Genomic DNA, 118,748 nt, shown 5'->3' on the forward strand with positions numbered 1-118,748 from the left:
GTTTTTCCAAAGAATTTCTTTAGTGATTCCCTTTAACATGCTGCTGCTATCTGCCTTGAAAGCAGAGTATAGTACTTTGATTTTCACATGACTTTCTTGTGCTTTTCCTGGATTGTTTTATTATTATTTACATAAATCCATTGTTTTTTTGTGTGAGATCACGTCCATCTCAATATCAACAGCATGTAGTTCATGGTACACTGAAATCGTCTTTTTAAAGTAACTGGTCTGTAAGTTTTCGCTTCTCTTCAATTATCCAGGCAAAGAAAAAATGGCAACTAAAGAGGACACAGAGATTTGATTTGACATTTTTATTAAGAATCCAAAAATGGGCAAATCCATCCATCCATCCATCCATCCATCCATCCATCCATCCATCCATCCATCCATCCATCCATCCATCCATCCATTCATCCATCCATCCATCTTATGCAAGAATAACAAATCTGAACTGATCCAAGCATGTGTCTAGTTTCTATTGCAAATATTTTTTGTACACTTAAATTAAGACAAAAAAGACTTAAACGTAAGTTTTCTATAAAGTATGGAGATTGTTTTAAGTCAATAATTGTTGGATATAGATACAAAAAGTTGTAGTTTCACTGCCAGATTATTTCACTTAAAACAGACAACTATATCTTGTTCAGCCAGTGAAACTACTACTTTTTCCATCAATATTCAAGAATTACTGACTTAAAACAAGCTTATATATATCTTTCTGAAAACATATTTTTAAGTTATGTCTTTTTTCAAGTGTACTAAGATATTTGCACTAGAAACTAGACAAAAATTCTCTGTAAGATTTGTTATTTTTGCAGTCAGTCAGTCTGTCTATCTATCCTGTGAAAGAAGTCAGAATGAGAAGCTATGTGTTTTGAACCATGTGTGTTTTTACATAGAAGTGTCAGGTGTGCCTGTGTGTGCAGGAGCCCAAACCCTTATTGGCAGCTGTCAGTGACTGACAGCTAAAACGGAGGGCAGGGAGGACAGACAATGCAGGGTAATGAGAGATGCGGTGAACAGGCTCGGCCATGCCTCCGTTGCTGCAACTAAGGCTAAGGTGACCCGTCGGCCCCGCGCCGCAGCGCTTTGTTTACACGTCACCTGTCAGACCTGAAGAGGGGCCTGAAGTGGAGAAGAGGCACTCATTAATACCAACCGATGATTACTGTTTCCAACATGCAGCTGAGTGATAACTGGGAGGAGCCTTCGTTTGCGAAACGCACATTTGTTGGCTTCCAGCGATCATCTTTGGTTGAACTTTTTGTTTCCACATAATTTATTCAGAGGAAAGAGTGCTTTGAGGGAGAAAATGTCCTTTTTTAAATTATTTGAAACTTTGGATTTGCTAGACCGGTTCAGCATTTAACATGGTACGGCATGTCAAAGCAAGTTATTCTCATCTATTTTCTTTATTCATGTTCCAAACTGCAGCACAGCAGCTGGTGGGGGCACATCTACCTCTACCTACACAGCCAATTTTGCAGAGTTAAATCAACACTGTGTCAGGTTTTTTGGTTCTTCTCAGAATTGATATGACGCCACCTATCAATCATTTTAGTGGGTTGGTCAGCTGCAGACCAATCACCGGTCGCAATTTGTCCGGAAGTGCATGCCCCTTATCTGGAGGAACTGAACGTTGCCAGGATTTATTATTGCTAACACGCTGTAATAATGATTGCAGCATAAAGATTTTGAGGGAAATAATAGAAAATTTTGGTCCAACGCTGTCTGTGTGGAATATACAATCCCAACAAGTTTTACCAGAGCATTTAGAGGGTCGAATATAATTTATTACATTTCCAAAATCCAAATGGCGTCTGGAAAAATGTAAGACATTACATTTCTTACATTATGGCCTGCAGCCGACCTTATGTCCAGTTGAATGAAACTGTGATCAACAGCAACTACCACTTGCTCATCTGCACGAAGGTAACTGATAGTAAGCGTCCCTTTTTTGTCATAACGACACTTATTTATAGTCAAATCAAATATCAATAAGTGAAGGCAGTTATGCTTGATTTTATGCATGTGAATTCCAATGGTAGCTCTACAGCAGCATGAAAACATGTGCTGCAGTAACTGTGGTATTTACATTTAAGCACATTTTTATGCTAATATTTATTTTTAAGCATTTTTCTGAAGGCAGTAATTAATCACCCGCTTTTGCCCAAGATGTGCCCCACAGCGTTCACACTCACATCTGATGAGACTTTGTGCCCCTTATTCTTCCTCTGGCTAGGAAAAACTTGTGCTTTAGTTGATTTCTCTGTTGTTCCCCGCAAATAACATTACAAACGTGATGAACGATTCGTTGGAAGCTTTTCTTGCCCGTCATCTTTGCCTCAGTGTTGCTGATAAGGCAAAAATAGTGCAAAAAATAACACATTGAGTTCCACCAACATTGCCATTATAACACTGTTTGTAGCGTAATATGTGCATTTCCACTAATCATATAGTTCTGCAAATTGAAATTACAAAAATAAATGAATAAAAAATTATGGAAACACGCCAATTTTGATAAAATGTTGCTGCACTAGGATGAGGTGGTTTTCAGCTATATCAAAATAAATGTATTTTGCAAAACTGCAATGGAAACACTTTTTTCACGTCACAGGAGTCAAGGGATCAACAGCCGGATGGTACTACTGACAAAAACCACAACAAAGACAGCAGGAAGTAGTAGAGGGATAATCATTTGTTGTTTGTTTTCGGACAACGTGCAGCTGGTTCTACCAACGCTCTCACAGCATGACTTTTGGCAACAAACAAGCTTCTTCACATGTGATTTTAATTTCATTTTTTATTTAAAGGAAATTCTGCAATTGAGAAATTGTGTTTTTTGCAACATTAGCAGAATATAAAGAAATATTTGTGCACATTTGTAAAGGAAACACACTAATAATGCTATAGTTTGTTGTGATGTACCTCACCATCTCTCTTCTCTCACCCAACTTAATGTTGACGTTATGCAACAGCGTCAGGTTGTAAGTGTAAGTGTGTGTTGGATTGTCACTATAATTGACCGAGTGACTGGCTGGCTGTTATTTGGCAGGTTAGGACCTGCTGTGCAAATCACTCAAGGCTGCCTGATCACGCTTTGTCCTTGCCAGTGACGGCTGCATGAAGGAATGCCAGAATTCACCTCGCGGTCAGAGGAGTCGCCGCGCCTGGATTCAGGCAGGAACCGGGCCACATGGTCAACGAGGAACACCGCAGAACCGACCTTTTCCGATCTAATACTCATCAGCCATTTTTATTTATTTTCTTAATTTGCTCGCACACGTCTTGAGTTAATTTTATCATCTTCAGCAGTGGGATGTTACTGTGATGGAATCTGTCTCATTTCCTAGAGGACCACCCATGTTGGAGAAATCCACCAGGTTTTCGTCTGACCGTGAAATCCTTCGTTTGAATTCACAGCATTAGAAAAACTTCTCTGCAAGAGTTTACACAGTTTACTGAAGCTGATAACAAGTGTGATGTAGAGATGTCTTCTCCTAAAAAGAGCAAGGGTTGTTGCCTTAGAATATTCTGGAAATTTCTCACACCACAAGAAATTATCACAAAGTTTTAAGAACTGATGCCATCCAATGTCATAATTATTGCAATTTCTAGAACTGGTTCCAGGCTTTAAAATGCCAAGCCAGCTTCACTAAAGGGTGGCAGTCTGAAACTTTTCCTGTGGCTCCCCCTTCAGGACAAACCCGAGAACTTCAGCAGGCTTCAAAAATAAATTAATTTTCAGAATTGTTCAATTTGACTTGAACTCTTATTATTTTTCTCTGTCCAAGAAAATCATAAATCTTTCTCAAAAATAAATCTGGATGAGTTTATTCAGCTGTATTCCCTCAGCCTAACTACATGTGTTTTTTTCTAACCTTAGTTACGTTACACTGATCAGCAACTTCCGGGTCTAGACTGGATGCTGAAGCACGTGAAGCGGAAATTGCGCATGTACCGCATGCAAATAATGACAAATAGAAAATGCAAATGGGCCCGGCCGATGTCCCGCCCCCGAGAGCAATATACTCCACCGTGATTGGTAAGTTCGTTCAGCTCTGCACACAACACTGAAAAGTGGCAATTATATCAAACTCGCCGGCAGCACTAACATTAAACTTTCATATTAAGGTGGGGGCCACAAACTATGGTCCCGAAGGCCGCAGTTGGCCCGCGGGCTGCAAGTTTGAAACCCCTGTGCTAGATGAATGCAAAAATAACCTTATAAATTTTGAGGAAATGTGGAGCGAGAAAAATTAACAAAGTCCAAACCTTGTTAAAGAGAAAGAACAAACACAGCTTTATTTCACATCTGCGCAGATGGAGAACTCCGAAGAGATCTAACTAGACAAAGGAATCGCCTCTCTACATATACTGTATACCGTCCTTCTCCCACAGACACAGTGTCATCACCAACATTCCCAAGGAGCTAATCAGATTAATACACACAGAGAAAAATGCAACTTTCAGTTAAAAATGGGTTTCAGACAGAATATTCTGTGCCTAATAATAATCGCTGAGTCGTCGGTCTGGTCTGTCACTCCGCAAGGTATGACAACTATTTACTTATCGCCTGTTGCTAAGCTTCTGACACGCTGAGGCAAACTGTGAAGGCTAAAAAGAGAAACAATGACTCTGTAAGACTGAGTGAGACATAATAAACTAATTAAACATTGTAAGATTAATATTAAATGAACTTCTAATAAAAGTAAACACACTGTAAATAATTATTTTATTCCACAGAAAGAAGATTTGAAGCTCCTATAGCTGCAAAGGTTTGCTCAACATCATTTGAAAGAAGCTTTTTGTTTTTTGTGATTATTTTTAGTTATTTTACTTGAGTCGTAGATCAGATTTTTTTAGATGATTTTGGATTTGAAAAAATTGACATGACACCGGCTCTGCCCCCATGGGGAAGCAGGGCAAACAAACAGTGTTATAATGGTACATAGTGAAACTTAATGATAGGTTAGGGTTAGGCGTAGCAAAAACAAACAGAAGTCAATACAAAATCCTCAGTTTGCACAAAAGTACAAGGATGTTTATTTGCACATTAAATTAATATGTTTTAAATGGGGAAAAAAACAACCAGCATTGACGTGGCTTCTCATTTTAAAACGTAGAACAACCAAGCATTCAGTGAATCACATTATTATGTTACCTGTTTGTAAGGGAGAGGCTGCCGCCGCCAGTGTCAGCTTGCGATGCCGAGTGTAAGGTTTCTTCAGCAAAGAGAGGAGAAGAAGTGATCTTCACGTTTGCAGGTAAGTTTTCTACATTTAAAACAAAGTATTTAGCTTGATTTATTTTGTGTGGAAAAGTTGACATCCTCCACATGAACAGAGTTGTTTCCAACCCTTAAACAGAAATAACATGCTGATTAAAATCCCTTTAAATATACTGTCAATATGGTTTTTACATACTTGTTCATTCAAATTCAAAAATACTTAATTGATTCCAAAAGGAAATTAAATGTTTTTTGTAACTAATATTAATTCAAATTCTTCAAAGAGTTATTGTAGACAGTGATGACTTTTGGCAGGAAAGATTTCTTGTAGCAGTCTGCATTGCAGCAAATTTGAAGAAACGTCTGACTGAAGACACTCTATTTTCCCAAAGCAATCTCATGAAGAGGATAGTTTAGAGTGAAACAGATGAAGAGTGAAAAAATCGATCTGCTTCAGCTCCTTCCAGTGCTGCTATTGCCATCTGAAGAAATGGTCACAAAGTGGGCATGAGCTGGTCAAAAACAGCCAATCAGAACCAGAAGGAGGGTCAAAGTGCTGTCAATCAAGCTCCTGTACACTGCTTAGTGTATTAATGGAGGAGGAACAACTTACAGTTTCAGGAAAAACTGTTATCTGCCATGCTAACTAGCTTTAGCATTCCTGGCAGACTCTGTCTATCAGGAATAAGCCGTAGTATATACAAGAGTGTATTAGAACTAAAAAGGAGTAAATTTCCATTAAAAAGCTAAAAAAAATATTAACTTAATCTCAAAAATTTTGTAGAAAAAACTTTAACATTTCTGAGTTTCAAAAGTCTAGAACAAGTTAGAAAAACTCTGAAATTTTCAGATTAACCTAAAAAAATTCTTTAAAAAACCCCAAAAGCAACAGCAAAAAAAACCTTGACAATTTCTGGGTTTGAAATGTCTAAAACAGGGGTCACCGACCTTTTTCAGACTGGGAGCTACTTCACGGGTCCAGAGTAACACGAAGGGCTACTTATTGATACAGACATAAATGTTCTTGGCTCAGCCTTTATAACAATAATATATATACTGTATGTATATATGATTACATGCTGCCTGATCATATTAATGTTAGGGACTACTCACAGTAGTTATCAGTAATAATTTACCATGGCAGATATGGTTAATTGCTATATTGTGATCAGAAGATCTTGGTTCAGAGTTTTAAGTTTGATTCCCTTTTGGAGATTTTCTGTGTGATGATAAATTTCCCACCAGTGACTGAGAGCCTGGATTGGTGCTGCAGCTGCAGGGCTGGACGAACTGAGTACCTTGAGATTTTCCTTTGAATAAAAAAAGAATAGAATAGTTCTTGTTTTATTATCTAACCCTCTTTACTATTAACAAAATTGTGAAGAAAAAAATATATTTTGTGTCCAAAGATATTGTACACACAGCTGTGTAGAGTCTGTGGGGGTGAGGTGGGGCACAAAGCCTAAATCTGATTGGTCAGTTTGCTTTTGTTTATTTCACGGGTTGGCGTTTTTCTGTAAGCTAAACATGAATGAGTGGAGTTTGAACCTCCCGTAGTTCTAAGATCCCGCCTGAGCTTCTTACAGTGTGCGGTTCTGGCGGGTCGCCGGTTTATTTGCTTTTTTGAGGTTTCGCCAACTGAATAACTGACGGGTCACCCGCTGGCCGACACCAGCAGATGCGCTGGGGGAAACCCTGGATATATGTATAAACATCAATGACTCCTGGATTTCTGGGCTTCTCACCCTTTCTCTAAGGGAGCCCAGAGACCCTGCAGAGAAAACCCCTCCAGGATAACAAGGCAGTTCCCAGGAGGGGCACTCTCCAGTACCCCCTCCAAGGACTTAAAAAGGCTGGGTAAACAGTCAGAACCCGACCCAAACCCGTAGGTAGAGGGAGAGGCTGTCCTCTTGTTCACCCCAACGCACCAAGACGGGAGGCAACAAGTCAGCCCACTCCTGCCCAGCGCCTCTCACAAGGGGCAACTCCAGGGTGGGAAAACATCCAACCCGAAGAGTTTTTGCGGCGCTAGTGGCTCGTATTTTTCTGACAGCAGGCAGACAGGAAGGAGGGCGAGGAGAGGGGGCAAAGGTCGTCGAACCCGCGACGTCCGTTTCGAGAACTAAGGCCTCCAAACGTGGTGCGTGCTAACCCACCACAGCACGCCCCGAGTCCGACTATTTCTAGCCGGAACACATCGGCTCTTTTCGGGCTGAGCCCGGCCGGGCTCTGTGGGTTAAAGCCCGGCCACCAGGGGCTCCCCAACGTGCCCCACCCCCAGGCCTGGCTCCAGGGTGGGACCTCATGTACGGGCGAGCAGAACCACTGTTTCCAATGGTCGTTTTCATCATAAGGGATCTTTGGGCTGCACTTGGTCTGGTTCCTCACCTTGGACCTGTCTGCATTGGGTGGCCCAACCAGAGGCATGAAGCCCCGACAGCAAGACTCCTAGGATCACTGGGACACTCAAACCCCCCCACCACGATAAGGTGGCAGCCCATGGAGGGGATGTGTAAATGTGTGTGTGTGTGTGTGTGTGTGGGTGTGTGTGGGTGCGTGTGTGTGTGTGTGTGTGCGTGGGTGTGCGTGTGTGTGTGTGTGTGTGTGTGTGTGGGTGTGGGTGTGTGTGGGTGTGTGTGTGTGTGTGTGTAAATATGAAGTAACCTGTTAATTATGTAAGACAGAGAGAAAATGAGAGAGAGAGGAAGAAAGTTGTTTTTTAAGATGAGGAAACGACCTCAATGTGGTGGGAAGCAAATTCTGACCTTGGGTCCAGTTGTGAGGTGAAATGTATCTTTGTAGTTTAAAAAAAGATTTTTAGGCTCTAATAAAGTTTTTTAGGCTGTTATTTAACAGGCTGAACAGGAAATTGGGAGGAGAGAGAAGGAAATGACATGCAGCAGATTCCCCAGGACTGGGAATTAAACCCAGGTTGACAAACAAAACCTAGAAGTAACGTCCTAAACAAAACATAATTTACAGTTTTACTGTAAATCTGGTTAAAAAAATAACTGAATTATTCATTTCTTAGCCCCTTTTCCTTCTCTTTTATACAAGCAGACAGCACATAAGCTCAACAACACAAAAGCTTCATATTTATTACAAAATATTCATCTAAGAATCGATTTCTTCCTGTAGTGGAAATGATTTCTGATTAAGTTCTCTGTTTTCATACTTTCATGGATTGTTCTTCTTTTTACCTTTTCTACAGTTTTTCATGTTAAATTGCACTTTTTTGTTAAGTTTCTAATATTATCTTGAATCTGTATTTCTAAATAAAGACTAACTGAAAGATCCCACAGTAACTTTTATTTTTGATAAAACCTGTTTTTTTCTTATAACAAACAAACCAGATAAAACAAGTTTGGGCTTCTTCAGGGTCCGGAGTATTAAATTATGATTACAATTATCATCTATTACTATGTACAGATTAAACTCTAATCTTCATTTAACATCCTGGAACCTGAAGAATCCAAACCTGTTAAATCAGCTTTTTTATGTTTGGTATAAAAAGAAAAACAGGATTTATCAAAGAAAAACAGGTGAATGGACTGAACTTGTGTCGTGCCTTGCTAGTCATGTTGACCACTCAAAGCGCTTCACACTACAGTCACATTCACACCGACATGCAGGTCGGGGGGCAACTTGCCGCTAAGTGCCCCGCCCCGGGGCAGCTCAACATGTGGCTGAGGAAGCTGGAATCGAACTTACAACCTTCTGGTCACAAGACGACCACTCTACCCACTGAGCCACAGTCGCCCTAAAACAGCCACTGCATGATCCTTTTGCTAGTCTTCTTTAAAATACAGGTTTAAACAGTTTAATGAGCTACAATTCAGTGCAATTTAATATAAAAAGTGAGTAGAAAAGATAAACTAAAGGACAAACCATAAAAGCACAAATACAGTGAAAATAAACAGAAATCATTACTATTAAAAGAAGACATTTTAATTCTTAAATCAATACATTGCTATAAAAATTGAGCCCAGTGTTGTTGCGGCGCTAAAGCAGCGAAGGGAAAAGGGCTAACGTACGGCTAATTCAATTAATTTGACAAGTTTAACAATAAAGCTGCACATGTGTTTGGGGTTTCTTCAAATCTTTGGGGGCAATTTGCAGTGACCAACTGACCTGACCGACATGTTTTAGGAGATGTGGGGGGAAACCGGAGCACCCGGAGAAAACCCACGCAAACACGGGGAGAACATGCAAACTCCACACAGATGGTGTCTGTGAAGACGCAGCGCTAACCGCTGCACCACCGTGCTGCCCACGTTTTTTCCAATTGGGTTGGGAAGGGATCTATTTTCTAGTTTGTCAATGGGGGGGAAAACGTTTTAAATTTGGTCTTGACGGAGCGTGGCATGGCGCCCCGTTCACAGAGGCTACATCCTCCATGCGTTTGATTCCAGTCCTCGGTTCGTCTCCTGCACGTCTTTCTCCTTCTCTAAATATCAAAATCAAGAACTTTAGACATGATCTTGATTGTCTTTACTCGTTTGTTTCTTTTTTGGGCTTCTTACATCGCAGAAAGTTTCGTACCTTCTTCCAAAAGGAAATTTTTGATTTTTTCCTTTTACCATCTGGATCGTCCAAATCCTCCAGGATGGTTTCTCCAGCAACCTCGGTCTCTTCTGAGGATTCTGGATCAGTGGAAGAACCTGGTAAAGGTTCTCCTGCGAGTCCCTCCTCTGAAGAAACCTCTTGATTTAGGACTTTAACTTGGTTCTGTGAATCATCTTCTTCCTTCTCTTGGGAAACCGTGATGGGTTGTTGTTGGAAATCTTCTTCCTCGGCTCTGAGAGTGTCGGCCAGCAGTAGATCGTCTCTTTCTCTTTGTAAATCATTGTTGTAAATCTTCTGTTCGTATGTCTCAACCTGCTGCTGTATGTCCATAATGTCTCTTTCATATCTACATTTCAGCTCCTCGTAGAGAGTGTGAATCTGGTCCAGTTCATGCAGCATTTGCTTCTCCCTCTTTTGCCAAATTGAGATTTCTCCTGACATTTTGTGGAGGAGCTCCTCCTTCTCAGCTCTCATATTGTCCAGAAGCTTCTTGTCCTCCTCTGTTTTCTCCAGGTGAGATTTTCTCTCCTGCTCTACCTGATGCTGGTATGTCTCGATTTCTCCTGACATTTTTAGGAGGAGCTCCTCCTTCTCAGCTCTCATATTGTCTAGAAGCTTCTTGTTCTCCTCTGTTTTCTTCAGGTGAGCTTTTCTCTCCTGCTCTACCTGCTGCTGAAGTTTTTCAACTTCTTGTTTCAGCGCAGAATGTTTTCTCTCTTGGATAAGCTTTTCTTTCTTTTCTTTCTTTGAAAGAGCAGCTTCCTCCTGCTTTACCTTCTGTTCGTATATCTCAACCTGCTGCTGTATGTCCATAATGTCTCTTTCATATCTACATTTTAGCTCCTCGTAGAGAGTGTGAATCTGGTCCAGTTCATGCAGCATTTGCTTCTCCCTCTTTTGCCGAATTGAGATTTCTCCTGACATTTTTTGAAGGAGCTCCTCCTTCTCAGCTCTCATATTGTCTAGAAGCTTCTTGTCCTCCTCTGTTTTCTCCAGGTGAGCTTTTCTCTCCTGCTCTACCTGATGCTGGTATGTCTCGATTTCTCCTGACATTTTTTGGAGGAGCTCCTCCTTTTCAGCTCTCAGCTTGTTGATGAGCTGCAGATTCTCATTGTCTCTTTCTATGTTGGCATCTGTCGCATGTCTCACTTCCTCCTGATATCTATCCACATCTTGCTTCAATCCAGAAACATCCCTTTCGTATTTACAATTGAGCTCATTGTATGAACATTTGAGCTGAGTTAATTCCTCCTGCAGACGTTTCTCACTGCCTTGCAGGAATGTGATCGTTTGAGACATTTCTTGATACATTTCATCCTTTTCAGCTCTCAAGTTCTCCAACAGCCGTTGTTCCTCACTGAGCCTGGCTTCATCATACTTTTGTGTCTCGGCCTCCTGCCTCAGCAGAGCATCATCTGCTTCATACTGGGAACGCAGCTCCTCGTATGAAGTCTGGAGTTGGTTCAGTTCTTCTTGGAGGGCCAGACTTTTCTTTCTCTCAGCTTGTATTTCAGCTACAAACGCTTCCCGGCTGAGGAGGTGGGCCACCTTTAACTCCTCAAAGTCTTCTTGCAAGTTCTTCTTCTTCATGTACTTCACATCGTTGTGAACCTTAGAAGCAATGGCCGCAGCGTTAAGGACAGCTGGATCGCTGAACTTCTCTAGTCTCTCAAGTTCCCTCTTTGCCTCCTTGGCCTGGTTGATCAACGTTTCTTTGAGAGTTTTCTGCTTCTTTAACTGGAATTTCGTCTCTTCCAGCTCGGCCTCCAGGTGGGCCAGTTTCTGGTTGTCTTCAACCCTCCCGGCTCTCTCCATTTCCAGGGCGTAGCTGAGTTCTTGGATTTCCCCGTGAAAGATTCTCGGGTGTGCAGGAGGGAACCTGCCTTGGGGGTTTTGCTGGCCTCCCCTTCTCGCGTGGGGTCCCATCGTTCCACTGCGGTATCTCGGCGTATAATGAGACATTTTCTCCTAAATACAATCACTAAAGTTGTCGATCGGTAAACTACCTTAAAGAGCTTTGCGCACGTCTGAACTGGTCAGTGATATTGCAAGCAATGAAAAATATGCAGAATTGTGTTGCATACAATTCTGCAGTTGATGACATCACAGACTGCACCGCCAGTGACATCACAGAGTCTTCCTTTGCTGGTGGTGTGACATCATTCCACCACCAAATATCTCACTCTTTATTCTTGTTTACATTCAAAATAGTCCATGATTCACTCGTTTTTATCCCAAATATCAGGGCATCAAACTCATTTCCATTTTGGGCCAAAATTTGAATGTTCATACAGGGCCTGTTGCACCAGATCGTACTGATAAAAACCAATTCAGTTGTTAAAATATCAATATATAGGTGTTTCAGCATTCAATAATTCTTAAAATAACATCATATTGAACATCTTTTCACACTAATCAGTCCGTCCAGGATTGTTTTTGTGGTTTTCTGCAATCATCACAGATTTTGTGGTGCTAATTTAGAAATATTTGTAAGGAACTTTTACGATATTTGAGCTAATATATGATGTTAAATGTTTTCTTTTATTAATCACTCTATCAGTCATGCACTATAACTTGACATCAAGCAAGGCTGAGACAGAGGTCACCAAATGTTTTTGGCCAATTTTGAGAAAAAGTTTTGATAAACTCAGAAAAAATGTGGGGATCTGTTGATTTTTGTGGTTATTTATTTATAACAACATGAAAAAGTAAAAGATAAAAATTGATTATCAAATTGACTATTGATTTCTAAATCTTGTTGAAAGTTGGGTCGGATTGATTAAGCCTTGTTTTTATTATCAGGCTTAAGACTCAAAAATTGTAAATGAGCGATAGTTGTACTAGTATTGTTGTCATGTTTATTGTTGTCATAGCAACTGCCTACCAAGATGGCTGCCAGTTAAACTAAAGAAAGTTGTAATCTATATTTTCAGTTTGTTTTCATTAGCTTTTTAAAGGCACAATGTCGTTCTTATTATAAATAGTTTTTTTCCATTAATTTCCGTTTGCAATTATATCAGCGGAAATGTTTCAGTGTTTATTTTGTTTCAGTGTTCATTTTGTTTCAGTGTTTATTTTGTTTCAGTGTTTATTTTGTTTCAGTGTTTGTTGTTTTGTTATTTTGCTAACAGCAGACGATGCTAGCCCATATGTGAATGTAGCATTACATTATGTATTGTAGCTGCAGACAGAACAGCTTGTGTACATCAATCGGACCAGAGACCGCTCCAAAAGCAGGAAGTGAACTACAGTGCAAGGCATTCTGGGTAAATACAATCAAAACAAATGTGCTAGCCTAGCGCTAGCAGGAAAAATGGCTTATAGCTTTGAGCAAAAGAAAAAGAAAATCTACAACCGCTAAAATCTGAGGCCTCCATTTTGTTTACATTTAGTGAAGAAAGGAAGTTGTGCTCAGTTTCTTCTTAAAAGTTTTTTGTGTCGTTCCCCTCAGTAGTTCTTGATGCAGCGCCCCCACAGGCGAGGAGAGGAACAGGTTTTCCAAACCACTAAACAAAAATATTATCCTGAAAAATGGCCATCATGCTGAAATTCAAGTGGCTAATTGAAAATTGTGCATTGATGATTCATGAAAATGTGTATTGATGATTTCGATGATGACAAAATGTAATATTTGTTTCTGTTTTCTCAATTGGTGACTATATGTTGTTTTTAGGACTTAATTTTTTATTTTCAATTCAATTCAAATGTAAAGATTTGAATTGAATTGTACATTAATTGTACAATTTAATTATACATTAAACATATTTTTTGTTTTTATTATTTAAAGCCCTTTAATCTGCCATTTTGTTGCTGAAATGTGCAATACAAATAAACTTGATTGACTGATAGAATATTGAAGAGGAGCCTTAATATTGCATATATACATGCAAATAGGAATAAAACTGTATTCAATAAGCACATTTCTATGTTTACATCCAAATTTTAAAGATGTTTACAGTGATATGCTGCAGTATATGCACTGGAAAATGGTCAAGTATTTAAAAATAATCTCTCATATGCCAAACAGTCACTCCATGTGACATTTTTGATGTTTGGATCAAAATTTAAGGTCAAAATCAAGATAAATCTTTGGTATTATTGTTCTATTTATTGCCACATTAATATACTTTCCTATAAAATATTATTATTTTAAAAGTATTTGACACTGGGACAGTCAGGACTCTGTTATTTGTCGTCCTGCCACATAAAGAATCGTTTCGTTTTGTTCGCCCTCCCCCGTCTCGCTTTCTCTCAGCCGTATGTGTGGTAGGTCAACTTCCTGTCTTTGTAATTAGAACCAAATTAGGTTAAACTGCACTTCTTCCCTCGCCATCATGTTTTTGTATCAAAAGATGTTAAGAACATAAACTGTAAAGTTTTTGACTTTTGAAACTCTGAAACTTTTTCTAGAAAATTTCTGAGATTAAATGTCAAAATATATATATTTTTTTTTTTGTAGCAGAATTGCACTGTTTTCCTATCTACAATGCCGCTGTACACATCAGACATACACATAAAAAGAGTAGATCTCGCATTGGCTGTTGAGCCCCATGAAATACGGCCGCCATTTTGGAGCGTCAAGTTCATACTTGTGAATTTATCAGTCATTATTAGTTCACACCTTCGCGCACACAGGATCACAATGTCAGTCATAATGTTTCATAAGTCTGTTTGTTCTTCCTTAGTAAGATCCCCAGAGTGAGCTGCAGTTATCTTATTCTTGAATCTCTGGTGAATTTCTTCAGATCCGGAAGTGGTTTGACGTCATCCGGTGGTCAAATATGGCTGGATCTGGCATCGCTATCAGGCTGCATGAGTTCAGAGAGTCTCAGGACTCCAAAGAACTCGACTGGACCGCAATTTTACCTAAAAGGTTAGTGGAGACTAAGAAACTGATGGGACTGTCTATGAAGTTATTACGGTAATACGAGCAGACAGTGATTTGCGAAGGCAGATTTGCTTCTAAAGCTATTTTGAGCAAACAGCTCATATGTTTGTAAGCTACGGCCAGAGAAAATGGCTCAAGTAACAAATAGATGGTGCGTGAAAAGAAAAAGTAAAAAAAAGCTCTGCTAATATTTTTTCCCCTAATAAAATGAATTATTTAAATTTAAATGTATTTTTGTATACACAATAAATACCTTATATTTGTGGAAACAGTCCAATTGAGAGACACTTTGAGTCCTCAAAGTTACCTCCTTGGTATTTATTTACAGCGCGATTTACATTAAGGACAATATAACTGAGCTTAAAGTTTAGTTTTTATTTCAGGTGTGTATTATTAATAATAGACATATAATTAAAAATTTTGTAATAAGTTTCTGAATGTTATTTTTCATCATCGTGACCATATTTCAAGTCCAGCTTATTACCGTAAAATCACAACCGGATGTTATTCACGCACTCAGCACTAGATGGCGGCAAAGCGCCTTCTGCCTGGCAGTTCCACATGATTTTAACACAAGTCTAAAAGCGGACGGTCACATCTGTTTTCAGTCGTTCCAATAAATTATGCTTTATATTGCTGTTATTGTAGAATTTACAAAGAAATTTTATATATTTTATCATCACAATGACCAGTTTAATTAGTAGTTTGATTCATGAGGAATGGCACAAAAGTTTTACTGTAAATGTAATTTTCCTTTATTTTCAAAAAATAAAAATGCTTTCTACATCTGTTTAAAATAGAAAGTAGACAGATAACCTCTACAGAAATGTAGCCTGATAAGCATTACTTTAGTAAAATATATAAAATTTTGATGCATTTAAATACATTAAGTCAGACATTTAACATACTTAAATCATGTTTGAGGAGAGGTGGGTTTTATTGCCTTTTTGGAGTAACTAATCTATTTTAACAATGCACACAAGAACTTCATTTATAGGGTTATATATTACTAGTTACAGTATGAAAACATTTCCACTAGGTTTGCAGACAATAAAATTTTCAAATTTGCTGGAATCAATTTTAATATGCAGGTATCATCACACAACTTCAGTCCAACATTTTCTTAGAAATAAAAAATCTTGAATATCAGAACATGCATTATTTCATTTGTCTGGCAGGGGAAATAATGCAGCAATAACTCTTTGTTTTTCATTCTGGAGTTTTTATCTTTTTGACATGTCACAAAACTGAGAGACCAAGTATTTTTAAAACTACTCTATAATTAGAGTAATGCTGTTGAATTCGGTATGATATAAAACACTGAAAATGTGTTTTAAATATTTCAGCGAGAACAAAAAACATGAAAAGTAATGTTTCTATGGCTGCAGCTCTTAAATAATTCCACATCAGACATCTTATATGCACTCCAGATTTCTGCAGGAAATTATTAAAAACCTTCAACCTTCAAATAGCCATAAGATTAGAACAATTAGAACAAGCGCGCTTGAGTCTTTTTTATCTCTTATTCGAATAGGTATAAGTGTTAAATATAAGCAAATATTAAACGCTATGATGTTTACAGCTTTAGTTAATATGCAACATAATTAGATGAGCAAATAATGTTGCCTGTGTGTTGCAACATAATTTATCACAGGTGGTTTTAGTTTTCAAAACAAATCTAAATCCATTAGATTTGTTTTCAAAATCTGTTTTCAAAATTAAAATAAAATAAGTTGTTATTTTAACTTGATATTGTGAGTAAAATAATAGAGAAATGTGGCTCTTTAACCAGGTGAGGACAGTTTTTTTTTCTTGAATATTGTGAAATAATTAAGTTAAACTCACAATTCAAGATTAATAAACTTAAAAAACAATGTTTGGACCACTTGTCTCTTGATAAATTAACTTTATGAACTAGTTAAAACAATTTTATTGTTGACTTGAATTGCATTTTAAAGGCAGCAGGTGGACCTTTGTTTCCAAGTTAAACTACTTTCAAGTGTTTTACAGTGCACTGGTGCTAGCTGGCCATTAATCCTGATCACGATACCTGGAATGGGAAGATTTATTTTTAATTACCTTTAGGCTCAGACTTTTAAATATTTAGCCAGCCAAGATCCAGACACTTCTGCAATGAAGGAAACCTGCCAAACAGAAGTTCTCTATTTGACCACAGAGGGGCGCTCTGCTGCTGCTGGGAAGTCTAACATCCTGAGGAAAGAGCCCCTATCCCTCCCTCTGTTCCTCCCCCACCTGTGTGGAGGTGTGCCAGGTGTATAAAGGAGTCTTTCTCCTGGTGCAAACAGACTCCAACAGATCCACACACTGAGATCTTTGTCACAAACTGTCGGATTTCCTCAGGAAGATGGAGACGCCTCTCGCACTCTGCATCGTTCTCATGTTTGTCTCAGGTAATTAAAACAAACTTAGCTTCACATCTTCATGGACTTACATATTAAAGCTTGTATGACTTGAGCTTAAATGAAAAATTGATGTGTAAAAAGTTTTCTGGGTTCTGACTCCAGAGGTAAAGAGATGCATTTACAGGCTGGAAAAAGAAAAACCCAACATTTTTTGGGAAACGTTTCAAACCATCAGTTTGTTCTTTTTCTGGTAACATTTACCAGAACCTGATGGATGTTACCTGATTAATTGTTGTAGTTAATCATTTTCATTAAACTAAATCAGCTCATCTAAACCTGCACCTTTTATTTTATTTACTTCTCTGCAAATTTCTTCAAAATGTTGTGAAAAAAAATATTCAGTTCTACTCGTAAAAGTATAAAAGAACTTCCTGTTTTAGTTTCTGTTGCTTCTGTTCTTCAGGTTTGGCAGAAAAGGTAAAAATAAAACCTCTAAAGAATACTTTAGAAGAGCTTTATTTAATATTTAAGGAAAAAAATAATATAAATATGTAAGTTAGTGGGCGACTGTGGCTCTTTGGTAGAGTAGTCGTCTTGCGATTGGAAGGTTGTAGGTTCGATTCCAGCTTCCTCCTGCCACATGTCGATGTGCCTCTGGGCAAGGCACTTAGCCCCAAATTGCCTACCGATCTGCGTATCGGTGTATAAATGTGTGTTTGTGAGTGCGACTGGGTGAATGTGACTCTAGTGTAAAGCGCTTTGAGGGGTCAAAATGACTGGAAAAGCGCTTTATAAGTTCAGTCCATTTAAGTTATTGGAATATTCAACAATAAAATCCATTGTTTTCAAATAGTGCAGTCCTAATTTGGACATAAGGAAAACCAGATTTGCAGCCTCTCAGTGTGAATAACAAAATGAACCATAGATCCTGCTAATACTAAAACACACATACCTCTGTTACCACACTGTGACACAAAAACATTTGGGTCAGGACATAAGAGCTTTGTCCTTTTATAACCTGTTCATGTTTTGTTTATACAGATCTTTTTACAAACTGGTTCAACAATGCCGGCTAATTTTTGAAAAGATTCTGGAACAGAACGCTTTTCCGAGCTTTCTCCACTTTACAAAAAGCTCTGATCTCTGATTTTCTAAAGTTATCATTGAAGACCACAAACTGAAGCCATAAAAGATGTTATTGCATTATCTTTACTGGGGAAAAATATTAAGCTTTATTAGGTTTTTGTCCTTTTGAAAAATGCAAGATGGAAAAAAGTCCAGAAAATATATATTTTTTAAACTAATTTTTATTTTTTCCCTACTTATCCAGACCAGGAAAAAAATAATGTAGCATTATTACTCTGTTTCAGGTTCATGCTATTCTGATTTAAAGACACAACAGGTCTCGTTTATTTTTGCCTGCTTTACTTCTGTGTATTTTTTATTTAGTGTCGGTCACCAGAAGCCAGAACACTACAACGCCTGTGACGATTACAACCAGCAATAGCTCAATATCTCCCCAAACCACCAACTCCACATCTCGTCCGAGTGTCACCAGTAGCACCACAGCAGTTACTACTGGATCCTCCAACATAACGACTGTGAAAAACAGCAACGCAACAACGATCAACACCACTTCCCCAAGTAGCAACAGTTCTACAGTTTCTCCAAGCATCACACCAGGACCAGATAGAAACAACGGGACGCAGAACACCAGCACCAACACCAACTCACCACTGGTCACAAACCAGACTACAACCGTCCCAGCAAACACAACGGCAAGCATGAATGAAACTGTTACCTTGAATCCAAACTCAACAAGTGCTCCAAACCTGACCGCAACTCCCAACACAAGCCAAACATCTGAGAATGTGGCGGCCACCCCAAATGTGAACTCAACTGACAGTCCAAAGACAAACTCAGCTACGACCCAGAACTCCAACCTCACCTCAAACCCAACAACGAGCTCTAGAACCAGCTCTAGTCCGGCTGCGACCAGTGGAGGGGTTCCTGGATGGGGTATTGCTCTGTTGGTTCTGGCTGCTCTGATTCTGCTGCTGCTCCTCCTGCTGCTGATTGCGCTGGTGAGTACAGTTTAGATCTTTAACCTCATTTCTTTTGATGCAGAGCAGGAAAAGCTGCCGATTAAAATCACAGCAGCAGCACACTGTAAAATGGTGTTGTAAAAAGTTAAACACAAAATTAAGTATTTCAACGAGTTACCATAGCAGAGTACTTTTTGCAGTGCATTCATACCAGTCCTGTTTACTCTGCTTTAGTCAAACTCTAATTCATTTGTCTAGAAAGTCCAGTTCATTTGGGGAGGTGTGAATGCGCAATCCAACTCTGATGTGGACCAAAAAAGTGAACTCTGGTCCACTTTAAAGTCCAAGTCTCGGTTGGTTGATGTGAATGCCAAATGGATCGGAGAACATTCCAAAAACAGGAAGTGGACTATAGCGCAGTGTACTCTGAGTAAATACAACCAAAACAAAAGCCCAAGTTTGGTGCTGGCAGGAGAAATGGCTTGTGGTCTTTTACCGAATCTTACACTAGTCCATTTTTGTTCACATTTTGTGAAGAAGGAAGTTTGCACTCAGGCTCTTATTCTAATGTTTTCTTGTTTTCTTCAGTGGTTCTTGGTGCAGCGCCACCACAGGTGAGGGAAAGAACAGTTTTTCCACAGTGCAGTATAAAAACGAACAGCATGATACAACTTTTATCCCCAGTTGAACAGAGTCTTCTAGAATATAAGACCCACCAAACCTGTTCACCTCCTGCCCTGTAGGGGCGCTGCACCAAGAACCATTAAAGAAATCAACAAGCAACATTAGAAGACAAGCCAATTGCCTATATAATATTTATAAATGTGATACTTATTGCGTGACTGACTTTATGAAATCAGGGTGACTGACATCAGTGCAGACACGCTGCACAATAAAATATGAACCTGTGTTTGTCTGACCTTCAACCTTATGAATGGATTGTGTGTACACTAGGTGTGTACATGTGGAGAAGGTGTGTGTGCCAATTTGTCACATGGAGATGTGTAATTATTAGAATGGTGAGGTGAAGTAAGATAATTTCATTTATAGCAACCATTTTCAGCAACAAGGCCGTTCAAAGAGCTTGACATGAATTAGAAAGAAATACAAACAAAACAACGAAAATAAAAGAAAGATAAAAAGATAAAGGTAACAACAACAAAAGGACAGAAGTGCTACACAATTTAAACTAATAGGAGTTTCTCTAGATTTAAAGTTTGTACGCGATTGGTAATAAGAATAATTACTTATTACCAATAAGTACTCCACAAATTATAAACTTCTTCTAAAGGTTTCTCTGGATCTTAAGTTTGTTCTGGATTATTAAGTATAAAACTAGATGTTGGTTCCAGTTGTTCTGGGCTTCTAAGCAGATAGTATTTTCTTAGTTTCTTCTATATTTATAAAGTATAAAGCTAAATGTTGGTTCTCGAGGAGAAGGCTAGAAACCTCACAGTACATAATACCCAAGAAAATCAAGAGGCAGCACCGCCAGCAAAAAACACTTTTCTCAAAACAACTTAGAAAATATAGAAATCAAAATGTTATAAGTGGAAAACTCTGCCAATGGAACTGGTACTTTTTATCAAAATTCAAGAAATGCAGACTTAAACCAAGCTGCTATGTCTTGCTGAAAAGTTACTTGTATGTTAGTTTTGTCTTATCTCAAGTGTATTAAGGTATTTGCACTAGAAGCTAGATAAACATTCATGGTAAGATTTTGTTTGTGTACACACAGAGGACAGTCAGCAGGGAAGCAGCAGTTTTCCAGGCCAAAAAGGCGTTGGAAGGTTTTTTATTTAGGAAGTTCATTTTAGCAGTAAATGTGACTTGGGCAGTTATTGCATGCAGGTATTGTAATAAATGCACTTTGAAAAAGGTGTTAATGTGTGCAAAGGAAGTGTTTGATGTAATTAAAGTTTTATCTAGACTTTTAAACTCTCTTCCCCAAACCCTTTCATGCATAGTGGTCACTACAGTGGACAGCTATCTAAAAGCCATTTTCTTGTGCTTCCTGTGGATTTTTATGTTATAAATGCACACAGACCACTGAAGTGGACACTAATGCATCATAAAATATACCATCAACTACTGGCCAACAGCTGCAAATGCAAGAAATTATTTTTGTTAAATACAATATGGCCGACAGACAAAAAAGCATAAGAACCGACCCGGTCCCTCCTTCTACTGTAGACGACTCTTGCAAGTAAAAAAAATATTGTGACATCAGATAACCCCTAAGGAACAATACTACTGATGTATTTTTCAAATAACAACTTTGTATTTGGACAAAATTACAATTGATCACATAAAAAAAAACAAAAAAAAAACTTATTTTTACAAAAAAATTTCCTACCTTTTTTTATGCCTTAAGAAAAAAAAATGTTTAAATGGAAAAAAAAAATCTGACACAAAGGATCATAATTCATGCATGAAAGAGTCTCCACCCTGTTCTGAGTTACTTTACAATCAGAGTAAAACCATCAAAGGTCACGGTTTGGCTACACCCTCAAACGCTGCATTCTGTTCAATTTCTTTGATCCTTCCATTGATGTCTTCTCTGTAAATGTGTTTATTGTGTTTGCAGCTGGTGTGGTTCTGCTGCTCGAGGCGCAGAAGCAGCTTCAGTCCCTACTCAAACCTGATCGAAACAAACAGCATCCCGATGTACACCACCCACAGCCGCTTCTATGCAACCAACGGCAGAGATCACGTGAGTGAAACATTCGCCATCGCTACTGATCCGGTGTGCTGCTTAAGAGTTCTTAAGATGAACTTTTGATTCATTAAGTAACTGAGCTTTGGTGACCAACTATGCTTCCTTGAACAGGTTAGGGTAGATCTATGGGCTATATATAACATGTCAACTACATGTTTTTGCAAAAATAATTATTAGATAATGAGATTTTAGTCTGCTCAGTTCTGCCTATAATGAGCTGTTTCAGGGTCTCTTGTCACTTTAAATCCAAACTAGCTGCTGCTGGCCATCCCTCCAACTCAGCATTTACACTTGCACATGAAAATGGCTGCAAACAGAAGGGCAAATACACAAACGTACAGTTTTGAAAAGCAGAAGTTGATCCTCCTGCACTATCAGCAAGAATACATGAAGTAGTTCCTGCATGATAAGTTAACAACAAAACATTTGTCTTTTCCAGCAGCCATTGTACAGAACACACAGCCGTAAAACCAAGTGACCAAATGTGCCGGTGCTCAGCTTGGGTTGCTAGGTAACGGGCTGGGAATAGCTGGGGTTGCTAGGTAACGATACAGTGCCTGTTGAATGTTACTTAACAATTGGGAGGTTTTATGAAATGTATAATTTCCCAGACACCAAAAACCATTAACTTATTGTCAAAAAAACATTAGGAGGGTTTTTTATAAGCAGCTGAGACCCAAATAGAAGTATAAAAACATACAACATGTGAATTTTTCATAAAAGGTCTCCTTTAAGGCAGGAAAAAACTCCTAAACTCAAGGAACAAAACTGTGATGTATCATCACATGAAATGGTTTCAATGGATTCAACCTCCAGGATAGTCTAAGCAAATGAAGCCATCTGCCACATTTTCTAGATTTGCACAAATACTAAACATATTTATTCCTCAGAGAGAAATTACTTTAATTCTAAGGAAACATTGAATTTATTTGAGAAAAAAAATCTCAATTGTAAATCTAAGTGAACAGGAACAGGAGATTTAAGACGGACTTAGAATATCTCAAGCCTCCTGAGGACAGTGTGTTGAGTCTGGGTGTGTCAGAGGACAAAGTCAGTTTGAAAGTTATTAATATGCATTTTTATGAGTCAAAGTTTAACAAGGGATTGCACAGGGACACCTGAAGCACTTAACTGTGATGAATGCTCCTGAGACAAAAAAAGAACAAATAAAAGCTGTCAGGGTGTGTGTTGACTTTTAGCCACACACTCCGAACATCCTGTGTAAATCTTCCCGGAGTTTTGTAATCTACTGTAAATGATTTCATTATATTTCCACCTGAAAATTAACATATTTTAGAAAGTCTGCACTGCATAAACGCTAAATCTTACCAAGTATTTTTGGTTTAGTTTCTAGTTCAAATATCTTTGTACACTTGAAATAAGACAAAACTAACTTATAACTCTTCACAAGATTTATCAGCTTTCACTAAAAACATGGGAAAATATCTTGTTGTAAGAGAAATAATCTGCTAGTGTAACTAGTTCTTTTTCAGCAATATTAAGATAGTAGTTATTTAAAACAAGCTTATATATCTTGCTGAGAAGTTACTTGTAAGTTAGTTTTCTCTTATTTCATGTGTAATAAGATATTTTCACTAGAAACTAAACAAAAAATACTTGGTAAGATTTAATGTTTTTGCAGTGTGATACTTTGAGTTAAATTAAGTTTGATGACTTAAGTGGAAATGTATGTCCACATGGAGTTAAAATCAAACATTTAAAAAGCTGATTAAGCTAATCACATTATTGATTATTGATCTGTTTCAGGAAGACGTGACGAAGCCCGTGAACCAGCAGTCTGGGTCGCACACCATCACCCAGTGACGACCATCAGCAAGACAATCAGCAGAGAGGAATCACCAGATTACAACTGTTTTACAGTTTTATTATTATAATTAGCATTATCTCAAGTCTGTATCATATTTTAAGTCCCACTGACTTTATTTATTGTCTACAAAGAACTTTAAGAGTTTGTTGAAAAGCTATAATACTGATTCTATCAGCTTTTTTATTTGAAAAGTTGATATTTCAATTTATATATCTTGTAATTTATATGTTTTTCCATCTATATCCTCTTGTGTGTCCCAGACCTGGATTTGAACCTGACTATATGGCAACTCTGCTGCCAACTGTGCATCCCATTAATATATCACAAGTATAAAAATGCTAATCATATGTTATAATCATAGTATTTTAGAATAAATGTAATTAATAAATATAATGAATGATACATGAGAAGCTATAGCTGCAGCTGTAAAACATGTGAAGGTGGTTTAACTTGAAAATGAAAGTCCACCTGCTGCCTTGAAAATGCAGTTTAAGTCGACAAGAAAATTGTTTTGGTTTCAACTCAGAAGTTAAAGTTCATGAAATTGATTTAACAACAAAAGACAAGTTGTCTAAACATTGTTTTTTAAGTTCATTAATCTTGAATTGTGAGTTTTAACTAAAAGCTGAAATTTAAACCAAATAATTTTTCACAATATTCAAGAAAAAAAACTGTCCTCACCTGGTTAAAGAGCCACATTTCTCTATTATTTTACTCACAATATCAAGTTAAGATAACAACTTATTTTACTTTAGAATAATTTAAATTCTTGTTTCAAATTGCATGAACAAAATTTCTGATCTGATAATGAATTTTATAAAACATCTCAATGAATCCAGCTCAAAACATTTAGTGTGAACAGGACATTATCCTCAACCATTCAAAAAATTACAGTTTTTATCTGTTAAATCACTTTGAGATCTCTTTGACTCTGTGGTTCACCAAAAAAATTAAACATTTCTGAATATTTTAGTTTTATTTTGTTCTGTGACCCCATGAAAAAACACACCCTGGAACATTTAGTCTACAACGGCCACTGGATGTTTCTTGTGTTTCGTCTGGTCCTAAAACCCTGCAGGCCAGCTTTTGTCAGCAGCAGAGGCGTGGCCGTGTACGGCAGAAAATAAACATTGTTCATAATAGATATTATCTGAGTTATTATCCTTTATCTTCTGTTCAATCTCATGTAGATGCAAGAAGCAGCGATACTGGTTAGCGGCAACATTGACACAAGCAATCCCGCTTTGTCTACTCCAAATGGTTTTTGTTTGGATTATTTTTTTCTTTACGTAGCTATCACCATGACAATCCTAAAAAAGATTATTAGAAATAACTCCATGAAGAATTATTAGAAATTTAAAACTATAGTTCAAGGCAGATGAATGATTAACTTTTTAGATCAAAATGACTGAGGAATCTTAACCATATTGAACACAATTATGATTCATGTTTTATATCCACAAACTTAGAAACAACTTTCTAGATTAATCACTTCTCTTTCTGCTGCTTTATCAATAAGTTGATAGATTCTGTCATGCACATTAAATAATTCTGCACTTTTATGTAAATTTAAAAAAAATAAAAAACCATTAAAATATCTTACAAATAATTTCTAAGTGTTTGTAAATCTTCAAAAAATAAGTAAATACTTATTATTTTTATTATTGTTGTTGTTTGGCAATTTAAAACAAATATTTTTGCCATTCAAGTGTTTTAATTGGATCGGTAACAATGGTTATGTATCTTCTATTAGTTTGCTCTGGAGAATCCAACATCTTCTGCCAAAATCTGTTGAAACTGAAGAATCAGAAAAATAAAATAAACAAACAAAAATAAAAAATCGGACTTGCACAACAAAAGAAAAGAAAACAACACTGGAAAACAAAAAAAAAAACTCTCCATGAGAAGATTAAATCACACTGGAAACGACTAAGTTTCCTGTGTCTTCATAAATGTCCCACAAATAAGGAGATTTTGCTTTAAAATGCCAAATAATCAGGAGAGCAGCAAAGACAGAGCTCAGACGTTCGCCAGTTTTGTTGTTTTGTCTGGTTCTGTTCTGGACCCTTTAAAGATGATGATGCGAGCAAGGATTGTTCATAAAATTCAGAAAATTACACACAACCCTGATTATCATCTTCATAAAACTGTGTCTGACAGAATCTCTTCAGTCAGAGGCTTCTCAAGACTCACTGTAACACTGACTGCTACAGGAAATCATTCCCGCTAACACAGCCAGCAGCATGTAGAACAAATATCTGAGGAAATATTTTTAATTTCCCCTGAAATTACTGATGTATTTTTTTAATTAATTGAGTAAAATTATTGTTGTGTCTGTTTTGTGTTGAGATTTAGTCTTTTTAAATGTACCTGCAGGTTTTGGTTACTATAAAAAGATGTTTCAGAAAAAATGTTACTTTCTTCACATCAAATGGAATTTTTGGAAAAGGATTTCATATTTAAATGCAAAAAGTATTATTTAATTTGGCTTTTTTTTTAATAACCAACCTGGCCTCATGTCAGCTTATGCTCATTTTACCCCACCTGATCTTCTGCTGCCCCTGTCATTAATATTTCTGTCTTATTCAGGGCATCAGGGTTTAATTTGGCACCAGCTGCTGTGTCCCAGTTTGCTCTTTATCGTGTAGCTGCAGGAAAATTCCACGTGAAAATGGATCCTCATTGTTCACAGACTGATGCCTGTCTTCCAGCCAAAAGTCCAGGTTTATTCTTATCCAGGGCAGAGGGTCTCACAAAGGCAGAACGAGAAAACAAAGGTACGTAGTGAGGCGTGGCAGCAGAGCAATGTGTGGCCTGAACTATGTTTTACTGCAGAATGATTAAGCAGATATCAACGTAAAGGACTGGGCCAGGCGGTGAAATGTTTACCGTCGTGATTTGTCAGTTGACGACAAACTGACTCTTGGGTTTTTATTTGGTTTCTATTTATTCATTGTGGAAATGTGACTAGATGTTAGACCATGATTGAGTCATTGTTTCCTTTTGATTTCCATAAGTGGAGATCCTGGTTTCTAACTCACAACGCTGCTATCCACTGCGTCACTGACTGGATAATCACAGATAAAAATGTTGTTAAAAATTTTTTATTAAAATTGTTTTTGTTGATTCTGGTGAATAGCTTAATCACATTAGATAAATCGATACATGGATTTTAGGTTTGGAAACAATCAATTAGATGAAGTTTATGAAGTTCTGGTTGGATTTTCTTACCTTCCATAAGGGGGCGCTGCAATTTCAGATTTTTTTTTTTTGTCCTGTTATGTACACTGTAAAACATTTGAAGTTGGTTTAACTTGAAAATGAAAGTCCACCTGCTGCCTTGAAAACGCAATGTAAGTCGACAAGAAAATTGTTTTGGTTTTAACTCAGAAATTAAAGTTCATGAAGTTGATTTAACAACAAGAGACAAGTTGTCAAAACATTGTTTTTTAAAATTTTATTCATCTTGAATTGTGAGTTTTAACTAAATGCTGCAGTTTAAACCAAATAATTATTTCACAATATGCAAGAAAAAAACTGCCCTCTCCTGGTTAAAGAGCCACATTTCTCTTTTATTTTACTCATGTTATCAAGTTTTAAAAAAACTACTTATTGAGCTTTTAACCATTTTTTTCTGCAGTTTGCTACCAGTACAGACTCAAAATTAATAACCTCTCATGTGGCAACTTCAGTCACAGTTTTAGTAATCAAACATTTTAAAACAGATAGCAGTCATTGATAGACATTAAAATAAATATAAATGACAGAGGTACAGATATCCTACGTATATCTGATAACATCCACATGTTAATAGATATACAAGAGAATGTTGTTTAAAATTTTACTCCAGAATATCTTATTTAAGACGTAGGGTTTTGCCAAGGTTGGACCTACATACATGTATATATATGTATATACATACATTTCATCATAATTCTTACAAGTTCAGGCTACAAACAGAGCTCATTTTTGGATGATGTTGTTGGGTAAATTGTATTTTTAGTAATTATCAAATATTCGTTGTTTTATGTAGTCTTGTAGTTATATTTAGATATTGTTTGCTTATATGCTTTTACTCTTTATTCTTAGTATAAGTAATGTTTCTGTGTGTTAAATAACTTTGATTCTATCCTGAGACTTCCCTGGGAAATAGAGGTGACAGCTACCCTCGGCAGCTGTTGTCCTGCAGGACTTCCTACAAGACGGAGGTGTTAATTGCTCCCAGCAGAGTTTTGCATGCCTGACAATAAACTCTGCTCTGTGCTTCTTTGTGATACAAAGCCGTTGCTTTGAAGCTATGCAACGTGTCTGGAGAAAGAAAGATTTAGAGTATAGATAACATGTGTCTAGATTAGTGAATGTTATTTAGCGCTGCAACCATGTTTTGACTCCACCCTTTTAGAGTTGCAGCGCCCCGTGTGGCAGGGTTTCCTAAAGATCAATAAAAGAGAGGAACAGACAGATGTGTGGCAGAGCAGGTCGAAGATTTGTAACTGTGAACACATCTCTGTCTGCTCTCCTCGCGAGTATAACAGAATCTAACTCTCTTGTCTTTCCTGTATTTGTTTAAATTGTCTCTAATAGGTATTTAGACCTGACATTATTTGGTCCTTCGCAGCCGGATGCCAATATACCGGAAGGATTCCAGCGGGCATGGTGGACCCCAGTAAAGACCGTGCGCACGGCAAGTTTCCTAGTGGAAGCTTATCAGAACCTGTTAAAGGGCTGGCGCTCTGCCTGCCTGCTGGGATCTTACGGTTGACGGCTCTGAGGGGAAGACAGGAGAGGGTGAGTAGATTCTTGTTTAAATGTGTGGCGAATGACTGAGGGTCATTGCGCGAATAAGAAAACCCTGTCAATTCTAGACTCTAACAGGTAAAAATAAAACATAATATCCGTGAAGGGCGTCCGAAGCCCTTGGCCAAAAGTTCGTGGAAAAACAACAGGCGCACGGAGCCTAGTATAAACCTGCAGTAAAATTTAATAAAATTGTAATTGGAACGGATGGCGGAGTCCGGCGGAGCAGGCGCTTAAGTTCCGCAACAAACGTATGATTGTGAGTGTGATTGGAGATTTAAATACCATTTGGTGTTTTATCTCATATAAAAACAGTAGGGTTGTAACCAGCAAACCTGTCTTGGATGCAGAGGTAAGAACCCCCCACTCGAAAGAGTTGAAGCGGGGGTTACCACTACAGGTATTTTTAATTGCTGGCCTGCTGAAAAGATCTCCAGTTTATAGGATTCCCTATGAGTCGGACAAACTGGGCTAAATTGTATAAATAAATAAAAAAAATGGGCAAAGTATAAGCAAGAATAAGCCAACACACAGTTTGAAATCAAATGACTGGAAATATGTTGAAAATCAGGATCCGCATAAAATAAAATATTTAGATAAATGGTTAACAAACTACAACTTTGACGGCCGTCTAAATTCACAGAAACTAACAGTATTGCAGGATAACATAAAATAAAAACAAAGTCAAACCCACAGAAATCAAAGAATTTGATGTTTTATAGAAGGGAGGATGATGAGACAAGTTTCAGAAGTGTGAAAAGGCAGGCAGACGAGCAGGGAGCAGCAGGAGGGGGAGGGGACGTAGCTGAAGTTACCAAATACCAAAATAACAAAACAGAAGGTGAGAAACAAATAATACAAAATGCAAAACTATACCCCGACTTGCCCTCACCCCCACAATATGAAAAAGGTAGTGAGGGATCTATTACTAGATCACAAAAAGCAAACTTTAAGTGGTCTAAGAACTGGGGAGAAATTTTGGTGCAGGGAGCTGTAGCTCCCACTGGGCTTTTTCTCCCTCCCCCATGTTGCCCTTCAGAAGAGGCAAATAGTCAGCCACACACACACTGATCTTTATCCTATGATACAAGTAGCAAATCCTACTGTAAGGGACGATGGAGCAGCGCCCACGATTCTGGTATATAGAACGTGGACCCTGGAGGATATAAAAAAGGCGCTTTTGGAGACAGCTGATGTTTAAAAGCAAAAACAGGACAGTTGTCTGCATTTTTATTATTGAGCATTCCCTTTTCTAGTGAAGGCGTTTCTCTTGATTCCGATATTGTTATAGTTAGTACATTTTCAAATACATTCCATATACTAGATTAGTACTTGGAGCTTTGGTAATATACTTTAATCTAACACACTATTGCTATTAATATTAACAAAGTATATCGGAAATTAAATCTAAGTGTTTCCAAGATTCCTAAGTTTGTGAACAACTCCAGATGCAACTCTACGCTCCTGGGAAACCCCCGACCTCTGACCTGTGAGCCGGGGAAGATATTCTTTATGGCCTCCTAATTTAAAGCCTTTCAGGAGCATGTTTGTTTTATGGCAGCTTTAAGTTACAGCCTTGCCAGGCTCTGAAGTCCTACCTTGCATCAGCTTGTCCAGATAGGAAACCATCAAAAATAGCCATATTTCCTTAACAATACCCAAAACAGAGTTTAGACCAAAAGTTAAGCATTATCCTTTAAAAACAGATGCACAGGAGGGAGCCAAGTCTTGTTATATGTAGATGATGTTTTATTAGCATCTCCAAACATGAAAATCTGTAAACAAGACACTTTAGCGCTTCTAAAACATTTAGCTGAGGAAGGTCATAAGGTCAATAAGAATAAACTCCAACTGTGTAAAGAACGAGTAAAATATTTGGGTCATAATTTAAGTGCAGGAGGGCGGACCATAATGGAGGATAGAAAAATAACGATTCTCCAGGCACCAAAAATAACAGAAAAAAAAAAAAAAAAAAATAGATGATGTCTTTTCTGGGGTTAACTAACTATTGTCGAAACTGGGTGCCTAACTATGCAGAAATTGTGGCCCCTTTAAGCAAATTAATGTATGAAAAAGATCTGAAAATGTCTTCCTCTTTGGAATGGACAGAGGCAGCAGAGACAGCACTAAGTGAAATAAAGCAGGCCCTAGTGTCAAGTGCTGCGCTCGCCTTACCAGACTATAAAAAAAACATTTTTTCCAGATGGTGGATTGCAAAGGTCAGTATATGACCTCGGTGCTAGTTCAGCAACATGGTGATAAAATGAGACCAATAGCATATTTTTCTTCCAAACTTGATAGTGTGGCGTGTACCCAGCCTCCCTGTGTGAGAGCAGTGATTGCTGCTTCAATGGCAGTAGAAGTTAGTGCTCCTATTGTACTGTTTCATCCATTAACATTAAAAGTACCACATGCAGTTTCAGCACTATTATTACAAACAAATATGACTTTCTTATCGCCTGCGAGGCATCTCTCCTGTATGAGTACATTATTATCACAACCTCATCTAACTATTGAAAGATGCACGATTTTAAGATCCTGCAACTTTGTTACCTCTTCCAGATGATGGTACAAAGCATGATTGTCAGGAAATGGCAGAACAAAATGCAAAGAGTAGAAATGATTTAAAAGATCTACCATTAGATCACGGTGAAATACTTTTTGTTGATGGTTCCTCAAAGAAAAATGTACAAGGGGAAACTCAAACCGGTTATACAGTAGTGACTAAAAAAAAAAAAAAAAAAAAAATAGTGTTAAAAGCTGAAAAACTTCCCTCACACTACTCGGCTCAGGCTGCAGCATTGATAGCGCTAACCACCGCTTGTAAACTAATGAAAGATAAAGCAGTGACGATTACACCGATAGTCAATATGCGTTTGCAACAGTACACACGTTTGCACAGTACTGGCAAAATAGGGGTATGATAACTTCTACAGGAAAACCAGTAACTCGTGCAGACCTATTAAAATATTCTATTTATGGATTTATTTCTTTTTTAAGAAACTTTTAATGCATTACAAAAGGTCATTTCATTTCAAAAAATGCCTACAGAAAGAAGAGAGGGCTGCAAATGAAATAAGGAAATAAAGTTAATAAATAAATAGAAACAGGCTCTAACTGTAAGAGGCATTGCTCCGATAACAACAAACTGTAGTATGCAACCGATTCTAGATAGTTTCAAAATCAGTCTTTTTAAACTGATCAAAACTTTAGGATAGATAAAATATTATTAAATCTACAGGAATTATGGATGAAGAAGACAGAATAAAATAGAAGTAACTCACTTGTTGACTAGAAATTGATTGAATATAGAAAAAGTTTGCTACACTGTACAAATTTGTTGTTGAAGGATAATATTAAGTTAGAAATAACTTATGGGTTAATCAAAGTGGATCTGGTGGAACTTTTGTAGAGAATAATGTAGATCAGGAGACTTGCAGCCCCCCCCTTGTAGCAGCTCCGCAGGGGGGCCACAGAGTTGGGCTGTAACTGCTACCCCACTAGATTCAACTAATTAACATGTGAAGCTATTAGCATACCACTATTTTTAAGCGCGAAGCAACCCCCACTTGTAGTAACTCAGCAAGACAGAACGGGAAGGTGTGATGTAAATCACTTTCGCTCCCAACATCTTAAAGTACCTCCTGACAAAATATCAGTAGAGGAACAACAAAAGGTTTTTAAGTTCAAATTTTAAAACTAGAAGAAACTAAAACATATCTGATGATTCGAGTGCCAAAAGCCTAATAAAGAATTAGGAGTTCCTCTTGAGATCCTTATCGGCTCTCTTTCCTGCCATAAAGTCGGCCCCTCCGAGAAGTGGGGGAGGGATTTTATGGTGGGATTATAGATTTGCTTTGTGATCTTTTTATTTTTGAATTTGTTTTCGTTGGTCTGACTTTTTGGTTGGCTATTTGTTTGTGCACTCATTTAGTTAACTGTAAGTGTCCGTTCTTTATATTTGTTAAATATAACAAATTAATTTCTTTCTTTTGAGTTACCAGTTTCCTCTGGACCTGTTGCTCATCATACAGATGAGCTCCAGCTGATTGGTGTCCATATATGGGTGTCAAACTTCCTTAGCGGGCCATTCCATTTGTTCACCCAGGGAGGGGAAATTTGGTTTTTATTTTAATTTCTTTCATTTGTAGATTTAGTGATATTTTGACCAGTATTTTTTAGGTTTTTGGGTGTTAATTACCCCTATTATGTGTTAATGGTCTGATCAGCCACTATTTAAGTTCCCCTCATGTCTTGTTTGTTAAGTCAGTTTGTGCTTGAGTTTGTTCTGCTACCGACTGAATTGTACTTTGTTATGTTGATTTTAGTTTGGGCCCAATTTATCATTTTTGGATTTTCTTTGTAGACTATAGTTTTTGAATTTTCTTCAACGTCTCTCTGGCTAGTTAATGCGAAACCTTCACAGAGTCTAAATTGGTACACACGCCTTGTCAAACACTAGTGAAAATTTTTGAGGAGTTTGTACAATAAATTATCTGACAATCATAAGAGTTAAATGAGATAAGGAGTTTTAAAACTGTAACATGAAGTGTTTTGGGAAAATAGTAATCTTGAAGATTTAAAGCATGCTAAAATAAATTGTTTTGTTTGTTTTGACGAGTTTCACCTTTTGGGAAAAAGGCAGCATTGAATTTGGTGGAATTTCTCAGGGAACATCATAAACCTGTTTTATCAACATCGTTATTTACAAGTCGTAGAAATGTGATGCATTAGCAGATGATGCATCAACAGGGGGGAGAATATTGTTATAGGTTTATCTTTTATATTACTTAAATAAAATTTTTTTTATTTTTGAAGAACATGTTTGATCTGTGTTACACATAAAAAAGTGAAAGGAAAGATATGGTCGGGTGAAAGATGTTTCTTTTGAATGGTTTTGAGTCGTTCTCCATTAAAAGATGTTCTGACAAGGGGGCTAAAATATTTTGTAACCAATAGATAACAAATTTATAGCAATTACTGAAGCATATTTTGATAAATTAACTTAGGAAAACAATTATAGAAATTAAAAATATTATTGTGTTAGCCATTTTCAGAGCATTAATTTAATGGAGCAAAAATGTTTAAAGAAATGTTTTGAAGAATCTGTTATTGATTAAAGTTATCACTAATCAGTAAAAGTACTCAGGTGGGATTATAATAATTTTTCTAAACTTGATTTTTGTTTTGATTTACATCCATTTAAAACGATTTTGAATAAAACTTTAAATTCGACGACAAGTAAAAGCCTAGGTAAAATTGGTATATTTTGAAAATGTCTGGATTCGTTTCATTATAATTTCTCCAAGTCTAACTTTTTGAATTTTGTTTAAGGAAAACATGTTGAATGTTTTAGACAAATAACCAGTAAGATCCAGTTTGTACTATAAAAGTAATTTAAACTGGACTGTCTAATTCACTTTGATATTCATTGTTTTGATGATAAATGTAAACTGTACAACTGCAACAAATTTTAAGCTTTTGTTTATTGTTTTGTTTTGTTTGTTTAGTTTTATTTTATAAGATTGATTTAAGAGAAAGATCTGCATATGTTTAACATTTTGGCAAAACATTACTTTGGAAACATGTCTTTTGAAGCTGGTGGTAACAGGGTTTTGTGCATTAGTTTTCTCTGTTATTGCCTGTATATGTCTGTCCTACATTTGCTGAAGATCTAATACTTTCTTTGTCTAGTGTTTTGTTACAGAAGAGGCAACACTTACAGAAACGTGAAGTGACATGGAAAATACAGATACTGATCCAACATACATCGATGCCATCGGAGTCCCTCGTGGAGTGCCTGATGAATATAAATTAGTTGATCAGGTTGGTTTTGAATCTACAATTTGTTGGTGGTGCACGATTGACAAAAACGTAGACAGAATAAATTGCATCCATTACAATGTACAAAAGACTGGGCAACTGGACACAGGCTGGGTTCGAGGCAATCCATGAACAGCTGGCTGCTACTTCACTGATGGCTTTTCAGAACTACATAGCTTTTGACATGCTGCTGGCTGAGAAAGGAGGGGTGTGCATGATTTTTGGAGAAAAATGTTGCACATTTTTACCAAACAATACAGCAGCTGATGGAAGCTTAACGAAGGCCATTATAGGGCTACGCACCCTTAATGGCAAACTGTAGGAACACTCTGGAGTGGATACTTCCATGTGGGATGCATGGATGGATGCCTTTGGGAAGTATTAGAAACCTTGTGTCCTCTGTCTTAGTAACAATTGCAGTATTTGCTGCAATTTTGACTTTGTGTGGATGTTGTTTTGTTCCGTGCCTGCGTTCTTTGTTTAACCGTCTCATTACCACAGCGATTTCACCCATGGAGGACCAGATGGCACAGATGTATCCTTTATTAGAGAAAAAAATCTGATGATGACTCTTCTGACAGGTATCCAGATCCTGGTTTTTGGACTGGGTGTGATCCCTGAGAGTGAACATGTTTGCTTTTCAAAACATGATCTCCCAGCTGAAAATCATTTGAAGTGACTGTTTTTGAAGGGATATGAGAAGTGTACCAAATATCTGATAAATAGGGGGGAAATGTTGGGTAAATTGTATTTTTAGTAATTATCAAATATTCGTTGTTTTATGTAGTCTTGTAGTTATATTTAGATATTGTTTGCTTATATGCTTTTACTCTTTATTCTTAGTATAAGTAATGTTTCTGTGTGTTAAATAACTTTGATTCTATCCTGAGACTTCCCTGGGAAATAGAGGTGACAGCTACCCTCGGCAGCTGTTGTCCTGCAGGACTTCCTACAAGACGGAGGTGTTAATTGCTCCCAGCAGAGTTTTGCATGCCTGACAATAAACTCTGCTCTGTGCTTCTTTGTGATACAAAGCCGTTGCTTTGAAGCTATGCAACGTGTCTGGAGAAAGAAAGATTTAGAGTATAGATAACATGTGTCTAGATTAGTGAATGTTATTTAGCGCTGCAACCATGTTTTGACTCCACCCTTTTAGAGTTGCAGCGCCCCGTGTGGCAGGGTTTCCTAAAGATCAATAAAAGAGAGGAACAGACAGATGTGTGGCAGAGCAGGTCGAAGATTTGTAACTGTGAACACATCTCTGTCTGCTCTCCTCGCGAGTATAACAGAATCTAACTCTCTTGTCTTTCCTGTATTTGTTTAAATTGTCTCTAATAGGTATTTAGACCTGACAGATGTTCATAAAAGAAAATTCTCAAAATGTTGAGATTTCAATATTTTTAATTTAACTCTCTTATTTTTTTTTGCATTTGACCACATCAAATAAAAATTTCTCCACATTTCTTCAACAACTTTAATGCGAACTTGCTTTTTTACTATTTATGCTTAATTCTTCTAAATCCAGAAAGCATTTCTACTTCACCTCAGTTTATAAGTTCTCACATTGTTTAGCATGTGCAGACCATTTTCATATAAGTCAGTTCTCATGACAAAGTGGTCAGTATGACGAGAAAAGTGCTTAATATATTCAGTATATTTACCTTTTAGTGTGACAATCGTACAGAAACAGGAGTAACACAAAGATTAATAATACAAGCAATCAAAACTTACCTGGAATGAATATCAGAAATACCAACAGAATATTTTTGTCCTGAAGTGCCATCGTTCACTGAGTTATTCTGGCAGAGAGGAGGAAGAGTTACTGAAGATACTGGGGGGTTTAAACTCCTGGTTGGGGAGTTAAACTTCCTGTTTCTGTGAGCTCCTGTTTGGTCCTTTTTTTCTTTTTTTTTTTAGGTATTTCAGGTTTGGCATGTTGTTTTCTATTTGTTAAAAAAACAAAAGAAAGAGATGTTACAAGCTGGGCTTTTGTGCAAAAGTATAATCGTATCTTTTCTTTTAACTTCCTGTCTGTTGCACCAGAGACCTTGTTGACTATGTTGATGAGGAAGTCAAGCTGCAGTTTCACCAACTGTGGTTTTGGTTTTACAAGATAAATACAGACCCACACAATCAATTAGAATATTACCAAAAGCCCACTTATTACTGGAACTTTATCTCTAAGTTATATTATATTATATAGACTAATTACACATAGCTAGATGTTAAAAAGCCTTTATTTTGTTAATTATAAAGATTTTCCTTTTACAAATGAAAACATGACATTTAAAATCAGAATATTGCACCATTAAAAATATATTTAATACATAAATGTGGGTTTATTTAATACTTGCTTAAAGGTTATCTTTCAAAAAAGGCCTCATTTGAATGCAAATTTTAATGTATTGAATATGGCTGTAAATTCCTGAATCACATGGAAAATATTTTAAAAGCCCATTTATGTTTTTATGTTTAGTGTTTTTTAAAGATGGGAGAGTGGGCGACTTTTTTGGAAAATGCTTATCTATTTGTCTCCTCAAAAGCCTCACAGGCAGAAGATGTACTGACAGCGTTGATGTCATCGTCCACTAACTGGAAGAAGCATGTTCCTGTTTTCACCTTATTCCCAAACAACATTTTTCCAATTCGGTTTGGCCAGTTATTGGCTTTTACTGGAAGAATAATGGAAAAAAAAGGAGTTTGAAAATCGAGCTTTGGTTAGATAAACTGATCATTTAGCTTGGTCCTGCCCGAGATACAGTTGCCCCAACCTGGTCTTCCCATGCAGAACTTCCTGTGCAGGCCCCTGGGTACTGATCCTTCTTTTCTTTTCTCTTGCTGCTGTTCATCAATGAGCTAATTCTGCAGTAGCCTGCTGGCCTTACGTAACGCTATAATATACATTTTGGGTTGCAGCAGCCTTCATATCCTCTTTCCCCTGCATTGACGTCACTGACTCCCACACACACCTCCTTCATACACCAGTTTTACTGTACAGCCATTAACACTTTTTATTTACACCTGTGCCACGCATGAAACACTCCATAGCGTCCTGGTCAGAGGCTATTTGCGGACTCAAAATCTTATTAAGCGACTAGACTGGGCTCGGCGCTTTGGGTTTGCGTATTTGTGGGCTGCAGGAAGGGTTGGGCGGAGGTGTGAGCTGGAGCCGCTCGTAAGACAAGCAAGAAGGCGTGAAAGTCGGACTGCAGCGCGGTTAAGGACGCCTCGGAGGTATCCTGTCCTCTTTACTCTGCCATCTTTCTGTTGGGTCAAGCCGCCATTTTTTTTCCCCTTCAGAGGACGGCTGTTATCGTTTGAAGGCAACAAAACACGGCGGGACCATGCTGACGCTGCTGACGTCCATGTATCTGGTGGTGCGGGCTGTTTCCCAGCAGGTGAGCTAAAAGCAGCACAGCTGCCTAGAAAGACCGGGGGGCGGAGTTGACTTTGAACGCACCACGGCAGAGGAATTCATACGTAAAACCGTTTCTGTCTCAAATGTGTCTTTGTTTTCCCCCTTTTCTTTTGCTACATTGGTAAATATAGGAGTGCAGCAGAGAGCCCTATATTTTGTTAGGTAGGCCTTTAAAATGAACGTATTAAAAAAGTCTCTGTAGACATACTAACACGTTTGTGGGAATTCTCTCTGATTTATTCAATAATACAAGTCAAAGTCTGCGGTTTTGATAAAGTATTTACTCCAGTAGATCAGAGAATGTATATCAAACAACTTCCGCTTACTGGTTTCAGAATAAAAGTCTGCAAACAAAGCTAACTTAATTAGCCATGAAGTGCAAATTTTTCTGTAAAATGTAGTAACAATAATTGTAATTATTGGTATGTATTTATTGTTTAAAATTACGCATTCAGAGATATAGTTTCATTAAAACTTTTAAGGACACATGAATGTATGTCAAACCTAATCTTTATTCAACTGAAAACATGAGCTACACAATTTTATAAAGTCATGCAATGGAGATATTGTTAAAATTGACAATAAGACTTGTTGAGTCCACTTTTTTTCCCCTCGTGCTATTTTGCAGCCAAAAGCATCTGGGCACAGTCATTTTTTATATCAAGTGACAGTGAGATTACTTAGAACAGGCTGAATGTGTAAATTAATAACACTTGATATTATGACTGTATGTAAATATTAACCATTAACACTTTATTTGCTGTGTATTATGCAGGCAGCTTGAGTGAAAACATTTGAATTTAGGTAAATAATTCTTTAATTGATGTAAGGTTTAAACTAAACACCTCATTGTTTATTTAGTTTTGTTTTTATTTGCTAATAAATGTTAATAATAAAAGAAAATTGACTTGAGTGACCCCACTAGAACAATTAACTTCAGCAGGAGCGGATCTAATTTTACTTTGAAAGTTACATTTTCAGACTTCCGGTTGTGTTCTCTGTGTTTGCCGGTGCTTTGCAGCAGCTGAACAAACTGCAGCTTATCAGCACCACGGTCAGTTCCTCACACTGCTGAGCTGCTGCAGCTCTGAGCAGCTTGATAAAAACAGAACTTGAAAATCCAACATGGCTGCTGTGCCCTTGACCTGCTTATACCCGGGCATCAGTTTACCTGGAAACACCACCTGATTCCCTGTCTGATCTCTCCTGCACAGTGCCTCACGGCCCTGATCCTGCATGTTGTTTAGACGTTCGCCAGCCTCAGCACACCTGATTTTAAAGAATGAGTTACCTCAGCAGCTTGTCGTCAGGTTTTCCTGTTAGTTGGTCATTGATTTAAATCTTGCAGCCTGCTGTACTCTAAGAATCAACAGCATTTATCAGCCACATTTATCACTCTCTCTGTTGTTTTTCATGCAACGTGTCTGGTTTCAGATGAGGTTTTTGCACAGTAGTGAATAAATACAAGAACTGAAAACTTGTAACCTCTTTGAACTTGAACCTTGTATTAAAAAATGCTCACTAGAGCATTTATTTAAGAGTTTCAAATTACAAAGTCTAAAAAGCATATTTCTGATTTTAACATCTACAAAATAACTTTAAGACAATAATAAAAGCAGAGTTGTCCTATTCTCTGGAAGGTCAGACGGGATTCATTACAAGGATTTACCTCCTGCCAAGCTACACATAACAGGTTGACAACTTGACAAGTTTACAGTTAACCCAAGAGACTTCCTGCAGTAGAGGGAGAGACTTTTACTTTGAAATTAAAGTAATCATCTAATTCAACCCAGTGAATTCACCTGGGATGAATCAGTTACTTTTATTTATTTTTAGCACAAATTAGCACTTATTTTGTTATACAAAATTAGTACTTAGATCAGGATTTATCAGAAAATAACAAGAATGGAAAATTAGTGCCTTATCTTTGAAAATGTTTTTTTTTTTTAACCCTCCTTGGGTCTTTTTTAAGTCTTAGTTTTATGTATCTTTGGCTTGGCTTACACAAATTACTTATTTTCTTCTTCAAGTCTTTTATAAACATTTTAAACTAAATAGAGTAAATTATTGAAATCCTTTCAAAACTTTGTTCCATTGTCATCCACTAGGTGAAGATATTTTATTATGTGCTGTAAATTTCCCAAGGTGGATAAACACAACACAATCATTGAAGTAGTAATTTAAAGCATCACTAATTTAGGATGTTAAATTATTTTATTTGCTACATGTTGTGAGGACTGAAATTAAAGGTATTTCTGAAAACAATTTAGAAAAACATCTGATGACACTTAATAATATCATAAAAATGATTAAAAGTGCATTTTTGTGTGTGACAGAGAGAGCACAAAATAAACTGAAAAACCTTAGAGTTTGAATTGACCTGTATACTATATAAAATACTATATAGTATTTTACTATAATTTTGTAAAATGTTGGTGCATAACACCGGCGCTGGCTTTGCTTCACATGCTCACAGCCTAATGCAGGATTGATTTCAAGATCTTCTTATTATGTTTATATAATAACATATCCACATCCCATCAAGAAACCTGAGGTCAAACTACCAAATGCTCCTTATCCTTTCTAAATCCAAAGTAAAAAAGCAATAATGATGATCATGTGTTTACACTAGCTTATCATATTCTCTGGAATAATCTACCTTTCCACATTATATCTGTTCAGAAAGTTGATCATTTAAAGACATTTTTAAAGATCCACTTTGACTCAGGCCTTTGACTCTTCTTCACTGAGTGTTTTTGAGCTGTTCTTATGCTTTTATAGTTTTTACATGTGTTTCTGTTTAAATCTTGAGTGCTTTCTGTAAACACATTGGTGTTTTGCTTAATAGATTTTTCAAAAAGTCCCCTCAAGAATATGCATCGAATACAATAAATTAAGGTTTGTGAAGTAATTTTTTAGAAAAGGAAAGAGTTTAATACTTTTGCAGTTAACCCTTACTGAACCTTATTCAGTGGCTTTGCAGATAATTTTTTTAAAGGTTAGGTGATTCCTCAAATGTACATATTTAGTGTAATTTTTGTTGGTCTTTTTTGTCTCAAAGGTTCAAAATCTTACAGGTTCTTAAATGTCAATGGGATCTAATGGGCTTGTATCTTGAAAATTTGTTTAAAAATGAAATATTAATGGTAGGGAAACAGACTTATCTATTTTTCTTATTTTGTTCGTAAATACTTGGAATCTTGTAGCGCTAAAGGCTGATGTCTTAAAGAAAATCATGTAATTTCTCAGTTGGCCACAAGATGTCACTGCTGTGCGGCTTAAAGAATCTCCTCTCTAAAAAAGGAGTCTTTTCAGAAAATCGTTCACTGTTGAATGTGGCACGAGTGGGCGCGGTTTGATCAGAGCAATGCATTCTGGGGCGTTGCGTTCTTTTTGAGGTAGTTGCAGTCAGAAAGAGTGAAAAAGCATCGTAAAAAAGACTACAAGTCCCGTACTTACGTAGGAAGTGTCGGATAGAGGTGACCCCTCCGTCTACCAGTCCGACTCTGAGCAGGGAGAGCAGCAGCTGAGCCAACGCAACTTCATCCTTTAGCAGAAATGGTAAGAGGAGCAAATTAATGATTAGGAATATCACTTTATGATATTATAAAGACTTTGCCAACGTACGTCTTTCGAAATAATCCAAATGTAGTTTTGTGGTCGGTGAAAACATCGTACCTTATTGTTCACGTTATGCTAAAATGCTAATATTATTACTGTGTTTGGTGGGCTGCTTTAGCCGGGATGTTGCGCAGTTAGCATCTCGGTAATGAGGGCCAGCGGTTGAATGTAAACGCACAAAGTTAGCACCAAGACACAGCGGTGCTTGTTAGTTCAACACTGAGAGGAGCTGCTGCTGCTGCTCGGCGGCGCTTTCATGCGTTTTCATCCGCTTTGACACGGAAAGGGCGGGTGGCGTGGCGCAAGCGTCACGATGACGTCACAGAGACTTGATTTTTATTTTGCCCGATTAACCAATCAGGGCGATCTTCATCAGGGTGAATCTTAACAAATCGTAACGGTTGAAAAACGGTTACGTGTTGGCCGTTTAGTATTTTGAAGCAGAATGTGAAGATAAATCTTACATGCCAACAAACAAATCAAATTAGAAACAAAGTTGAATGACTTAAGATTCAACTTAAGGTTTATGCAAAGTAATTCTGTTGTTTTCAGTGATCTTAATGGAGTTTGTTGACGAGTCTCCTTCATGTGAAGGACAGAGCTTTGCTGCAGGGCTAGTTGCTGTTAATGACCTTGTGAACAAACTGTCTCACAGCAGAGTTTAACCGGTTACCCTCCTTTCATAAAACAATGTACACACACAACGAGTGATCTAACTCACACAACAGAAACGCAGGCTGGTGCCATAACATGTCTCTTAAGTAACTAGGTTGGTTACTCAAACGAGCCACTCTTGTTTTTTTCTCCTCCAGGCTGAACCAATTCGTGTTGTGGTGACTGGTGCCGCAGGCCAGATTGCCTACTCCCTGCTGTACAGCATCGCAAAGGGAGATGTGTTTGGCAAGGATCAGGTAAGATTCATTCAGGTTTTATTATATAACCTTCAGCAGCAGCAGAAGGCCCCCTTTTGCCATGAACCCGATCACTGCACAGCTGGGACAAAGTGCTTTACTGTTATGTAATGGAATTACAATGAATAATGCATGTTCACTGAAAGAATACCCTCGATTTACTTGCAGCATGACTTGATGTAGAGGAGGAAAATAAAAATAAGACTTTAAGAAACAATCCCAAGAATTATAAGGATAAGCTGGAGATCCAGAGTTTACTGATCCTACTCAGGACCCAGTGAAAATGTCTAACATGTATCAGCTTCAGGATTTGAATTCAACCTTGGAAAATTGTCTCAGAATGTATTTGATGCACCATTTGTTCAAAATGTAATCATGTTGGTAACCTTGCAGCTGAGCAAAAACAAAAACCTAATTTTTTTTTTTACAAGTTTCTGAGATACAGCCATGCACAAAAACATGTTTACAGTGACTTGCAAAAGCACATCTTGAGCTTTTTAATAGAACTGTAGATGATAAACTAACATAGAAATGTGCACAGTTGTGAAGTAGAAAGAAAATGGGTTTTCAAATTTTTACCAAAACTGAAAGGCGTAGCAAGCTTTTCTTTTTCCATCAATTTTTTTTGGGGCACCTCCTTTACCCTGATAGTGATAAATAAAACCCAGTGCAACCTATTCCCTTCAAAAATCAGCTAATTGGTAAGAATTGTCAGTCATGCATTTAACAAATATAGTCCTGTTTGCAGTTTGCAACAATAGGTAAAGGACAGGGTACACAGGAAGTACATGCTTTGGTCAGCTGAGACTAAAAATGAACTTGGTCTATATTTAAAATCCTATGTGTGACCATCTATAAACTTTAATTATTGGCTGCGCTAAATATCCTGCAACATCTTGAGTTTAACCTGAAAGAACAATTCATAGCTGCAAAAATATTTAGAAAACTTGTGCAATTTAAAGTATTAGTTGTTTTTTTTATTTAAGAGGAAAAAAGTTTCAGTGTTTAAAGTCAAATTTTGACTTTAAATACGGAAAGGAGTCTAGCAAGATGGAGAATATTGTAAGAATGTCTTTCAGGAAACATTGAGAAATATGAAGGACATTTGGTGGTGTAAATTTTAGGAAAGGTTTTCATTTTCCTGAACCAGATGGAATGTCATAGCATGCATACTTAAACCAACATTAAGATCACCCTTTTCACCCCCGGACTGTTAGTTCTTGACTTTGTTGTCTGAAAAATCCCCTTAAAATCAGTTTTCCGTCCTGTCATCAGCCAATCATCCTGATCCTGCTGGACATCCCCCCTATGCTGCCTGTGCTGGACGGAGTCGTCATGGAGCTGCAGGACTGCGCCCTCCCGCTGCTGATGGGTGAGTTTTTTCCTGTTTCTAATCAAAAGAAACAGGAACATTAAATTCTTATTTAATGAAGGTTTTTAAACCTGTTCTTGAGTTTTACACTAAAACGCTTCATCACAAACGATGCATATAATCCCTTTGGTTTCAGGATGTTTTCCCAAAGAAAAGCAGACAACAAAACACCCACTTTCAAGTGGGTTATAATGAGTCTCTGTGGTGTCCTTGAAGACCGTTTCTCCTACACACAGGAGGAAGGAGTGTCAAAAACAAGGCTTCTGATTGGATGCTGGTTCAGCCACCACAGCAGCCAATCAGAGCTGTGGTGGTACAACAATGAACAGAGCAGCAGTGAGCACAGATTGAAGTTCAGTCTGATAGCAGATGGATTTGACCCAGCAAACGGCAAACCAATGTTATCATTAGAATCAGTTGAAGCAGCAGGAATTTATCTCAAAGACCTACTGATGTTTCTCGGAAGTCTTCAGATCATTTAGCTTTGAGACTGAAGGAAAAAGTAGCATAGTATGCATAGGAAGGCATCAGAATATTAAGAAGAATGCATTCAGGTCTTTACTTTTCTATCAAAATGTTCAGGCAACTTAACATGTCCCACATTTTCTTTTTTTCTTCATTTGAATATGGACAAGTGTAAAGTAAAAACAAATACTGAACACTGTGACATTTATAGCCTTACGTAGATTGCAGTGCACTTCCCCAGATGGGCCTTTAATAACATAAAACAATTTAAAAACATTAAAACAACATGGCAAGATAAAATGTCCTACATAACATACATCCTAAAGTTAACTTTTGTCTCTGCTGTCTACAGAGGTCATCCCCACTGACAAGGTGGAGGTGGGCTTCAAGGACATCGATGCCGCCATCTTGGTGGGCTCCATGCCCAGGAAGGAGGGAATGGAGAGAAAGGACCTCCTGAAAGCAAACGTGGCAATCTTTAAGACTCAGGGATCCGCTTTGGACAAGTATGCCAAGAAGAGCGTAAAGGTGATGCCTTCGGCTTCCTAACTGATTAGGTGTTATTGAGCTACATAATGGTGTCTAACCTCAGTGTGCTGCACTCCAAATTTGAGGGTATAATTTCCCAGAAAAGTTTTTTTTTTTTCTTTTCTATTTTTATGCTTATACTGCTACCAACAATACACAGGACATGAAAGTGCTGAAGTGAGCTCTTTTCACCAGGAAAAACTGCTGTCTTTTTTCACAAAGCCAGCAGTTTTTTCTGCTGTCCTTTAAATCTGTGTACAACCACATCTTCATGTTGCTACAAAATCACAGTTTACTATGATCTGTAAGTCTGCAACAAATAAATCAGCACCTTGTGTCATAAAACCTCTTGAGTGACATCAGACAGGTTAAATATCTCCAGAAATCAAGGTGTGATTAATGGCAAATCTGTGCAGAAAGGAAAACATTTTATTATTTACACTCTCACCCACAGACAGGTTGATTTTAATAATTTAGTATATGAATATTGCTCTATATACTTACTCTAGTTATCTGTCGGATATTGGTTAAAACATTTAAAAGACAAAAACATAAGGAATTTGTAAGGGTGCAAATGCTTTTTACAGCCCTTTATCTATAAAAATTTACAAGTTTTAACAGTTTGTTCTAACTTTCTAACTTTTATTGATGAAAAGGTTCAAGTTCCACTAGCAGATTATTTCAATAAAACATGGGAAAATGTCTTGTTATAAGTTAAATAAACTGCCAATGTAACAAGTACACGTTATTACTGCTCATATTTCTTGCTGAAAAGTTATTTGTAAGTTCCCTTGTATTATTTCAAGTGTAATATGACATTTGCACTAAAAACTAAACCAAAAATACTTAATAAGATTTTGTTTTTAAAGTATGACTATCTGGTGATTTTGACAGAAACTTGATCCTCCTCTGTTTCTGAGCTGTGTGTAACAAGTGTTGCCCGACTCACAGAGAGATTCTTGATTCTTCCCATCAGGTTTTGGTGGTTGGAAACCCGGCAAACACAAACTGTCTGATTGCCTCCAAGTCTGCTCCGTCTATCCCAAAAGAGAACTTCTCCTGCCTGACCCGACTGGACCACAACAGAGCGTGCTCCCAGGTACGTCCAGGTCTTTATGAAGATGACCCTCAGTTATGAGCACGCTGGAAAAAACAAGGACAAAATGACTTCCTTTATTTCTGTAGGAACAGCTTTTTGAATATACAGTTGAAACCAAAAGTAGAAGCTTCTTAAAGAAACAGAGATCCAATTTGCAAAATCAAATTTCTTTAGAAACAATCAATTCAGAAACGTTGTGTGTCAAATAAGAGATAAGATGAGTGTTGATTCTAATTTGAAAGAAGATTTGGAAAGGTATGATTGCATGATAAATTAAAACAAGCTCAGTAATTTCCATTTGCATGATTTATTGTTTTTTCTCTCTTTTTCTGGATGACAAAAGTCTTCAGTCTAGTACTTTGGTCTCAACTAACTCTTTTATTTGAAGGACAATTTTGTTTACAGAGACTTCATAATTAATTTTATTTGTTGTTTTATCTATTTTGGACATTTTAAATGTCTTCCAGTTCCAGTATTGAATGTTCATTAGAATTTAAAGTTTCTTTATCTCTGAGAATGTGTTCTACAACAATATTATCGTTTATCGTAAGAACTTCTAGGACAAATTATAGTCCGGAAAAATTTAAGATCATCCTTCTAGTTACAGTTCATCACTCTGACCTGCAGGTGGCGATGCGTTGTGGTGTGTCCTCCGGCCATGTCAAGAACGTCATCATCTGGGGGAACCACTCCTCCACTCAGTACCCTGACGTCCACCATGCCAAGGTGAACGTCGCTGGCGGTGAGAAGGCTGCATACGAAGCTGTGAAGAACGATGCCTGGCTCAGAGGAGACTTCATCTCTGTGAGTACTCAGCCTCCTGTCAAAGACGGGTGTATAAAAATGTAAAATTATTTAAAAGTACCTTTGTTTTTGAAATATTTTCCTTCTGCAGACGGTACAGCAGAGAGGTGCAGCCGTCATCAAGGCGAGGAAACTGTCCAGCGCCATGTCGGCGGCCAAGGCCATCTGTGACCACATGAGGGATATCTGGTTTGGCACCAAGGAGGTCAGTGTGAGCAGAAAGGACAGGAAGTGGTCACTTTGACAAAAATCATTACTTCCAGAAGACAAAAAAAAGAGATACAATTGAAAATTAACCTACGTAAAGATTTAATAACGAGGGTTCATCTGAAAACATGGTAAGAGTTTATGGGGTTGGACTTCATATGTTTTTTTTACTCCCACTCCTTTTTGAACATGTTAAGATTATTGTGGTACAAAAATATGTCTTTTCATTCCTTGTTCATGTCTGTTTTTATACTATTAACATGTTTGAAGTAAATACATTTTTTTTTAAAATGCTGGTTTCTCAGCAGCAGGAACTCTTAGGATAACACAACTTTTTTTGTTTTAATTTTTTCAAAATAAAAATCAGAACCTTTGATTTATTTTTCTTTCTTATACTAGCAGGTATTAACAAGTATGTCAGTTAGACATTTTTGTCTGATCTTTGCTAATTATTTAAAGCTCAATCAGTTTCCCTGAACATTAGTTTTGAAGTCTTCACACGGATTGTCAATTGCATTTAGGTCTGGACTTCGACTAGGCCATTCTAGCAATTTCATATATTTGATTTAAACCACCTTAGCTGGTTTAAGGAGGCAGTATGATGTAAAATCGATTTTCTTTAGTTTTACATCATGTTACAATGTTATTCTCTAATCAAAAACACACTAAGTTTGTTGCTTTGATTCTTTCATGCATGTTTGAGGGATCCGTGAATCTTCCTTAGCTTGCTAATAGCAATTAGCAAACACTTGGTGGAACTGCAAATCTGCTGAGCTTATACAAACTACTTCTCATTATGCTAGAAAAGGCACAATGAATAGCGTTGTGAATCTGAAATGCTGACAGGGGAGTTTTGTAGAGTAGGAGCTTCTTAAAGAGACAGGGTTCAATTTCAAGATGTCAAATTTGACTGTGAAAAGAAGCCAAACTTGTTTTAAGTTGTTTTTGACACAGCATAGTCAGTATCACTCTCTGTTGTTTAAACTACTATAAATAGTTTCTCTGTTTGGTTTCCTGCAGGGTGAGTTCATCTCCATGGGTGTGTATGCTTCTGGAAACTCCTACGGCATCCCGGAGGACCTCATTTACTCCTTCCCCGTCCAGATCAAGGTGAGCTGGATCTTAAAACCATTTCAGTATGAGAACGATTGGTGGAATCAGGCTGTTCTGTTCAAAAGGGTTCACTCAATTTTATTTCTCTTCCTGTTGATTTTTAAACACATTCAGTTTTTTTCTGACACTTTGAATGAGAGATGTTTCTTTTTTGTCAAACTGAGGCTTTTAAGTGAAAAGAAAACCACTTGTTTCAAAACTTTTAAGTATCAAAGTAAAGGGTTTGTGAAATCCTTGAAAATGTTTGAATTTTGTAATAAATTGCAATCTAATATTTCTTTAAAGTCCAAATTTGAAAGGCATTATGTACAATTGAAACCAGATATGTAAAGATAATAAAACATATTTTTTTTCTCACTGTCTGAAGTTACATCAGGCCACATTTCTCTTGTTTTAGGTCAGTTGGAATTACCAAAAATATCTTTATTTACTAATTGCCTGAAAACTTGGCAAGAACATTTTTAAGAGATTTTTATACTTAGAGAGAGCCATCTTTTTCTGTTTTTGTTTTATTTTTTAGTTTTATTAGACCAGTCAGGTCTATATGGTTTATGTGTAAGAGACGCATTTTATTCAAAACATAAGTTTGTTGTTTTAGTTTACCTTGTCCCCTCTGTAGAATGTACTATACTATCACAAGATGTTATTAACGGTAATAAACAATATTATAAAATGGTAAATTGAAGCTGTTCTCTTTAGTTCGTTTGTATTTTTATCCCCAAGGGCTGGTGCTGGAAAAGTTTGGAAACTTGCCTTGTAAATACTTGTACTTTACTGTCGGATAAGTGCACAAACCCTTAAAGTGTTTTCTCTGTTATAATTCCCAGAACAAGTCCTGGAAAATAGTGGATGGTCTCGAAATCAATGACTTCTCTAGAGCCAAGATGGACGCCACAGCAGCTGAGCTGGTGGAGGAGCGAGACACGGCCCTGGACTTCCTGTCCAAGTGACTCTCCCCTCCTGCTGACCAGCAGCAGCTCTTACATCCTGGCTGTTCTCGCCTCTGAAGATGTCCTCCACTGCTAAACCATCTGAGCTGGAGTCTGTGTGTCACCTCTGAGAGTATGTGTGGAGGTGTGCGTGTGTGTGTGTGTGTGTGTGTGTGTAACTTGGCCCCTTCTTCAGGTTTCCAGAAAACCTGTTATAACCTCCACAACCTGGCCTGACCTGTGTCTGTGCAAGACACCAAGACGTCTCTGTTAGTAGATAAAAACACACACATTAGCTGTGCAGAAACTGTAACGAACCATCTTCTCTTCAATAAAAATAAGAAATCTGACCAACCTTCTCCAGCCTCATCGATTCTCATCACTCACTACTACACACCTCAGCCCGCTCCTAAACTTCTCTGCTTGTTTTAAACTGAGCTGAAACAAGAGCTCAACAGTTTAGTATTCGATGTAAAACGAATAATATACTTTGTATACATTTTACACACTCAGTTTTACATACATGTAACATCCTTTTGTCCATCGGTTGCTTACAGTAGATGACAGCAACCACATGGGGGCGGCATAATTTCAAATTCAATTATGTGTTGGTGTATGTGTACGCAGTAAAAAATCTATTAAATTAATTTTTCAATATAAAACTAATAGGCAGTACATATAGGCGCATAGATAGATGGATATAATATTGTTTACCTTGATTACTAAAAACCAACAGCATTTGTGTACAAACATGAGGTACTGTGTTTGTTTTTGGTTAAAACCTGTTTAGTGGGTGGAGTATCTAGAAACTTTACTCAAGTAAAGGTGGTGACACTGAATAATAATATTACTCAAGTAAAAGTAAAAAGTACACCAAATAACATTTTTATTTCTAAATGCAGAGTTGAGTAGTAACTAGTTACATTTACGCAATTACATTTACTTGAGTAAATTGGGGGGGGGGAAAGTATTTTTTACCACAATGCAACTTTTTACTTTTCATTGAGCAATTTTATTATGAAGTATTGTTAGTCTTACTTGAAGAACAAACATGTTTTAAGCCAGAATTCACCAGACACTGACACATACCTGCAGTTTTTGTTAAAGTTTATTAAAAGAAACTGATTTTGAAAAAGAAAAAAATCTTTCCTGATTTTACTTTTTGTTGCTTATATGATTTTCTTCCTTAAAATACCAAAAATTCAATTTTGATCCATCTGTTAAAGTTATTTTTAATTATTAAATGATCGATAATTTGATCAGTTACTTAGTACTTGAATAGACTTTTTACCAAATACTCTTTTACTCTTACTTGAGTAATTCTTGGATGGCTACTCTTTACCTCTACTGTAGTAAAATATGATGACGTAGTGCTACTCTTACCTGAGTACTATTTTTGGGTATTCTACGCACCTCTGAGTAAATGTAAGTTACTAACATATACTGTACTAATTTTATAGTAACATCAAGTTACCTGTCAATATCGATCAGGAAAATAATGAAATCAAATAATAATATATATAACTATATAACTTAAATATATTTTGATTTTATTAGCTGTTGACCGGACGAAAACATAAAAGCAAAAGAAACTTGTTTTGACTTGACAGGTGATCGAGTTCCTCAGTGGGCGGGGCAAACATTGACGAACGCCTTCCACCAATAGCGGCCGTGATTTCCAGCTCCTCCCATTACGTCACTTCCGTTAGCGGGAGGAATGGGCTCGCGCTGCAGAAGCAACAGGCTAAGCTTCTCGGGCGGCGTGATGACGCTGCTGCCAGTTTCCACCTTGTTACTCGCCTTTTTCCTGTCCCAGCTCTAAGTCCCCGGGTGGTCCATGGTACCCAGTGTGAAACTGTGTGTCCGAACCGCTGAGGGTTTCTGTTTTTTAGGCTTTGACTTTTTGAGCAGGTGGGTAAGAGCTTCGTTAGAGAGAAATGCAGCTCTTAGTGCAAGTTTGGTGTCCTTTTTCACGGCTGTGGGCTGACATACATGTTTGATTTAAATGCACTGAGTCGTGTGCTTCTGCCCTGAACCTGTGTCAAACCAATGTGCGTTTGTGTTTGTGGTTTTATGTGTCACAGAACTTGGACACACACATTATTAAAGTTTGAAACATCACTAGGGCCATTTTAAGACCAGATAGGTGTATTTTCTAGCAAATCAACCTATTTAATTATGTTTTATATGATGTTTAAATGCCCAACTGAAGCTATAGAAATGTTAAAAACACATAATGTGATGAATCTGAGAATTTCAAGCAGGCTTTACCCAAGTAGTTGCTTTATTTTGAAGTTATAGTAGCTTGACCTTTTGACCTCGTAAACAAGGTCGCTGTTTAAACCTCTCTGACCTACTTGTTTTTGATGCCAAAATGCTGAATATTACATTGCACCTGTTCAAGGTCTACCTTAGTGAAAGCCTCTGTCAGTGACTTAAACATAAATTTTTACTCCTTTAATGGAAAATAGATGTTTTTTTTTGTTTAAAAAACCTGAATGGGGTTGCAAACATTAAAAGAACTTAAAAAAATTATGTTTGGCTGCTGGGAGTATTTTATTTAACTCTCTAAAACCTGCTTTTCTTTATAGCTTAAAACCTAAAAATTTTCAAAACAGAACCTTTACTCAAAAAGATGCAGACTAATCCACTTTGAATTCTTGCTCATTTATTAAAGTGGAAGCCTGTTTATTTCTGATACTTATTTTTGTTTTTAATTTGCCCAAATGTTTGAGTGTATATGAGATTACCACAGGGCATGCTAATCAAAGAAGAAAAAAACCCAAGATAATAATAATAATAATAATAATAATAATATAATAACAATGTTTACAGTGTAATGCTGCTTAAATTTTATCCAGATGATTTAGTTGCAAATGTAACATCAGCTGTAAGCGGCAGAAGTTTCAGCCCAAAACTTTAAAGTGTTCTGGATTTGGAGTGCGGTCTGGAGGGTGTCTGACAGAGACACTCCCACCCCAACACACACTTTGACTCTCTCTCTGGTTGTGTGTGATTGGTGTGTGTGTCTGTGGGCTGGCCCTGCGTTCAGATTAGAATCACAGTCCAGAATGTGTGAGCTTCCTCTGAGCTGAGGATGAGGAGGCTGTGTATTGTTGTGGGACAGAGACTGGCGCTGCGGTTTTAACTAGGGACCATTTTTGACTTTTTAATGCATGCAAGGACTCTTAGAGAGCTGCTTGACCTGCCTGGAAAACCTGCGAGCTGCTGACAGTCTCCACAGCTTGTTACCGTAATCTTTGTTCTTTAAACAGACTCTGGTAAAAATGTCGCTTACGGTAGACGGTAAGTTTACTGCCTGGTAGACAAGTCATCAGGACCTTTCAGAAAGTTTTTCTTACCAGACGTGTAAAAAAAAAGTTTGATAATGACTATTTTTTTTACAATATTGTTTTTAATTAGAATAAATAACAATAGCAAAACATGAGTAGCTCATTTGTTTCCAAGGGAGTAAAAAGGAAGATCTTTGTGTGTGTTTCCAGCTCTCATCAGAGGACCGATGACGGAGTTTGAGGAGAAGCTCCGTCAGCAGCATGAAGCCTCCATGCATCAGGAGCTGGAGGTGCTGCTGGCCACGGCCAACAAAGCTGAAGCTGAGGTGGGTAGACCTCTGCAGAAACGTCCTTAAAACTCTGATTGCAGGTGAATCCATGCAGAAATATCAAGCTCTTGTTGTTTGTTTGCAGGTTTATGCACTTTAATCATGTTTATTCTGTGCACTCTTGTCTTTTATTGTTACATGTTTCAAAAATGACTAATTTTTCATAGTCCGTGACTCTTGTTCCACTGCGTGGGCCACAGAGTGGAACAAGAGTCACGGACTGGTTTATCTGTATTTACATGTATTGAGCAACTGTTTGCAGAACAAATGTTCCAGCAAACCGAAAGTCCATCAGAGCTTCTGTCTGAAAACACGACTCTGCAGGAATCGAGACAGACAACCTTTAAATTCTGACCCAAACACACATGATGTTGAAATGGCCTGTTTAAGAAAAACAAAACAGTGCAGTGGCATCTTCTGCCTGTTTTAAAGACAAGTTTTTCACAGATTACAAATATTTTTTTTATATTTCTGAAATGTTCTAACACATTAGTTGTGTCTTAGCTGTTTTCCAGGCCAGCCTCATCACTGGTACACTGAATATGGGTCAGTTCTTTGGTAAAAAAAGAAACAAAAAGGTGTTCTTTTTTAATTGTGTTCTCTATGTTAATAGTTATATCTTTAAAGGAAACCGTAGACAACACAAAGGGATACCAGTATTGTTTTTAAATCTTGAGGATGGAAGAGGCAACAGTCCTTTTAATGCAAATATTTGAACACTGTCTATGACAAATTATCAACTCGAAGCTATTTTTATGTCACTTAAATATTTATTATTGACTTTTTTAACAAACAAGTTAAACAAATAAACTAAACAATGGAAATCTTAATATTCTGACAATTTAGCAGATTAGTATGTTCATCAATTATTATTCTAGTTCTCATTTTTCATTTAAAGTCTTATAAAAAGGTCAGTTTTTTCAATTTTTTGCACAGTTGTGCTTCTTGTAGCCTTACCATCTTTGTCAATTTTTCCATCAAAATATTTCTTCCACAATTTTTATGTATTAAGTTTTTGTTCTGTTAAGTTCTTGGAAATGGAGTAATGTTTTTTTTAAAAGTGGTTCTCAGACTTTTTATAGCATCTCCTGCCTCATTAATTGCTAAAATTAGAAATATGACGGACATTTTACAAGAGGACTTGAACTTTAAGCTCCCTTTTTACCCAGAAAGATCAAATCCAAATCTAAATCTGTAAAAAATTACAGAAAGCTCTGCTGAAGTCAGAATGTCCGACATTTTCTAAAAGCCCACACAGGTCAAGATCCAATAAAGATCTGCCATCCATCTAGAAGTTATTGATAGATAACTATAAACACTTTAATCAACATTTTGCACTAATTGTCTGAACAGTCCACTTTTGTCACTTCTGATATCGATACAGATGTGAGTTTTGGTATCAGCCAATACCGATACAGAAAGATGGTGCTGAATTGATTTAAAACGTTTTTTTTCCTTTTTTTTTAACACAGACAAATTTATTTTATAACTGCACCGTTATAGCAGGTAAATACACCAATCACTCGACACATTTTACATGGTCCAACATGTAAAACTACAACTTTAGTTTGTTCAGTCAGTGCAATTTGGAAAATAACAGCCAATTAAAATAAATTAAAGAAACTAAAACTGATAAAAAATAATAGATTGACTACCAAATAAACTGCAACAAATTTTTCAAGTGGTTCAGAAAATGCAATTAGGAATTCTAAATACAATGTAAAATAACAAATAAAACATAAAGTTGCCCTTAACAATCTAGCACGTTGTCACCGATACCCGATCTAGATTTTCTTTCAATTTCAGTACCGATACAGATATTAATATTGTATCGGTGCATCTCTAGTTTGAACATTATCACATCTTTCACAAATTGCAGTACTGTGCAGCTTTGTTTGGTTACCATGTTGCTACAGTGTTTAAAAATGCAGAGAAAGATTTTATTGGCTTGTGTCAATAATGGCCGTTAGATTGAGAAACGAACAAATCAATCAGCAATTCTCACCGGCTATCCAAAATGTAGCTAGTACATGGTTATTTTTAATTTAATTCCCACATTCAGGCTCCAAACTTCTCATTTGAGAAGTTTTTCTTTGCAACAAAGATAATTTATTACTTTAATTTAAACACCAAATACCACAAAAAGCAGCTCATCTTCCAGTGTTGGTATTTTAACCGTTCACTCAGGTTAAACAAAATATGAGGAAAAACCTGTTTTCCATCAGACACAACTAATCTTTGGTTGGTTTTCTTTCAGGTCTCCAGAAAAGACTTCAATGGCTTCAAGAACCTCTTCCACAGATTCCTGCAGGTCAAAGGTCCCTCAGTGGACTGGGCCAAAATCAAGCGGCCGCCAGAGGAATCGGTAAGACCCCTGACACCTGAAGTCACGCTGTTTATTCGGCTCCATGTTGCAATCCCTCTGGTTCTGCAGTCCAGCTCTGGTGCTCACAACAAACCTCGACTCAGACGTCAGGCTGCAGGATTGCACAGTGTCTTTTTTTTATAACACATTCTCACACAGCATATCTAAACTAAATGTAACATAAATTTAATTTAAAAGTCTCACTTTAGCATTTGAATCCAAATAATGGTTCCCATAATTTTCAAGTAACTTTATTTAATTTACAAAATAATTTCCAACAGAAATTTGACTGCAGCATAGATAATGAATTTTATTTGTAATGGCACAACTCAAACATAAATCTGATGTGATTAACCAGATTAAAGCAAAAGCTAATTCCGATCTGCGGCCCTTTGACAAGTCACAAAAATGAAGGTACAATAAAATAAGATAAAAAATCTAAAACTATCAGTAGTTTTCCAATCACAGTACACACACACACACACACAGTCGTACAGATATCAGCATCAGCAGCTTTCTACTCTTTGAAAGCTTTTGCTAAATGTTATTTTTAAATAAATCCCTTCAATTAAATCTCAGTTTAACTGCATATTTGCATCTTGAAATGTCCACCTATTACCCATAAAACCAGGTTTTCTGCAGACCGATTGAGCCTAATGAAAGCTTGTTTTTGAGCTATAATCTGGTCCGTCTGCATCATCCCATTTGGGAAGAAAAAGTAAACGTTGCCTATGTTGCAGAATAAATGAATACGTTAGCTGTATTTAGCTGCTTTTAATAGTAACTGATATTTCTGGGTTCTTAAATGTGGCTCCTAGTGAATTTGCAGTCGCCTTATTTGATGTCTGTGTTGACAGTGAAAGTCATTCAGAGTCTGGTTCTCGCTCAAGGACACGTTCACATGTAGAGCGTAGCCCTGAGCAGCAGTCACATGATTAGTCACCACTTGGTTTACTTCCTGAAACTCAGACTCCCTCGGGACTCACTGACCCCACAGGGTTGGTCTGCATGCGGCTACATTCCTGGCTAGCTTAAGAAAACTCTAGTGTAACTTTAACTTTTATTTTGTAATCATTCAATAAATGGAGATATCTGAACATTAAGAGTTTAACTTTACAGAATCTTCCAAATGTCTTCCAGATTTTTTACAACTTGTCTTTTTACTTACTTCGATGAATTTTGTTTGAATTTTATGTGGCAGTTAGTGGTTCACTGATAAATCGACACCAATTTTCTTATTTTTGAAAGATCATCAATTGGCTGATACTTAAATTAAAAAAAACAATTTTTTCCATCAATCTTGTCTGCCTCTGCAAAGTTCTGAAAATCAGCCACATACGTGGTTGGCAGTAGTCACCCCGCTAATGCCAACTTATTTACTTTGTCGCAATTAAATTTAGCAACTTTTGAGACAAAAATAAAAACATCAGTATCGGACAATATCGGAATCAGCAGATCAGGCTATTTAAAAATTTGTGATCGGCCAGAAAATTGGAGTTCGTGTATTTGTGGTGACAATTAAACACAAGTTCTGAAGCGGATGAAAAGTAATAGATTTTATTCTAAATTACTTGCAAACAAAAATCTACAAATCTTAAAAGGGGTTGAATACAAATGTGATCTTATATCTTGCTAAAAAGTTATTTGTAAGTTAGTTTTGTCTTAGTTCCAGTGTACTAAGATATTTCCACCAGAAACTAAACAAATACTTAGTAGGATTTTGTGGTTTTGGAGTGTAGATTGATCTGAATTAATCTGCTGGTTTGACTCCAGTTCACTGACTAAAACGTGGAACTGTTCCTTTAAATGATTTATTGGCAGTAGAATGGGAATACGCGTCATCCCCCTGAAACAAGCAAGTGTAACCAGACCTAGACGTTGAGAACATCCAGGCTCTGACCAGTTATTAATCAGCATGGTGACTTTTCACACACACACACTCCCAGAATACCCAGGACAGCGAAGGTTACGGCTAAGATTAGACTGACCGCCACAGCATTCACAAAGTTCGCTTTGGAAGACATTAGACCCCCAAGACATTCACCCTCCCGACTCCTTACTACTGCTGATGATCACCGGGTCACACGAGAAAATGAGTTTAATTGATATGAAACTATATTTTGGTATGCAGCTGTTGCTGGTTTGGTGCAACACTGACATTAATCACTGACCTGTTGCACAGCATTCATTTGGACATGAAATAGAAATCAAAAATAGGGCCAACACACAGCCTGGTTTCTTCTTCTGCACCTGCAGAAAGTTATTTTTTAATAGGTCAGTGTGTTTGTCATGTTTCATCAACATGTCTGCTGTAATGGAGGAAGGTGTTTAAGAGCTTTTCTCTAGCTTTAAAGCTGCCCCCAATAACTTCACCAGGACACGAGGTCTTCAGATTACAGACAGCTGGTCGAACACAGAGGGATAGCAGTCTATAGCAACAGCTAGCAAAGCTGAGATCCAACTAAGGTTCTGAACATGCAAGTCTGGGTCCTTGAAGTCCTCTTTTTCTGTGGCTATTGACAGAGAAAAACAAAAACTGCATCCATCACATCATCAGTCTTCACATCAAAATTACCGAAGGCCCCCTGAACAACGTCTCCACTCTCTGCAAAGTCGATTTCAGCTGAACGCAACCATCCCCTGTTCACTTTTTATGTCTTTTCATAAGTTGAAGTTTCTTGGTGTCCGGAAAATGAGCCATTTCAAAAACCTTCCGATTGTTAAGTGACAATTAATGGGCCTTAACGGTTTCCTAGCTGTATACACTGTACAATGGCTGCTGGAAAAGACAAGTGTTTTGTTGTTGACTTACCATCCAGAAACCACTTGCTATGTCCTTGTTGATTGTGCAGGAGGCTCCACTTACGCTTTTTAAAGATATATGGTTGTATCATTGCGCATCTGTTTGCAGCCATTTTCACATGTGAGTGTAAACGTTGAGTTAGGGGGCGTGGCCAGCAGCAGCTTATTTGGATTTAAAGCGACAAGACGCCCTGAAAAAATTCAGAACTGACCAGACAATTATCTAAGAATGGTTTTGAGCAAAAAAAATTTAATGAACATGTTTTGTATAGCCTACAAACCAGTGGCGGCGCCAGGGGGGCATTAGGAGGTGCTATAGCTCCCCCTGAAAAAGTCATAGCACCCTCATATTAGGAAAAATATTAGATTTTTTTTCATCTGATTTAACATTACTTATATGTAGTTGTTGCTGCATTTTCATCAAAAGACACAAAATAAAAATAAATTACTATACACTGAGTTTAAAAAAAAAAAAAAAAACCATCCCACAAGAGGATTTGAACTTTGTCTGTGCGTATTATGGCTTCCAGGAAACATTTGACATGATGTCCTCCTCCAATCACTCCGAGATATTTGTCAGCAACTGACCAATCAGCGGTCGCAATTTGTCCGGGGTGCTCAATACGTCGATCGCTATCGACCGGTCGATCGCGGGAAGGCTTTGAGTCGATCTCGGCAGTAGGTGACAAACTGAACGCCGCCAGGACGATGAGAACAGAACTTCCTCTTCCGACAGGTTTATCAAAAATATTCACTACGATCCTAAACGTTTATAGCTTCATTAAAGAATAATAATTTTTAAAAAATAAACAAAACGTGTAGCTTCTCATATTGAGGTCAAAGTTCAGATCTACCATAACTGACTGACACCTGCTGGCCTCAGGTTTGCAACCAGCTTGTGACTGAGAAACCAGTAACCTCCTCCCAGATGATGACATGAACTTGTTAGTTCCTCTGTCCATTTAGTAGCTGATATATTGTGAAAATCCGGTAGAAATGATGCACTAATCGAGTCATGTTTACATAGAAACAACTGAGGCTTTGCTTGTGAGACTTGCGGTCACGTGGGTCGGTTGTGGGCGGAGCTTGGTAAGGTCCATGGAAGAAAGTCCGGACAGGCATGACCAGGCTGAGAAACATGTAAAAGATGAAAATAAATCAATCAATCAATAAAAGCAACAAGTTGACCAATATTTTGGCCGGTGAAACTGAGTGTCATCACACCACTTTTTAAACTGAGTTTGTAAAAATGCCTCCATGCTCAACGAAGAGTCGGGGTCGTGACCCGCTTACATTTCTATCTTGTTGCTCAGAAGCTGGAAAGTTTGGGAAACAAAGGTCTATAGGATTGGTTGCGTTTCTCAGTCAGTTGCTAAACCTGCAGATCAGTTTAAGATTGGCACTGACTTGTGTGATTCCTCTACATAAACTGTCTGCATGTCAAATGAAGGCCTCTCTGCTGCTGCCTGATTAAGTTACAGCTGGTACTGAGACTGCGGTGTGTTCAAAGTGAAACCGTAAGCCTCTGCTCAGTAACGACTGTCAGGAGCCAATAGAAAGCAAACCTTTAGATGTTTATTTTAAGGGCTGATTTTTAAATAATCGGCCATGACCGCAGAAAATAAAAGCATCTGGCTCAACCTGTTACGCTATTTAGGGATCTCCGACCCTGAGATGGCGTGTTTGGGAAGGTGAATACTACTTTGATTGATCACGACGACTCATAAAAGTGTAAAAAGTTCTATTTAGGTACAGACATTTTTTGGTTTAAAAAAAGTGCAGCATCTTCATATAGATACAGTGAGCTCCAGTAATAATCCCATTTTTCACTTTATGAAAATGTTGAAATAAAAAGCGTTTCAAACATAGTTCATTTTAAAGTATCGCTACAATAAGTTCAGTACTTATTGTATGAACATTTCCAACAAGATTGTTATTTACAGGGTACAAATAAATGATAAACATACAGAGAGGAAGTCGCTAGAATCTCTTGAAAAAGATCTGTCCTTACTGCACTGTTTGACTTAAGGTTATACACAGTAGTACGTCTGATAATCTAACATTAAAAATGCGTAATAAAGTCAACAGTTGTGAAAAGCAATAAAAATTTCATTTTGTCAAGTGCCATTGTTAAAATTATCGAAACACATTGAATATATTGATCAATGTTCCATTGATTATGTTTCAAAAGCAACTCCAAACAGGAGGGTTTTTAGTCTAGATTTAAAAGAACTCAGTGTTTCAGCTGTTTTTCAGTTTTCTGGACGTTTGTTCCAGATTTGTGGTGCATAGAAGATGAATGCTGCTTCTTCATGTTTGGTCCTGATTCTGGGGATGCAGAGCGGAACCAGAAGACCTGAGAGGTCTGGAAGGTTGCTATGACAACAGCAGATCTTTAATGTGTTGTGGTGTCAAGTTGATCAGTGATTCATAAACTAACAGCAGAATTTTAAAGTTTATTCTCTGAGCTACAGCGAGCCAGTGTAAGGATTTTAGAACTGGATGACATGCGCTAACTTCCTGGTTTTAGTCAGAGCTCCAGCAGCAGCGTTCTGATCAGCCACAGCTGGAGGATTTGGGGTTTTTTTAGGCTGACCTGAGAAAACACTGTTGCAGTAATCAATGCAACTATAAAATCATGGATGAGTTTCTCTAGATCTCACTGAGACATTAGTCCTCTGATCCTGGAAATGTTCATCAGGTGATAGAAGGCCGACTTTGTAACTGTCTTTATGTGACTCTGAAGGTTCAGGTTTGAGTCCATCACTACTCCCAGGTTTCTAGCTGTAATAACTGAAGCTGTCTGTGTGTAAATGTTATCCTCTCTCTTCTGTTTGCTCAGGTCCAGCCCTACGACAGGATCAAAGCAAAGGGACTCCCTGAAAGCATCACTTCCTGCCTCAACAAGCTGGTCGTGGTCAAACTGAACGGAGGCCTGGGAACCAGCATGGGCTGCAAGGGCCCCAAAAGTCTGATCAGCGTCCGCAACGAGAACACCTTCCTGGACCTGACTGTGCAGCAGATCGAGGTGCAGCAGCAGCTCTGCAGTGGGAAGAAGCATTTTAGATCAGCTGCTCATGTTTCCAAATCTCTTTTTGTTTGTTTGTTTGCAGCATCTTAACAAAACCTTTAATGCCGACGTGCCGCTGGTTCTCATGAACTCTTTCAACACTGATGAGGACACCAAGAAGATCCTGCAGAAATACACACACCACCGGGTCAAAATCCACACATTCAACCAGAGCAGGTGCACAGCGCACTGACATCCATTTGGTGTCCCGTAACTAGTTGCTTAAGACGCTAAATGAGACATCAGGAAAGTTTTTAAACAAATCCCGTCCATGCAGTGTATCAAGGAAAGCATATGCACATTTTATTTTATGGCTTATTCCAAATTGTTTTCGTAAAGATGGTGGCATTGTATTCAAAAAGATTTGAGGCTTCAAAAGCTGCCAAATGTGGATCAGCAAACTATTGAGCAAAGGCTGCGATTTCTCGGATTGCTTGGTTTTTTACTGTAAATGTCAGTCTTGGAGTAAATTAATTCCTAAAATTTTATCAAGTAATGTTTATTATTTCAGCTCCAGGTTCCTCAAGATGATCTCCAATGTGGATGGTACAAGTTGTAGGCTTTTAGCGGGAAATGTCTTATCCCTTACACTGCAAAAACACAAATCTTACCAAGTACTTCTAGTCCAAATATCTACACTTGAAATAAGGCGAAACCAACTTAAAAGTAACTTTTCAGCAAGATATAGGAGCTTGTTTTACGTAAATAATTCTTAATATTGATGAAAATGTACTACTGTATTTCCACTGGCAGATTATTTCACTTATAGGAGAAATATCTTGTAAGTTAAATGATCTTCCAGTGGAACTAGTACTTTTTTAAGTTAGTATTGGAGAATTACTTACCTACCTGCATCTTACAAAAAAAGTTACCTTCAAGTTAGTTTTGTTTTATTTTAAGTGTACTAAGATATTTGGACTAGAAACTAGACCAAGATTTTGTTTTTTGCAGTGCAGGATGTTGGCACTCAGAAAGATTTGCTACATTTCAAACTTACCGAATCAAAAAACTGTTAAGTGTTAAAATTGCTGCTCAAACAGATTTTTTTTTCATTCTTGTATCACATAACGGACAGAATATTTCAGTTGTGTGAAAAATTAACTGTAAAAAAGTCTCAATAAGCTACTTTTCATTCAATCAGGTATCCAAGAATCAACAAGGAGTCTCTGCTGCCGATCGCTAAGAGCATGGGCATGAACGGAGAGAACACAGAGGCCTGGTACCCGCCGGGACACGGAGACATCTACGCTAGCTTCTGCAACTCCGGACTGCTGGACAAACTCCTGGCTGAGGGAAGGGAGTACATCTTTGTGTCCAACATCGACAACCTGGGAGCCACTGTGGATCTCTTCATCCTCCACCACCTGATGAGCCAGCCGGCCGACAAACGCTGCGAGTTTGTCATGGAGGTCACGGACAAAACCAGAGCTGACGTCAAGGTGAACGCGGTTTATCCTGCTTTCCGGTTTCTGTGCCGATCTGAGGAATCTGCTCAGTCCCACCTTCGTCTGTGTCTCTGCAGGGTGGAACTCTGATCCAGTATGAGGATCATCTGAGGCTGCTGGAAATCGCTCAAGTCCCAAAAGCCCACGTGGACGAGTTCAAGTCCGTCACCAAGTTCAAAATCTTCAACACCAACAACCTGTGGATCTCCCTGCCGGCCATCAAGAGGCTGCAGGAGAAAAACAGCATGGACCTGGAGATCATCGTAAACCCAAAGGTAAGTCGTGAGGGCCTCTGATGAACAGAAAATCTCAGTTTTAGGGTAGACTCAGTTTGATTAAGACCAAAATTGCAACATTTTAAAAATGTTGCTGGTGCAGTTCGCTTTCACACTGTGTCATACAAACCAAACCCTTTGAAAACCTGTTCATCTCCTCACCTTTGGCTGTGCTGCCCCAAGAACAGAAGAAAACGACACAAAAACCTCTGAAGACACCGAGTGCAACTTTCTCCTTCGCTAGATGTAAACAAAAATGGAGTGACATCAGATTGTAACAGTTGTAGGATTTCTCTTTTGTCTTTGGTAATAGACCACAAACAATTTCTCCCTCTACAGCACAGGTGTCAAACTCCAGTCCTCGAGGGCCGCTGTCCTACAGCTTTTAGATGTGCCACAGGTACAAAACACTGGAGTGAAATGGCTTAATGACCTCCTCCTTGTGTAGATAAGTTCTCCAGAGCCTTGCTAATGACCTAATTATTGTATTCAGGTGTGGTGCAGCAGAGGCACATCTAAAAGTTGGAGGACACCGGCCCTTGAGGACTGGAGTTTGACACCCCTGCTCTACAGCTAGATTTGCACATTTGTTTTCTTTATATTTACCCAGAATGCCCTGCACTATAATCCGTTTCCTGCTTTTGGAGCAGTCTCGAGTCCACTTGGACTATTTACGCATTCGAACTGAGACCGAGGTTTTTAGGCGGACCAGACTTCTCTTGTTTGAATGCACTGTAACTTTCTAAGGGTGCATTCATACCAGCCCTGTTCAGTCCTCACACTGCAGTTTGTTTGCCTAGATCAGGGGTGTCAAACTCCAGTCCTCGAGGGCCGCTGTCCTGCAACTTTTAGATGTGCCTCTGCTGCACCACAGCTGAACAGAATAATTAGGTCATTAAGGCTCTGGAGAACTGATCTACACAAGGAGGAGGTAATTAAGCCATTTCATTCCAGTGTTTTGTACTTGTGGCGCATCTAAAAACTGTAGGTCAGCGGCCCTTGAGGACTGGAGTCTGACACCTGTGGCCTAGATAGTCCGGTTCATTTGGGAGGTTCATTTGAACTCTGGTTTTGGTTTCGGTTTGGTTGAAGTGAACTCTTGTGCAGTATGAATCCACATGTAAACGCCAAGTGGACTGGAGACCGCTTCAAAAACAGGAAGCGGGCTATAGCATAGAGCATTCCGGGTAAATACAACCAAAACAAAAGCATGACTCTAAACGCTACCTGGAGAAATTAACTTTTATCTTGTCTGCAGACATTAGACGGTGGTCTGAATGTCATCCAGCTGGAGACAGCAGTGGGCGCCGCCATTAAGAGCTTTAAGAACGCCATGGGAGTGAACGTCCCCCGTAGCCGCTTCCTGCCGGTGAAGACCTCGTCCGACCTCCTGCTGGTGATGTCCAACCTGTACAGCCTGGACGCCGGCTCGCTCACCATGAGCAAGAAGAGGGAGTTTCCCACAACGCCGCATGTTAAACTGGGCAGCTCCTTCACCAAGGTCTGCAACCATCACAACCTGTTTCTACCATTTCACCTGTAAACAAATATCAAACAGAAACCAGACTGATGATGGGCGAAACATGCTTCGAGTTTCTGCAGCTGGATGCTGTTTGTTTGTTTGTTTCTGCAGGTTCAGGACTTTCTGACCAGGTTTGAAAATATCCCAGATATGTTGGAGTTGGATCACCTCACTGTGTCCGGAGACGTGACCTTCGGAAAGAACGTCTCTCTGAAGGTAAAACTAAAATATGCCCGGTTTTTCACAACTCAGAAGAATTAATGTTTTCATTTCTACTTACAAGGTGTTGATTTTAATTAATTAATTACGTAGAAATTAATGCAATTAATCACTTTTTTGTAATAAAGTTCTAAGTGGAACCTGTGTATCGGCTTGTTTAATTAAAAGAAACACATGCAGTTTACATTAACTTTTTTCTGGATATCTGTCTACCATTAAAATAAAAATAGGAAAATTTCATTAAGTAATTGCTGTAATGTCAATTTCTCCTGATTTGATTTCTGTCGGTGCTGTACAACGTTTGTCCTGCTGTTGTTGTCATTTTTCCCTTTTTCTGTATAAATAATCAAAATATCTAATAAATATAGAAGAAAAAACTGTAAAATGATTATTAAAGTATAAGTACTGAATATTGTTACTCATTTTCAGTAAAAAGCTGGATAAGTGCCCAACTTAAATTCTATCTGGGGGCCACAAATGGCCCTCGGGCCACACTTTGGACACCCCTGGTGTAAATAAATAACTTTTGATTTAATTGTCCAATCAACAATAAATTTTATTTCACTTTAAAGCTTCATGTTTAAAGTGAAATCATGAAATGTGTTATTCTCACCAGGGAACCGTCATCATCATCGCCAACCACGGCGACAGGATCGACATTCCGGCTGGAGCGATGCTGGAGAACAAGATCGTCTCAGGAAACCTGAGGATCCTCGATCACTGAGGCCTTCTGGGAGGAAAAGGAGCCCACACAACACCATGTGCACTTTGGAGAGATTTCTGCTGTTTCCCAGACAGGAAATGTGAATGTTTAGGTCAGATTTGTTCTCCTGATGTTCTCTGAAGACACTGGATCATCAGGGAACTTGCTGTTTCTGCAAGTTCTGCTGCAAGACGTGCAACATTTCTCCTTAATAAAACTGTACGATGATTGGAGTCTTCAGTTGTCAAACAAACTGAAGTGAGCTTTATCTTTTATTAAATTTGGTTGATTTAATGAAAGTAGGACAGTGTTGTTTTAAAAATTATGTTTATTCTAAATAATTGTGGTAGAAAAATGTGTGCTCTGATTAAATCAACTTCTGTTTTATATTAGGAACTATGGCCAATTTGAACTGAACGGTTTGAGTTCACTTCCACCGTTGCTAAAACCACAAGCAGACTGCAAATCTAAAACAGTGCAGAAAATCAACGTCATCGTTAACGTTTGCTTGCTGATTGGCCAGGTTGAAATTATACCAGAGAAATCCAGGTCAATGGGAGAAATATGGAGCTAAATTGGGGCCATAAAGTGTGTTAAGTCTGAAACTGAGAAAAAAATAAATAAATAAACCTTTAATCTGAAAAGTACACATTTTTTCCTGTGTCAAAATAAACTGTCACCAATTTACCCCAGATTGAGCTGTGAACTGAGATTGAATAAAGTGGGACAGCATAGGAAGGCAACGGCCAGGCTAATGAAGTGTTGAATAAACTCCCTATTTGAAACAAAATCTGACTGACGGCAGAAAACAGAACACAATGCAGTCCACCATCCCATTTTATTCACAGCAGGACTGAAGAAATCAACATCTTTTGGACTCTCATACATGCTTCCAGACTCTCTTTCTCTTTCCTTTGCACAGACACAGTGGTATGGTAGGCACACAGTATCGAAGAGCTCAGATGTGTCGTCTTACAGCAGATCAAAAGGAGGCACTTCTGATGCAAACAGTGATGAGCGTTCATGCTTTGAGTGTCGTACAGGAGACAGATGTGCTCGAGAAGTTTCCAGTTCACCGACTTCAAACTATCACTGATTCACATCTGATGTTAATTAGGATTTTATCGGTTTTCCTTCGTAGGAGAACGTAGCACCCCGATTTCCCCCTAAATTATGATTGAACAGAGGCAGCTGAAGTGGGGAAACGCTCCTGAACAGAACTAAACGCACTGAACCGTAACCTGTAGGGATTTTAACTCAATCCAGCCGTTTCATAATCTGCCAGTGAAAAGCTACAAGCTGGTCTCTGCTCTCCTCTTCATCATCATCATCATCATGCTCTGATAATTACAAAACAGCGAGTGTGTATGGGATTCTCTGATGATCGACAGTGGGTAAGAAAAAGAAGAAGAAAAGCCTGAGTAGCAACCAGCTAAAGAAGATGTGATGCATGATTGGTTAAACAGCAGAATCCCCACGTTAGTAACAATTTGACTTTGGTAACGACAGGATGAAGCTGAGGTTTGAGATGCCTTCACAGTCGGGATGCTTTAGATTCTTCAGGATCACGATTTCCCCACAACAAGTCCCAAAAAGCTGTTTTGTTAATAGTATAAAAGTAAGAAAAACCCTTTAAACATTGCAGCCAGCTGAAGGAAAAAAAGTTTGTCCCAGTTACGAATGTTTGCAAGAAGTCAGAAAAATAAATTACCCCACCATTTGTTTTCCTTCTTCCCACTAAGCAACTCCAATAATTTACTAGCGTTTGTGTTGAATTGCACACAGTGGGATGAGGTGGCAATAGCTTAAAGGAGACTGTGTGCGTTTTCTTTAGTCTCTGTAGCAGTCAACGTTCCAGCTCGCTGCCGCTGCTCCTCTTCTCCTATATTAGTGTTTTTTGGTCCCTGCGGGGCCTCCTCCACCCCTCGTCTCAGATGGCCACTTTTGGCCAGGATCACCCGTCGTTTCTGGGCGTTAGGGTATCGTCTGATCTGGACGTCCAGACTCCATCACCTCTTCTGCTCCCAGATCTCGGCCATGTTCAGGTCGAGTCGCTCCAGGCTCTTCAGAGCCAGGATGTTCTCCGTGTAGAAGGCCACATCCACCACCACCAGCCTGCAGACACAGTTTATACTAAATAACTCATATCAGGAAACTTATTGCAAGTGTTTCATTATTTTAATAATTACAAATGACAGAAAATATTTTAAAAAAGTAGCTTTTATTATCCTGTGACTTGTACGATGGCGTATACAGGATCATCATTTTTGTTTAATTGTGAGAATAAAGTGATATAAGCAGAATAAATATGCAGCTCTGCTAGAAAAAACATCTTGAAATTACAGACAAAAAGTTGATTTAATGTGAAAAAAAACTTTGATAAAGTCATCAGGATCTGATGCAAGCAGATCAGTTTCTGTTGTTTCTTCTCCAAAATAGACTCTGTTGTTTACACAATTGTTTGAAAATCCTGCTACTGATAATTTAATTCTGATGTGTTTAAAAATTAAGTATTCAATTAAGTATTACCTGTAAAACTTAAGCCAAAGTACAACCATTTTTTTAAGTTGGAATTTTTATGAAACTACCACTTTATCCTTATAACATGATGACTTTATTCTCCTAATTAAAAAAAAACTAACAAAAAACAAGCTTATTCAAGCAGGAGTTTGCTTACTTAAAAACATTTCTGCTGGTATTTGGCCAGTTTTACTCATTTTAAATAACATTTTTCTCCAGCATCTAAATGTCCCTGTTCGCATAGTTTCATTTTTCACATATTGTAAACAGTCTGATGTCTTCCAATGCAGAAACACACAAGCACATTTTTGTACATTTTATAAAAATATTTCTACTCAGTTCAACGTACGTTGGACTGAAATGTGCCATTTTTGATTACAGAACAGTATTTTATGTTGCAATTTTGTCCTTATGGTGCAGCAGTGTTAGGCAAAGTAAATATGGCTCTAAATATCCGGCATCTTTTTACCAAAAAAACCCCAAAACAAACAAACAAGAAAACTAGAGCACATTAATTCGATTAAATGTGTTAATGGAAGGTTTTTTGAAGAAAGTTCTCATTTTTGTTGCTGGGAATCAACTCAAAGATTTTGTAGAACGAAATCAAATAAACTAAAAAAAAAGTTACAGGAAAAGTTAAGAAATTGCCTTTTATCAAGACGAAAAAGTGCCTCTCTGTTTCATTAAAATATTCTATGTTTAATTTATCGTTGTGCAGATTAAAACAAAAAATGATTTTGTATTTTAAGTTGGAAAAACTATTTGGCCCAACAGAGTACTTTCAACTTTGGGATTCTGGTTTTTGTTGCAAAAAGTTTTATTCTATTAACATTGACGTAAATCTCTGAAGACGACGTTGTTGAGCAATACGAACTGTTCAATGCTGCTTATGTTTCAAATTTGAGTTTAAAAGAAAAAGAATTTAAAAGAGTTTAAAAGAATTTTGGTAATTTAAAGATCAAAATGAAAATTCATATAAAAAGAAAAACAATTCAGGACGAAACCATTTTCCAATCACTTTTTCAAAATAAAACCTATGGAACTAACAAAAACTGCAGGTGTGTGTTAGTGTCTGGTGAATTTTTGATTAAAACAAATTTATTCTTTATTCAGTGAAGATACTCAGTATGCAGGAGTTTTACTCAAGTAAATAAATGGTAAGTGGCCTGTGCTTGTTGCCAAACTTACTTAAGTAAATGCAACTACTTAACTACCCAACTAAAAAAAAGCCAGCTAGCTAGCAATGATGGATTAGCAGCTAGTTAGCGGTAGCCGCAGCCACCTTCAGTCAGAACGCAGTGAAGATGTCTGCATACCACTGACTGAAAACTAAATATGCTCACCTTCCTAAAATAATGCCCCAAGTCGTTGTGCAGATTAAAACAAAAAATGATTTTGTATTTTAAGTTGGAAAAACTATTTGGCCCAACAGAGTACTTTCAACTTTGGGATTCTGGTTTTTGTTGCAGAAAGTTTTATTCTATTAACATTGACGTAAATCTCTGAAGACGACGTTGTTGAGCAATACGAACTGTTCAATGCTGCTTATGTTTCAAATTTGAGTTTAAAAGAATGTATGAAATCACAACTAAGACTAAGATTATTATTAGTAAGAGGTAGTAAGTGACTTGTGTGGGTGTGTAGGCGTGTGTGTGTAGGGGTGTGTGTGTGTGTGTTACCCATGCTGCGGTCCTCCATCATTACTGACCCCGAGTCGAGCCAACTGCCTCTTAAGGTGCATTTTAAAGCAAGCATTGATCCTTAGAAACAGCATCTGTGCAGAAAAACACGTTTCCATTCCAGCTCAACTTTTCTTTTTTTTTTTTTAAATAAAACTTTTTAGATTACTGGAAGGTGACCTTTAACCCAGAACCTCACCTGAGTCTGTTCTTCAGGCAGCAGATCAAAGATGGCTTCATGCATCTTGGCCATCTGTTTACAGATGTTTCTGAAGCAGGCCGACGGCATCGGGGCTTTCACTTCATACTGAGGGAAAAACAACATCAGAGCACGTAACTCACTCAGCTGCTGCAGATCAATCTGGACTTCACACCCAGCAGAACCAGCAACAAGGCCACATACTATATCTGATAAAATCCTCCACATATGATCTCGATTGATTTGGGATTTTGTTTTAAGGTGCTGCAGTGCAAATGTCGCTAAGGAGGTAACAAAAACAAAACACTACTACTTATAATCATTTAATTTTGACAGTTTCCAGATTTAAAAAAACAACATAACTTTATGGACAAAATGTTTCCAACAGAAGAAAAGGGGAACTCAGAGAACCTTTACTAATACATTCAGTTTCCTGTACATCCCCCCTTAGGTGCCTGGAGGAACAGCCGACATCTCTGTGTAAAAAAAATAAAGTTTCCTTTCTAGAACGTTCCTACCCCACACACCACAGAGTCTGCTTCAGTTCAGCACCGAGGAGTGTTGTCTCCCCTCTGGCATGGCAGCATTTGAGCATGGTGCATTTACTGAGCAGGAAACATGGGATTTTTAGAATAACGCCGTCTGAATCACCAAGGCAGAGCTCACAGCAGGTCTTGATGCTCAATTCAGATTCTTTTTTTTATTACAGAAATTGGATTTTCTTTTTCTACAGTCATTCCAACTACTGAATGACGCAATCAGACTTCTGTGTAAATGGTTTGCAACTCCAAAGCAACTCATATGTGCAAACGAGGAATGCTGACGCCACACAACAGCGGACCGTTTACAGAAGTAATAATGAACGGAGACATTTCTGGATCGAATTCAAAGTTTATTCAGCAATGGGAACCGACACTATCATCAAACAATCATACCAAGACGAAGGAAGCTAATAAAAAGAAAGCACAGAAGTCTGTTTGGATGTTTAGTTGGAGCTAACAATGGTGTGATTGTGATGTGATGCGCTTCAGCGACTCAAACTAATAAATTTCATTCATTATTTACACACTTTTCAAGAATGACGTAAAAGTTGGATGACATTTGGAATCATCGTTGAGACTGCAGACACTTTGAAAACAATCAGATTCGTATCTGATTTAGTACTACATATGGAAGAGGCAAAAATCTGATTTTTGGGGGGTGAAAAGTTCAGAATTGGGTTGTTCAGACTGCGGTGAAAAAGTCACATTTGCCTGCTGCGTGAACTTAACCTAAATGATTTTTTCCAATATATCTCAACTTGAACTAATCAGTCAGCAAAACTGGAGCAAAATGTTCCCAAGGCTGGTACAAACCAACGTGATTGGTATAAAAGTACCACTGGTAGCCTGGTCGCTTTCAGAACCAGAGAAAAAACCAAGATGGCCGAAGGATGAAACAGCGAAGGAGTGAGATGACCAGCTAATCATTTGGTCATGTGAGAGTTATACAGAAAGAGTTTCTGATGTTACCTTTGATAAAAACTTCTCAAACAGACTGTCCATGATGGCCACCAGCTTAGCAGAGATTTCTGCGATGTGATCGTTGTAGTCCTGCGAAACAAAAAACAACCTCCAGAGATCATACCAGGTATCTGGATATAAATTCAAAATGATTTTTTTAGTTACCTTCATGATGTGGTCAAAGTGTCTGAGAACACTAAACTGTTTAGGCTGTAGCTTGGTCTCAAAATGTGCTCTGATGATGGGAATGTAGTAAACCACCAGCTGCAAGCAGCGGGATGCTAATGCTACACACACACACACACACACACACAGCAATGCCATTCAGAATCAAACAAAACCAAGTAAAAATGACGGGTTCAGTGTTGGTGCATACCCAGGTTTTTTGTAGTGATGGTCTTGAGGCCGACGACCTGCAGCGCTCCTGCTCCTAGAACCAGCTGGCAGCTGCGGGAGTTAAAGTGCTGCAACAGGAAGAAAACAGGAAGTAAACCTCAAGATTTTTGATTAATCTTGACTTTCAAAGTGTCAATTTCACAAAAACAGAAGCTAAAAAACATATTCCACACATTTGCATCTACAGTCCTGATACTTCTTTGTTTTTGAGACATCTCTGACATTATCCGTTAGCTTCCCACTGAACAGTCGTCATGGCGACTCTGTTCTGATGAACTGGGTTGGGACGTCCCTGCTCACCTTGAACAGGTCTGACAGACGCGTCAGCATGTCTGTGGTGATGGATGGGATGTCATTCACACACTGACAGTATTCCAGAAAGATCCGGATCAGCAGCAAAACGGTTCTGAACAAACAGGAAGGAGATTTTCAAAACAAACCTGCTCTGGTTGCTGCATTCAGTTCATGTGTTACGGCTGTCGATGGATAAAAAAGTGTAATCAGATTAATCCCACTATAGCCACTACGTCATTAAGCAAACTTCAAAAAATATTCAAGAAAATATTTTAATGTCTCAAACCAAAGATTTCAGTTTTCTAGGTTTTCATTTTCATTAAAAGATGTAATTTTATTTCAAACGTATTTTGAAATGTTTACTATGAACTGGTTGTGTTTCAGTGGAAGGAGAAAGCGATTAATTTCGTTATATAACACTAACGCGTTAAACTTTTTAGACTGTGTGTTAACGTTGATAGCCCTAGATTAAATTCATTTATACAAAAGAATTGAGTTCAAGTTGGTCTCCAACATTGCTAAACCACATTAAAGGTTTCCATTGTGAGGAAACTTACCCGACAACAGCGTATTTCTGGCCGTCAACGAGCAGAAAGTCTGCAGGTTTTCTGTCCTCTGCGCCTGTTGGATAAATCGTTTTTAACATTTCTATACTATTAGTGTCTCACTGAACGGGGAATATTACAGAAAGCATGTCATTATGACTGATGAATGCAACAACTGTGACAAGACGGTAAAGAATAAACTGGTGTTTGGGCCGACCTGACACTTTGCGCTCCGGTAGAGATATTTTGCCGTCAGCGATGGAGTTGACCAGATCCTGAAACTCTGCTGGAACGTCTGCTTGCTTCCAGCGCTCGTTATCCAGGAGGAGGCTGCGCAGAAACAATAAAAACAAACCTTCAGAAAACCTGCCTAGTGCTGGAAGCATTCAGTCAAATTCAACACTGTGAAAGAACAGCGTTACATGTAAAATACTTCTACAGTTCTTAGTCCTTTTTTCAAATTCAAAACATTTTATTGGTCACAAAGGGGAATTAAATGTAACTCGCTTAATTAAAGAGTATTGTGGACGGTTATGGCTGTGAGCAAGAAAGATCTCCTGTAGCAGTCTGCAATACAATGAATTTGAAGAAGCCTCTGACTGAAGACGCTTTTTTTTTTGCCAATTTTTTAAAATAGCCCAACTTTAATATGAATATGTGTCAGGTGTTTCTAATTTGTTAGATATTAAAAAGGAAAGAATAAAACTAAAAATGGTTGGATATATTGGATAAATGGATGGAAAAGCAGATAAATTGACAAATGGATTGAACTTTTAGATAAATATGAGAAAATTAATAAATACAAACACACGTATTTTTCACACTTTTCCCTTTTTTCATATTTGTCCAAACTTGGAAAGTAGTGTTTTGGACAGTAACAGTGAGGAAAAACTGGATTTGTTTTTATTATTATTCATGCAGCACACAAAGTAAAGATAACAACCAGTGCTGTCAATAAAAACAAACTGATCAGACTGGTTAAACCAAAGAAAATATTTCCTTTGGATAAACTCACTTGAAAAATTTTACATCTTAAAAATACCATATTAAAAAAAAGTGAAGCTGAAAGGGGGAACAAAAAGGTAAAAACAGATTTTTTCACTGATTTAGTAATGGATTTGTTGATTTTAGAATTACACATTTTGTAATTATAGGTACCTTTCTTGACATTTAAGGGCGCCACACAAAGTGCATAAAATCAATTAAAAGATGCAGCAGTAAAATAATAAAATCTATTTAATAAAGCAGAAGGGGGAAAAAGCAGATTTACCTGAGTTTTGTCTTCCGTTCTTCGTGGAATCGGTTGACAAAGCGGTTGGCCTGGCTCTGCAGCGCCCCCCTCAGGGAGACGCTGCGCCTGCCGCACAGATCCTCCGTATCCCTGACGAAGGTCTCCACCGCCTGAGACAGCGACACGAACTCCGCCGAGCTCAGCCGCTCCAGGGACCCGTCCTGTCGGGAGGAACGTTTCATGAAACCGAACAGAAACCCTAAAGCCCGGATCTTTTTCCTCTGAAAACACCGATCTCACGCTACCTTGGCTCTGGCCGTCAGGACTTTGACGCAGCGGTCGTGGCTAACGTCAGAAGCTACGTACAGCAGCTCCTGCAGGTTGTTGATGACGCGGTTCAGCTCCATGTCACTGGGCATCGGGTTCTCACCGGAGCTGAACACAAGCAGATTCACAGTTTATAGCTTTCCTGAGGAGCCTTATGCGGCCATTTCCACCTGAACTTATAACGAATTTCAACCATAAGGGGCGGTTGGGAGATTCTGGTGTATTACAATCAAGTACAGCAGATATTGTGAATTTTCTGGGGTCTGTTTGTAGCTTTGTGCTTCTCTCACTCCATGATGACGTTCTACACTCAAACCCTGTAGCACCAAGGTTAAAAGTTTCTCTTTTTTTTAACAAAATGCAAGTAGCTTCATAAAGTTTGGCAACAGAAGTGAGAAAGTGTCAAAAATGAATATTGTCTAGCCAACTGGTAATAAATTTGCGTGGTCATAAGTGGGCAAAGCAGCAAAAAAAAAAAAAAACATAATCAAGTAAGTAGAACAACTTCAACATATTTTTACTCAAAAAGTAGCCGTCCAAGAAATTACTCAATAGTAAAAACGTATTTCTACTTATACCAGAGTAACTAATGATCAAAACAAATGATGGACCAAAATATAAAAGCAAGTGAAAATTTTGGTAATTTAAAGACCAAGATGAAAATTCATATAAAAAGAAAAACAATTCAGGATGAAACCATTTTCCAATCAGTTTTTCAAAATAAAACCTATGAAACTAACAAAAACTGCAGGTGTGTGTTAGTGTCTGGTGAATTTTTGATTAAAACAAGTTTATTCTTTATTCAGTGAAGATACTCACAGTATGCAGGAGTTTTACTCAAGTAAATAAATGGTAAGTGCCCTGTGCTTGTTGCCAAACTTACTTAAGTAAATGCAACTACTTACTACAAAACTCAAAAAAAGCCAGCTAGCTAGCAATGATGGATTAGCAGCTAGTTAGCGGTAGCCGCAGTGAAGATGTCTGCATACCACTGACTGAAAACTAAATATGCTCACCTTCCTAAAATAATGCCCCAAGTCATTTTAGGAAAAAAACAAATGTCCAAAAATACAAATAATAATAATAATTAAAGCTGCAAGCAGCCTCGGGCGGCCCTCGCAGCAAGCGCCGCTCCGGCCTATTGGCCACCGCGGGGGTTCCGGCCACCGCAGAAGCTCTTGCGCGGTTTCCAGAGCCGCAGCCCGGTCCCCGCCGCGGAAGCTCCGCCGCAGTTTCCAGCACAGCCGCCCGCCAGCCGCCGCAGAAGCTGTCGCGCATTTTCCCCGCCCGTCCGCCTGGCGACACGCGTGAATGCGTTCGGCGGCGCTCCCCGACGACTGTCGATAAATCTGGTGCAGATCGGTTGATGGGTCGAGGAGACACGGCCCATGTATTAACTTAGGGGGCTCAGTGGAGTCAAACTACATTTCAACCTCGTCGGGCTCTTTAGAGGTGAACAAAGGTCATACATATCCAGTTTGGCGCCAATCGGATGATCCATGTGTGATTTAGAGCCAAACGTATGCATATGGCGAGGGACTGATGTTCGCCATTTGGCCACGCCCACACGGTTCAGCCAGCAGCGAGCATTGACAGAGCTTATCATCCGAATCATCTTGATTAGGTCAAGAGAGCCATAAACAGAGCTTTCCAAGGAAAAAAATGGCACTTCCGGTTCCGAGGGGGCGGGGCTTAGATGACGTCATAATGTGATGACGTAGGATTGACGGGCAAGCCTCCAGGATCACTCAGGCCAAGTTTGATGCAGCTCGGTCAAAATATGTGGAATGTAGAGGCAAACGTATACGAACGGCGTTGCCGCCATTGAAAACTCTTGGCACTTTAAAGCAAGCGAGACCAACTTCCTATCTGTCATCCAACACAGAATCACCTTGATTAGGTCAAGAGAGCCATAGATGAAAGTTTCCAAGGAAAAAAATAGCACTTCCTGTTCTGAGGGGGCGGGGCTTAGATGACGTCATAATCTGATGACATAGAATTTTCAGGCATCACACCAGCACCACTCAAGCCAAGTTTGGTGCAGCTCGGTCGAAACTTGTGGAATCTAGAAGCAAACGTATGGCATCGGCGTTACAGGTCACTTCGCCACGCCGCCACACCCAGCTGCTTCATCGCAGCTGGTCAGGGCTTGGATCCACAACACACCAACATGTCTTCTGTCTCTGGACACAGTTTCATGTTGATTAGGTCAAAGGGCTAAGATAGCGACCGTTCACAGTAAAACATGACACTTCCTGTTCTCAGGGGGCGTGGCCTACGAAAAAAAAAAATGTCACCACAGGGTATTGTAGGACACCCGATGACGATCAATAACTGAACGTTTGGTCCCTCTATGTGTTTTTGTATAGGAAATATAAGAGTTTCGTGTTTCATGGCGAGTAGGTGAACTTTGACCCCTGGTAACCCCCCTTCAGCAAGCTCATACAGTCACCAATTTGATAACTTTAAATCAGACATGCCTTATGATCAGACTGACCGAGTTTGAAGCCGATCAATCGAAATCCCTAGGAGGAGTTCGATCAAATGCAAAGGCTGTAAACGTCAAAATCGAGGTCCACAAGGGACCTTCAATACAAAATGGCCGACTTCCTGTTGGGTTTCGACCATGGCTCTAATAGACTTTTTTGTACGTCCTGACAAGATACACATATGTACCAAGTTTCATAATTCTAGGATAAAGCATGGCCTGGGGCTGTTCATTTAAAATACTCTAGGGGTCGCTATAGAAAAATTAGGCCACGCCCACCAAATATCGCTATGGATTCCTGTTCGGGGATGGATAAGGATCCATCCTAGTGAGTTTGGAGCAGCTCACCCCGAAACTGTGGAATTCAGAGCCAAACGAAATTCGATGGCGTTCGCAACGCCGCCACGCCCACCTGCTTCATCGCAGCCGGTCGGGGTTGGAATCCACAACACACCAACATGTCTTCTGTCTCTGGACACAGTTTCATGTTGATTAGGTCAAAGGGCTAAGATAGCGACCGTTCACAGTAAAACATGACACTTCCTGTTCTCAGGGGGCGTGGCCTAAGTGATATCATCATTTCACCACAGGGTATTTTAGGACACCCGATGACGATCAATCACTGAAAGTTTGATACCTCTATGTGTTTTTGTATAGGAAATATAAGAGTTTCGTGTTTCATGGCGAGTAGGTGAACTTTGACCCCTGCTAACCCCCCTTCAACATGCTCCAAAACTCACCAATTTGATAACTTTAAATCAAACATGCCTTATGATCAGACTGACCGAGTTTGAAGCCGATCAATCGAAATCCCTAGGAGGAGTTCGATCAAATACGAAGGCTGTAAACGTCAAAATCGAGGTAAAAAATGGACGTTCAATACAAAATGGCCGACTTTCTGTGATAGTTGGCTTATAACATTAAATGTAAGTTCTGAGTCTTTTGGTGAGCTCTACAAGTGTACCAAATTTCATGTCTCTACGATGAAGTACGTTCATACCATTGTGTCAACAGAAAATTGCTAGTTGCCGCCGTTGAGCAATTTTTTTTGCGATTTTTGCGACAACCTTAAAATTCAAAATTTTTAAATTTTCTAGTTGCGACCGCCAAGTTTGGTGAGTTTTTGAATATGATAAAGCCCCCAAAAAGGCTCCTCTTTAGGGGGGCAGAATCGTAATAATAAGAAACAGTACAGATACAATAGGCCTTCGCAGCGCTTTGCTGCTCGGGCCTAATAAATCACCCCCTTTATATTGGGAAAAAATAAATAAAATTAAAGCTGCAAGCAGCCTCGGGCGGCCCTCGCAGCAAGCGCCGCTCCGGCCTATTGGCCACCGCGGGGGTTCCAGCCACCGCAGAAGCTCTCGCACGATTTCCAGAGCCGCAGCCAACTCCCCACCGCAGAAGCTCTGCCGCAGTTTCCAGCACCGCCGCCCGCCAGCCGCCGCAGAAGCTGTCGCGCATTTTCCACGCCCCTCCACCGGGCGACACGCGTGAATGCGTTCGGCGGTGCTCCCCGACGACTGTCAAAAAATCTGGTGCAGATCGGTCGATGCGTCGAGGAGATACAGCCGATGTATTAACTTAGGGGGCGCAGTGGAGCCAAATTACATCTCAATCCCGTTGGGCTCTTTAGAGGTGAACAAAGGTCATACATATCCAGTTTGGAGCCAATCGGATGATCCATGCTTGAATTAGAGCCAAACGTATGAATATGGCGAGGGACTGATATTCGCCATTTGGCCACGCCCACACGGTTCAGCCAGCAGCGAGCAATGACAGAGCTCATCATCCGAATCATCTTGATTAGGTCAAGAGAGCCATAAACGGAGCTTTCCAAGGAAAAAAACGGCACTTCCGGTTCCGAGGGGGCGGGGCTTAGATGACGTCATAATGTGATGACGTAGGATCGACGGGCAAGCCTCCAGGATCACTCAGGCCAAGTTTGATGCAGCTCGGTCAAAATATGTGGAATGTAGAAGCAAACGTATACGAACGGCGTTGCCGCCATTGAAAACTCTTGGCACTTTAAAGCAAGCGAGACCAACTTCCTATCTGTCATCCAACACAGAATCACCTTGATTAGTTCAAGAGAGCCATAAACAGAGCTTTCCAAGGAAAAAAACGGCACTTCCGGTTCCGAGGGGGCGGGGCTTAGATGACGTCATAATGTGATGATGTAGGATTGACGGGCAAGCCTCCAGGATCACTCAGGCCAAGTTTGATGCAGCTCGGTCAAAATATGTGGAATGTAGAGGCAAACGTATACGAACGGCGTTGCCGCCATTGAAAACTCTTGGCACTTTAAAGCAAGCGAGACCAACTTCCTATCTGTCATCCAACACAGAATCACCTTGATTAGGTCAAGAGAGCCATAGATGAAAGTTTCCAAGGAAAAAAATAGCACTTCCTGTTCTGAGGGGGCGGGGCTTAGATGACGTCATAATCTGATGACATAGAATTTTCAGGTATCACACCAGCATCACTCAAGCCAAGTTTGGTGCAGCTCGGTCGAAACATGTGGAATCTAGAAGCAAACGTATGGCATCGGCGTTACAGGTCACTTCGCCATGCCGCCGCACCCAGCTGCTTCATCGCAGCCGGTCAGGGCTTGAATCCACAACACACCAACATGTCTTCTGTCTCTGGACACAGTTTCATGTTGATGAGGTCAAAGGGCTAAGATAGCGACCGTTCACAGTAAAACATGACATTTCCTGTTCTCAGGGGGCGTGGCCTAAGTGATGTCATCATTTCACCACAGGGTATTTTAGGACACCTATTGATGATCAATAACTGAAAGTTTGGTGTCTCTGTGAGTTTCTGTGCAGGATATATAAGAGTTTCGTGTTTCATGGTGAGTAGGTGAACTTTGACCCCTGGTAACCCCCCTTCAGCAATCTCAGACAGTCACCAATTTGATAACTTTAAATCAAACATGCCTTATGATCAGACTGACCGAGTTTGAAGCCGATCAATCGAAATCCCTAGGAGGAGTTCGATCAAATGCAAAGGCTGTAAACATCAAAGTCGAGGTCCAAAATGGACCTTCAATACAAAATGGCCGACTTCCTGTTGGGTTTCGACCATGGCTCTAAGAGACTTTTTTGTACGTCCTGACAAGATACACATGTGTACCAAGTTTCGTAATTCTAGGTTAAAGCATGGCTTAGGGCTGTTCATTTAAAATACTCTAGGGGTCGCTATAGAGAAATTAGGCCACGCCCACCAAATTTTGTTATGAATTCCTGTCGGTGGGTGGATAAGGATCCATCCTAGTGAGTTTGGAGCAGCTGGGCCCGAAATTGTGGAATTCAGAGCCAAACGTATGGCAACGGCGTTACAGGTCACTTCGCCACGCCGCCACGCCCACCTGCTATGTCAAAGCCGGTCGGGGTTGGAATCCACAACACACCAACATGTCTTCTGTCTCTGGACACAGTTTCATGTTGATTAGGTCAAAGGGCTAAGATAGCGACCGTTCACAGTAAAACATGACACTTCCTGTTCTCAGGGGGCGTGGCCTACTTAAAAAAATAATTTCACCACAGGGTATTTTAGGACACCCGATGACGATCAATCAATGAAAGTTTGGTCCCTCTATGTGTTTTTATATAGGAAATATAAGAGTTTCGTGTTTCATGGCGAGTAGGTGAACTTTGACCCCTGCTAACCCCCCTTCAACATACTCCAAAACTCACCAATTTGATAACTTTAAATCAAACATGCCTTATGATCAGACTGACCAAGTTTGAAGTCGATCAATCGAAATCCCTAGGAGGAGTTCGATCAAATACGAAGGCTGTAAACGTCAAAATCGAGGTAAAAAATGGACGTTCAAGACAAAATGGCCGACTTCCTGTGATAGTTGGCTAATAACATTAAATGTAAGTTCTGAGTCTTTTGGGGAGCTCTACAAGCGTACCAAATTTCATGTCTCTACGATGAAATACGTTCATACCATTGTGTCAACAGAAAATTGCTAGTTGCCGCCGTTCAGCAATTTTTTTTGCGATTTTTGCGACAACCTTAAAATTCAAAATTTTTAAATTTTCTAGTTGCGACCGCCAAGTTTGGTGAGTTTTTGAATATGATAAAGCCCCCAAAAAGGCACACGAAGAGGTGGGAAGAATCGTAATAATAATTAAAGCTGCAAGCAGCCTCGGGCGGCCCTCGCAGCAAGCGCCGCTCCGGCCTATTGGCCACCGCGGGGGTTCCGGCCACCGCAGAAGCTCTCGCGCGTTTTCCAGAGCCGCAGCCCGCTCCCCACCGCAGAAGCTCTGCCGCAGTTTCCAGCACTGCCGCCCGCTAGCCGCTGCAGAAGCTGTCGCGCATTTTCCCCAAATTACATCTCAAACCCGTTGGGCTCTTTAGAGCAGAACAAAGGTCATACATATCCAGTTTGGCGCCAATCGGATGATCTATGCGTGAATAAGAGCCAAACGTATGCATATGGCGAGGGACTGATGTTCGCCGTTTGGCCACGCCCACACGGTTCAGCCAGAAGCGAGCATTGACAGAGCTCATCATCCGAATTACCTTGATTAGGTCAAAAGAGCCATAAACAGAGCTTTCCAAGGAAAAAAATAGCACTTCCGGTTCCGAGGGGGCGGGGCTTAGATGACGTCACAATGTGATGACGTAGGATCGACGGGCAAGCCTCCAGGATCACCCAGGCCAAGTTTGATGCAGCTCGGTCAAAATATGTGGAATGTAGAGGCAAACGTATACGAACGGCGTTGCCGCCATTGAAAACTCTTGGCACTTTAAAGCAAGCGAGACCAACTTCCTATCTGTCATCCAACACAGAATCACCTTGATTAGGTCAAGAGAGCCATAAACAGAGCTTTCCAAGGAAAAAAACGGCACTTCCGGTTCCGAGGGGGCGGGGCTTAGATGACGTCATATTGTGATGACGTAGGATTGACGGGCAAGCCTCCAGGATCACTCAGGCCAAGTTTGATGCAGCTCGGTCAAAATATGTGGAATGTAGAGGCAAACGTATACGAACGGCGTTGCCGCCATTGAAAACTCTTGGCACTTTAAAGCAAGCGAGACCAACTTCCTATCTGTCATCCAACACAGAATCACCTTGATTAGGTCAAGAGAGCCATAGATGAAAGTTTCCAAGGAAAAAAATAGCACTTCCTGTTCTGAGGGGGCGGGGCTTTGATGACGTCATAATCTGATGACATAGAATTTTCAGGTATCACACCAGCATCACTCAAGCCAAGTTTGGTGCAGCTCGGTCGAAACATGTGGAATCTAGAAGCAAACGTATGGCATCGGCGTTACAGGTCACTTCGCCACGCCGCCGCGCCCAGCTGCTATCTCAAAGCCGGTCAGGGTTGGAATCCTCAACACACCAACATGTCTTCTGTGTCTGGACACAGTTTCATGTTGATTAGGTCAAAGGGCTAAGAGAGCGACCGCTCACAGTAAAACATGACACTTCCTGTTCTCAGGGGGCGTGGCTTAAGTGATGTCATCATTTCACCACAGGGTATTTTAGGACATCCGATGCCGATCAATCACTGAAAGTTTGGTCCCTCTATGTGTTTTTTTATAGGAAATATAAGAGTTTCGTGTTTCATGGCGAGTAGGTGAACTTTGACCCCTGCTAACCCCCCTTCAACATACTCCAAAACTCACCAATTTGATAACTTTAAATCAAACATGCCTTATGATCAGACTGACCGAGTTTGAAGTCGATCAATCGAAATCCCTAGGAGGAGTTCGATCAAATACGAAGGCTGTAAACGTCAAAATCGAGGAAAAAAATGGACGTTCAATACAAAATGGCCGACTTCCTGTGATAGTTGGCTTATAACATTAAATGTAAGTTCTGAGTCTTTTGGTGAGCTCTACAAGTGTACCAAATTTCATGTCTCTACGATGAAGTACGTTCATACCATTGTGTCAACAGAAAATTGCTAGTTGCCGCCGTTCAGCAATTTTTGTTGCGATTTTTGCGACAACCTTAAAATTCAAAATTTTTAAATTTTCTAGTCGCCACCGCCAAGTTTGGTGAGTTTTTGAATATGATAAAGCCCCCAAAAAGGCGCCTCTTTGGGGGGGCAGAATCGTAATAATAATAATAAGAAACAGTACAGAAACAATAGGCCTTCGCAGCGCTTTGCTGCTCGGGCCTAATAAACAGTACAGATACAATAGGCCTTCGCAGCGCTTTGCTGCTCGGGCCTAATTAAAGCTGCAAGCAGCCTCGGGCGGCCCTCGCAGCAAGCGCCGCTCCGGCCTATTGGCCACCGCGGGGGTTCCGGCCACCGCAGAAGCTCTCACGCGTTTTCCGGAGCCGCGGCCCGCTCCCCACCGCGGAAGCTCCGCCGCAGTTTCCAGCACCGCCGCCCGCCAGCCGCCGCAGAAGCTGTCGCGCATTTTCCCCGCCCGTCCACCGGGCGACACGCGTGAATGCGTTCGGCGGCGCTGCCCGACGACTGTCGAAAAATCTGGCGCAGATCGGTCGATGCGTCGAGGAGACACGGCCGATGTATTAACTTAGGGGGCGCAGTGGAGTCAAATTACATTTCAACCTTGTTGGGCTCTTTAGAGGTGAACAAAGGTCATACATATCCAGTTTGGAGCCAATCGGATGATCCATGCTTGAATTAGAGCCAAACGTATGAATATGGCGAGGGACTGATATTCGCCATTTGGCCATGCCCACGCGGTTCAGCCAGCAGCGAGCAATGACAGAGCTCATCATCCGAATCATCTTGATTAGGTCAAGAGAGCCATAAACGGAGCTTTCCAAGGAAAAAAACGGCACTTCCGGTTCCGAGGGGGCGGGGCATAGATGACGTCACAATGTGATGACGTAGGATCGACGGGCAAGCCTCCAGGATCACTCAGGCCAAGTTTGATGCAGCTCGGTCAAAATATGTGGAATGTAGAGGCAAACGTATACGAACGGCGTTGCCGCCATTGAAAACTCTTGGCACTTTAAAGCAAGCGAGACCAACTTCCTATCTGTCATCCAACACAGAATCACCTTGATTAGGTCAAGAGAGCCATAGATGAAAGTTTCCAAGGAAAAAAATAGCACTTCCTGTTCTGAGGGGGCGGGGCTTAGATGACGTCATAATCTGATGACGTAGGATCGACGGGCAAGCCTCCAGGATCACTCAGGCCAAGTTTGATGCAGCTCGGTCAAAATATGTGGAATGTAGAGGCAAACGTATACGAACGGCGTTGCCGCCGTTGAAAACTCTTGGCACTTTAAAGCAAGCGAGACCAACTTCCTATCTGTCATCCAACACAGAATCACCTTGATTAGGTCAAGAGAGCCATAGATGAAAGTTTCCAAGGAAAAAAATAGCACTTCCTGTTCTGAGGGGGCGGGGCTTAGATGACGTCATAATCTGATGACATAGAATTTTCAGGTATCACACCAGCAGCACTCAAGCCAAGTTTGGTGCAGCTCGATCGAAACATGTGGAATCTAGAAGCAAACGTATGGCATCGGCGTTACAGGTCACTTCGCCACGCCGCCGCACCCAGCTGCTTCATCGCAGCCGGTCAGGGCTTGAATCCACAACACACCAACATGTCTTCTGTCTCTGGACACAGTTTCATGTTGATGAGGTCAAAGGGCTAAGATAGCGACCGTTCACAGTAAAACATGACATTTCCTGTTCTCAGGGGGCGTGGCCTAAGTGATGTCATCATTTCACCACAGGGTATTTTAGGACACCTATTGATGATCAATAACTGAAAGTTTGGTGTCTCTGTGAGTTTCTGTGCAGGATATATAAGAGTTTCGTGTTTCATGGCGAGTAGGTGAACTTTGACCCCTGGTAACCCCCCTTCAGCAATCTCAGACAGTCACCAATTTGATAACTTTAAATCAGACATGCCTTATGATCAGACTGACCGAGTTTGAAGCCGATCAATCGAAATCCCTAGGAGGAGTTCGATCAAATGCAAAGGCTGTAAACGTCAAAGTCGAGGTCCAAAATGGACCTTCAATACAAAATGGCCGACTTCCTGTTGGGTTTCGACCATGGCTCTAAGAGACTTTTTTGTACGTCCTGACAAGATACACATGTGTACCAAGTTTCGTAATTCTAGGTTAAAGCATGGCTTGGGGCTGTTCATTTAAAATACTCTAGGGGTCGCTATAGAGAAATTAGGCCACGCCCACCAAATTTTGTTATGAATTCCTGTCGGTGGGTGGATAAGGATCCATCCTAGTGAGTTTGGAGCAGCTGGGCCCGAAATTGTGGAATTCAGAGCCAAACGTATGGCAACGGCGTTACAGGTCACTTCGCCACGCCGCCACGCCCACCTGCTATGTCAAAGCCGGTCAGGGTTGGAATGCTCAACACACCAACATGTCTTCTGTCTCTGGACACAGTTTCATGTTGATTAGGTCAAAGGGCTAAGATAGCGACCGTTCACAGTAAAACATGACACTTCCTGTTCTCAGGGGGCGTGGCCTAAGTGATGTCATCATTTCACCATAGGGTATTGTAGGGCACCCGATGCCGATCAATCAATGAAAGTTTGGTCCCTCTATGTGTTTTTATATAGGAAATATAAGAGTTTCGTGTTTCATGGCGAGTAGGTGAACTTTGACCCCTGCTAACCCCCCTTCAACATGCTCCAAAACTCACCAATTTGATAACTTTAAATCAAACATGCCTTATGATCAGACTGACCGAGTTTGAAGTCGATCAATCGAAATCCCTAGGAGGAGTTCGATCAAATACGAAGGCTGTAAACGTCAAAATCGAGGTAAAAAATGGACGTTCAAGACAAAATGGCCGACTTCCTGTGATAGTTGGCTAATAACATTAAATGTAAGTTCTGAGTCTTTTGGGGAGCTCTACAAGCGTACCAAATTTCATGTCTCTACGATGAAATACGTTCATACCATTGTGTCAACAGAAAATTGCTAGTTGCTGCCGTTCAGCAATTTTTTTTGCGATTTTTGCGACAACCTTAAAATTCAAAATTTTTAAATTTTCTAGTTGCGACCGCCAAGTTTGGTGAGTTTTTGAATATGATAAAGCCCCCAAAAAGGCACACGAAGAGGTGGGAAGAATCGTAATAATAATTAAAGCTGCAAGCAGCCTCGGGCGGCCCTCGCAGCAAGCGCCGCTCCGGCCTATTGGCCACCGCGGGGGTTCCAGCCACCGCAGAAGCTCTCGCACGATTTCCAGAGCCGCAGCCCGCTCCCCACCGCAGAAGCTCTGCCGCAGTTTCCAGCACCGCCGCCCGCTAGCCGCCGCAGAAGCTGTCGCGCATTTTCCACGCCCGTCCACCGGGCGACACGCGTGAATGCGTTCGGCGGCGCTCCCCGACGACTGTCAAAAAATCTGGTGCAGATCGGTCGATGCGTCGAGGAGATACAGCCGATGTATTAACTTAGGGGGCGCAGTGGAGCCAAATTACATCTCAATCCCGTTGGGCTCTTTAGAGGTGAACAAAGGTCATACATATCCAGTTTGGAGCCAATCGGATGATCCATGCTTGAATTAGAGCCAAACGTATGAATATGGCGAGGGACTGATATTCGCCATTTGGCCACGCCCACACGGTTCAGCCCGCAGCGAGCAATGACAGAGCTCATCATCCGAATCATCTTGATTAGGTCAAGAGAGCCATAAACGGAGCTTTCCAAGGAAAAAAACGGCACTTCCGGTTCCGAGGGGGCGGGGCTTAGATGACGTCATAATGTGATGACGTAGGATCGACGGGCAAGCCTCCAGGATCACTCAGGCCAAGTTTGATGCAGCTCGGTCAAAATATGTGGAATGTAGAGGCAAACGTATACGAACGGCGTTGCCGCCATTGAAAACTCTTGGCACTTTAAAGCAAGCGAGACCAACTTCCTATCTGTCATCCAACACAGAATCACCTTGATTAGGTCAAGAGAGCCATAAACAGAGCTTTCCAAGGAAAAAAACGGCACTTCCGGTTCCGAGGGGGCGGGGCTTAGATGACGTCATAATCTGATGACATAGAATTTTCAGACATCACACCAGCATCACTCAAGCCAAGTTTGGTGCAGCTCGGTCGAAACATGTGGAATCTAGAAGCAAACGTATGGCATCGGCGTTACAGGTCACTTCGCCACGCCGCCACACCCAGCTGCTTCATCGCAGCCGGTCAGGGCTTGGATCCACAACACACCAACATGTCTTCGGTCTCTGGACACAGTTTCATGTTGATTAGGTCAAAGGGCTAAGATAGCGACCGTTCACAGTAAAACATGACACTTCCTGTTCTCAGGGGGCGTGGCCTAAGTGATGTCATCATTTGACCATTGGATATTATTGGACACTCGATTATGATCAATCACTGAACGTTTGGTGTCTCTGTGAGTTTTTGTGTTAGAATTACAAATTATTTAATTTTTTCCTCCATTACAACATTGAACTGTCATTCCGTAGGGCAATGCTGCCCTCTGGTGTCGAATTACTGAAATAATGAAACTATTTCAGTGGGCAGCAGAGGGCAGCATTGCCCTACAAACAACGAACATGGACTGTTTATTATGTAATTACACAGAAGATCTCTCTAATTCATTCTGAGGGGGCGGGGCTTAGATGACGTCATAATATGATGACATAGCATTGTCAGGCATGACACCAGGATGAGTCAGGCCAAGTTTGGTGCAGCTCGGTCGAAACATGTGGAATCTAGAAGCAAACGTATGGCATCGGCGTTACAGGTCACTTCGCCACGCCGCCACACCCAGCTGCTTCATCGCAGCTGGTCAGGGCTTGGATCCACAACACACCAACATATCTTCTGTCTCTGGACACAGTTTCATGTTGATTAGGTCAAAGGGCTAAGATAGCGACCGTTCACAGTAAAACATGACACTTCCTGTTCTCAGGGGGCGTGGCCTAAGTGATGTCATCATTTCACCACAGGGTATTTTAGGACACCCGATGACGACCAATCACTGAAAGTTTGGTGTCTCTGTGAGTTTCTGTGCAGGATATATAAGAGTTTGGTGTTTCATGGCGAGTAGGTGAACTTTGACCCCTGGTAACCCCCCTTCAGCAAGCTCATACAGTCACCAATTTGATAACTTTAAATCAAACATGCCTTATGATCAGACTGACCGAGTTTGAAGCCGATCAATCGAAATCCCTAGGAGGAGTTCGATCAAATACGAAGGCTGTAAACGTCAAACTCGAGGTCCAAAATGGACCTTCAACACAAAATGGCCGACTTCCTGTTGGGTTTCGACCATGGCTCTAAGAGACTTTTTTGTACGTCCTGACAAGATACACATATGTACCAAGTTTCGTAATTCTAGGTTAAAGCATGGCTTGGGGCTGTTCATTTAAAATACTCTAGGGGGCGCAATAGATAAATTAGGCCACGCCCACCAAATTTTGTTATGAATTCCTGTCGGTGGGTGGATAAGGATCCATCCTAGTGAGTTTGGAGCAGCTGGGCCCGAAATTGTGGAATTCAGAGCCAAACGAAATTCGACGGCGTTCGCAACGCCGCCACGCCCACCTGCTTCATCGCAGCCGGTCGGGGTTGGAATCCACAACACACCAACATGTCTTCTGTCTCTGGACACAGTTTCATGTTGATTAGGTCAAAGGGCTAAGATAGCGACCGTTCACAGTAAAACATGACACTTCCTGTTCTCAGGGGGCGTGGCCTAAGTGATGTCATCATTTGACCATAGGGTATTGTAGGGCACCCGATGACGATCAATCACTGAAAGTTTGGTCCCTCTATGTGTTTTTATATAGGAAATATAAGAGTTTCGTGTTTCATGGCGAGTAGGTGAACTTTGACCCCTGCTAACCCCCCTTCAACATGCTCCAAAACTCACCAATTTGATAACTTTAAATCAAACATGCCTTATGATCAGACTGACCGAGTTTGAAGTCGATCAATCGAAATCCCTAGGAGGAGTTCGATCAAATACGAAGGCTGTAAACGTCAAAATCGAGGAAAAAAATGGACGTTCAAGACAAAATGGCTGACTTCCTGTGATAGTTGGCTAATAACATTAAATGTAAGTTCTGAGTCTTTTGGTGAGCTCTACAAGTGTGCCAAATTTCATGTCTCTACGATGAAGTACGTTCATACCATTGTGTTAACAGAAAATTGCTAGTTGCCGCCGTTGAGCAATTTTTTTTGCGATTTTTGCAACAACCTTAAAATTCAAAATTTTTAATTTTTCTAGTTGCGACCGCCAAGTTTGGTGAGTTTTTGAATATGATAAAGCCCCCAAAAAGGCACACGAAGAGGTGGGAAGAATAATAATAATAAACAGTACAGATACAATAGGCCTTCGCAGCGCTTTGCTGCTCGGGCCTAATAAACAGTACAGATACAATAGGCCTTCGCAGCGCTTTGCTGCTCGGGCCTAATTAGGGAAAAAATAAGTTAAGAAAAAACATTTCTGGTTCTGCCACAGCAAAATTTGAGAACTGTAATTAAATTTAGGGCTAACTTAAATTTTTTAGGAATTTAAAATGTTAAGACTTTTTGTAAGAAACTTAATTACAAAAAATAAAATGCTGACACTGGGAAACTTACATGAAGCTGTGTTCTCTGCCTGCAGAAATCTCAGAGATCCCAGAGGAAGAGTCGCCTTCTGCAGCAGTTTCAGTCCGGTTCTGCTGGAACCTTGAGCCCGCTGCGGAGTGCTGATCCTGACCCGTTGCCCCCGACTCCTGCTGCCGCTGCTGCTGGGCTTCATTCAACGCATCACTGATGAACAGACCCTCATGGGTGAGATAAGCCAGCTCAGCTTCCCCCTGCAGGGCCAGTTTCTCCTGGGAGATATCCTGCCCCACCGGCGCTGAACTGGTTTCTGCCAGGAGTCGATTCTTATGGTTTGAAGACAGAACCTGAAGAACTACATTCCTGATCACATTTAAGGTATCCTAGGAAAGAGGAAGAAAATAAGACTTTGCATGTCAGTGTATTGACCCAAACATCTCGTTAATTATCTGAGACGGGTAATAAACCTCACCTTGATTCTCTGCAGGAAGAGAAGGAAAGTCTCAAAGATGTTTTCCAGAAGCTCAAACCACTGAGGGAATGTCATCAGACGCATCTGGTCAGCTAGCCTTAAACAAACAGGAAGTTTGGAAATTCTTACAATATTCATGTGATCCTTTTCATATTTCATCATTAAATTCACAAACAATTGTTTTTTTATGCCACAGAAAAACAAAAAGTAGCTCAATTTGGAAGTGGAAAGGATAAATACATTTTGTTGTACATTTGGAGTCTATTACTGCAGAAAATTTGAAGTTAGTCTCTCTTGATGCAGCATTGATATCTATTATTTTTGGCGCCTGTGGCTACAAAAACGACGAATCCAGACAAAGTGTTACAGTCCCACTTTACAAAACCACAACTGAAGGATCCAAATGTGAAAAGAAAGGGTTTAAAAGTATGATATGTTAACTTTAAATTTGTGAATCTTTATTCTGACCAGCTTCACTGCCAAAGTGCTATACAGTGTCAGTTTTCTGCCACTCAAAGCATTTTGCATGCAGGTCAAAGACAGAGTTGTTATTTTTTTTAATCTGTAACCTAGGAGTTTTACTGGTTATTATGTTACTCTCTAGCTGTAGTTATTTTTAAAAACATCCACCAATAGCTTAGACAGCAGCTCTATAAAAGTCAATCTTCATTGTTCAAATGTCATTTACAGGAGTGGGAATTTATGTAATTTATCATGATAAATTTCTTAAGAATTTTGATTTATAACTGTTATAAATTCCAATTAATGAAGTTTAAAAACATCCAAAAACTGATTAATTTGACTATTTTCTCCACTCTTTCATGCATCTACAAATTTGAAAACCTGACTAAAAACAGGTTCTATGTGCAGTTTAATGATATAGATCAAATTTTCATGTGACTGGTGTCTAAAAAAAACAAACAAAAAAAAAAACGCTTTATTAGTGGGAATATTTTACAAGAGTATTATTTGTTTGTGGGGCTATAATTGCTTTCATGCAGTCACAGCCATTAGTTACCTATAAAATAATAGTTCTTATTATCGTTATGACGGTAGCACAAAATATCGCTCAACCTTAGTCATTAATACATAATTTATATAAGGTAATTTTATTTGTATAGCATATTTTCAGCAACAAAGCAGTTCAGAGTGATTGTATAAATTAGAAGGAAATACAAACAACAAAACCAAAAGAAAGACAAAAAGGTGAAAATATAAAACCACATATTGGTTCCCAGGAGTCCATAATTTATAAACCAGTAGGGGTTTCTCTGGTTTTTGTTCTGATAAAACTAAATGTTGGTTCTATTAGTAAGTATAAAAACTAAATTTTGGTTCCAGTTGTGTGGTCTTTATTTCCTGTTAGAGTCAGTTAAAGCATTCGTTTGGGTGGATAAGTTAAGGACTTAACAGAAAATGAAAAATAAAAATAATCAAGATCAGGATCGATCTGTGTTTAAACACCTTAAACAAACCGAGGTTTCACAGATAGATCAGGGAACTTACTTAAAGATAACTTCGGTGTCGATTTCTTCTATGTGAACAACACGTTCTGCCACACACTGCAAAAACAAACAGATCCAATAAACAAAAGAGAAATCTCAACACGTCGCTCTATGATGCACAGGCTGCAACAAACTGACACTCTGTACCTGAGAGACGATGGCCTTGGCAGCTGTGATCATCTCGTCGCTGTAAATATCCAGGAAGTCCAGCTTCCTCTGCCGCAGCAGACCGAACACCAGCGACTCCAGACGCCCCTTTAAACACAGAAGCAGCAGCAGAAGCTGAGTCCACACAACCTGAGCTGAAGAAACATTTCCATTTCACATTGATTATACGTCAGATTTGTTTTACATGCCAAGGAAAAAGATCAGTAGTAATTAAAACAGGAAGCAATCATGTCAAACAGACTGAACACGTTTAAACATCAACAATCAGGAAATCTAGATCTCCATCTAAAAAGCAAACAAAAAATTATCTTCATGCAGGTTTGAGCCCTGATTCACAATCTGGTATCTGAGCCTGATTTCAGCAGTAGATGGGATTTTATGCATTGGCTGAATCGGATCGTCAGTGGTGTGTGTGTGTGTGTCCCACCTTTTGAGAGTCAGCATTTGGTTTATGGACCTGTGATGAGCACAGCATCCATTAAACATAGAATCAACTCCAAAAATATAAAACTCGGCCTATTCAAACAAAATCCAAAAGTTTACAGCATAAATTGCTTTTATAAATTAAAATAACTGAATAGTGGGAAAAAAAAATCCCCAAAAAACAAAACAACAAACTGAACTAGTTTTTTCTTGCAAAGCAGATTCTGAAGAATCAGTCCGGTTCAATCAACCTGAAATCTATTCTCTTTGCCGCAGAACAGAAGAAAATAAAAATAGAAAGTGCTACAAAATTTGAGAAAAAAACGAGCACTAGTCTAGACAGAAACGTGTGGAAACTAAAAAGTTCTTGTATGCAGAAGCTGCTATGACTCTCTGAAAGTTTCTTTTTATTTAAATTTCATTTAAATAAAAAACAGGAAGAAGAGAGGCTTTTGAAACAAACCTTCTCCAACACCTGCGTTTCCTCCTTTAGGTTGCGGTTCAGGTCGCTGCGGGCGTACATGCTAAAATCCTCCACCATCATCTTATCGATCAGCTTCTCCAGCTCACACAGCTGGGAGCCCAGATGTCTGAAGAACACACACACACAGAGAAAAATCATGACATGAGTGAGTGGAAGTGGGTTCAGTTTGCACTAGAGATGCAAATAATTAATTGATTTACAACTAATTGTTGTTTAATGGTTTATTAGATTAAATTAGTTCTAATGTTCACTTGGATCTTCTTTTAGTTTTGTAGTTTGGCTGCCAACCAGCAGAGGATGTCGCTGGTCATCATTAAGCAGAGCCAGTTGATACAGAAAAACAAGATGGTGGCGATATCCCGGAAAGGAAAAGAAAAACAGCAAAAAACAGTCTGGTGTGGGACAAAAAATGCACTTCATTCGGTTTTATTTTGAAATATAAAGACTTGACAAGTTCCTTAAGTTTCATCATAATAGCGCTTTATTCAGCCGAGCTGCACGCTGGCGCAACATCAACTTCTCAAATAAAAATGACTGATGTGCTGCGAAGGTGAGGATGTCAGAAAAGCTGAAGGGATAATGCAAAAAAATTTTAACATGATGGAAAATGAATACGCAAGGTTGAGTTTGAAAGCGGCCATGAGTTAACTTACTATATGGAGCGAAGATTAAACTTTCTTTCAAGAGCAACTACAGTCTATGTCTGTATGAATATCTCTCTGTTCATGGGGGATTAAGTGTTTCATATATTTCATTCTTTTCATTTTTTATTCAGTAACCTAAGAGGTTCCTGTTATAAATGCTTACGTTTATTAATGTGAGAAAATCATAATTTTCTTTTAGTCAGACAGTATTTAATACAGAAAAATGTAATGACTTTTTTTTAGCATATGAAAATTTTGCCCACTTTATACAAGAGAAAATTCAGCTGCCATTTTGAGGAAATGGCCGCTTATCCATTGTTAGTCGGTCAACAAGATTAACCATCAATCACTGATCCAGAATAAGAAAAAGCTTCTGTCACTTATAGCTGCTGCACTATGAAGGACACAGGAAGCTCCTTCCTACCTGAAGCTGTGGATTCCCTGCAGCTCCTGCTGCAGCACCTCCTTGGTGGTGGCGATCAGCTCCAGCGCTCCAACAAACTCTGAGGTGGAGAGCAGCAACTGCACGGTGGGCTGCGTCTGATGCACCGCCGCCATCAGCTTTAGCTTGTTGTGCAGCTTCACGCAGTTGTTGCGAGTCAGCGCGATGCGGAGGGCCCGAAGCGGCCCCTGGCACATGACGCGGTCCATGGCGTCGGTGCGGCCCCGCAGGATGGCCACCGCCTGCTGCGTCTCCTGCAGCCGGTCCTGCAGCTCGTGCTGAGAGGACATGGCGTGGAAAAACGCCTCGGAGCGCAGAGAGATCTGCCGAGCGATGCTGACCTCCACTACGTCCAGGTAGTGGCTCAGCTGGAGGAAGGAAGTTAAATCAACATCAATACTGGAGAAAATTCAACCTAAAGGGATTTTTATTGCTGATTAGTTCCAGAAAAAAGGGTACAAACGGAAATTTTGCCAAACTGAAAATATGTTTTAATTCTCCTGAAAGGGAAAAAAGAAAACAATAAAAATGTGTACTCTTCCTTTAAGCTGAACATTGTGGTGCCATAAAATGAGACTTTTTGTTATCCACGATAGAGTAATAGGGCCAAGATAAGGAAAGAAAACAAAAAAAAAAACTAAAAACAAGAAAATTACAAGAATAAAGTCATAATAATACAAGAATAAACTCTTAAAATCACAAATTTAGCAGAGTAAAGTTGTAATATTACCAGAATAAAGTTGCAGTAATGAGAAAACGGGGCAAAATTCCAAAAATAAAAAGTCAAAATACTTCAAGAATGTGGTGAGAAAAAGTCATAATGTCATGAGTAAAGTTATAATGATACAAGGAAAAATACAATATTATCAGACAAAAATAATCATAGTACGATAAAAAAAAATTTATAAAGTTGAAATAATTGCTGAATTAAGTCAAAATAGTGAATGAAGTAGTAATTTTACGGCAACTTCTACACACACAAAAAGTATTAAAATAAGGGATGTTGAGTGTCTTATGCTACGGCATCAGTTTTACAAATAAGAAAATAATCCATCTTTTAACACATCAGCATCAAACCAGTAGCAGGAATTTGTGTAAACAATGGTTTATGTCGAAGAAAGAGTCAGACTAGAAGAGTTGATCATGTCACATCCTGATATTGAAGATTTTCTCTCATTAATGCAACTATTTTCTAGTGTTTATGCAACTGTCTTCATCATATTAACTTTCTGCTAATATGATATCATTGTCGGATTATCGTGACTTTATTCTCGGAATTAAAAAAGAAGAAGAAAAAAAAATCTTAGTCTGGCCCCATACTGCATCAGGAAATGTTGAACGCGTTTCGTCTTCTGAATGGCCTGCATGTTTCACCTTTTCCTGCAGCAGCTTGGAGGAAGCGACGTCTCTGCTTTTCCCTCCCGCGCTGTGGAAGTGTGACCAAGGCAGGACCATGTTGAAGGTAGCTGGATCCTCCAAAGCAAACTCTGGCCTCATAAAAATCTGAAAAACAGGTCAGGTTATTGCACAAAGCCTATTGTACTCAGCTTTTTCCACTGATTTACTTGAATTAAACCATTATTTATATGATAACATCCTCCAAAATATAATTCTGTAGGCAGTGAAGGTAAAAATATCCAGTTTTAGGCAACAACAAAACATCAATAATATATAAACAAGTAAAAAAAACATATTCAGATCAGCAACTAAGCAAAACTTGAGCAAAACGTATATACCGTACATTTTTTATTTAAGAATTAACATAATTCTCCTAAAACCATGCCACTCCTTAAATGGCATCTGGTTAAATGTTACATTTTAGACATTACGTTTTATAATCTGTCATAAACTTGCATAAAGTGCAAGCAGCAGAAAATAAAGATGAGGTTTCACCTTTGGAACTTGTTCGAGCTCGGCTCTGGATTTGTCTGCAGGAAAACAAACAAACAAAAAAAACAAGAAAAAAGTCTATTATTCAGTTATTTAAAAACCAAGAATAAATCAGGGATTTATTGTCCAAACAAATTTAAAAATAAACAACATCCCATCCGACATTAATCTGAAGCGGCTCCTACTTTTCCACCACGTGTAGAAACAGTTCACTTAGTGTACAGATTACTCAAAGTGAAGGAACTTCTAATAAATTTTAAAAGGAAAAAACAAAACTGATATTTTTTCTGTAAATTTGTCACCATATTTGTTATGCGCCGCCTTCCTTAAAACCTCATCCAACCCGTTTTAGGTTTGGACCTTTGACGAAGCCATTGCAGCGCCTTCAATTAAGAAATTTAATTAACTTTTCTTTAAAAAAAAATAAAATAAAAAATTCAAAAATACTAAACTGTTTCACATTCCAATTAAGAACAGTTTAATCTAAAGTAGTTAAAAGAAATGTAACCTAAGTGTCATCTTAAACCTTCATGTCCTCTGATTTTCTACTTTTGCCTTTTAGCCTTAAATCTCGCGATGTTTTAATAACCTTAGGAGTGATTCTCGCGAGATTATTTAGCCAATCGTGGCTAAGTATTGGGGTCACGTGTACCGTCGCAGTTTATTGGCTCGGTATATTAGCTGGAGCGAAAGGCATGAAGGTGAGATCGCGTCGGAAGGAGCAGAGCTGGCAGGAGCCCATTATTGTGAGCCGGAAAGGGAGATGGAAAAGATCCGGTAGTATGACACAAAACTGCAGAACTGGCCAGATGGATGGCGAGCTATGAGACCAGGCCTAGAGCCAAGGAAAGAATTCACCTGTTGGTGATTAAGGACTGTTTACTTCTCCTACCCAGCCGGTAGGAGAATCCTACAAAGGACTCTGCTCCTTCTTTGATTGGACTTTCATTTACCCAAGATGTGAATCAAGCTCCGGATACTCGCCTTGTTGGTGAGCCTGATTGATCCCCATTCGGGGTGGATGGACTAAGGGGGGGTGTGAGATGAACTTTAACTTTGGGACCGATTAATTAATTAGTTTTTTTGTCGTTTGTTGTTTTTTTTCCCTTGTATTTTTCTTTTTTTTATTTCATTGTTTTTTTTCCCCTTTCTTTCATGCCTATGTTTCATATCCCAAATGTGTGGTTGTAAATATGTAAATATAATATTCACATTGCAAATACAAAATACTCGCAGCTGCAAAACTCTAGCCTACCTGCTCTTTTTTTGAGTCGCACCTACTCTTCTGAAAAAGGGAAGAAAACCTAGCCTGTCTACTTGGTTAAAAGCTATTTTATATTGAATAACAATTCAGTTATTTTCAAATATGCTACATACATTTGTGGCGAGCTAGCCAGGAGCAGTTGTACAGAAGCTGGATTGTTGCAGTTGCTAGTTGTTGCTAATATGGATGTTTTGGTGAAATGTGGGGTTAAAATACCTAACGCAGTGTTGATTAGATATGCAACGAACTCAGAGACTGATAATGAAGTGGCTGATTTTCTGACTGGATATGGGTCAATGGAAAAGTTCGAATTCATAACTGATTCTGACTCAGATTTTTATAACTGCATAATTTTTGAGTTTTCATCAGGGAGTGCTTTGGAGAGGCTGCGTAAAATCTTGCCTTACTCGTATGTTTGCCAAACTAAAAAAGTTACTTATGAAATTGAAGAGCTGTCAGTAGTTTGCTCTGAGTTAGAGACTAAACTAAAAACTGAAACGTATCTGAGTGAAATGAAAACTGTGGCTAAACTCACAGGTCAGGATTACACAGATGTCTTCAGGCGTGTAATGTCTCTGCTGGGCCAATCCATCACTGAACTTTGTCCAGTCCCATCTTCTTTGAAGACTTCCCCAGAAGAAGAGGATTTGGCCATGGCTGCTTCCCTTACATCAAAGATGGCAACCAAGGGTGGTATTCATCTTAAACCAGAAGATGTCGCTGCAGAGGATGGGGAGTCGCCACACGTTCAACCTGATCCTACAGCACGTTATACGTCACGTCCTTCTGGACCTTTTCCAGCCATGTCTTTATCAGATATCAACCCACCTGGAGTCCAGAGGTATGTGGTTGAGCACATCATGAAAAGTGATGACAATGCAATGCACATGTCCTCATTGAAACTTAGATCATTTTCTGGTCGAACTCCAAGACCACAACATGAAACAGACTATGAAACTTGGCGATCTAGTGTTGACCTACTGTTAAAAGACCCTGTTGTATCAGAACTACAGCGTTCTAGAAGGATATTTGACAGCTTATTACCACCAGCTGCAGACATGGTTAAACATCTTCAACCGGATGCTCCTCCTTTAATTTACCTCAGAATCTTGGATTCTGCCTATGGAACAGTCCAAGATGGCGATGAACTTTATGCAAAATTTATGGAGCAGTTTCAAGATGCAGGTGAAAAGCCATCAGTTTATTTACAACGCTTGCAAGTGACTCTAAACCATGCCTTACGGAGGGGTGGAGTATTGGCTGCTGATTTTGAAAAGCATCTGCTGAATCAATTCTGTCGTGGATGTTGGGATAACACCTTAATTTCTGAGCTCCAACTTAAGCAGCGCAAGTCAAAACCACCGTCTTTTGCAGAATTGTTGTTGTTGCTCAGAACAGAAGAAGACAGAGAAGCTGCCAAAGCTCAGCGTATGAAACAGCACCTTGGCTCCAGTAAACCCAGGGCTAGTGTACATTTACATCATGCTTGTGCACCAGTTGAAGAACAGAGTGCTTATGATAATTTGACGACTATCACCAAAGAACTTGCCAAACAGTTGGCTGATGTACAAAAACAGTTGGCTGCTTTTACAAGTGTTCAGTCTGGTCAGAACCCGGCTGTTTTGCCAAAATCTATGCATGTTGCTAAGTTCAATCAGACCCCACAAACTAGTAAAAGTACATCTCAACCCTCTCACAAAAAAGCAGCTTCATCACCCAAGCCAGGTTACTGCTACAACTGTGGGGAAGATGGACATATAAAACCCAAGTGTGACAACCCTCCTAATCCTTCATTGGTTGCTGCTAAAAAGAAACAGTTGATGGAAAAGCAGAAGAAGTGGCAGAAAATGAACTCGTATAGTGCCCTGTCGTTAAACTGAATCAGGTTCTCGTTGAGGGGCGAACGGGAACTGCAGAGGACCAGCAAAGTCCCACTAAGCAGACACCTATAAGATGCACCAAGTTGTCTCATGTAACTCCTGAGGCTGCAGAATTGCCACAAGGGTTGATTGGTTCAAAATGTACTGGTCAAGTAATAATAGCTGGTCAGCAAGTTCAATGCCTGTTAGATACAGGATCCCAAGTTACCACAATACCAGTTTCATTTTATAATCAGTATTTTTCTCATCAACCTGTGAAACCATTAAGTGAGCTATTACAAGTGGAGGGAGCTGCAGGCCAAGCTGTCCCATACTTGGGGTATATAGAAATGATAGTCATTTTTCCCAAAGAGTTTATTGGTACTGATCTGGATGTTTGTACTCTGGCACTTGTGGTTCCAGATGTTAAAAGTGGAACTCAGTCCCAAGTTCTGATAGGAATGAACACGCTTGATTCATTGTATGACAAACATCTGAAAGATGAACATGTTAGCTTTAGCCCAGCCAAGTATTGCTATAAAGCTGTTCTCAAGCTGCTTCAGTTACGTCATCAGCAGACCCAAGAACCCAGTGTATGTGATGTAGCATTAGATAGTGAGTCACCTGTATTTATTTCAGCAGGCCATACCAGGGTTCTAGAAGGCTACGCCCGTACCAGCTTGCTGCCGGTTAGCAGTTGGGCATTAGTTGAGCAGCCATCTACTCCTTTGCCGGGAGGATTGTGTGTGAAAAGTTGTCTGGTGTCATTGCCCAAACATACGCCTCATAAGATCCCAGTGGTTATCACAAATGAGTCAAAACAGAATATAACATTGTCACCGCCTGCTATTATTGCAGAAATTACAGTGTCACCCCAGCTCCTTTCTGAGGTTTCCTGCTGTAATGTGCAGCCCAGGAACACTGACAAAGTTGATCTCCCGTTTGAATTTGGAAATTCTCCGATTCCTCCTGATTGGAAAGAACGCGTTATTGCTAAACTCAAAGAAATGCCAGAAGTGTTTTCTCATCATGACCTTGACTTTGGATGTACTGATCGGGTGAAACATCACATCCATCTTCATGATGAGACCCCATTTAAACATCGTGCTCGCCCTATCCATCCAAATGATATTGAGGCTGTTCGAAATCATTTGCGAGATCTTTTGGAAACGGGGGTAATAAGAGAATCTGAGTCACCATTCTCTTCACCAATTGTAGTTGTTCGAAAGAAGAGTGGTGATGTTCGGCTTTGTATAGATTATAGAAAGTTGAACCTACAAACAGTGAAGGATGCTTATGCATTACCAAATTTGGAAGAGTCATTTTCAGCTCTTACTGGTTCATGCTGGTTCAGTGTTCTTGATCTGAAGTCAGGATATTATCAGATAGAAATGGAAGAAGGTGATAAGCCTAAAACTGCATTTGTGACTCCACTTGGGTTTTGGGAATTTAATAGAATGCCCCAAGGTGTGACTAATGCACCCAGTACTTTTCAACGCCTTATGGAGAGATGCATGGGTGATTTGCATTTAAAAGAAGTTTTAGTCTTCTTGGATGATTTGATTATATTCTCTGACACTTTAGAAGAGCATGAGAGTAGGTTGATAAGAGTGCTGCATCGGCTTAGAGATTATGGCCTTAAACTATCACCACAGAAATGTAAGTTTTTCCAAACTTCTGTGCGTTATTTAGGCCATGTAGTTTCTGAACATGGGGTTGAAACAGATCCAGAAAAGATAAGTGCTTTAAAATCCTGGCCAGTTCCACAAACTTTAAAAGAACTGCGATCATTTCTTGGATTTGCGGGTTATTATCGCAGGTTCATAAATGGCTACGCTGCTATTGCTAAGCCTCTAAATGACCTGACAAGGGGATATTCTCCTGTGCGCAAACGTGTCAGTAAAACAACTATCACGCTGAAAAACCATGATGCAAAACAACCTTTTAATGAAAGGTGGACTGAACAGTGTCAATCTGCTTTTGAAACATTGATTGACAGACTGACTACAGCCCCAGTACTTGGTTTTGCTAACCCAAGTCATCCTTACATTCTGCATACAGACGCCAGCACCACTGGGCTTGGAGCTGCTCTTTATCAAGAACAAGAGGGGAAGCTACGAGTTATAGCATATGCTAGCCGAGGGTTGTCTGCCAGTGAAGCTAGATATCCAGCCCATAAATTGGAATTTTTAGCTTTAAAATGGAGCGTAACTGAAAAATTTCATGATTATCTTTATGGCTCCAGTTTCACTGTTGTTACTGATAACAATCCGTTAACCTATGTCTTAACCTCTGCTAAACTTGATGCTGCTAGTCATCGATGGCTTGCTGCACTGTCTACATATGATTTTAAATTGCAGTACCGTGCAGGCAGTCAAAACAGAGATGCTGATGCCCTCTCCAGGAGACCACATCCCCAGACACCTGACCCACAAAGAGAATGGGCTATGGTGCAACAGTTCATCACGACCCATATGAATGAAATGGAGGATGCTACAGAACTTACCTTAGATGTGATCAGAGCCATTTGTCACAGTTGTCTACTGAGAGGCCAAAGTCCAGATGGTCCTTTGGAGAGAAACATTACTTTAGTGGAAACTGTGAGTATGACCCCTACAGTTCTCCCTGACTTGTACATGGATGAGAACCAGGGGTTGCCAGTCCTTCCATCACTGTCCTTTTATGACATCAGGGAGAAACAGAGAGCTGATCCTGTTTTGAGAGAAGTTATTCATCAGCTTGAAACAGGAGAGGAAATCCCTCCAACTGTCAGGGCTGAGCTTCCTGATCTTCCTTTGGTGATGAGAGAATGGAAACGCCTTGAACTAAAAGATGACATCTTATATAGAAGAAGGCAGGATGGTGAGGTCCTATCATTTCAACTTGTGTTGCCAGAGAAATACCGTTCTATTGTGCTTTCAAGCCTTCATGATGATATGGGGCACATGGGGATTGAAAGAACACTTGACCTTGTAAGAGCTAGGTTTTTCTGGCCACGCATGTCTGTAGATGTAGAAACCAAGATTAAAACATGCAGTCGCTGCATTCGCCGGAAAGCGTTGCCAGAACGAGCTGCACCATTGGTGAATATCCAGACCAGCCGGCCCCTTGAACTCCTGTGCATGGATTATCTATCGATTGAACCTGATAAAAGCAACACTAAAAACATTCTTGTCCTCACAGACCATTTTACTAAGTACGCTATGGCTTTTCCAACAGCCAATCAAAAAGCAAAGACTGTTGCAAAATGTCTGTGGGAGAATTTTGTTGTGCATTATGGGTTTCCTGAGCGGTTGCACACGGACCAAGGGCCTGATTTCGAGTCTCACCTCATTAAAGAGCTCTGCAACATTGCTGGCATTAAAAAGTCACACACCACGCCATACCATCCCCGTGGAAATCCTGTTGAAAGGTTCAATAGAACTTTGCTCAATATGTTGGGTACTTTGGAGCCAGAGCAGAAAACTAGGTGGAAAGAGTATGTCAAGCCACTTGTTCATGCTTATAATTGCACCCGCAATGAGGTTACAGGTTTTACTCCATATGAGTTGATGTTTGGTCGCTGTCCAAGACTTCCTGTTGACATAGCTTTCAACTTGCCTGTCAGAGATTCGTCATCCCAATCGCATTCTCAGTATGTGCAGAACCTCCGTTCTCGGCTGAAGGAAAGTTTTCAGCTAGCTTCTAAAAATGCAGAAAAGATGGCAAGAAGAAACAAGATTCGTTTTGATCAGAGAGTGAAACCAGCAAGTCTTGATGAAGGTGATAGAGTATTAGTCCGAAATGTGAAGTTGAGAGGCAAGCATAAACTGGAGGATAAGTGGGAGACAAACATCTATGTGGTGGTTGGTCGTGTGGGTGAGCTTCCTGTGTATATTGTAAGACCAGAAACGGATCCCTCTGGAGGGACCAGGACTCTGCACCGTGACCTTCTTCTCCCTTGTGGATTTCTTCCTCAGGCTGAAGTTGACCCACCAGTTTCCACACCGGCTCACAGGCCACAGACCCGCAGTCTACAAGAACCAGTGGAAGAATTGGAGGAAAGCCCAGATGAGGAGGATGAGGACTGGAGGGCATCTCGGTTTTCAGTTTTACCAACTGTGAAGGTCAGTGTTGAGGGGACATGCCCTACCCAGCCCATGAACAGAATTCCAGTTCCAGAGATGGAAAGAGAGAATTCTTCACCCGATGTGGACAAGTCGTCTCTACTGTCTGATGCTATGGATCCACTTCCAGTCTTGGAAAAAGTTCCTTCACAAGATCAGATGGACCCGGGAAATTCACCTGAACTTGAACGTGTTCCGGAGCTAAGCCCATCTGAAGATCTGGAGAGCCATGGCCCGGTAGAGACATCACCAAATTCAGCAACCATTTCACCATAAGCAGTAGCTAGACTGTGTAAAAGATTTTGCACTACAGAAATTAAAGGATTTCCTAAAGTAGCATACTGAAAGCGCTTAATTGGTTTTGGCTCTCGACTAGACCGACGAATTGACTGTTCAGCCTTTAAACCGTCACTAGCCTGATGAGCATCTATAGGTGATTCTGTGGAATATGATGCTGGTATGGCCGAATTTGGTGATGTCTCTACCGGGCCATGGCTCTCCAGATCTTCAGATGGGCTTAGCTCCGGAACACGTTCAAGTTCAGGTGAATTTCCCGGGTCCATCTGATCTTGTGAAGGAACTTTTTCCAAGACTGGAAGTGGATCCATAGCATCAGACAGTAGAGACGACTTGTCCACATCGGGTGAAGAATTCTCTCTTTCCATCTCTGGAACTGGAATTCTGTTCATGGGCTGGGTAGGGCATGTCCCCTCAACACTGACCTTCACAGTTGGTAAAACTGAAAACCGAGATGCCCTCCAGTCCTCATCCTCCTCATCTGGGCTTTCCTCCAATTCTTCCACTGGTTCTTGTAGACTGCGGGTCTGTGGCCTGTGAGCCGGTGTGGAAACTGGTGGGTCAACTTCAGCCTGAGGAAGAAATCCACAAGGGAGAAGAAGGTCACGGTGCAGAGTCCTGGTCCCTCCAGAGGGATCCGTTTCTGGTCTTACAATATACACAGGAAGCTCACCCACACGACCAACCACCACATAGATGTTTGTCTCCCACTTATCCTCCAGTTTATGCTTGCCTCTCAACTTCACATTTCGGACTAATACTCTATCACCTTCATCAAGACTTGCTGGTTTCACTCTCTGATCAAAACGAATCTTGTTTCTTCTTGCCATCTTTTCTGCATTTTTAGAAGCTAGCTGAAAACTTTCCTTCAGCCGAGAACGGAGGTTCTGCACATACTGAGAATGCGATTGGGATGACGAATCTCTGACAGGCAAGTTGAAAGCTATGTCAACAGGAAGTCTTGGACAGCGACCAAACATCAACTCATATGGAGTAAAACCTGTAACCTCATTGCGGGTGCAATTATAAGCATGAACAAGTGGCTTGACATACTCTTTCCACCTAGTTTTCTGCTCTGGCTCCAAAGTACCCAACATATTGAGCAAAGTTCTATTGAACCTTTCAACAGGATTTCCACGGGGATGGTATGGCGTGGTGTGTGACTTTTTAATGCCAGCAATGTTGCAGAGCTCTTTAATGAGGTGAGACTCGAAATCAGGCCCTTGGTCCGTGTGCAACCGCTCAGGAAACCCATAATGCACAACAAAATTCTCCCACAGACATTTTGCAACAGTCTTTGCTTTTTGATTGGCTGTTGGAAAAGCCATAGCGTACTTAGTAAAATGGTCTGTGAGGACAAGAATGTTTTTAGTGTTGCTTTTATCAGGTTCAATCGATAGATAATCCATGCACAGGAGTTCAAGGGGCCGGCTGGTCTGGATATTCACCAATGGTGCAGCTCGTTCTGGCAACGCTTTCCGGCGAATGCAGCGACTGCATGTTTTAATCTTGGTTTCTACATCTACAGACATGCGTGGCCAGAAAAACCTAGCTCTTACAAGGTCAAGTGTTCTTTCAATCCCCATGTGCCCCATATCATCATGAAGGCTTGAAAGCACAATAGAACGGTATTTCTCTGGCAACACAAGTTGAAATGATAGGACCTCACCATCCTGCCTTCTTCTATATAAGATGTCATCTTTTAGTTCAAGGCGTTTCCATTCTCTCATCACCAAAGGAAGATCAGGAAGCTCAGCCCTGACAGTTGGAGGGATTTCCTCTCCTGTTTCAAGCTGATGAATAACTTCTCTCAAAACAGGATCAGCTCTCTGTTTCTCCCTGATGTCATAAAAGGACAGTGATGGAAGGACTGGCAACCCCTGGTTCTCATCCATGTACAAGTCAGGGAGAACTGTAGGGGTCATACTCACAGTTTCCACTAAAGTAATGTTTCTCTCCAAAGGACCATCTGGACTTTGGCCTCTCAGTAGACAACTGTGACAAATGGCTCTGATCACATCTAAGGTAAGTTCTGTAGCATCCTCCATTTCATTCATATGGGTCGTGATGAACTGTTGCACCATAGCCCATTCTCTTTGTGGGTCAGGTGTCTGGGGATGTGGTCTCCTGGAGAGGGCATCAGCATCTCTGTTTTGACTGCCTGCACGGTACTGCAATTTAAAATCATATGTAGACAGTGCAGCAAGCCATCGATGACTAGCAGCATCAAGTTTAGCAGAGGTTAAGACATAGGTTAACGGATTGTTATCAGTAACAACAGTGAAACTGGAGCCATAAAGATAATCATGAAATTTTTCAGTTACGCTCCATTTTAAAGCTAAAAATTCCAATTTATGGGCTGGATATCTAGCTTCACTGGCAGACAACCCTCGGCTAGCATATGCTATAACTCGTAGCTTCCCCTCTTGTTCTTGATAAAGAGCAGCTCCAAGCCCAGTGGTGCTGGCGTCTGTATGCAGAATGTAAGGATGACTTGGGTTAGCAAAACCAAGTACTGGGGCTGTAGTCAGTCTGTCAATCAATGTTTCAAAAGCAGATTGACACTGTTCAGTCCACCTTTCATTAAAAGGTTGTTTTGCATCATGGTTTTTCAGCGTGATAGTTGTTTTACTGACACGTTTGCGCACAGGAGAATATCCCCTTGTCAGGTCATTTAGAGGCTTAGCAATAGCAGCGTAGCCATTTATGAACCTGCGATAATAACCCGCAAATCCAAGAAATGATCGCAGTTCTTTTAAAGTTTGTGGAACTGGCCAGGATTTTAAAGCACTTATCTTTTCTGGATCTGTTTCAACCCCATGTTCAGAAACTACATGGCCTAAATAACGCACAGAAGTTTGGAAAAACTTACATTTCTGTGGTGATAGTTTAAGGCCATAATCTCTAAGCCGATGCAGCACTCTTATCAACCTACTCTCATGCTCTTCTAAAGTGTCAGAGAATATAATCAAATCATCCAAGAAGACTAAAACTTCTTTTAAATGCAAATCACCCATGCATCTCTCCATAAGGCGTTGAAAAGTACTGGGTGCATTAGTCACACCTTGGGGCATTCTATTAAATTCCCAAAACCCAAGTGGAGTCACAAATGCAGTTTTAGGCTTATCACCTTCTTCCATTTCTATCTGATAATATCCTGACTTCAGATCAAGAACACTGAACCAGCATGAACCAGTAAGAGCTGAAAATGACTCTTCCAAATTTGGTAATGCATAAGCATCCTTCACTGTTTGTAGGTTCAACTTTCTATAATCTATACAAAGCCGAACATCACCACTCTTCTTTCGAACAACTACAATTGGTGAAGAGAATGGTGACTCAGATTCTCTTATTACCCCCGTCTCCAAAAGAGCTCGCAAATGATTTCGAACAGCCTCAATATCATTTGGATGGATAGGGCGAGCACGATGTTTAAATGGGGTCTCATCATGAAGATGGATGTGATGTATAACGTGCTGTAGGATCAGGTTGAACGTGTGGCGACTCCCCATCCTCTGCAGCGACATCTTCTGGTTTAAGATGCATGCCACCCTTGGTTGCCATCTTTGATGTAAGGGAAGCAGCCATGGCCAAATCCTCTTCTTCTGGGGAAGTCTTCAAAGAAGATGGGACTGGACAAAGTTCAGTGATGGATTGGCCCAGCAGAGACATTACACGCCTGAAGACATCTGTGTAATCCTGACCTGTGAGTTTAGCCACAGTTTTCATTTCACTCAGATACGTTTCAGTTTTTAGTTTAGTCTCTAACTCAGAGCAAACTACTGACAGCTCTTCAATTTCATAAGTAACTTTTTTAGTTTGGCAAACATACGAGTAAGGCAAGATTTTACGCAGCCTCTCCAAAGCACTCCCTGATGAAAACTCAAAAATTATGCAGTTATAAAAATCTGAGTCAGAATCAGTTATGAATTCGAACTTTTCCATTGACCCATATCCAGTCAGAAAATCAGCCACTTCATTATCAGTCTCTGAGTTCGTTGCATATCTAATCAACACTGCGTTAGGTATTTTAACCCCACATTTCACCAAAACATCCATATTAGCAACAACTAGCAACTGCAACAATCCAGCTTCTGTACAACTGCTCCTGGCTAGCTCGCCACAAATGTATGTAGCATATTTGACAATAACTGAATTGTTATTCAATATAAAATAGCTTTTAACCAAGTAGACAGGCTAGGTTTTCTTCCCTTTTTCAGAAGAGTAGGTGCGACTCAAAAAAAAAGCAGGTAGGCTAGAGTTTTGCAGCTGCGAGTATTTTGTATTTGCAATGTGAATATTATATTTACATATTTACAACCACACATTGGGATATGAAACATAGGCATGAAAGAAAGGGGAAAAAAAACAATGAAATAAAAAAAAGAAAAATACAAGGGAAAAAAAACAACAAATGACAAAAAAACTAATTAATTAATCGGTCCCAAAGTTAAAGTTCATCTCACACCCCCCCTTAGTCCATCCACCCCGAATGGGGATCAATCAGGCTCACCAACAAGGCGAGTATCCGGAGCTTGATTCACGTCTTGGGTAAATGAAAGTCCAATCAAAGAAGGAGCAGAGTCCTTTGTAGGATTCTCCTACCGGCTGGGTAGGAGAAGTAAACAGTCCTTAATCACCAACAGGTGAATTCTTTCCTTGGCTCTAGGCCTGGTCTCATAGCTCGCCATCCATCTGGCCAGTTCTGCAGTTTTGTGTCATACTACCGGATCTTTTCCATCTTATTTATTCCAACATTTACGGTGTTTAAACAGAAGCAGGGAGAGTCGGTGCGTTGGTGCCAAACTAATAAAATCACTTTTTGTACTTGGAAAAAGAAAACTAAATTGTTGAGCTCAGTGATCGTTGTAACCACTCATCCTTAAGATGCTTATGAAGGCAGATAAGGGGAAAAACTGCAACAGGATAACATTTCCAGCAAATCAGATTACAGAGAGTGATCTCAATCCCTCTTATCAATCATAGCAAGCAAAGATCATTAAATGGACAACAGCGTCTCTGTTGACCAGGGATGTCAAACTCATTTTCCTTTTGGGTCAAATCAAAATCATAAATGTTCTTAAAGGGCCAGTTCTGCCAGAATGTATTGATAAAACTTGTTAAAATATAAATAAATTGTTAAAATTAAATTATATTGAACATCTTTTCAGTTCCTTCATGATTTTGCGTTTATTTTTGTGATTTGTTTGCAATAAAAAGTGTTTCTGGTAATTTAGCAATACTTGAACTTTTCTATGATCGTAAATGAGACTTTTTATGACTCGCTGTATAATTATGGATTATAACTCGACATCTAGTAAGGCTGAGGAAGGTGTTCAGTAGAAGTAATAAATACTGCCTCCTGCAGGTGGGAGTAAACCATCATTTAGATCCAACGTTTTTCACCTTTTTTTGCAAAAAAATCTGGAATAAATTCACAGTTATGCATTAGCGTGAAAAAGTGCAGGGACTTGTTGATTTTGCATGAACTTCCACAATAATTCACAAGAAACTGAAGTGACTAATTGATGCAATTTGGCAGTAAAAGAATAAAATTAATTGATAAAACAATATTTAAGCACACCGTTATCTTGACGGTTCTATTTATGCGTCACTTTAGAGTCTAGAGGGCCTCATAAAAAGCTACGGTGGGCCAGATTTGGCCCCTGTGGCTTGAGTTTGACACATGTACTGTAGACAAAGCAGTCCTTCAAAAATCAAAACAAACAAAAAAATCAGAATGGAAATTATATAGCAGTTGATTTATTGTGACAGACTAAGAATAAGTTTCTCCTGCAGTTAATTTAAACCCACATTACATTCTGCTTGTATAAAATATCCTCAGTTATTTTGTCGTCTTTAGTCTCTATATTGTTCATGCTGTGTTGTGCAACACTGCGTTGAAAGCAGCATAATTTTTCATTGATTGGTTTATAGAGGAAGCAAACAGAGGGAGAGTTTCTGCAACAGCGAGTGAATAATTCATACCGTGGTTGGTGGTGATACTGGAAACTGCATCCACATCATCTTTATTGGGACAGATCGTCTTGCAGCGTTCATGGATTCGTTCTCTCTAAAAATAACAGCATACATAGAAAATAGATTAGACATTTCAGATCCAGTCTAAACAAAAACGAGAAAAAACCGTCAGCCAGATTAAGAGTAATAAAACTTCATGCAGCAGGAGGAAGGAAACAGAAACGTCAGCAGCTGTAAAGTTTATCATTCTGAAACCAAATTGGGGAAATAATAAACAAGCTGGTGGTTTGTGACACGATTCCCTCTAAACTAGATGACTAATGGAAAGAAAATGTTGAAGTAAAAAAAGAATTTCTATTAAAAGCAAAAAAGGTCAAAATAATTTCCTTTTACAGCTACATGAAGCTGACTGCAAATAATTAAACCACTAGCATGAGGAGCAAAAATAAAAATTTCTTTCACTCCTAAAATGTCTGAAGGGTTTTTGTTATTGGCAAAGAGCAGTTTATTATTTTTATATCATTTAAAGAAATGGGGCTGAAGGTAAAATTTACTAAGTTTAAATCGCTGTTTAAATTTAGGAATGCAAAAACAATTATTTTAGCAACTGTTCTGAAAATTAACCTGATTTAAAAAGGAATAAAAATTACTCTCTGCAGATTCTCATTTAACCACGTAAGCTTATGTTATACTATATTAGAAATAAAAATATTTACTTTTCAAAATAAGAAAAGATTTTATTGCCTAAAATGCAATAACAGAGCAATCCTCTAATGCAGGAGTGTCAAACTCATTTTATGCCAAATCAAAAATCTGAATGTTCTTAAAGGGCCGGTTGTGCCAGAATATATTGATAAAATCCATTTAACAGTTAAAATATTTGTAAATAGTTGTAGCTCCAGGATTTTGTGACTGTTTTTGTGGCTTTTTGTAATCAAAATCACATATTTTGTGATACTAATTTAAAAATATTTGTAAGGAATCTTTATATTTGCGTTAATGCATGATGTTAACTGTGACTTTTTAATACTTGTCTCATCAATCACGGACTTTAACTTGACATCAAGTAAGGCAGCAGTCACTTAACCTCAATGTTTTTCACCAATTTTGAGAACAATTTGCAGTAAAATTAGAAATAAAAAAGCGGAGATCTGTTAATTTTGTGTGAATTTTGATAATTTGTGAAAACCAAACTGGACAGACTTGTTGATGTAATTTGGCATCTAGAGGGCCACATAAAAAGCTACGGCGGGCCAGATTTGGCCCCCGGGCCTTGAGTTTGACACATATATGCGAGAAATTAGTGTATGCTTGTAGCGAAGAATGCATCTGCAGCAAAACATAAAATAAATACTTCTAGCAACATGTGAGAAGCTCAGCCTTTTTGCTTGCCCTATTGATACAGTGTAGAGCTGATCTGTTGATTATTTTTTGGATTGACCAATTAATAATTTAACAAAAAAAAAAAGTTTAATAGGAGATTTTCTTTACCAAATCTGAACCATCTTTATTATTTTTATTGCTTTGTTATTTTTTTTATTATTGTTATTTTCCTTATTATTACCATTATCATTGCTATTAACTTGTAGCCACAACAGACTACAAATATGGGAGAGCCTTAATTTCTTTAAATTTACCAGTAGCCACAAAAATGTATTTGCTGTTGTCAGATGCAAAGGCAGCCAGGTGTCCAATCAGAGGAAAATGAAGCTCAGAAGAACAAAGCTGAGTGTTTACCTGAGTCATTTCCTGCGAGTACGGTCCAAAGTGTTCCCTGGAGATGTTGGGCAGGTGGAAAGATGGCATCACCTCCATCTCTGTGAAGTCCAGCCCCCATGTTTTGGTAAAAAAGTCAGACTCTCGTTTCGCCAGCCTCGGGTCGTTCAGCGCGGCGGGGAGGTTGACCTTTGAACTGTACACCGTCCACCGGTCATGCTCCGCCACCACGGATGGACCGTTGTGCAGACCCCTCCCCTCACCTGCAGAACAGACACACAAAAGTGAATCCAGACCGGATTTCATGCTGGATTAAAACTCAAAGATTCTCACAACCATAAATGGAAAGAGCATTTTTTTTCCATAGAAAAACTAAAGATTACTGCAAAATATCAATATAAAAACAAACGACAGGTTTATTTTTGACACATTTACAGTCGAAACCAGAAGTTTAGATACATCTGTGTTCGTCCTGACAGAACCGGAGTAACTGGGTCAGGTTTGTAGGCCGCCTTGCCTTTTCAGATCCGCCTACCGGTTCTCTCTAGTATTCAGGTCAGGGCTTTGTGATGTCTGCGCCAAAACATCAACTCTATTGTTTTTAAGTAACATATATAAAAATGTTGTTTTACGTTGGGGTAATATTGGTTTCCACAATTATTCAAGAAAATTATTTTTTTAATTCATTAAAATTCAATAGAAAAATTTCTTGTTTTGTGACTTTTAAAATTGACCCATTAAGCTACTTTCAGTTACTCTTTCAAACAATTGTAAGGCAATTAAAACACTCCATGTACTATTCAAGTTCAATTTATGTATTTGATGTTGGAATAACCCCTGGCAGCTGCTGTTACTATTTTATATGGTGTACCATTCCTTGTATACTTTATGTACCTTTTTTTAAAATTATAAAATAAAGATTGTTATTAAGCTGCTGGGTCGCCGGTTTGGCTGTAAGCTTTGGGTCATTGTCCATTTGGACAGAGATTTAATTTCCTGTCTGAAGTTTTTAGATGGCATCCACATTCAATTCTTTCCTTAAGATTCCATCTAGTTTATGAAGAGCACCAGTTCCTCCTGCAGCAAAAAACAGCCCCACAGCATGATGCTGCCACCTCCACACTTGACAGTTTGGATGGTGAAAGCATTCCTGTTTTTCCCCAGATGTAATGATTATGCCCAAACATTTCCACTTTAGGTTCACCAGATCATTTTAGGACATGACACCAAAAACGAAGCTCTGTGTTCACTGACACGGTTCTTTTGGTGTAAAGGCTTCCTCCTCGCTGAGCGGCCTTTCAGTCCATGTCGGTACGAGTCTTTACTGATCCCAAAGGAATAATTAAATGTCATTGTAACTCATTAATTCAAATTCTTCAAAGCGTTATTGTAGATAGTGATGCTGTTGGCAGGAAAGATCTCTTGTAGCACTCTGTATTACAGCGAATTTGAAGAAGCGTCTGACTGAAGGCAGTCTTACGAAGAAGGTGAAGAGGGTTGTCGATAATTTTCTTGATTTTATGACAAATCATCTGCAGAGGTTCCACACTTATTCCCAGAACAGAACCAGCCTTCTCAAACAGGTTGTTGATCCTCAATCTGCACATTTTGTACCACCTGATTTGTTTCGACTTTCCCATCGTGTCAAAAAAGAAAGCGGTGTGTTTCAGGTGTGCCTCCAATTAACTAATGCATTAATTAACCTGTCAGAAGTTTCCAAAGCAATGACATCATCATAATCTGGACTTTCCTTCATTGCATGAAAAGAGTGTAATCCTTCTGATTCTTTAGACATCAATACATAAATATCCTCATTATTGTGGCATTTAGCAAATAGAAATAATCTTAATTCTAACTGACCTGAAACAAGAGTCGTTTGGTCATTTTGTGTATGTAAATTTCTGGTTTCAACTTTATGTCTACAAGTGGGAAAACATGTTCAAAAAGAACAAAAGAACAGAAATTCAAAAAAAGAAAAACACCTGAAAACAAGAGTAACTAGGTCGACTTTAGCAAGTGAAACTCTGCACCAATTTTCTAATTTGGGCATAAAGGATTATTAAAAAAAGAAATTACATCAGCTTATTAGAGAAGAATATTAATAACTTGTTAAGAAAAAAATGTATAGAGAATCATCTAATTTTAAGCCATAAAACAAAACTTTAAGTGGTCACAGACTTTAAGTGAAGTCAGATGAAGACTTCTTGCTTTTTCCCAGTTCTTCAGGTGCAAATAGATGCAAAAAAAGTAGTAAGAATAGTTCAGTACGATGAAGAGTTGTGTTTTTTCGGCTAACCGGTTGGCTCCTTGGGGCAAACGTCGGGCAGGGAGCGGATGCCCCGGGTGCGAGGCGAGGAGAGGCCGCGCTCCTTCAGGTGGACCCCGTCTCGGCCCCCACCGGCACGGCGAGGCACTGGGGAGGAGCTGCTACTGAAGGCCATGGCATTGGCACTCGCCTCCCAGGAAGCTAGCTGGAAATCCCAACAAGAAAAAACACTTGGAGGTTTATGGCTCTAATAATTTAGCATTTTTTAAGAAATTCATAATGACAGGAGAAACTAAAGTGTGAATCCGAGGAAAATTCAACCCATTTAAGCATTGTTGTAGTATTTTTAGAAGGGCTGCAACTATTAATTTTAATCAATTAATCAGTCAATTATTAATTAATCATTTTTGAATTATATAATTTTATAATTGAATTATGTTATGATTTAATTATTTATGTAATTGTATATATAAAATAATTAAATTCTATATTTAGTTATATATAATGATATATAAATCTAATAATTAGTACATTTTTTAAATAATGTACTAATTATTATAATTACAATTAGTAAATTTGCACCAGGTGAAACCAGCAGATTTTTTCTGTATTTTTCATATATATATTTTTATACATTAAAAGGTGCATTTAAACATTTTTTTTAAATAAAAAAACATTGCCTAAATTGCAGCAACAGCATTCATTTAGTTTGATTTTGATAAATCAAATTAATAATTGGGTAACAAAAGGTGCTTAAGAGTTTTTTGTTTTTTTACAGAATTTGAACCAAATGAAGCAAAATCTTTGCTACTTGAGGAGCTTTGGATAAAACGTATGTACAGACCAAAACAGTTGTTTGTTTTTTTTAATCTTATATGCAAAATGAATAATGTTTTTGGTGAAACTAATAAATCAACTGAGTAGACTGGGATTAAAAAAAAACGTGGTCATTTGTAACAAAAGATGCATTTGCAGCTTAAAAATACTTTTACCATCAACATGTGAAAAGCTCCGTTCTTTCTGCTCAGCTTGACATCAAAACTGTGTAGGTCTGGTTTTTAAATTATTATTATTTTTTCATTAATTGAATAACAGCTGGACAGCAAACTGTGCTTAATAGGAGATTAAAAAAACAGAATTTGAACCTGGTGAGTTTTGGGCAGAAAGTATTTATAAATGTTTTGTTTATTGTTTTTAAAACAAATGTACTAAATGTGCTAAATGTGCTAAATGTACAAATGTTTTGTAAAGTTTTGGCTTTATTACTTCTCTGAATGTTGTTCTTTCATCAAATTGCATTTTTGAGTCTGTATACTGTAGCTAATGATTGCTAAATTAGTTAAATTATTGAAGTAATCAATCGTTAAGATGTTAAACTGTATAACAATTTTTTTTCTACCGCACAATGTAGCAAAGCAAAAATCAACACAGAATGCATTTTCACTTCTACTCGACACTTTACTTGGTTCCACTTGTGAGTTTTTTGTCACGTTGACAGAACATCTTAGTAAAAGGAAGTGACACCTGCTCATGTTTGCCTTCAGGCTACAGTTTGCACAAATCACAGCCGCTGCTGCACCAGTCAGCATTCAAGCAACATGAAGTCTCATCTGCCACTTCTTCCACACCTGCAGCTTTTTATGAGTAGAAACACGAGCTGATGTAGTTTAATAGTAACTACTGGTGTTTGGGCTCATTTCAGGACCGGTTGTACCAGTGGGGTCCCACTTTAGCTCACTGCAGTTTTCTTTGTCCTGTGTGATTTTCTACAGAAAGTGTTGGGATGTTCAGACGGTTACAGTTCTAACTAGATGATGAGGCGTAAGACCCCCTGCTGCTAATCCCATCACGCAGACGAAAGGATTACATGAAACATATGGAACCTTATTATTGCCATCACAGCTACTAGAATGCAAATGTCCGAACAATCTGAAAGTATAATTCTTTAGACTCGCTTGGCTTGTTTTTATCACGTTATAATTACACGAGGCAGTTGAAATAACTGACAAAATTTAAAATTGAATTATTTTTAAAAAACAAATTGAGTAATTGATTAATCGCTAGCTGGAGCTTAGACCCAGAAAAGGCCATCTGCTCATAGAACAAAGTGATAGCCGTAATTAAGCCGAAACTGTACAAAAATATATACATGTTGCATCTAAAAAACCCCAGAAAAACTTAATTTTTTACCCTGATCTACTAATTAACCTAATTTCAGCTTCAGCTCATACAAACTTTAAAAAAAAGCCAAAAATGTACAATATAGATTTTACATCTAAAAAACCCCCCAAAAAACAAAACAAATATTTTTACCCCAATCTACTTAAAAGTCCTAATTTTAGCTTCACTGGGCAGAAATTTAGTAAAAAAAAAATTTTTTTAAACTAAGCCAAAATTGTACAAAAAAAGTTATACATTTTTCATCCTTCCGAAGTGTCATGAAGAAAAAACGTTGGTCTGTAAAAATGTTTTATCCAAAACTTCTCAAGTAGCATAGTTTTAGTTTCATCTGGTTTAAATTATGTAAAAAATATATATTTTTTAATCTCTTAAGCACCTTTGGCTACCCAATTATCAGTTTCTCAAACAATAACAACATCAGCGCTACACCATACTGATGTTAAGACAAGCAGAAAGAAACAAGCTTTTCACTTTGTGATTTTAGGGATTTTTTGTTTTGTTACAAATGATCAAGCGCACATTAAATTTAAAATTTTACAAAAGGAGGATTAAGTGTTTAAAAGAAAAATCTGAAGAATGTGATTTTTTTTTTATCCGATCAAAAAACAATCAGTTACTAAAATAATCGTTAGTTGAAGCTCTAGTCCCATGACAGGCACAGATTTATGAAACTTTAAGGAACCAAATAAAGTGTTAAGCGCTACAATACCACACTTATTACAGTTTGACATACATTTTTAATTGATTTTGGTCAGTAATCAGAGATTGAAATTGAGAATATTTATAAATTCTGTTTATTAAAACCTTCAGAAACAAGAGCTTCCATCACTTTCTGTCCATAAACAGAAAACATGTCCTGCAAAGAGAGATTATGGATGAGTAATAAATGGGGTTTTGATGTAAATCTACTGCAACAAGTAGATCGGAGACAGTTAAAACCTCAAATAAAACCAATAGTTCTTATTTCTCAAATCTATGCAAATTATGCTTAGGGATTCCACCTGCCTTTTTTCCCCAAGAGAGAATAATTAGACCATAAACTGGTATATTTAAGAAAAATATTAATGTCTGATCATATAGTTCTGACATTTGTAAAAGTTCAAAATCTTAGTTAAAACATTGCTGAATATCCTAAATGTTTAAATAGATGATCAATGAACCTTTAGGGGACTCAGTTGATGGAGTTTTAATGTTAGTTTCAGTTAAACAAATGGGCAGAAAAAGGAAGCAAACACCTCATAGTGAGAAAGAACCGTTTAAAAAAGTGTTGTTTCTGAGCCCACACAGGCTCTGGTATTTAAATTAACTCAGGTCCAAACCGCTTCTTTAATTTTCTACAAAACTTGTCCAAGTATATTCAGTCTATACATCTAGGAAGGACCAAGCAGCTGGAAAAATAAGCATTATTGTCATGAAGATTGCAGATGCATGTAAAATACATACAAGGAGCAAAGATAATGCACCAAACACTGCATCCAAGAAGTCCTTAGCAATAGCATAGATATTGGAAGAATGATTGCAAGTCATTATTTTGTGCAGCTCTAGTTCTTTTAAATATTCCATCTCGAATGTCCACACTTTTTCTGACTCTGTGGCAAATCTCTGAACACGATGCATGAAGAATCATCTAAAAATCTCTGGAGGCAAAGAAGAGATTCTGCTGCTACAATGAAGTTAATTGTCCCTTAAATGTTGACATTTCAGTTCCCAGAGAAATTGGCAAAATTATTATCAGAGGTAAAATAAAATAGATGGAAAAAATATAAATACAAAAATATTCATCTCTGCGTCTTCTGGGTCAGATGGACATCAAAATACTAGGACTGGTTTAATCCAGAGTGTGATGTGATATTATGGTTTATCATGTGTATACTAGGACTGTAAACAAGTACAATATTAAGATAAGGAATGTTAAAAATAAATTAAAAAAACAAAGTAGTAGAGGAACATCCATTCTCTGTTGCAACACCAAAACTTCACATGTCAGAGTCCTGTCATCTGCAGAAGTACTGAGACGCCTCTGCAGTCGTCAGGTGATTCAGACATGAAGAAGAAGTGCAGAGGGCTGATGGAGCCCTTTGTGTCATGGTGTGGGAACAATCATCTTATTTTAAATATCAACAAAATGAGGAAGAGAACTAGATCAAACTATTTTCATCATGGGAGAAAACATGGTGGAGGTTTAGGAGAATAAACGGCTCATTGTTCATCTGAACAACAGACTGAACTGGAGACGCAACAGTGAAGGAAAAACAGAGTGTCTTCAGTCAGAGGCTATTTCAGAACCGCTGTAATACAGACTGCTATGGGAGATCCTTCCTGCCCACAGCCATCAGAATCTACAACAACTCTCAACAATGTGGGGTAATACGAGTTATAACATTTAAATTTCCCTTTGTGATAAAGAAAGTATTTTGTACTGAATTGAATTAATCTACGAATTCATGTAAGTGCTGCTCCTAATATCGCCTTTTTGTCCTTTTAATTAAATCAAATGTGATATTTTAAGTTCCATTTTGATCTTGAATCTATTTTAAGCTAAATTACATTAATCATATCTGTGTGTTTTATTTAGCCCTATGAAATACGCTGTTCTCACTGTGCAGCACTTAAGTGTAACTTAGTGCAATAGAAATCAAATGTACATTAACATATTGGGACCTACAGCTAGCATAGACAGAGGGAGGCTGATCGGTAGGGGACAATACTGACATGTTTCCAGGTAAAAATTAACTTTTTATTGAGATTTTGTGTTGCTGGGCTGAACTGTCAGATCATGGTTGAGGCTCCCTTCAGAAAAAGCAACAGTGACGGGAGCTAGCCAGCTAGCTTTAGCTAAGCTCTCTTATTCGCCTGTGCTTGTTAAATTACTATTTCCAGAGCTGAAGTTAAAACAAAATACCAAAAAACACGACGTACGCAACCACTTTTACTTTTGATATCACAAGGTGAAGCGGCGCAGAGTATCTGTTGCCTGTGCCTCTAGCTAATGCTAATGCTATCAGCTGCAGTTACACGTAGACTGGCTAATGCTAACAGGCTTAAAAAGAGCAACCAGCCAGACACACACACACCACGAAACAAAATGTTCAGTGACTGTGGAGCTCAGCCATGTTCGTACCTGTCTAGTAAAGCGCAGTAGCAGGTATCTCTCCTCTTCAGCATTACAGGAACACAGGAGGAACTGCGAGGAAAATGACAAACACTCACACAGAACAAGCTAGCACCGGTACAACGACCATCATGCACTGCTGAAGCAAAGCAAAACTGCTGTTTTCCTTCAGTTTCTCTCTGCAGGGCTGCTGCTGCTGCCACCTGCTGGCCAAAACATTTTCTAGCATAATTTCTTGATTTACTCTTATGAACCCATTCCATTACTTTAAATTAATCAGCAGGACCAAAACGGATATTAAAACTGTTGTACATTCAACTGCTATACTATTAATAATTCAGAAACTATATCAGAACAACTTCAACACCTCCATCTCTAACTGGTAGCAGGACCTTTCCTCAACAAGCTGCCACTGAAACATTCTGAACTATTACACTGAACACAGGAAAGGGCTTTCCTCAGGGATGTGTACTCAGCACCCTCCTCTTCACGCTGCCGACAAATGACTGCCAGATGATATGCATAACCAATCACCTGCTCAAGTTTGGGAATGGCACAACCTTTACAGCAGGGGTCTTCAGCTCCAATCCTTAAGAGCTAGCGTCATGCAGTTTTTAGAGGCATATCTGCTCCAAAATACCCGAATCAAATAAATAGCAACACTACAAAAACACAAAATCTTACAAAGTATTTTTGGGCTAGTTTCTAGTGTAAATTTCTTTGTATACTTAAAATAAAACAACTCTAACTTACAAGTAACTTTTTAGCTAAATGTAGAGGCTTGTTTTAAGTAAATAATTACTTAATATTGATGAAAAAGTACTTGTTCCATAAGATTATTTCGCTTATAAGACATTTTCCCCATGTTATAAGTTAATTTATCTGACAATAGAGCAAGTAGCGTTTCATCAATATTAAGGAATTATTTACTTAAACATGCCTCCATATCTTACAAAAAATTACCTGTAAGTTAGTTTTCTCTTACTTCCAGTGTTCTAAAATATTTGCACTATAAACTAGACCAAAATTACTTGGTAATATTTTGTGTTTTTGCAGTGTAGTTACCAAGCTTCGATGACTTCCTTAGGTAATTCAGACGTTTTATTCAGAAAGTGTACACAACAAAGCACCGCTACTAAAACAAGTTTAAAGAGGTGCGTAGTAACTAGTTACATTTACTTTGATAGTTTTGCTTCACTTTTTACTTTTATTTGAATAAGTAGTCTTGAGTAAAATTTCTCACAACCGCAGAATAGAATAGAATCACTTTATTTATCCTGTATGGGTAACTGAAAGGACAAGTAGCAGACAAATAATAAAAAGTCAAGCAATATAAAAGCAAACAGTTAAAACAAAACAAACAAAAAAAATGCAGCAAATGAATAACAAACCAAAAATGCTAAACATTTTTCTTTTGCCTGAATGTGTTATGTTGTATTTGTTTATTTTTATTAGAGTGCAGAATTTGAACTTTAACATTTTAAAATATCAACTCGGATGTTA

The 118,748-nt window shown here is 39.1% G+C and overlaps 5 protein-coding genes and 1 long non-coding RNA gene across 9 annotated transcripts; 3 read left to right on the plus strand and 3 right to left on the minus strand.

Annotated features, from left to right (window-relative positions):
• Window positions 1-9,721: 9,721 nt before the first annotated feature.
• LOC116720781 (trichohyalin-like) lies at window positions 9,722-11,722 on the minus strand. The gene is made up of 2 exons (XM_032564203.1): window positions 10,592-11,722; window positions 9,722-10,108 (listed from the first exon to the last, which is right to left on the minus strand). The coding sequence occupies exons 1-2, from the start codon at window positions 11,720-11,722 to the stop codon at window positions 9,722-9,724; spliced, it is 1,518 nt and encodes a 505-aa protein (XP_032420094.1).
• A 5,159-nt stretch (window positions 11,723-16,881) lies between these two features.
• Window positions 16,882-24,280, plus strand: LOC116719761 (uncharacterized protein YBL113C-like). The gene is made up of 4 exons (XM_032562421.1): window positions 16,882-17,095; window positions 18,497-19,131; window positions 21,680-21,805; window positions 23,579-24,280. Exons 1-4 carry the CDS (start codon window positions 17,050-17,052, stop codon window positions 23,633-23,635), a joined length of 864 nt encoding a protein of 287 aa, XP_032418312.1. The 5' UTR covers window positions 16,882-17,049; the 3' UTR covers window positions 23,636-24,280.
• A 1,513-nt stretch (window positions 24,281-25,793) lies between these two features.
• On the minus strand, window positions 25,794-45,633 carry LOC116719762 (uncharacterized). Its single transcript, XR_004339261.1, has 3 exons — window positions 45,473-45,633; window positions 38,389-38,402; window positions 25,794-25,804 (listed from the first exon to the last, which is right to left on the minus strand). It is a non-coding gene; the product is annotated as an uncharacterized LOC116719762 (long non-coding RNA).
• LOC116719759 (malate dehydrogenase, cytoplasmic) lies at window positions 37,320-49,076 on the plus strand. Of its 2 annotated transcripts, XM_032562418.1 has the most exons (10): window positions 37,320-37,493; window positions 37,560-37,657; window positions 42,111-42,209; window positions 43,485-43,581; window positions 44,399-44,574; window positions 45,551-45,673; window positions 46,301-46,477; window positions 46,569-46,682; window positions 47,705-47,794; window positions 48,625-49,076. In XM_032562418.1, the coding sequence occupies exons 2-10, from the start codon at window positions 37,604-37,606 to the stop codon at window positions 48,745-48,747; spliced, it is 1,053 nt and encodes a 350-aa protein (XP_032418309.1). In that variant the 5' UTR covers window positions 37,320-37,493; window positions 37,560-37,603; the 3' UTR covers window positions 48,748-49,076. The 2 variants fall into 2 exon arrangements, with proteins under 2 accessions (XP_032418309.1, XP_032418310.1); XM_032562419.1 differs by lacking the exons at window positions 37,320-37,493; window positions 37,560-37,657 and adding an exon at window positions 41,108-41,238.
• Window positions 49,077-50,465: 1,389 nt separating this feature from the next.
• LOC116719752 (UTP--glucose-1-phosphate uridylyltransferase-like) lies at window positions 50,466-65,493 on the plus strand. 2 transcript variants are annotated; one of them, XM_032562402.1, is made up of 10 exons: window positions 50,466-50,637; window positions 52,230-52,345; window positions 54,606-54,713; window positions 60,358-60,543; window positions 60,629-60,762; window positions 61,727-62,024; window positions 62,108-62,305; window positions 63,564-63,806; window positions 63,939-64,043; window positions 64,663-65,493. In XM_032562402.1, the coding sequence occupies exons 2-10, from the start codon at window positions 52,247-52,249 to the stop codon at window positions 64,768-64,770; spliced, it is 1,479 nt and encodes a 492-aa protein (XP_032418293.1). In that variant the 5' UTR covers window positions 50,466-50,637; window positions 52,230-52,246; the 3' UTR covers window positions 64,771-65,493. The 2 variants fall into 2 exon arrangements, with proteins under 2 accessions (XP_032418293.1, XP_032418292.1); XM_032562401.1 differs by lacking the exon at window positions 50,466-50,637 and adding an exon at window positions 51,799-52,032.
• A 75-nt stretch (window positions 65,494-65,568) lies between these two features.
• On the minus strand, window positions 65,569-117,429 carry vps54 (VPS54 subunit of GARP complex). 2 transcript variants are annotated; one of them, XM_032562399.1, is made up of 24 exons: window positions 117,255-117,429; window positions 111,983-112,157; window positions 109,708-109,949; window positions 107,980-108,064; window positions 94,469-94,503; window positions 93,950-94,078; window positions 92,558-92,943; window positions 91,469-91,595; window positions 91,010-91,039; window positions 90,562-90,669; window positions 90,416-90,471; window positions 88,910-89,006; window positions 88,471-88,820; window positions 73,421-73,550; window positions 73,155-73,336; window positions 72,102-72,214; window positions 71,897-71,960; window positions 71,346-71,451; window positions 71,026-71,113; window positions 70,815-70,936; window positions 70,659-70,739; window positions 69,148-69,255; window positions 68,949-69,043; window positions 65,569-66,864 (listed from the first exon to the last, which is right to left on the minus strand). In XM_032562399.1, exons 2-24 carry the CDS (start codon window positions 112,125-112,127, stop codon window positions 66,759-66,761), a joined length of 2,985 nt encoding a protein of 994 aa, XP_032418290.1. In that variant the 5' UTR covers window positions 112,128-112,157; window positions 117,255-117,429; the 3' UTR covers window positions 65,569-66,758. The 2 variants fall into 2 exon arrangements, with proteins under 2 accessions (XP_032418290.1, XP_032418291.1); XM_032562400.1 differs by lacking the exon at window positions 91,010-91,039.
• Window positions 117,430-118,748: the final 1,319 nt, after the last annotated feature.

Source organism: Xiphophorus hellerii, chromosome 5, assembly GCF_003331165.1.
Source record: "Xiphophorus hellerii strain 12219 chromosome 5, Xiphophorus_hellerii-4.1, whole genome shotgun sequence".
In the NCBI taxonomy this organism is placed as follows: Eukaryota; Metazoa; Chordata; class Actinopteri; order Cyprinodontiformes; family Poeciliidae; genus Xiphophorus; species Xiphophorus hellerii.

Coding starts and splice junctions, on each gene's coding strand:
- LOC116719752 (XM_032562401.1), top strand. Junction 52,346..54,605: donor CCAACAAAGCTGAAGCTGAG/GTGGGTAGACCT, acceptor GTTTTCTTTCAG/GTCTCCAGAAAAGACTTCAA. Junction 63,807..63,938: donor TGGGCAGCTCCTTCACCAAG/GTCTGCAACCAT, acceptor TTGTTTCTGCAG/GTTCAGGACTTTCTGACCAG.
- LOC116719759 (XM_032562418.1), top strand. CDS start 37,604: ATGCTGACGCTGCTGACGTCCATGTATCTGGTGGTGCGGGCTGTTTCC. Junction 43,582..44,398: donor CGCCCTCCCGCTGCTGATGG/GTGAGTTTTTTC, acceptor TGCTGTCTACAG/AGGTCATCCCCACTGACAAG. Junction 47,795..48,624: donor CCTTCCCCGTCCAGATCAAG/GTGAGCTGGATC, acceptor TATAATTCCCAG/AACAAGTCCTGGAAAATAGT.
- LOC116720781 (XM_032564203.1), bottom strand. CDS start 11,722: ATGGGACCCCACGCGAGAAGGGGAGGCCAGCAAAACCCCCAAGGCAGG. Junction 10,109..10,591: donor TTATGGACATACAGCAGCAG/GTTGAGATATAC, acceptor ATACAGCAGCAG/GTTGAGACATACGAACAGAA.
- LOC116719761 (XM_032562421.1), top strand. CDS start 17,050: ATGGAGACGCCTCTCGCACTCTGCATCGTTCTCATGTTTGTCTCAG. Junction 17,096..18,496: donor CGTTCTCATGTTTGTCTCAG/GTAATTAAAACA, acceptor TTTTTTATTTAG/TGTCGGTCACCAGAAGCCAG. Junction 21,806..23,578: donor CAACCAACGGCAGAGATCAC/GTGAGTGAAACA, acceptor GATCTGTTTCAG/GAAGACGTGACGAAGCCCGT.
- vps54 (XM_032562399.1), bottom strand. CDS start 112,127: ATGGCCTTCAGTAGCAGCTCCTCCCCAGTGCCTCGCCGTGCCGGTGGG. Junction 90,472..90,561: donor CCAAGGCCATCGTCTCTCAG/GTACAGAGTGTC, acceptor TTGTTTTTGCAG/TGTGTGGCAGAACGTGTTGT. Junction 73,337..73,420: donor TCCTGACGGCCAGAGCCAAG/GTAGCGTGAGAT, acceptor TCCTCCCGACAG/GACGGGTCCCTGGAGCGGCT.